The sequence below is a fragment of the Microtus oregoni genome, unplaced genomic scaffold, assembly GCF_018167655.1.
Source record: "Microtus oregoni isolate MIOR12 unplaced genomic scaffold, Mior012 000008F_ref0000371, whole genome shotgun sequence".
Taxonomy (NCBI): domain Eukaryota; kingdom Metazoa; phylum Chordata; class Mammalia; order Rodentia; family Cricetidae; genus Microtus; species Microtus oregoni.
In genome coordinates, this window is record NW_024543067.1 from 41,673,445 (window position 1) to 41,817,623 (window position 144,179).

General features: G+C 40.2%; 1 protein-coding gene across 2 annotated transcripts; it reads left to right on the forward strand.

Annotated features, from left to right (window-relative positions):
• Positions 1–28,057: 28,057 nt before the first annotated feature.
• Positions 28,058–93,151, forward strand: Septin7 (septin 7). Of its 2 annotated transcripts, none has more exons than XM_041657053.1 (14): positions 28,058–28,418; positions 29,870–29,871; positions 47,826–47,928; positions 61,054–61,160; positions 72,593–72,693; positions 73,544–73,678; positions 76,395–76,512; positions 79,411–79,503; positions 80,955–81,051; positions 82,696–82,747; positions 86,735–86,860; positions 87,915–88,050; positions 90,476–90,615; positions 92,096–93,151. In XM_041657053.1, the coding sequence occupies exons 1-14, from the start codon at positions 28,073–28,075 to the stop codon at positions 92,133–92,135; spliced, it is 1,596 nt and encodes a 531-aa protein (XP_041512987.1). In that variant the 5' UTR covers positions 28,058–28,072; the 3' UTR covers positions 92,136–93,151. The 2 variants fall into 2 exon arrangements, with proteins under 2 accessions (XP_041512987.1, XP_041512986.1); XM_041657052.1 differs by lacking the exon at positions 29,870–29,871 and adding an exon at positions 45,984–45,988.
• Positions 93,152–144,179: the final 51,028 nt, after the last annotated feature.

Consider the following 144,179-nt stretch of genomic DNA (forward strand, 5'->3'; position numbering starts at 1 on the left):
AACCAAATGATTCCCCCTCCCTCCCCGTCTCCCTCTCTCTTTTTTTCTCTCCCTTGTAGGACTCTTAAGAAGCAGGCACGAATGCACAGATCCCAAGGCTGAAGAAAAGCTAGCACAGTTGGAACACGGTGACTGAGAGAGAGGAAGAAAGGAACCTGGAGGAGAAGGCATAGGCCAATCAAATGAGAGCTAGCGTCCCTTGGTAACATGGTTTGGATAAGCATCCCCTCAAAGGACCACGTGTGAAGGACTAAGCTCCAGCTTGTGACACTATTGGGAGTGGCGAAATCTTTATGTCTAGTTTGGTGGTCTACACAGCACTGCTTGGGGAGGCTGAGGGGTAACCTTGCTGAAAGGAGTATGTCAGTGGGGAGGAACTTTGAGGCTTAAAGCCCCGGCCTTCTTCCAGTTTCCTCTCTCTGCTTTGTACTTGTGGTGGACGATTTGAGATCTCAGTTTCCTGCTCTGTCTGTCCTGTGTGCCTGATACCAGCTTTCCCTGTCCTGATAGACTCTACCCCTCTGGAAATGTCAACCCAAATCAACTCTTCATTCTACAATCTGCCTTGCCTTGGCCAGGACGCTTTATCACAGCAACAGGTAAATAGCAGACACACCTAGGAAAGGAAGCTATGTTATTGGAGGCATGCCTTGGGTGGGGATATTGGGATCCTAGCCCTTTCTTGTTCCCACTTTTGCTTCCCGGCAATCAAAAGGTAAGCAGCGAGCTCGGTCTGTGCTCCCAACACCTGCACTCTTTTGCCACAGGCCCAGGAGCAATGCATTTACCTATTATGGGCTGAAACTTCCCAGACAAGCCTTTTGGCTGACTTTCCTCAGGTATTTTGTCACAGATGGAAAGTTGATAAGTAAGGGAAGGTCACACTCCTTGGAAAAGATGGCCTAATCTAAAGAGATCAAATGAGTCAGGATTGTGTAACATTGGACAGACACTAGACTTCCACAATATTCTTCACTTTTCCTTAAACTTCATCTTACCTATAATTTCCTATATTTTAATATCCCCCCTCCCCACTTACTTCTGTGTTCCTCCTTACCCCTGTGAAATCATCTGTTCTCTCCAGGACTTCCCTTGGTATGTATATTTTTAATACATATATTTTTAATATCACTTAAACATAAATTTGTTCTGGGCAGTGGTAGCTTACAACTTCAATGCCAGCACTCAGGAGGCAGAGGCAAGAGTTCGAGGTCCACCTGGTCAGCAGAATGAGTTCCAGGGCAGTCAAAGCTACACAGAGAAACCCTTTCTCAACATCCCCCCCCCCAAAAAAAAGTTTGTGAGTTTCCTTCACTTGAGTATAACTACATCTAGAAAACCAGCAGTGTATTTTAGTGTTTTTATGCCCTCGGAGTGCACACTATTGTGTTATATAATGGGAAGTTCAAAGTAAATTACTAAGCTATTAAATTAAGGAAATTGGAAAAAGAAGGATTTTTCTTTTATTCCATCCTTGAAGCCATGACTTGGCTATTGACTACATTTAAAAGTTTGTTTTTGAAATCATTGATAAGGTCTTCCCAAAGACAAATGAGTTTGCTCAATGGTGATGAAAGAACTAGACAGTGACCCTTCTAAGTATTTCAGATTCATTTTTCAAATTCATTTCCTTCTTTGGGAAGTTATAATGGATTGTTCTCCCTTCGGTGGATGACGTGATAACACTTCAGTGGTGACCCCACTGCAGATATGGCTGCAGCATGTTTGCGACTCACTGTTCAGGTTATTCTTCTTTTCCTGGGTGCTGACCTCTGCTCTCCACTGAAAGGCTGATACAGTGGTGCCGCTTCTGTCTGCCAGTGAGTGAAATGAGTACAGGGTGGCAGAGGATGCAAACCACAGAACGTAATTCCTATGAAAGCAGAAAATGTAACCCTGCTTGGGCAATAACTTTTGGGAGATTGAAGCACGATTAATAAAAGCTTAGAGTCAGAAAATGGGTTTCAACCTGAAGATCTGAAAAGCAAAACAGCCTCCAGGAATCTCAGAATGAGACTGTCTTTGAGAGCTGTTTCCTCCCGTTTTATAGTCCTCTTTAGGGCTGGGTTTAAAGGCATGCACCACTGTGATTAAAGGTAAGCACTACCGGGTTTCTAAGGCAACTAGTGTGGCTACTGGGATTAAAGGTGTGTGTTAGCATTACCTGGCCTGTAAGGCTGATCTCAGCTCTTCAGGAAAGCTTTATTTATTACAATACAATTGAAATGCCACGGCACTAGATGAAAATCAACCTGGTAACGTGTCGCAGTTGGACTTTCTTAGAACAGCCAGCTCCCAAATAATGACATGGAGACTTCGTACTAATTATGAAAGCTTGTCCTTAGCTTAGACTTGTTCCCAACTAAATTAAAACTGAAATGAACCCATTTATATGACTCTACATTCTGTCACATGGTTCGGTACCTCCTCACAGCACAGTATACTCCACTTCCTACAGGTCTGCCTGGCAAATCCCCCGTTTCTGAGATTTTCCTCTGAGTTTCTTTCTCTCTACCCACAAGTCTTGCCTATCCTCTGCTGCCGAGACTACTGTCATTCAACTCTTTATTAAACCAATCAGAAGGTGCTTTGGCAGAGACACATCTTCTCAGTATATAAAAAGATTACCCCACGACAGTAACACATATTGCATTTGAAAATAGGATTCAGTATGATTGTAAGCCTTAACATGGAAGCTTATGGCAAATATCTCTAAGACTGGGCAGAAATGCTGACAAATTAATACATGCAAATCAAGAATCTTCACATACACAAAACTGTGTAAAATATAAAGAAACTACTCATAATATACAGTAATAAATAGAACATATTCATCCTGATTCATTTTGTGAAATTCACATATCTACTACTTGAATAAACAAGCAAAATCTGGAGATTTTTACAATACGCTGTTTTCCTGGCTTTCGAGAAACAGGTTCTCTCCAAAGGCATAAATCAACACACTCTTTATGGAACACAATTTGACAACAGTGTAAGTTGCAAACAATTTCCTCTTTAAGCAACTGGTGCTGCTCTTGGGAATTTATCTTTCACTGCCTGCATTGTTCAAAATAGTCCACATGAAGCACTGCCATGCTGTCATAATTCTAGTTATATGAGAAGCTTGAGAAAAGTTCCTCAAGGTTTAGTTTTAAAAAAAACAAGCAAATAAATAAAAAGCAGTCATAGATGAGGATGTTGGTCATAGTCTGAGTACTGACCTACCATGCACAAGACCTTGGGTTGCATCCCCATTTCTGGGAAAGAGGAATGGGTAGGAGTTATACAAAAATTTGGCAGATCTATAAAACATTGTTTTAAATGAAGAGTGAGTATGATAATATGTTGTTTTGATAAAAGATAAGAAAGCCAACCTGTCCTGTGCCTTAGGGCAGTATTCCTTCATTGAACACTTCAGTGATAGATATGGAAGAGGCGCAGAATGACAAGTCAGAAGTTACTCATGAAAACAAAGCTACAGGACAGGAACAAAGGATCAATGGATCAACAGTTTTCAGAGTATGCACTGCTCTTGCAAATGACTGCATTTGGTTCCCAGAACCCATGTATACTGATTCAGGATTGTCTGACTCTCCACCCCCAGGGGAATTAGACACTTGTGGTCTCTATGGGCACTTGCACATAAACACACAGATACGTGAGCATATACATACACACACTCCTCAGTCTCTTAGCCTGGGGATCCTGTGTCCTACTCATCATTGGACCATATGAGCTGGGAATTCTCTGTTCTGTTTTCCCTGAATGTGACCTGATATGGTAACAATGACTTTGTGTGGGCAAAAGCCACTAACAACACAGACTTTTACTCTATGGAGAGAGCAAGGCCTGAATTTCAGGTTTCAGGGTTAGGGACCATTCTTACTTTGCCTTAAGGTTGACATAACTTCAGCCATTTCTTTATATTCCAGCAACAAATAGGAACAGACAGTAAAGTTTTCACTAATGTAACTTTTAGAATATTACCCTGCTCTATTAGAATTAGAGCAGAAAGGCTAAAAAAAAAAGCAACAACAGCAAAAGCAGGGTTTCATGAAGCCAAGGCTGACCACAAACTATATTTGTAACAGAATCTGTCCTTGAACTCCTGATCCTTCTGCCTCTGGAGACCTTCCAAATGCTGGGATTATAGCTGTGAGCAGAGCAGAGATTTTCATTAAAAGTTTGATATGTAGACACATATTTAAAATAGGGGTAGAGAGATAGCTTAGCAGTTAAGAACACATACTGCTCTTCCATTAGATTTGAGTTCAATTACTGGCAACCACATCAGACAGCTCAAAGACATTAATAATTAATTCCAGCTTCAATGTATTCATGACTCTGGCCTCTACATACACCGACATTCATGCACACAAACACATATAATTAAATAATAATAATAAAAATCCCGAGTGTGGTGCATATACCTTTAATTCCACTTGAGAGGGAGGAGCAGGCAGATCTCAGTGAGCTTGAAGCCAGCCTGGTCTACAAAGTGAGTTCAGCCAGAGCTGTTACACAGATAAACCCTGTCTCAAAAAACCAAAATAAATAAATACATAAATAAAAACAAACAAACAAATAAATACTGCCTTTAATATTTTGTGTGATTTTACATAGTGTATGAGTTGAGAGGAAAATCTCTAAAAGGAGAGTTGGAGATAGGAAGAATAGAAAATGAGATCTAATCATCAATTGATGCCATTCTGACCTGGATTTTAATACAACATAAACAAAATGAATTTACATTAATAGACCAAGATATTAAAATTTTTAGCAATCCTTTAAGCAAATTCAGAGTTATGAATACAGCATGGAATTAGTGGGAAGTCTTCAGTCCACAGAAGAAACATGCCAACACAACATATTAGATAATGTGATAAATACAGAAACTCTCTTTCCTTGATGGCAGCATGCACATCTGAGGCAAGCTGTCTTTAGGAAACAGTTTGCTTGGGTTGCCCAGCTTAGCAGATGTCTTTGTTAGGAATGTGACAATTATGGTCATATTTATTTCACTGAATATCAAGTGGGAGAGAGAATTGCCAAATCCTCATCAACAGCTCGTGATTAATCCCATCAAGCAAGATGCTTGCATGCTCGACTCTCTGCTGCTTGTTCTGAAAATTACCATAAAATGGCATACCTGACTGACTCCAAACTGGATCTAGTTCAGAGTTACTATCAATGATAGTCTAACTATGTAGACTACATAGGGAAAAGAGAATTACTGTTCCCTTGGCGTTTCTGCATAATAATGCTGAGTAATATTCACCATGCATTTACTCTGCACCAAATTATGAGTAAGTACTCTGCAGTCATTATCTCTTACAATTATAGTCAGAGCTTCTCCCTGATAACTACACATATCCTCTTGCCTGTGCTGTCTTCCTTTCATCATTTTATTACTTGTTAAATAATTTCATGACTTGTTTTGCTATGATGAGTACTATAAATTTTTATCCCTGAATAATTCTTACTATAGAAAGTCTGTGATGAATGAAAAATTAATTCATAATAAATATTAAATTACTGATAAAAACAAATTTTAAAAATTACTACCCGAAGAAAGTAAAATTTGATCCTTAGTTCTTTGAGTTAAAAAGAGGCCACCCTTAACAGGGCCTTCAACAGTTTAGTAAGCAATTAAGTGCCCCCTGTGGACATGCCTTACGGTCACCAAGTTATACACCAAAATGAATTTGACCCTGCGCCTCGCTTCCAAGTCTTTGCTGTAGTGGAAAAGATAAACAGTCATTTTTGTGTAAAGACAGATTTAAGTATTTTCTGTATTCTAGATATTAATTCAATTTAATAATGTGGGGTATCTCTTTTTCTGATGCTGATAATAAGGAGAAAGCTTTTTGGTGGAGAATAATTTGAAACTGGCTTCAAAAGTCCCTAGTCCTATGAATGTTTGAGGGCCCAAATCTGATCTTCTTTGAACTCTGCAAAAACCAATTTGAGAGGAAGCCACAAGATAAAAGCAATAGTTAAAGAGAACGTGATTGAGTATAGGGTATGATTAGAGACTTGTCACAGACCAAGATTGGAATGGGAAGTAAGATTAGAGAGATGAAGTTGAACACACAGTATCTGTGGCTACCTGAGCAAACCCAAGTACGTCAAAGTAATAGGGGAACAAGTGGAGAAGAAAAAAGAGGTTCAAATAAGTGGAAAAGGGATTTAAAAAGGATATGCATTGCATATATGCGTGAAATTGCCAAAAATGAAACAGAATGCTGAAAAAGGAGTTAAGAGGCTTCTGAGGAAGGGTAGAGAACAGGGAAGATTGGTTTGACTGTTAATGTTGAAAGAATACAGTGTTGAATTCATTAACAAAGATAAAAAGCAACACAGGACCGAAGAGATGGCACATTCAGTTTAGATTAGAGTTCGAAACATCTGCGCTCCATGAGCATGAGATGATCAGCATTTAGTAAGAAATAAGGGCATGCTTAGGGGGAGACAGATGAGAGCCACCAAGCTGGGAGTCACCCTTACAGAAACACAGGTAGACAGATCAGCAAGGAGATAGATGAGATAATGAGGAGGCTATTGGGAGTTAAAAGAAAAAGACTGAAGAATGAATCTTCAGATATATTATATTTAGAGAGTGTGGGTGTTGCTATTTAGAGGGGTTGTTTCTTGTCTGTTTTTTGTTTGGTTTGGTTCGTAGGCAGAAAAGGAATCTTGAAAGAAAGCTAAATGGAAGCAGTCAACAGCACAGGAGAACCGGAAGAATGTTAACATGGACACCAGTGGAAGATAAGAGTTTTCATAAGGAAAGTGTGGTCACTGTTTTAAGTTGAGCAGATGAGCTTAGAAGGTTTTAGCTGTGAGAATTTCAATAGACTAGTGATGCTGAGGATCAAGTGGAAGAAGATATCAAAGTAGATTAAAACTGTAGGTGAAGGAGACAAATATACCATGAGCACAATTATCATGCAGGAGTTTTTCTCCTTCAGGTAGGAGAGCAAAGGGTGGCAGATGTCAAAGGAAGGATGTCAAGGGAGGAAGGCTCAGAAAATATACAGAATGCAAGTAACTGATAGGGCCATGTGGAGAAGTCTGTGAAAGGGAAAGAGAGAGAAAAAGAGCAGTGTATATAATAATAGAGTTTCTGTACTTGTCTCTAAAACAAAAACTTATTTATTTTTTAAATTTTAGAAAAATGTGGCTCTGTTTCAGTCTGTGGTAAAACTACAGAGAAGGTAAAGAGGATGGGTGATAATCTGGGCACAATTAAAAAAATAAGTGATCATATCACATGACCTCTAGTATCTTCTAAAACAGGCAGCAAACACAATGAGTGCAGAAATTTAGCGAGACTACAGAGGACTGAAATAACAGGTATTATTATTTTAAGAGTAAATTAGTGAGAGGTCAGAACAGGGGGGCCCGGTGTTGCTGAGTTCCCAGCTTAAGTGAGCGGTAGGCATTTTAGAACATCCAAATAACCTATGATGTTATACGCTCCAGAAACGTCCAGGTGCTTGGAAGAGGGAAAAGAAAATGTAGATGGATGCTTTTTCTTTTTTTAAAATTTCATTTATTTTATTTTAAAAAATTTATCTTTTCTCATTTTATATACCAATCGCAGTTCCCATTCCCTCCACCTTCTCCCCATTCCATCCCCCATCCACTCCTCAGAGGGTAAGGCTTCCTGTGGGGAGTCAACAAAGTCTAGCACGTTGCTTTGAGGAAGGACCAAGGCTCTCCCCACTATATCTAGGTATAGTGGAGGTATCCCTCCAAAGAGAATGGGTTCCAAAAAGACAGAACAAACAGCAGGGATAAATCCTGGTCTCATTGCCAGTGACCCCTGCAGACTGCCCCAGCCATACAACTCTTACCCACGTTCAGAGGGTCTAGCTTAGTCCTCTGTTAGTTCCTTCCCTGCCAGGTCGGAGTTGGTGAGCTCGCTTTAGCTCAGGTAAGCTGTTTCAGCGGGTGTCCCCATCATAGTCGTGACCACTTTGCTCGTATTCTCATTCCGACTACTCTTTGACTGGACTTTGGGAGCTCAGTCCAATGCTCTGATGTGGATCTCTGCATCTGCTTCCATCAGTTGCTGGTCATCAATCTGACTACAGGGCAAGGCAAGTGCGGGCACTTTCTCCACTGCTGCTTAGGGTCTTAGCTGGGGTCATCTTTGCGGTTTCCTGGGAATTTCTCTAGTGCCAGGTTTCTTAATAGCCCCATAATGGCTCCTTCAATCAAGATATCTCTTTCCTTGCTCTCTGTCTCTGACCTTCCCCCATCTCAACCATCCCATTTCTTCAAGTTCTCCTCCCCACTCCCCTTCTTCCATCTTCCTTCCCTTCCACCCTTCCTTTCTCCCCCACCTCTATGCTCCCAATTTTCTCAGGAGATCTTGTCTATTTTCCCCTTCCCAGGGAGACCTATATATGTTTCTCTTAGGGTTCTCCTTGTTACTTAGCTTCTCTGGGGCCATGGACTATAGGCTCCTTCTCCTTTGCTTTACAACTAGTACCCACTTATGAGTGAGTACATATCATACTCATCTTTCTGGGTTTAGATTACCTTACTCAAGATGGTTTCTTCTAGTTCCATCCATTTGCAAGCAAATTTCAAGATGTTATTTTTCTTACCACTGAGTAGCACTCCATTGTGTAAATGTACCATATTTTCTTTATCTGTTCTTTGGTTGAAGGGCATCTAGATTGTTTCCAGGTTCTGACTATTACAAATAATGCTGCTATGAACATAGCTGAACAAACATCCTTGTAGTATGAGTGAGCATCCTTTGGGTATATGCCCAAGAGTGGTATTGTTGGGTCTTGAGGTAGATTGATTTCAAATTTTCTGAGAAACCACCATACTGATTTCCAGAGTGGTTGTACAAGTTTGCACTATCACCAGCAATGGAGGAGTATTTGGCAATGTTCCTTCCGTTTCTATTATGTGAAACAATGTGAGGAGTACAGGTGTTAGCTCTTCTTTGAAGTTCTGGTAGAATTCTGCACTGAAACCATCCAATCCTGGGCTTTTTTTAGTTGAGAGGCCTTTGATGACTGCTTCTATTTCCTTGCAGGTTATAGGCCTATTTAAATTGTTCACCTGGTCTTGATCTAATTTTGGTATGTGGTACCTATTTAGAAAATTGTCCATTTCTTTGACATTTTCCAATTTTGTAGTATGATCTAATGATTCTCTGGATTTCCGTGGTATCTGTCATTATGTTCCCCTTTTCATTTCTGATTTTGTTAATTTGGATGTTCTCTCTCTGCCTTTTGATTAGTTTGGATAAGGGTTTTTCTGTCTTTTGATTTTCTCAAAGAACCAGCTCTTTGTTTCACTGAATCTTTGTATTGCTTTCTTTGTTTCTATTTTATTGATATCAACCCTCAATTTGATTATTTAATGTCATCCACTCCTCTTGGGTGAGTCTGCTTCTTTTTGTTCTAGAGCTTTCAGGTGTGCTGTTAAGTCACTAATGTGAGCTTTCTCCACTTTCTTTATGTAGGCAATTAGTGCTATTAACTTTCCTCTTAGTGCTGCTTTCATAGGGTCCCATAGGTTTGGGTACTTTGTGCCTTTATTTTCGTTGAATTCTAGAAAGTCTTTAATTCTTTTCTTTATTTCTTTCTTGACTCAGGAGTGGTTCAATTGAGCACTCTTCAATTTCCATGAGTTTGTTGGCTTTCTGCAATTAGTGTTGTTGTTGAAGTCTAACTTTAAATTATGGTAATCCGATAAGATGATATAGGAGGTTATTCCAATTTTTTTTGTATCTGTTAATGTTTGCTTTGTTACTGAGTAGTATGTGGTCAGTTTTAGAGAAGGTTCCATGAGGTGCTGAGAAGAAGGTATATTCTTTTGTGTTTGGGTGAAATGTTCTGTAGATGTCTGTTAAGTCCATTTGGGTTATGGCATCTTTTAGTTCTCTTATTTCTCTGTTAAGTTTCTGTCTGGTTGCCCTGTCTGTCCATTGGGGAGAGTGGGGTGTTGAAGTCTCCTACTATTAGTGTGTGAGTTTGATGTGCGATTTAAGCTTTAGTAATGCTTTTAATACATATGTGGATGCTCTTGTATTTGGGGCATAGATATTTAGGATTGAGACTTCATCTTGATGGATTTTCCTGTGATGAGTATGAAGTGTCCTTCTCCGTCTCTTTTGATTGATTTTAGTTTGAAGCCTATTTTGTTAGATATTAGAATAGCTGCACCCACTTGTTTCTTAGGTCCATTTGATTGGAAATCTTTCCCCAACCCATTACTCTGAGGTAATGTCTGTCTTTGAGGTTGAGGTATGTTTCTTGTATACAGCATATTTTGTATCCATTCTCTTTTTTGTATTCATCCTGATTTTGTATCCATTCTCTTAGCCTGTGTCTTTTTATAACTGAATTGGGTCCATTGATATCAAGAAATATTAATGACTAGTGATTGTTAATTCCTGTTATTTTTCAGTGGTTGTGTTTGTGTGTTTCCCTTCTTTGGGGTTTGTTGGTGGGAGGTTATCTGTTGTCTGTGTTTTTGTGAGTGCAGTTAGCTTCCTTGGGTTGGAGTTTTCCTTCTTGTACTTTCTGTAGGGCTGGATTTGTGGAATAGGCATTGTTTAAATCTAGCTTTTTCATGGAATATATTGTTTTCTCAATTGATGGTGATTGAAAGCTTTGCTGAGTATAGTAGTTTAGGCTTGCATCAGTGGTCTCTTATTGTGTACAGCACAGCAGATGGATACTTTAAGCTGTGGGAGATATTGGCTGAAGCAGAGATTGACTTGAAATAAGAATCATGGGTCAATGGGACTGGAAAGATGGCTCAGTGGTGAAACATGCCTGCGGTTCTTGCAGAGGATCCATTTCTGCTTTCCAACATGGCAGTACAAATACAACTATCTGTAACTCTAGCTCCAGGTGATCCAACGCCCTCTTCTAGCTTCCAAAGCCACTGCACTCACATGCACAAAGACATACATATGTACATATAACTAAAAACTAAAACTAAAATCTTTATCTAAAAGATAGTAAGATAACATCAGGGTGCAGTTAAAAGCATAGTGGCATAAATTTTGCCTGATATGTTCTTTTATTTTGGGGGGAGGGGACTTATGGAAGCTTGGTGGATGGAGGAAGTACAAAGGTATAAACCAGGAGTGAGACAATAAATAGCAAAAGGGAGATAAGTAGTCTAAGAATCTGCAGTATGGAGAAGTTACAGATAATAGTGAATATTGGATATCTATTATTGGCTTGCTAGAGAGGATTTGAAGCAGAACGATGTGGAAGAGAAGGAGATCAGAGTTAAGATGATCAGGAGGGATTCTGCATCTCAAAGAACACTTGATTATAGATTTTTTCCCCAATAAAACAAAAGCTATATTTATGTGGCATTTAAAAATGACATAGAAAAACATTTAGAAAGACACTCAGTCTTTTTCATTCAATAAATAATATATATTGAGTGTTATAACGTGTCAAATGTGAAACTTATACTTAAAAAGCATGCTTTATGAAAGGGTCTTTTGTACAAGATGGCTTAATTAACATTCAGATATTAGTTCCTGATGTCTGAAGTGATGAGTGACCTTGTATTGAAAGTCAAAAGTACAAAGCAGTTACTTTGAAGAATGAAAAACAATAAAATAGGAAGGCTGAACCTAGTAATTATGAACTATCACCCTACAAAGAAACAAATAGTTAAATCAAGTTAAACAATAGTGATTCTTGAGAAATTGCCTGTGCTCATCATGAAACAGTCAATTTCCTTAATGTTTTTCCTTAAAGTATAAGCTTTCACATTCCGTATCAATGAGCCCAGAAAGGCAACTTTTCTCACCAACACACCTCTGTGTTGTCCTAAGACTCATTTGGAGATGGCACATCTGGAGTCGCTGAACACACAAACCACAACAAGCTGGACTCACTGGCCCTTTGTACCCAGCATGGGACAGAGCCACAATTTTCTAAAGTTTGAAAAATAAAGAAGTTGTTTTTTTAGAGACAAGTACAGTGACTCTATTATACACACTCATCAGGACACTGTGCAGAGTTGGGGATGTTGTAATCATCCAATTGAAAGAGGAATTGTTAGCCTAGGGTTGAAAATACATGTAAACAGCTCTGAGAGTACACACTATCTTTGACCAAACACAACAGCATTTCTTTACACAGTTTTCAAACACTGTTTAAAGAATGATGGGGAAGTCCTATTTTTGCATTACTTAAGTTGAATATAGACAAATATGTTAATTATAAAAGTTGCGTGGCAGATAAGAAAGTTTATTGTACTTTTCTTGTATCTTTTAGATATGCTTGAAATTTCCTTTAATAAAAAGAAACGAGTAAGAGAAATCTCTTTTTTCCTAACTCTGTAGCTCACACTGCCCTCAAGCTCACAGCAATCCTCCTATATCCAGCTTCCGTGCTGGGTTTGTATGAGGCACCTGGTTTCACATCTATTTATTGTGCTAATGTAGCTAGAAGATGTGGGGCTCCTTCTTTGCTTTGCTCCTCCCTGTTGACATGCACTGCAATGTCTGAAGAGTTGCTTACCCCACTTTCTTCTTCTCTAGGACAAATTAGATGACATGGACACTAAACTTTGGATGGTGTAGTATCATTACTACTGTCCCCTCATACCTAACTCTTGCATAGGCTATTCTTTTGTTATTTCTATGGAACTTAAGCATTCACAGGCATTCTCCCAAATAGGTGCCCTACCAGGATTCAGACCGAGTGACACAGATTTTAATTATTCACCAACCAACCTTAAGAACCTACTATACATCATTGTTTAATATTATTTTATTTTCAGTGACACACAAAATGCAAGTTAGTGAACAGCACTCAACAGACTGCCTTGAATCACTCAGTAAAATTTGATTAAAAACCTACCATCTTCAAGGCCTTGGTCACATAGCATGATTGGAATTTCTGCAAGGAATCAAGAATGAGTGAAGCATATACGGAGCTTCTAAGTAAGGGGTAGTGAAATTTATAAAATTTATAAAAATTTATAAAAATTCAAATTCCCAGACTGAACAGAGAGAGGTCCCAGGAAGCCTTGGAAACTACTGCTCTATATCATCAAGTCTCAGGGGCCCAGTTGTAACGGCGTAAACGAATGCAGACAGATTATAAAAATATATATATACAGCTTTAATGGAGAAATAGAACCGTTCCCACGGAGTCCAGGAAAGCAGAAGCAAGCACTGCAAGCATGCTCGCCAGATTTATAGGTAAACATTAGCCCGAGGCGAACACGCCCCCTAAGGAGCGGGACTTATTCCTACACCCAGTGAATCCCAGTCCATCCAAAGCTGAAAACATTTTCCAGTTGGAGTATAGTTTGCAGGTTATGTGTCTGAAGTCCATCCTGGTGCTGGAAGGTATACACAAAGAGGACCAAGGCCTGGAGAAAATTCAGCAGGACGTGGGCAAGATTTAGAATTTGGAGCCCAATGGCCTGAGGACTGGGGTTTTGGACCTGCTGAAGTACTAATTAGAGACTGTATAAAGATGAGTTATACATTTTGTCATTTTTTAGTGTGTCAGATATAGTGCAAAGCTCTTCACTCATGTAATCTCATTCCATCTTCATGACAATTCTATGAGACCGAAGCTGATATTTTAAGATGACCAAGAAGGGACTTAACTCCTTCTAACCACAAAGACCTTCTTCTCTCATCCCTATTTCATGTTGCCTTTACAAGCCAGTCAGATACTCCCACAGGAAAACATTCAAGTATGAGGTGTTCTTCTTTTTCAAACTATATTTTTATTAAATCTTTGAGGATATCATACAAGTATACAATGCATTTTGACCATATTCACCCCAACTTCTCTACCCCTCTCATTTTGTGTTCTTTTCCTCTCTCTCCTTTTACCATTCAAGACTAATTTGTTCTGCTGTGCACTCATGCACATGAGGCATCCACTGGAGACAGCTTGACCAACAGTCCCACCTTTAAAGAAAACAGACTCTTCAAAAATCATCAACTGTCAATAGCTCTCCAGCTAGAGGTGGGGGTTTATCACGAGCCCCTTCCCTCTTGATGCTGGGATGGGGACTGTCTTGACCTTGTGCAATCTTTCCCAGCCAACCCCAGCTGCTGTGAGGTTTTGAGTACAACAGTCCTGCCGCATCCACGAGACACTGATCAGCTCCAGTCCTCAACCTCTGGCTCTCACACTCTCCCTACCCACCTCTTCCTCAATGGACCCTGAGTCCCAGGGAACGGATTATGATATAGATGTCCTCCTTGCAGCTGAGCACTTCACAGACATTCATTTTCTGCAAGTTGGCCAGGTTTTGAGTTTCCGCATTAACCACTGTCTACTGCACAAAAATCTCTGGGGTCTGAGAGCAGACCTCATCTGTGAGTACAGAGATATTGATTAGAGGCAGTTTGATGTCATGTCCATTTTGCGAGATAACGATAGTAAATTCTGTGCTGTGGTAAATAAGCTTCACTAACACAGGTTCTTGGCCAGAGTTACAGCATCAGGTATATTTTCCCTCCTGTGGAGCAGGCCTTAATAAGTGCCACTACTTCACCCATGTTATTTTTTAAGCCCATTTTATATCTTGCCAGGCTGTTTGTTACTGTAGCTTACAGGGTTCATAGCTAAGTAAGACATTTATGGCTTTATCCCTCAGCAGCCTGCCTGGCCCTGTCCAGTATGATGAACGCTAGCTAGAATGGGGAAAACTTCTAGATCAGGACCAACTTGACGCTAGTACTGATGTCCTGCGGCGAAAGTGCGTGATATTTTCATCCATAGAGTCTTAGCATCAAGGTCTCGTGTTTAGGAAGCTTATAAAGGAGCTTCTTCAAACCTCCTAAGTGCTAGTTATCCCTCCTGCTCCTCTACGCTATCCTCTCTTCCCTCTCTGCTAGTTAAACCTCCCTTCCCAATATTCAGTCATCCCCTTTCTATCACCCAGGGCTCCTCTTACAGGAGACACCAGGCATCTAGGAGTGTTCATACCACACTCCGAAGCAGGCAAAATAAACTCCCATTAACTCCTAACTGCCAAGGTTCTCATTTCCAGACCATGTCTCAGTCAATGCCGGGGCCTTTGTCATTATGCTCGCCACGGTTATCGGTTATCTGATTCTGTTTTTGCCCAGTACCCAAGTGGGGGAAGGGCTGCTTAATGATCTTCAGCTCCATTCACAGGCTAGAGTGTCTGCTGACAGATTCAAGAGGGCTGTGCATTGGGAACTACTGATTCTGAATAAAGATTGGGAGCTTGAATGAGTGCAGGCACCGTGAGGAGAGTGGGGGAAAAGGGCTTGAAAGGTATGCTGGATTCTCGAGCTCACACTTTCGGATAAGCTGGATGCTAAGTGCTGTCTGGAGAGACAGGATAAGATCTCAGAAGATAGAGGGATTAAGGGTTCTGCTGCTTCAGAAATTCTCTTGAAGCACTTTTCCTACCACTGTACAAGCCTGTCTGTACAAAGTCCTCATTTTCCAATGGGAACAATAAGTGTGTGTCTACTTTTCACAAAGACAGTCATTGGTGGCCATTTATCAAAGCCCCTTTCTTTTTGATAACTGAGGTTATAGGCCCAAACTCGGCTATATTAGTATCCTGAAGGCCAGCGCTGTCTTGCCTGCAGTAAATGGTAAACAACATTGTCTCTCCTGGTACCCACCCCTTATTTTAGTTCGACAGGAACTCAAGACTAATATTGAAAAAAAAGGAAAAAAAAAAGGAAAATGATTGGCCTTGGGTTTCGGCACCAGATGAATGAAAAAAAGTAAAAGTAAAAATAAAAATAAAAGGATATGACTGCTCCTAGGTATTGGCACCAAATAATAAAAAAAAAAGGAAAAGGAAAAGAACATGACTAGTCTTAGGTATGGTAGAGGAGAAAATTTATTATAGATGTGTGGGAGAGAATAGTCAGAGGCAGGGACATCGAGGAGAGTCCAGAGTGGACATGAGCCATGTGAGGAGAGGGCAAAGGAGAGGAGGAGAGGGGATCCAGGTTCGGCTACCAGGAGGCCCAAAAGAGAGTAGACAAAAGGACCAAATAATCAAAATGGTTGGATTATACAGGGAAGGGCAGTCCAGGCCCCTGGCATGAAGTTTAGGGTAGGGGGCAAGGTATGCCAGCCAGGAGAGCCCCACCTTAAGCGATAGGGCCTGAGGGTGCAGGAGAGCCTGCTTTGAGACGTTAAATAGGCACTCCCCATTTGTCCCAGCTTTGAAACCTAACAAAAACAGCAGAATTTTGTCTACTTAACAATCACTTTTGAGCTCTTCATTGCTCTAGCAAATACCTATGACTACTGACTACCACATATATTTAAATAATTTAGATTTAGAGGTGGTGACTTGCTTGCTGAGGAAATATAGTAGTAGCTAGTGGTATTACTGGGTGATGATGATGATACTCGAGAGTTAATGTTAAATTATATGATCATTTTCTGTTTTCTGTGTATAAAACAGAAGTAATTTTACACGCTAGCAGTAAGAGTTGACTTTGTGATTTATTTTCTGCAAATTTTGAAAAATCACATGACTTTTCTAAGTTGTGTTTTCTACCATGATGCAGCAGAAATATTAATACTTGCCTTGAGAAGTTCTTCTAAGAATTGTACCAGGATGTACTATTTGTGAAGTGCTCAGAAATCATGTTGATGGATAGGCACTTGATGCTCAAGAAGTGGGGTTTTGGAAATGTATTGTCGAACTTCAGAGACTTTAAAATAAAACCCTCTACCTAAGTGCATAGGATAACTTAAGAATTATCAGCTTTACTTTTAATTCAAAGCAAACATACTTATTGCAGGAACTCAATTATGTAAGTGGAAAATAAAAGGTGGAAGGCCCCATTCCCAAGTCCATACCTTGGAGGTAGTCACTCTTGACAGGTTGACATATATTCTTTAGACATCTTGCTAGGTATCTACAAGTGTTTAATTTTAGAACACAAGTTTAGCTGGGTGACGGTGGCACACACCTTTAATTCCAGCACTCGGGAGACAGAGGCAGACGGATCTCTGTGAGTTTGAGGCCTGCCTGGTCTACAGAGTGAGTTCCAGGACAACCATGGCTGTTATACAGAGAAACCCTGTCTCAAAAAACAAAAAGCAAAACAAAACAAAACAAAAACAAAAAACACAAGTTTGGATTATATACAGTGTTCTGCAACTTGAAATTTTGATTTAACAGTCTATTTAGACCTAGAATTCTATTTGACTAATAACAGATTTATATCATCAATTCTAATTGAATTGATAAGAATTAGATTTGATGATATAAATCTATTACTAATGAATAATTGGGCTATTTATTATTTTTTGCTCTTTCACCCACTGGTGTACTGAACATTCTTAAGTAATCATCTTTTAGCATGTGTACTAGGTATTTTCTTTTCTAGGACAAATTCCTAGAAGAAAAAATGGTAAGTCAAAGAATACTCACACTGGCCAGCCTTCATTAAATTGCATGGAGAATGTTGCAGTTTGCTTGGGTCCCTCAAGAATTTACATATTGAAGCCTTTGATTTCCTCAGTGCTTCAGGATGAGACTGTATTTAAAGACAGGGCCTTTAAAAGGGAGATTAATTTATTAATAAAACGAGATTGCTACAGGGGCCCTAAATCCACTGTGACTTGTATCCTAATAAGACAAAGAAGTTTGGATGTCCAAAGACACGAACAATGTGCACACAGAGGGCAAAGGCCATGCAAGGAGACGGGAGAGGACAGGCGTCTGGAAGCCAGGAAGGAAGCCTCGGGAGAAAACAGCTTACTAACACATTGTTCTTGGCCTCTCAGCCTCTGCAACGGTGAGAAGTAGACTACTGATGACATCCAGCTTACAGTATTCCACTGTGGCGGCCCTCACAGACGAGTGTGAAAGGCTTGGCGAGCCTGCTTTGCTGCGGTTCTGTGTTACCAAGTGGGCTATTCTAGTGGTTCCCTCCGCGTCTCACTGATGTGCCTGCTCTCCTTGCCCTACTGCCCTGGCATGCTGCACTTTACCTAACCCGCTTGTTTACTATAATCTTGGGGAAACCCCAAGGATCTTTGGAGGTTAGTGAACAAAATTTCTATTTTTGCTATTATTTTTAGGGTGTATGTGTAATTAGTGTGTATGGGCACACACATCACAGCACACAGGTGCTGGCTCTCTCCTTCCACCATTTGTATGGCCCCAGAAATGAAACTTACATCATAGGCTGTGCTTTGACCTGAGGAGACACATCTATGGCCACATTTTTGACCTGAGGAGACATATCTATGGCCACATTTGTTGTTGTTTTATTTTTGCTTTTGCTTTGTTGTACCTCATTCTGGTGAAAGATTAAAGGACAAAGTAATTACAATATTTTCCCACTGAATTCTTCCTACTTTTTAATATATAATAATAAGAACAAAAGCAATAATTTATTCTCACAAAATCTCTCAAGTGTTTCTTCCCTGGGTTGATGTTCGGTGAATGACTGTAAGTTTATTGAGTACACTGTTTTGTAATACAGAGGTTTAGGCTTAGAGACCTCACATACTAGGCAAGCTGTTTTGTCACTAAGCCACATCTCTGCCCCTTCTAAAATTTTTATTTTTGTTTTTTTTTTTTTTTTTGAAACAAGGTCCTGCCAAGCTGTTCAGGCATCCTCCTATATCAGCCTTCAACAAACTGATACTACGGGCCTGTGCTCCCAGGCCCAGATAAAGCCACCTTCTGATTCATATAGTTAAAAGAATCTGGGCCAACCTCATAGTTAAAGGCAGCACCCTTTCACACAGTCCCTCTTCCTGACCACTCCACCTCCCTAACGCTCATGAAATCTGCTGTGTGTGCTTCTTGGAGAAGCAGGAAGGAAACCTGAATTTACCAGGGAGCTGTCCTATGGTCCACAGCCTGTCAGCAACCTTTACATACTTGACATTCTTCTCATTTCCTAAAAGAGTGACTCACCCAGAACTCACAGCCACACTAGCTGGAAGACTTGCTCTCCCGTCTCCTATTAATTTTTCCCTTTTAACATTTTTTTTAACCTTTAATATAAAAGACTGCTCTCCTGGACATGACTGCACATTGGTTATACAAGCAGAGGTGAGTGTCTGTGATCTAAAAGAGGGTTTTTCTTTTCTGATCTCTTGCTTGCTTGTTCTTTTTTCTTCCTAGAATTCATTTGGGCTGTGCAAGCACCAAAGACCTGGAAAGTCTGAGTTTATTTTTGCCTAACAGATAAGGAAGCCATGGGGGACTTGAGTCAGACCTGCCTCAACTACCTGGTCAGGACGGCCTAGCAGGAGCCTGGTCAGGACGGCCTAGCAGGAGCCTGCCTGGTCAGGACGGCCTAGCAGGAGCCTGGTCAGGACGGCCTAGCAGCAGCCTGGTCAGGACGGCCTAGCAGGAGCCTGGTCAGGATGGCCTAGCAGGAGCCTGGTCAGGATGGCCTAGCAGGAGCCTGCCTGGTCAGGACGGCCTAGCAGCAGCCTGGTCAGGACGGCCTAGCAGCAGCCTGGTCAGGACGGCCTAGCAGGAGCCTGCCTGGTCAGGACGGCCTAGCAGGAGCCTGGCTGGAGTAGGAGGTGAGCACACTGCCAATACAGTCAACTGAGCCTGAGAGAGGCGGGGTGGGTGGGGACTGTCATGCAGAATTTACAGGAAGACTATTTAAGAAAGGATTTTTCTTTTGTGCTTGTTAGTTTTTACCCTAATATATTTGCATATATGTGCAAAGGAAGTTGGGGACAAATTAAGAAACAAAGCCAAAGATAATATTCTCCCTATTTGTAATATTCACACTTTACCTTTTTGTCCTTTCATTGTATTTTTTGGTATTGATTTATTTTTGGTTTACTAAGCCATGTAAGAACCTCAAAATATATGCAATTATTCCCAATAAACTTAAGTAACCACAATGTGTAGGTAATTACACCAGACTTCATATGAGATGCTCAAGTTATTGTGCTAAATTCTGTACCAGATTGCCAAAACATAGTCTGCCTCAGGACCTTTTGCTCAACACTTTACAAAGATAGCTAGATTTTACAAAAGAAAACATTTTAATTGTGTGGAGGTCAGTGAAAGAATACAAATATCACTTATATTTAGCTAAAAGTACAATATTATTTTGAGAAAAGACCAAGTAAATGAATACTTTTATCAGAACCTGATTTCAGAAGTGTTCATTTGTGTGTGATAAATTATGAAAGGGAGTCCCGCCCATGCCATATGTGCACTCCAGAGCTATAGTAATATGATTATCTGCAATATAGCTGCTTCACTTAAATTCTCACATTCATAACTTCAATAGTATGTAGCATATGGACTATGAAAAATAATACTTGAGCCAGTTCTGAATTTGGTAGGTAGGTGATTTAGAGTATTAGGCCTCCTCTAACCTTCTAACTCTAAGAAATTAAATGAAGGAACACACAAATATAGCCTTTGGAAACAAGAAATTGAGTAGAAAATTATAGTGAGATTTTTAATTTGTCTTAATAAAAAAGCAGAGTCAGATATTTGTAGGGTCCGGGTTTACCCTTGTTCCTGGGGTGCATCTTGAGGACAGTTTCTGGTCACCCAGCTGAAACATTGTTCCTGTGCTCCCCCTGCCCTGCCTGGTGATTAGCTGTAGGGCATTCGGCTGATCTCCTTTTGAATGATCCAGGTCTCTTTGTGTGTTCTTTCAATCTTTAGGCCCTTGCCCGACTCACATATGGTACAGTGGTGCGCAAACTGTACCGAGGGGGTAACACAAAATCGGGTGTTACAGGCCTCTATAGCTAACTAGTGGCCAGCTCCACACTCTGATCTTCAGGCAAGCTTTATTTGTTAAAGCACAGACACAACATCACCCCAGCAAGCACTAGTGCCAACTGAGATGTTACTATCATCTTGGATGAAAAAGATGTCTACTATTTTCACTTCATGAAGTCTCTTCATCTGTGGATAGTATTTGACTGGCATGATGCTATTATTTACTATAAAAATTCTGGAAGTAAACAAAGTAAGAACAAGCATTAACCAAAACAAGACAAGTCATTCGGTTTAGTGGAATGAAATGACATCCTGAGAAACAGTCACAAACACTATCATTTGCACTCTTATTTTTTGTCAGGTGCTGAAGTATCTCCCTAAGATAAGGTCCAATCAAAATAAAATAGTTAATGATGTAGTAAAAGAGTCTCTGAGTTGGGGATGGTAGATAGCTCAGCTGGTAAAGTGCTTGTCATGCAAACATAAGGACCCAAGTTTGATCTCTAGAACCCATGTTAAAAACTAAGTGTGGTGACCGGTGGTGGTGGTGGCTCACGCCTTTAATCCCAGCACTCAGGAGGCAAGTCTCTGTGAGTTAGAGGCCAGACTGGTCTACAGGGTGAGTTCCAGGACTTGCTCCAAAGCTACAGAGAAACCGTCTCAAAAAATCAAAATCGAAACAAACAAAACAAGCAAATAAACAAACAACAAAAAACAAAAATGAGGTATGCCTGGAGATGCTGAGACAGGATGGTCTCTGGGGCTTGGATGGTTCAGTGAGAGAGTATGCCTCAAGAAGGTAAGATGGAGAAGAGACTGAGGAAGATACCTGCTGTTGACCTCTGGCCTCCGTACACACACATGCATGTGAGCTCACAGGAACACACACATATGTAAGTGCTTGTGCGAGCACTTGAGACACAGACACACAGACAGACACAGTCTGAGTTGTTAGGACCCTCACAAAAGAGGGTAGCAATGACACAATATCTTAACTGTTAGTAAATTTTTTACCTGTCCCAGCCAATCTCCAAGGTACTGCAATGCAATTGCTTCACTTAAAGCAAGCAGTTCAGGCTAGCACAATCGCCAAGGCATTTGCTTCTTCTTTAAGTTTCCTCTTATCCTGGATGTGAGTTCTTTGAGGTAGACTTTCAGAAAACTCATCAGTCACTAATCAAAGCCTGCTAGAAAAGGGCACATAGGACCGGGCTAGTGCCTACTGCTTATAAAATGATGGTCATGTTCTAACCTATTACATCCATTTAAAATTAGCTAAGTTCAATTCAGTTCACCTTTGTATAGCAGTTAGTATTCAGTCATTGCCAAAGTCAATATATTAAGCCTAGTTGGTGAAGGCAGCTGGTTTGTCCCTATTTCCGATTTCATTCAATTTCTGATTCAGTAGTAGGAAATGCCAAAGGGAGTTTGCAGTAATAGCCTTTTCCACTTGTATGAATTTTGGATTTTTCTCCTGGATTGCTCTAAAATTAATGTCAAACAAAACAAAACGAGAAGGTACATGGTTTCTTCTCTTTCCTGGCCCAGAGGCAAGTGTCCTGCCAGTCTATCGTCAGGGATGTGGAATCCCCAGGGAGAAGAGGGGCTCTCATTTGCATGTGAAATACGTTTGTAAGAAAGCTCTGGAATGTGAACATTCTTTCAGACTCCAATGATAACTTGAGATAAATCTGGACTTCTGGGACATCCTATTTCTGTTCTGTCTTCACCCACTCCCTTCTTGGCTGGTGGGAAAAAGAGGTAAAGAATTTAAGAATGGGAGGTATTTATTCTCATTTTTTTTCCTGTTTGTTTAAATTGGCTGAAGTTGCAATCTCCCTCCCTTTCTTTTCCTTTCCCTTCTCTTCTTCTGTTGTGTGTTTTAACTTTTCTTCTGTGATGTTTGATCTTTAAATAAAGTATGAAGTTTTATTTTTCTCTAGTTTTTGTTCATTAACCTTGTAAATGTCACATTCTAGTACTTTGTAGATTCTTAATCGGGATAGGGATATATCAGTATCTATTCTCTTTCATTTGTCAAACATCTCAATTCAATTATTTTAATAAGCTTGTTTGGTTTCCAGAACCTTCCTCTGACAACTATGGTATTTAATCACGCACATTTAAACCACATGCAGGTTTCATGAAAACTTAGAGACTTTGTGGACGACAGACATGTTAGTTACTTTTCTGCTGCTGTGATAGAACACCATGACAAAAACAACTTAGGATGTAATAGTTTCTTTTAGCTCCCGAGTGACAGAGTCCACCATGCCATCATGGCAGGGAAATGGGGGAGAGGGGAAGGAGGGAGAGAATCCCTATGCACTGGATATGGGGATGCACACCTGTAATCTCAGTGCTAGCAAGGACGGGCAGGAGGATTGTTATGAGTTCAAGACAAGCCTAGACTACAGAGACTTCCAGAATTCCAAGGTCTAACAAGCCACTATGTGTTGGGATCCTGGTGAAGTGGAACTCAGTGCTGAGCATACATAATCTATGCATCTACAGCAGGGCTCAAATCCACCCTCTCGGGACACCTTTTCTTGCCTATGTGGAATAAATCTATTGAGCTACTAAATAAAACTGAAATTAAAACTAAGAAAATTTTAGAATTTTATTTACTAACTCAATTCACAAATATCTAAAATTCATTAAAATATGATAAACTAATATATGTTAACACAAAACAATCTTATGAAAAATAGCTCTATCTTCTAAAGCAATAAAAAATTAGTTTGAGGAAATGTCATTGTTTTACATTTTGGCAAATTCCTTTAATGTCTAGTTTAATAAAAAACAGCTGATTCTTTTATGGATTTTTTTCATTCAACCTGTTTCAATTATCATACTGGAAAATGTCAGTGTATTTTCATGAGAAAAAGATTGAACAGAAAATAAATCCTCATATTCAATTTAAAATTGGCCTTAAAAGTCAGTATTAGCATTTAAAAATATGACTCTTACAGCTTCCTACATTTTCAAAGACAAAAATCCCCTCCTCACTGCCAGGATTCCTCACTTGACACCTAACCACTATACTAGTGCCTACTATACAATTATCCCTTAGGAAATAGTTGCTGGATTAAGTAAATAAAACTACACGCTGTGTTGGGGCTATCTAGGTTACCAAGAATTCCTGCTCTCAAGGAGTTTGTATGCCACTGGAAGAAAGGCAAATATTTACAAAATTGTACTATTAATACAATATGAGAGGAAAAACAAGATGCTATGGAAGATTAGACGGTGTGCGACCCAATCCGGGGAGATCAAAAAAGGCTTTAAGGGGGACAATGGTTAAACTGAGACAGAATAAACATCAAATAAGAAGTGTGAGAAAGGAGAGGAGACTGGAGTGTGCAGTAGAGGGGCAGCAGAACTTGCTACAGTCGAGCCTTGAAGGGAGCGGGCCAGAAGTGTGGATAGATATTGAAAGTTTTCTAAAAAAATGTCTGAGGACTAAACAGGAGACTGGAATGGCTAAGGCTTAGAATGACCACTATGGGTATAGGTAAGAGTGAGCTGAATATAAGGCAACAGGCACAAAAGTTGCTATGAGGAGTCAAGTCAAGAGAAAATAGCTATCTGAAAATAACGGAGATGGAAAGAAACGGAAGCAGAACTGAGAAAGGAAACTTGCCTGGGTTTCCTGATGATCTTTGGAGGACATGGCGGAGTATGATATCCCGATTTCTGGCTTATACGGCGGGATCAATGATGATACCGTTTGGAGATCTGAGCGAATACAGGCATAACAGCATTTTAGTTTGGGATGCTATGTTTTGAGATTCCTTGGATTATCCAGGATAGACATTTTATTTATTTTTATTTTATGTGCACATTTGTCTGTCTTGTTCCCTGGGACTGGAGTTACAGACATTTGTGAGCTGCCATGTGGATGCTGAGAATTAAACCCAGGTCCTCTGGAAGAGCAGCCAGTGTTCTTAACCACCGAGCCATCTCTGCAGCCTTAGGATAGACATTTTAAGGTATGTAGACTTTATAGTTAAAAGGGACAGCAGGACTTGAAATTTACACTTTGTCAGCACACATGATCATAGATTCCAGGGAGACCACAAGAAGACTGTTAAAGGTGAGATGGGGTGTAGGATGCCACAGTGGATAAAAGCACTTTCTGGGTAACCTGATGAGTTTTATTATTGGAATCAATGATGAAAGAATAGAACAAATTCTCTAAAGTCCGTTGACTTCTGCACATATGGTATACATGCATATATACTACTATAATAAATTACTTTTTAAAAAGTGAGATACAGACTGGGTGAGATGCCTCAGTGGTTAAGTTCACTGGCTGATCTTCCAGAAAACGTGGTTTCCATTCCCAGCACCCACATGGCAGTTCATATCCATATGTAACTCCAGTCTCAGGGCATCTGAAGCCCTCTTCTGGACTCTTTGGGCACCATGTACACACATGGTACACAGACAAATATGCAGACAAAATACTGATACACATACAATAGATACAGCGTGTATTGCACACATACACACACACAAATGAGACAGGAACAAATCAGTTTGAACAACTTCTAGGCGCATGACATTTAAGTGATGGAGAGATAATCCTAGAAGGCAAGATTAAAAATAAGCTAGAGATCTTGGAGAAAACTAGAAAAGCATGGTTTTACAAATCAAAAGATGGAAATTTAGGAAACTATGGTTATTAATATCTAAGTCTTCAGAGAAGTTGATTAAAACAAGAAAAAGTTCTACTCTGTTGAAAAACTAAGTACTGATGATGTTATGAAGAATTTAGGTAGTGTGATAAGGGAAAAATCCTGAAGCTTATGGACTAGAATAACAAATCTATTGAGAGAAGTTCCTGAGAAGACAGAGAAGACAGAAAGGTGTGCTTCAGAGACGGCAGAAGGGGAAGGAAACACCTTACCCATAGCACCAAGTCAGAGGTGTGCAGGCAGTCTTGTGAGTGAGGAAACAATTCGTTGTTAATAGTAATTTGTTTTCTGAAAATAAATGAGAGATGGCTTGACAATAATGCAGAGTATCTGAAGATTATGTTGTTAAAGTGGGAAGAAGAGTTAACTAGGGTAATAAGCATTGTTTGATGAATTAGGCAGTTTACTTGATTTGTACATTGTAAATATATAGAAAATAACCTACACAGTAAGCCCAGAATTTTATATCAATCTTTTCAAAGCTTTTTCTGAGTTAGGTTAAGATCAAGACTTTATTTTGTGAACAAATGTAATACTGAAGACAGCACAATAGAAAGACTATCAAATGAGCGCAATTCTCTCCTTGTTTACTTGTTTACATATCATTTTCAACATATGCACCGTATATAACATCAGCTACTAAATCTCTTTCTAAGAAAGCTCCACATCGTATAATCTCATTTCCTGTAATCTTCCAAGAATTTTTAATGGAAAGCACTAGTTATTATCTGAGGTAGACTTGGTATAGCACAACTATATCTTTGACATTATATTGAGAATTTGTCCATTTTCAGGAAATGATGCAACTCATAATTCACTAATCTTAGTGAGAATCCGATTTTACTTTATAAGCTCTCCCCAAAGAAAGTTACTAACAGAGACAGAGACAAATATTTTCTTCTTTATAGATTATTAAATTATATCAGTAATAGTATTTTGTTTAATTTTACACTATAACCATTATAAATTAACTATATGTAAGAAATATTAGTAAGCTTCTACTACGCACAGGACATGCATAGTAATTAATATATTAAATTCTAACAGAAACCTTGTAAGCCTCTATAGGAGGAAACTTTATCACAGAAAGTTAAGGAATTTATACTAGACCACATACCTACTATTGTAAGGTTGGATTTGAACCTAAGCAATCTAACTTTGTAGAACCTGTCTATTCTCTACAGTGCCTTTTTCAGGTAAGAAATTTAATGAAGTTTCCTAAAGTAAAATGCTCACTTGAACTTTAGCAAATTTAACAGAATGAATTGGTTGGCAGTTAAGGTGGAAGAGACTTAAAGAGCAGTTGTAAAAATGTAGACTGAGGAACATAGATCAAGATACAATATAACTGCTTTTCTTAGATAAAATTTCTTTCCTTATGAACAAAAAGCTACTTGGAAATATGTCAAGTACACAGAAAACAGTTGCAATCGAACACCCATGTAGCCTATACCTAATTTTAACATACCTTAAGTTTGGGCTGCCACATTTTCTACAGATTACCTCTCTAGAAAATAGTAATAGGTACAGTGGAACATTTCCTGTTACATTCCCTTCTCTGCCTCAGTAAAAGTGGCTATTATTTTAGATCTTATATGTGTCATTTATGAGGCTTTTGCACTTTGATTCTACGGCTTCTCATTTAAAAGGCTTTATTTATATTAGAGCATCTCTGCAACTTGCTTCCCCCCTCGATATTGTGTTAATGTACTTATCCATATTAACGCTAGTGGCTCAGTTCGCCGAGTGTCATCATCTAGCAGTGTGTCAACTCTTTAATAACAGTGCAACTTACCGACTCCATTAGTACTGTTTCACTGACATAACTACGCTGCTCGGAAGATTGCTTTGGTGTTCACAGTTAACTTTGTATACAAAATTCCTTAAGGAGCTCAACTTTCCAGCCAGGGGAGCCATCGGTTTCAAGAAAGGAACTAAAGACAGGAGTGACTCCTAGCAAACTGCGAAAACTCTCACTAGGATGCTTGTGAGGGAAGGTTCCAAAATGACACCTCCCGCCTTTCACCAACACCCTCAACTGAGTTTCACACGTGTTCATTCATTTCCTCCCTCAGAGCGGAGCGGGGACCAAGGTGAGTCAACAGGAGTGCGGCGGTGCAGAGCCCGCAGGGGAAACCGCACAAGCCGGCCTCCCCGCTGCGCCAGAACACCAGAAATGACCAGAAGGAGGTGTGGGGCCAGCGGGGCCTAATCTCACAGTCCACCCAGAAGGTCCCCGACGCGAGGGGACGGGGTGGGTGGCAGGACAGACACCTGCCAGCGTCTTCTCCTTCACAAAGACCGCAGGTCCGCAGAAGGGCCTCAGCGGGCCCCCACCCTGAAGGCACTTTTCCAATAGCTGACTCCAAGCAGCGCCTCCCAGCCTTACGCCAACTCCGTAAGGAGCCGCGGAGGCCAACCCCGCGCTCCCACTGCTCCCAAACCTGACGTGAAATTGCGCGGGGCGGCACTGGCGGCGGCCATCTTTAGTTCGGGCAGGACCCCGCCCTCGCGCCCCAGCCCCCCGCTCCCATTCCGAAGTCCCCAGGATTTTCGGTGACAAAAGCAGCGCAGTTCGTCTTGGAAGAGGTGCAGAAGAAACATACAAAAGACCCCACTGTCCACGACAACGGAAGTGCCCAGGCGCGGCCAATGTAAACATGGCGGTCCGGGAGGCGCAGCGAATCGGCGGCGGCGCCAGTGAAGTCATGCTCGACGCGAAGCTGGGCGGCAGGCGGCGGAGGTGGGTAATCTCGCGAGAACACAGCCGCCTTGGCTCGGCCCGGAAGCCTCAGGGCGGGCGAGAGCCAGTGGGGCCGTCCGCCTGCTGCCGTGTGCGTAAGTGGGGCAGCGACGCCGGGCGGCTACGCCGCGGAATTGGCGTAGGTGGCTTTGGAGAATCCGGCGGCTGCGCCGCGCCGGGGCTGGTCGCGGAGGGGGAGGGGATGTCGGTCAGTGCGAGATCCGCTGCTGCCGAGGAGAGGAGCGTCAACTGCAGCACCATGGGTGAGCCTCAGCCCCCGGCCGCCGGGCCATCCCGGCCCGGGCTCGGGACGCGCGGACCCTCGGCGGCCTCCGGCCGAGTTGGGGAACGCCCTGGGGGCCAGGGGGGCGAGCGGCGCGGCGGGGAGGCGGAGGGCCCGGGGCGCGGCGGCCGGGGGGAGGGGAGGGGAGGCGGCCGCGGTGACAGTTTGAATTGAGCCGAGCCGAAGCGGCGGCGTTTCCTGCGCCTTGGCGGGCAGGCCGGGGGAACGGGCGGGCGGGCTAGCGAGCCGCGGCCTCTGAGGCCCGAGCCGCCGGAGCCGCCCCGTCCCAGCCCAGCCCTTGGCTTCCTCCGAGGCCACAGCCTTTCCTGCGTCTCCTCCGGCCCTCGGCCCCGCGGCCTTGCCTGCCCGGGTCTCCCGCCGGAGCAGCCCGGCCAGAGGTCCCCTCGCGGCTGCGGGGGCCGGACGATCAGGGTGGGGATCCGTGAGCGAGCTCGGTGCCGGTTCTCCGTGGGCCAGCCGGGGAGGGAGGAAAAAAGGGATGCGCGGGGCTGGGGTGGAGGTGGCGGAGGAGGCTGCAGCACTTCCAACAAACGTGCTGCTGCTGCTCCCTTCCTCTTCTCCGGGCACAACCAGAAAGGCTGGTGGATGGCGAGCGGGTCGGGAGACGCATCCCGAGCTTGGCTTGGGTTTAAATTTAGGAAAAAGGGAAAGAGACAGTCCGGAAAGGGCGCCCCCCGGAGGAGGTGTAAAGGATGGGAATGGTGCCTGGAAAAGAGGAGGGGGTGAGCCGACACGGACTGGAGAAGTTTAAGGAAATTAATTTTTGAAAATAATTTCAGTATTCTGTTTTTCTCTTAAGCCTTTTCATTTCCTTTCCTCCCCCACATGCTGGAAAAGGAACAGGCCATTTCATTCATATTTTCCACTCCAGAGTTCCATTCCGTGCTTTTATGTAGTGTGAAATAAGCGGCTGAATTATTCGTACTCATTTCTTTTTGCTGAGTTACTTTTTAGAGTACACTGTTGCAAGTCTGAGTTCTTTGAGTTGAAGGGATAGAGTCTGTGATGACCAGATGCTTGCTAAGTTACCGAAGTCATTACTTAACTACTTAAATCTTGGCAAGTTTATTGCTAAATAGTTCAACTTTAAGAGTTACTTATTTTGGATCTCTTAATTTTGATGAAAAAGAAAACTATCTTTCTGATGGCCTCTGAGTAATCACTCTAACCTAAAGTGACAAGCATTTATTTATTTATTTTTATTTATGAGCATTCATTCAGGTTGTGAGTTGAGGAAGCTCTTAGGTTTCATGCGTCCAGCAGAAGTGCAGCCTGTGGAATCCCAGGAGACTGAAGGATGGACTAACAGCACTAGGGAAAGAGTAGGGGGTGATGGGGGAGTGGAGGCAGGAAACACCCTTTCATTACATCCAGTTGAATGGGACTAGAGTAGATAGGGCTTGAATGAAGCTGTAAAAGAAGTATGGAAACTACATTGGTAGTTTTCACGATAGCAATGTGTCTTCAGTGATAGAGCAATGTGATGGAGAGTAAGGGAGGGCTCTGTCTGGTTCACAGTCTTAATTAAAGCGCACCTTACCATGACTAAGAACTTTGGTGTCAGACATCGACTCAGATCAGCTGCCCCTTCTGCTGATGTATCTGTCATATTAAGTTAGTGCTTCACAAGCAGGTGAGTGGTTTTTCTCTTTTATCCCTACTTAAGTCCCTTCCTTTATTCCTACAGCACTGAAAATCCAAAGTACTGTAAATATCTTTTAAACAGAATGAGAAAGACCATGAAAGTCCCAACTTTATTATTAGGTCCAATATTCAGAAAATGGTCCTGTTGTTAAAATAATTTCCGAGAGAGGGGCTACAGTTTAGTTGCAAAGCATTATTAGCCCTGGGTTTGGTCTCCAGCTTCAGTTCCCACAAAGATGTCTTACTTTGTGCTTAAAATTTCTATACATTTTATACATAAACGTACTTTCTTTCATACACTGGTCCACCTTGCTTTCAGAATAGTTAGCTGGATTAGGGTGTTGTGCGGTAATTTCTGGGTAGCTAAAAATGGGATTTTATCAGTTGTATTAAAGATTATGTACTTGCAGCCAGTAACTTTACTGTGTAAACTGAGAAGAGCAAAGTATACCTTGTGTTTGAAAGAATGGCACCAGGCTGCTGCCATTTACATTATTTTGAGGGTTTTAAGGCTTGCAGATTCATGTGTTTGTGTTTTAGTCTGTATTTGCTTTACAAAGACTATAAGGAGCCTCATTAATCCAAAAGTTTTAAGGCATCTCCCTTTTTATTTTTAAATTTTAAAAGTTTGTGTATGAGTGTGTATGTGTGTAGGGGCTTGTGGAGTTTAGAGGACAGTTTGTTGGAATCAGCTGTCTCCTTTCACTGTGACTGTCACAGAATCAACCTCAGGAGGTCAGGCCCGAGAGGCAAGTAAGTGCCTTTGTACCCTCAGCACATGAAGTCTGTTTCATTTTACATCTGGAGCCGTAACTGAATCATTTTGGTAGTTTTCTCGAATGGAGATGAGCCTCCATTCGGTTTCTCAACCTTAGAAATATTAACATTTAGAGTTTATTTTTGTTATATGAATACGACCTGTAGGTTCATGTGTGTATGTGTGGTGTGTGTATGCGTTCATATTATATGCTTAGTATTTCTTAAACTTGAGAATTAGGATTATCTAGGTAGCTATTTTGCTCGCTTCCTTCCTTTTTTCTTTCTATTTTTTTTTTTTGGTAAGTTTATTTTTGATTCACTATTTTTTTCTTTTTTCTTTTCCTAGCACGTATCTGACATTGTGCTAGATCAGTCAGTAGATTCAGAGTATAATTTGTGATTCTTAAATATATAGAGTCAGCTATGACCTTGTGTTAGAAAATGCAGATTATCTGGGTCCCAGAAATGTTCCTTGATTCACAGTATCTAGGAGAGGAGCTTAGGAGCCTTCATTCCCAAGTGTTTCCCAAATTAATAACTTTTTTTAGGTACAATTTTTATACTTTAAAATTTGCAAGTTTTAGGCACTTACTTCAAGGAATCTTGATATAAACACATATGCATCTATAGCCTTACTTACATACCAGTCAAGGTATTGAATGTTTCTAACATCTTGACATTTCCTTGTGCGTATTCTCCACCCCATGCCTTAACCTTGTTGTTCCAGGTAACCACTGATCTGATTTCTGATAGTCATTGATTAGATTTTTAAAAGCAGTTTATTGAGATACATACTTATTTTGTATCGAAATACTTTCTTCTGAGTAGTTTTTAAAGTTTTTCTTTCCTTTTTTGTGTGCAGTGTTTATATATGTACTTGTGTGCTTGTGCGTGCGCGTGTGTTTTGTGTCCTTCTGTATGTTTCTGTCCATCCGTCCATCCAAGTATAGCAGCCAGAGAACAATCAGTGGTATACGCCTTCCTCTGTGGTCTCCACCTTAGTTTTCTTTTTGGTATGTGTTTGTTGTGCTTATGGTTTTGCACATGACTGCGGGAGCATATGCCTATTTGTTTGCTTGCAGGAGCCAAAGGAAGACATTAGGTACATTTGAAGCTCACTGCTTTGGGATCCACTTGTCTTTCCCCTCAATCCTGGGGTTAGAAGCATTTGCAATAATGTCTAACTTTTTTTGTGTATGTGTATGGGCGTGGTGGTGGAGATGTGAATTTAGGTCCTCATACTTTTAATAAATGAGTCACCTCCCCAGCCCATTCACTTTTTTTTTTTTCTTTTGGTGGGGAGACTCGCACTGAACCTAGAGCTCACTGACTGATTGAGTAGACTAATTGGCTGGCAAACCCCAGACATCTGTTGTCTCCATCTCCTGCCCCTCAGCACCAGGGTTGCAGATGCTTGTTGTCACATTTGGGTTTTATGGCTTATACTTGGGTATTGGGGATCCAAACTGAGTCCCTCATACTTGCGTGGCAAGTACTTTACTGAATACGTTATCTCTCCAGCCCCTTTCTTTATTTTTCAAATGTATAAAAAATTTTTTAGAAGTTGAAAGGTCACATAATTCTAGTAACTTTCTAGAATTATATAAAGACTTGGGATGAGTCCCTGGAAATCTGATTAACTTTTTCAGCAGTATAAAAACTGTTTTTTAATAGTCTTGTAATGGCAGTTTCATATATTGTAAGCTTTTTTTCTGTTCTGTTTTGTTCTTTTGGTTTTTCTACACAGGGTTTCTCTGTAGCTTTGGAGCCTGACTTGGAACTAGCTCATGTAGTCCAGGCTGGCTTCAAACTGAAAGAGATCCACCTGCCTCTGTCTCCTGAGTGCTGGGATTAAAGGCGTGCACCCCCATAGCCCAGCCTTTGAAAGCTGTTTTCAAAGATTTAACAAACATTGCCTTGCATATACTGTTGTATTTGTATTTTGTATTTTTTCTTCTGGAATTGATTTTTGTTCCTCCTCATACCTTTTGTGTGTGTGTGTGGGGGGGGGGGAGGGTGTCTGCCCAGACGTGGAACTCATGTAGACCAGGTTGGTCTAGTTCACTCAAAGATCCACTTGCCCACTTGCTTCTGACTCCACCTGGGATTAAAGGTGAGCACCATCATGCCTAGCTCCTCCCCCAATCTTTAAAGTCATTCAGTTTCCTACTCTTCAGGTCACCTACTTTAAACAGTTTCTTGTATGTACGCTGAAGGATTTAAAAAAGTATGGAATTAAAAATCATATAGACATCCTGTCCTATGACATCTCTTGCCTCATTTTCCCCAGCTAATCTATTTTAGATTATCAGTATGTAAAGATCATTCTTATTTTGTACTGCTATGTAAATTCTTTATATGGTGTTTTAGTCTGTCTGTGCTGTGATAACAGCATACCTAAGATTGAAACAATTATAAAGAACAGAAACTCGGTTCTTACAGTTTTGGAGTCTGGGAAGGTCACTATTCACATGCCAGCAGGTTCATTAGCAGGTTATAGCCAACAATGTTTCTAAGTTGGTGCCTTAGATGTGGCTTCCTAAGGAAACAAGTGCTTGTCCTGTCGTGGAAGAAGCTCAGAGTAAATAGCTCTCTTTGCCCCTCTTCACAGTAATACTTCTATTTTTTTAATCCTAAGTATAAGATTTTTATTTTTTGAAATTATGATTACACCATTTCCCCTCTTCTCTCTAACCCTTCCCCCATGCATCCCACACACTTTCCTTCAGATTCATGGTTTCTTTTTATTGTTACAAACATACACACAGGCACACACACCCCTAAATATATAAATACATCCTGTTCTGTCTCTATAATGTTATCTCTATGTGTGTGATTGCAGGCTGGTGGCTTGTTATTGGATAACCATTTGGGGTGCTCTTCCTTCGCTAAGACCATTTCTCCTGCTCTCAGCATTCTCTAGTTGCCCCATAGTTCCTTATGAGGCTTGAGGCCCTATGAGTTTTCCCATTACATATTAGCATGCCCACTGATGTTGTTGTCATTGTTCAGGTCTTGTTAAGGCAGCCATGTTGATGAGACATGGGTGTAGCCTGACATTTCTAGGAGATGCAGCCTCACAGCAAACTCCTTGTTCCTCTGACTCTTAACAAAGTTTTTACTCCCTCCTCCAAAATGATCCCTGAGTCTTAGGTGCAGGAATTCTCTTGTAGGTGTATCAGTTTGGGCAGGGAAATCACACAATTTCTTGTTTTCTGCATTTTGATTGGTTGTGGGTTTTTTTGGTAATCTTTGTTGCAAAGAAGTTTCTTTGATGAAAGGTGAGAGCTGCACCTGCAGGAATAAGGGTAAATATTTAAAGTGTAGTTAAGAACTATTCTGGTTTAGTAAGAGGGCAATTTTAGGTTTTCCTCCAAGATCCATGACTTTACTAGTCCTGGGGCACTGGGTAATAACTGGTAACAATCAAGCCCTGGCTTGGTTTCCAGTGTCAGTAATGGTCCCTCTTGTTAAGTGGGTCTTAAGTCCAGTTAGAGAGTGGTTGGTTATCACCAAGTTATGCTTGCCATTACTGCACTTTTAGGGTTATCAGGCCAGGCTGGTCCTTGTTGTGGGTTTATAGCTGGGTAGGACTGTTGGTTGCTTCCCTTCTTTGGAAGCTGTCATGGTGTCATCTGGTACCATAAAATCTAGTTCTTATGAAGGATGCTTTCAGGTCAGGTCCAGCTCAGGTTTTCTAGGTCCTGTGTCTGAAGTGAAGGGTGTCTTCAGCAATAGGGACTTAACCTCAAAGGGAAGCAGCAATAGCGATATTTTGGGAGTTTCTTGGACAACCTCTATTGGTAACTCAAAGGGGGCTCCTCTTGTTTTGTGTTGGGTATTTTTTAATTAATTTATTTTCAGATAGATAGCCCATGGCTCTTGGGAGGAACATCATGAGTCCAGATGGGGAAATTTCATTTAAATAGTGTATGTCTATGCATACACAGACTTATATGTGCTGTATTTAATTTTAGGTAGATATTATTCCTATGATTTTTTTTCCAGATAGCCTTACTGTTAATTTGTCCTCTCCCTTCTTTTTGTATTCATGCCCCTTCTCTTCCCTTAATTAAAGCCCCATATTTTCCCTATTGAACTCACTTGTACCCTTCTATTCCCCTCTCTGCCCTGTCTGCCTACCCTTTTTGCTGAAGGTTTCAGGTTCTGATTTAGGTTAAGACCCCTAGTTTTTTGAATGTATTAAAGTGTTCTTTTGTTGTGGTTGTTGTTGTTTTTCTTTTTGCTCTTTTGGCTTTTGGGGTGGCCCGCCACCCAGCGTCCAAAAAAAAAAAAAAAAAAAAAAAGACACAAGGAGTCTTGTTTTTTTCTTATAAATGCCTGGCCTTGTTTCTAGCCAGCTCTTCTTAAATTATCTGGTTTGTCTTTTGTCTTTGGGGCTTTTGCCTTTCTTTATTTTTGTATGCCTTTCTTTCCTTCTTTCTCGATGTCTGACTATGTAGCTGTGTGGCTGGCCCCTAGGGTCTTCTTCTCCTTTTCTTGCTTCTTCTTCCTTTTGCTCCTCACAGATTTCTCTTCCTGTTTATTCTCTGCCTGCCAGCCTTGCCTATCCTTCCTCCTGCCTTGCTGTTGGCCATTCGGCTCTTTATTAGACCATCAGGTGTTAGGCAAAGTAACAGAGCTTTACCGAGTTAAACAAAGTAACATCAAAGAATGCCTCACATCTTTGCATCATTAAACAAATGTTCCACAGCATAAAGAAATGTAACACATCTTAAAATAATATTCTACAACATTCTTTATTAAAATCTGAACTGGTACATTTCAAACTAAGGCTTACGTTAGTTTTATTTTTGGGGGGGGGAATGACTTTATATTATATACACAAATTGTCTTAAGATATAATTAGAGTTCTTTTGAAGAAAAAATTTTTCCTTTTTGTCAATTTTAGAGAATATTTTAAGTCAGATTATTTGTGTAAGAGGAAAAAAATTGTAATTTATCTTTATGCCCTAAATTTATGCTATTTAAAAAATAACTGGAATTCTGTACCATTTTGAAATATGAGGTGACTTCTATAAGGACAATTTTCCAGTAACTAATATACTTTCAATTATTGACATTCTAAGCCATTCTTAATAATAAGTATAAAAGTTTAACAAATAGACTTTTATGATTAGGTTAAATAAATTAACTAGGAATGGGGAAATAGTAACTTCAGTCATTGTAAATTAATTCATGTTCATTTTTAATCACTATAATTAGTTCACTTTATGCCCTGCTTTGATGTTGGAAATATTTTCAGTGTTAGAGGTTCATTAATTTACTAGGTGACAGAAAGAGTCCACAAATTTGTATTTTAAGTATTTTAGGTGATTCTGATGAAAAACTATGGCTAAGAATCTTCCCTATGTTATGGGGCAATATATGTGAAAGTATTTTTTAAATGCTTATATGAAAGTTAGGTGTTCACTTAATGTAATATTTTGGTCTATTAAGCTATTACTAATCTATTTTAAATATGTATATGGTATCCTAGTGTTAAAATTGCATAACTATTTTTTTGACGTTTCATAGCTTCAGAATTTTAAATTATAAATACCATATTTAAAACAGAATGTTTAACAAACCTTCCCCTCTCTCCCCCGCCCCAGTTATACTTGGGGTGTTTATTAGTATTTTAAGCTTGCAATGTACATTTCTTATGTTATTGGGGAGAGTTGTTTGTTATATATAATCTGATTATTCCCTGCTTTTAGTAGACTACCCTTTTAAAAGCTACTGTCTGGTATATTTGGTTTTGTGCTATGAAAATATGTAGCATGAATTATTAAATAATATAATAATAATTTTAAAACTATATCTTTTTACATTTTCTGCTTTGTGGATATATTTACTTAGCTTTTGTTTTTATTTCATGTTTTATTTCTTGAATAATTCCTATTTCTTAAATAATTCCTTATTTCTAACTATCATCTATCATCTTTTAATTCACCGAATCTAATTACTGCTGCCCATGTGCGCTCGGGTGTGGGGTTATCCACTGGCATATGGGGAGAACTAGTAGTGCGCCTTCCTCTAAGTCACTCCCTCAAGCAGTCATCAGCTTGCTTGATTCAAGGATGGGTTTTCTAAGTCTAGTTGGTTCTTGGAGATTGTATTTAACAAATTAGAATCTAGCTAAGATAAATCTGCTAAAGTGAATATACAGCTAAGCAGCTGTTTCTTGCTTTACTGATATTATAACTTTTTGTCTTTTTTTAAAAGATTTATTTATTTATTATGCATACAACATTCTGCCTCCATGTATGCCCACACGCCAGAGGAGGGCGTTAGATCTCATTACAGGTGTATGTGAGCCACCATGTGGTTGTTGAGAATTGAACTCAGGACCTCTGGAAGAGCAGCCAGTGCTCTTAACCACTGAGCCATCTCTCCAGCCCCCTAACTTTTTGTCTTATGAGACAGGGTTTTTCTGTGTGGTCTTGGCTATCTTGGAACTCTCTCTGTATACCAGGCTGGCTTCAAACTCACAGAGATCCTCCTGCCTCTGCCTCCCAGTGCTGGGATTAAAGGTGTCCACCACCACCGCCCGGCCATCTGATAACTTTATTCCTCTACTTTCTTTGTATTCTCATCATGTCTAAGCTGAAGGTTTCTTCTTCCTTTGTAGTCTAATGACTTTGTCAAAATAAAAACGAAGTCTACCAAAAAATAAAAAAATAAAAAATAAATAAAAGTCTGATTTACCTGTTAAAAGGTAAGCTCATGGTGGTTTTTGATATGTGGCTTCATTTTCTTTCTATGACTTTTTAAAAGTGGAGATGCTTCTGATTCTTTGGCAAAAACTTGGGAGATGGCAGAAAAAAAGAATTGTCACTAAGTCCAGCTAGTAAAGACAACACTCGTGTTAAAATTGGGGTATTATTTTAGATTGTTATTATTTTTTTATTTCATTTTTTATATTTATTGTGGGTATAGGCATTCTTGGGCGGGGGGGGGGGGGCAGAGGACAGCTTGCAGGAATTGGTTCTCTTTCCACAATGTGGGTTTTGGGGATTAAGCTTATGTCTTCATGCTTACCATCAGCAAGTACCTTTACCTACAGAGCCATCTAGCTGGCTGGCTGTTAATTAACTTTTTAAAAAAATGCCACAGTGATGATGGCTTATGGTTTCGTTTCTTTGGTCTGACTCAAATATATGCACGTGTAAACACACACACACACATTTAATTTTTTAAGTTACTACAAAACATTTCCAGTTAGAAGCAGCATTTATATTCCTACCAGGAATTTATGAGAGTTCGGGTTTACTGTGTACTCACAGATTTATAGAAGCACCCCCCCCCCCCCTTTTTGAGGCTAGTTCTCTTTATGGAATCCTGGGACTTGCTTTGTAGACAGGGCTGGCTCCCAGCTTGTGAATCCTCTTGCCTCTGCCTTCTGAGAACAAAGTCCGTCATGCAAGATATGTGTAGTGGGAAACTGAGGACATCCTGTATGCTGAGCGCACACTACCACTGAGTATGTCCTCAACCTCATCTATCATTTGGAGCATGTGCTGCTTTTGTTAAACCTTAAAAAGATTGATTGTACCTTCTAGTTTCCTCATTGCTCCATTTGTGGTCCCTTAATTCAGCTCTAAGTGCCAGTTCTCATGAGCCTTGTCCTTTTGTATGTCCTTTCCAGAGAATAGTTTCAGAGAAATCCTAAATTTGTTATTGTACACCCAAGTTATAGGCTGCTATTGGGAAAAAAAAAGAACACATTACTTCAAGTTCACATTCAAAGATTTGTGGTCTTCAGCCTTAATTAGGTGAACAGATAGCTTTACTGTCTTCCTAGCTGATCCTTAAAATGTTTTGTTTTGTTTTTGTTTGTTTGTTTGCTTTGGCATTACTCAGGATTGAGCAAGGGTTAACTTGCATCTTATTCAGCCTTCTGAACTTTTTATTTTAAGATAAGGGTCTCACTAAGTTGCTGAATCTGTCCTTGAATTCACTTTAGCCTAGGTAGACCTTGAGCCTGTATTCTTCTTGCCTTAGCCTCCTGAGTAGTTGTGCCACCAGACTTGACTCCTTACCCTTTTTCCTGTTCTTGTTTCAGTTTTCACATCTTTGTCTCTTAAAAATCTAGTCTTTCCTCTCTTAAGATTAGAAGGTGGTTTTATTCCAGGTATTAAGGAAAACCACTTCCTTCATTGTATAAACATCTGTGTCCTTACTTAGCCTTTTATTTTCTTTGTCTTTTTATAGCATTTAAACAGATACAAATGATCTGCCTTTCTTTTTTGATGTCTAAAGCCCTCTCTTGTTGACTTGGGCCATCCTTTACCTTTAAGTGGTGATGGTGTGTTGTGGTACGGAGCGGCGGGCTGTGTCCTGCCACCCGGCTAGCTTTACCCAAAATAATTACACGGAAACTGTATTCTTTTAAACACTGCCTGACCCATTAGTTTCAGTTTCTTATTGGCTAGCTTTTACATATTGATCTAACCCATTTCTATTAATCTGTGTAGCCCACGAGCTGGCTTACCAGGAATGATCTTAACCTGCTTCTGTCTGGAGTGGGAGAATCATGGCGACTCCTTCAATCAGCTTCTTTCTCCCAGCATTCCGTTCTGTTTACTCCGCCTACCTAAGGGTTGGCCTATCAAATGGGTCTAGGCAGTTTCTTTATTAATAAGAAATCACTCCCACATCATTTCCCCTTTTTCTGTTTAAACAAAAAAGAAAGGCTTTAACTTTAACATAGTAAAATTACATATAGCAAAACAGTTATCAAGCAAGAATTACAGTTACAATATTTATATCTATTTTATCTTTTATCATAACTAAGGAAAACTATACCTACCTATTTATTCTTCAACTCCATCAAAGACTCCAGAAGGATATAATATTACCTAAGTAAACAAGAAATAAGAAAACTCTAGAAATGACAGAGACATCTCGCTGCCTGGACAGTCGCCCAAAGTTCTTTTGTATGGTTGGGGCATCCATCTTCAGCCTTCAGGCCCATAGTATCCAGCAGACATTTCCATGAAGCAGGAAATTTTAAAGACAGTTCAGTCACTATCTGCTGTGTCCTGCAGAATGTCTCGCAGACTCTTTCATGAGTCATGAACCCCAAAAGACCGTCTCACCTTTAGGCAAGTTCAGCAGTCCTCTCTCTGCGGGTTCTCTGTGTCCATTTTATGCAACAGTCCAGGCAAGAGCAGTTTCTTGCCCAAATGGCTATCAAACTCCATAAGGATCCTCTTCGATGCCCATCTTCTTCTTGAAGTAGATTGGTGCCGCCAGGAGCAGAGTGTCTCATTGTCATGAAAAGTCCTAAGTTATTAAAACATTAAATGCCATATTTGAGGTCTGTTATGTCTGAATCTGTTTTATTGTGAATCTGTAATATTTTTAATATCCAGGAGCATTTCTTAAAATGTTAAGCACTTCTTAAAAACTTAAGTTGCACCATGTACAGGTAATACTGTACCACCTGTGTCCTGCCCAGTCTAAACCTTAACTGTGCTGTTATTATGGTAATTACGGTAGTTCCTGTTAACCAGCACAGTTCAGCAAGGAGCAGCCGCTCCTGCCTTAGATCCATTTGGTGCCCCTGAGCTGTGCACAGTTCCAGGCACACAGCAAGTCCTCATTGGAGCCGCACTCAGCAGTTTAATTTTGAGACTGAGCATGCAGCACAGAAACTCTTTTTATCCAAGTTACAACCAAATCTGACACGCAGAGCACTGCGGAGTCTGAAAACACGTCTCTTCCACCATGCTCTTCCGCCTGCCTAAGCCTGATTCTGCCATCTGCCCAGGTGCAGGCGGGGAGTGCTGAGAGCACTCTCCTTCCGATCCCAAGCGGGAACACAAACATCCAGTCCCATAAAATCCATTGAAATGCTTTAAAGCCAGAGTTTGCACTGGCGGCACAGTCCCAAGAAGCCGCAGTTTAAAATGACGCAGCTTTTTTTTCTGCTGCTGTTGCCGAATCAGGAAATCTCTCTACAGCACGCCACCAACAAACAGCAAAAATCTGTGTTAAAGTCTCTCTCCCTTATTTTTAAGCCTTTTTAGGTTTTTAAGTGGATTTAGTCCATCATGTCGGGCGCCATTCTGTTGTGGTACGGAGCGGCGGGCTGTGTCCTGCCACCCGGCTAGCTTTACCCAAAATAATTACACGGAAACTGTATTCTTTTAAACACTGCCTGACCCATTAGTTTCAGTTTCTTATTGGCTAGCTTTTACATATTGATCTAACCCATTTCTATTAATCTATGTAGCCCACGAGCTGGCTTACCAGGAATGATCTTAACCTGCTTCTGTCTGGAGTGGGAGAATCATGGCGACTCCTTCAATCAGCTTCTTTCTCCCAGCATTCCGTTCTGTTTACTCCGCCTACCTAAGGGTTGGCCTATCAAATGGGTCTAGGCAGTTTCTTTATTAATAAGAAATCACTCCCACATCAATGGTGGGATTCTGGTATTTGTTCTTGGCTAGTTTCCCACTATATTTGGATTCATACCTTTCATACCATTTACACAATGGCTTAAAATTTTAATATTTGCCCGTTCTTTTAATTCCTGGGTGTTTTGTTTTGTTTTTCAAGGCAGGGTTTCTCTGTGTTGTCCTGACTGTGCTGAAACTTGCTGTAAACCATGCTGGCCTCAATCTCAGAGATCTGCCTGCTTCTGCCTCCTGAGTGCTGGGATTAAAGGTGTGCGCCACCAGTGGCCAGCTACAGTTCTCTCTTTTTATATAGCCCACTGCCCGTCTAGAACATTTGTCTTCCATAAGGTCCAGTTGGTACATTAAATTCAAATGATTTTTGCATTTACTAATTTGTATTAGTAATGGTATTAGTATTAATACTACTTGTATTACAAGTATGACAACTATTTGCTCAAACCTGAAATCAGAAATCCAAGACTTAGCACTCCTCCTACAGGTTAGTTATAGAAGTTCATTGGCTAGCTCCTTGGTAATATAGTCCAGTATACCATCCAATAGAAATTTAACGTAGGTTGGGGCTGGAAGAATACTCAGTGGTTAAGAGCACTTTACTGCTTTTTCAGAGGATTCTGTTTACTTTCCACACTGGGTAGTTTACAACCACCTGTAACTTCTAACTTCAGGGGATTTGAAGCCCTCTTTTGGTGTTCGTGGGCATGCATGAGCATGTGACATGTGCACACAGACACACATAGGAATGATAAGAAAAATGAATGTTAGTTCAGCAATACATCAGTTATATTTGTAACCCTATCACGAGCCTAAAATGTGCAGCAGAACATCAGAAATGAGAGAGAACCCACGTCAACATTTTGGAAATCAAGAACTGACTCCTAAAATTGACTAACATGAGAGACATGAAATCCACATGTTTGTCCTCAAATGCACACAATAAATTTACAGTATTTTAAAAAATTGCCCATCATAGTAAAAACTGTAGTTGAGGTATGCAGAATAGCATACAAACCCGTAAAATACTTAAGGGAGGGAAGGAGATATGCCTATATAATCCTGTAATATTTTAGTGTTTGTGTTGTTTACGTTTAATATAGATATTTGTAAATCATTTATATAAAAATATTTACACCATTTAAATGGTGGATGAACATTTTTTACTTGGCTATATGACCTCAGGAATTTGACTTAAGCAAGTGCCTGAAAGTTGTAGTTAGGTGTATTACATAATACTAGGGGCATTAAGTAGTAGACAAATAAATTTTTGTGGTAGTATCTTTTTATAATCTGTGATTGGTTTTCATAATTTAATTAAAAAGTTAATTATTTTTTCAGTGGAGGTTTCACTGTGTTGCCTGGGCCTTGAGCCCAAGTGCTGATTGTGCTGCTGCACTTTCCTTAGGGGCTAGGACTGCAGGTTTGCCTGCCCCTTTTTTCATATTTAGAATTAATTTAAACTTTTGGAGGTAAATTTAATTAGTTTATCATTGTGTAAAACAATATGTAATACACATATATGCTAAAATCCAAAGATTGAATTTAAAACCGTGTAGGAAAGACCAATATTGCTGTGACCTTTGCATCTTTGTAATGTGGTATTTTTTTTCTTAACTGCAATTGCAAAGGGAGAAGTAGAATTCTGGGTATGTTATGAAGCTTTGGGTTATACACCATTGTTGTTTTTAAACATTTTAGTTTTGTTTTGTTTTTTAACTGAAATTCTTTTTTTTTTTCCCCTTTTTTGGAGACAGGATTTCTCTGTGTAACAGTCCTGGCTGCCCTGATAAGGCTGGCCTTGAACTCACAGAGATCTTGCCTGTCTCTGTCCTGTCTGTTTTGCTCTTCAAGTATTTTTGATTCCTAGAAATAGAGTTAAGTAAATCCAACACAGACATATGCAATGTTGTATTTTATTTCCATCAATAGACAGGATTGTTCATTTTCCCTTTAATCAATTTGATGTAGAAATTGTGTATATGAACTAAAATATTTTGAAAATACAAGCAGTTATAAGAGATCTGTGTTGCTTTTTATATAACTGGCTTGAGATCAGTGAGTACCTTCATGACCCCATAGTATGTTGGTGGAAGCCTAGGTGAAAAATCATGCATTTATTTATATTTTCATGATTATAAATTTCATCGCTCACCAACACCCACACCTGCCCATCCACCCACCATTTACTTGACAAGAGGTTGTATTTTATTCTGGCACAGTGATTATAAAGACTTTCAGAGTTAAAGACTAGAAATTGTTTTTAAAATTCAGGGTAGGGAAAGAGTCCTATGAGATAAAACATTATCTCCCTTAGTTAGCAAATAGTGTTATACTGTTAGTATAGCCTTTAAACTGTATTTGGTGCCAGGTTTTCTGTGCTGGAGCCAGGTGCTCCAGACGTTAGCTTTTGTGTTTTCTGGGATGTTTACCTGCATATTCTGTGAGAAAATTTTTTTTGCAGCAGCTGGCCAAACTACTTTGTCATTTATCTTTGGACAAAATTTCTTCTGAAGAAATTTGTTTTGAAAGCGTGATCATTCACTTTTTTGGAGGTTACCAGTTGTGAATTCGTATTTTGTTAGGATTGTAGAGAAAATTTGTCTCTCAGAAACTAGTCACACAGGAACTAGTAAGTTAAAGGTTCTAAATAATTTAAATCTAAAGCTAGTCATATGGATAAAACGGTATACACTTTAAATCAGCTTAATCACTTTCTCACTGTGTTACTAAGACTGGCCTTGTTAAAAGGTAGCAGTTAAATTATTTCCAATTTTATGGACATATTTTTTCATTGGGTGCAACACAGTTAAAAGGCCACCCTTCCTTGCAGTCTTCTTAGTTTTCTTCCCATCTTCCTGGCAGATCTTTCTTCCCATGTTTCTCTGCCTTAATTGTCAGCCCAAATTGTTACAGTGCTCCAGTTCTTGGCCCTGGATCCCCTTTGCTTACCAGACTGACCTTGAACTCACTGAGACCCACCTGCCCTCTGCTTCTCAAGTGCTGGAATTAAAGGCATGCACCACCATTGCCCTGCAGGATCCTCTTCTCTTTATTATTTATACTTTCTTTTGGGGAATCCAATCTCTTTCCAGTGTACATGTGCAGATGACTTACTTTCAGCACCAGCCAACCCTGGAATTTCCTTAGTCACGTTTAAGATTGTGTACTGGACCTGTCTTGAATATAGTAGACAGTTCACACTTAACATGCTTAAAGCTATTGTTGATTTTGGCTCTCACTACTCAGTCTTCCTCTTCCATTATACTATTTTCATAATTGCCACCAATCATTGAGTCGTTCAAGGCAAAACCAGTAGTTATCCTTGGTTTCTTTTCCTTTCACTAATGTCCAATTCATTAGCAATATTCCACCAACTCAGCCTTCAAAAATATATTTCTAATCCTTAAAATCTCTTACTGCTTCTTAGTAGTTTAATTTAATTTACTCTTTGTGGTATTATTGCTGTAGTTTTCTTGGTTCTTAAGCCACTTCACTTAACAGTGAAAGCTATCTTTAAAATGCTAATCAGGTCACTTTCTTGTGCAAAACCCTACGGTGGTTCCACCCCCATGTCTAAAATAATATTCAAACTTCTTACTTCGACTGAATCCCACATGATTTGGCCCCTGCCTGCCTGCCTCTCTGACCTCATTTCCTAGCCTTTTGTCTCTTTCCTGTGTTATAGATCACATATTTTCTTTTTTTGTTCCTGAAAGTGCCAGATTTATTTCTAGTTTATGGTCCTTTCTGTTAACTAGAATGCTTCCTGCCTTTTGTTAATTCAACCCTAAAACAGTACTGTTTATGAACTAAAGACTTGAGGAAAAGACAATAAGACACAGGTCCATATTCTTAGGTGTTTTATGCTTTTTTATCTGGTGAGTTTCTTGAAATGGCAAAAGAAAGGGATAGTTGTGGAGATTTTTCAATTCTGCATGTGCAGTGTGTGTGTGTGTGTGAGAGAGAGAGACTGTGTTTTTGAAATTTTGCTTTCACTTATTAAATTACGAATACCTTAACTGCCTAAAGTTGTTTGAAGTACGTTGCACAGGCATAAACTTGTATCTTTCACAGGGAGTTTATCCTACTGTTGTGTTTTCTTCTCTGTACTCTTGCAGTTTTCACAGCCTACTGTTTATCTAATTTCCTCGTATGGTATGGCATATCATTTTTTTCCTACAGTCTACATGTCTTTTAAGTCTGAGTTCACAGAATTTGAAATGCATCATTGTATGAAAAGATTTTAACTAAAATGTTAAGCTGGGTTGTTGACTGACAACACAAAAGTTGTATGAAATTCATAGTACACCTTTCCAAAACATGTCTACTTATTTTGCGGCATTTCCTCTAAGACACGGTATAGTAATTGGCCTTAATTAAAAGATAGGAGGTCTTTTTATATTTCTAAGGGAAATGTAAAAACTACTAAAAATAGGAAAACATTATTTTGGCATGCATAAGAAAGAATGTCTTCAATTTATTTTCATCTCTTTTATTAATTTACTTTTAAGTCATTGAGTTACATGTAAGTAATTTTAACTTTTTTTCTATATTTTGCTGTGTTCAATGGATCTGCTACTCCTGCTTGAACTGAATGTGCCACTACGATTTGTGGAATTCCTCACATGCTGTCTTCTGTGAATTTGTTCTGCTGGAATCTGGAACACTGGAATGATGGACTTGTTTCCATTACAAAGTAGCTGTGAGTACACTACATAATTTATGCAAAACCTTGTTAATAGTCTAAATTTATCTTGTGATTAGATGAAATATGACCTTCAAGGAAGCATTTAACTTACAACATTGCTTTAGCTCCACTCATAATAGGCTTTCAGATACTTGGCTCTGAAATGCTGTATTATGGTCAGTTTGCAAATCATGTTCAAAATTAGCTTTTAATTTAATTGGCTGGCTTGACTTACAACATTAGGCTTAAAAATTAGTTAATTTTAATGGGAAGGATGTAAGTTGTGGTATAGCTATAAATGTGATATGTAGTAGGAGGAACGGGCTGCTTGTCGTCCCAGCTGGGCCCTTTGTTCCAGCTGGGCCCTTTGTTCCGTCCCGCTCAGCTAGCTTACACCCGAAATAACCACACAAAAACTGTATTCATTTAAACACTGCCTGGCCCATTATTTCTAGCCTCTTATTGGCTAACTCTCACATATTAGTTTAACCCATCTCCAGTAATGTGTATCGCCACTTGACTGTGGCCTACCTGCATGAGTCTAACCAGCATCTGTCTTGGGCAGGAGAATCATGGCGTCTGTTACACTGCCCTTCTTCCCAGAATTCTGTTCTGTCTTCTGCCTACCAGAGTTCTGCCCTACCAACTAGGCCAAGGCAGTTTCTTTAATACCAATGAAAGCAACACAAATACAGAAGGGCCCCTATACCAGTGATACCAGTGAAGAGTACAGACTCTGTTTAAACCTAGATGTGTTGGTGTAATACTCTTCTGCAACAAATTGTTTTATGACTAGGATTTAAATGTGTCAGTGTTAGAGACTTAGGAGACATATGTGCCTCTTGAGAGTATTTTGCCACAATATTTAAAGATGTCTATTTCTAAAGTAAAATTAAGCAGTAAATCAACTTACACACATGATGTAACTGAACAGTTGTTTTCACCAGTGGGTCAATTAAGAATCAGACTTACTTTACCCATGTAGAATTAAATTAAAAAAAATTACTCATGAAATGATTGTTTGGGTCATCGAAGAATCAGAACTCCATGTAGCTAACATAATTATGGTTTACTTTAAATCCTGGATACATTTCATTTCATGAAGATGGAGGCAGTAACATCATGGGTAACCTTGAAGTGACCCAAATGTGCCTGGGATTACAGCTTGAAAGACATGTACCTACTGACATTGATTTTGAAAATCTTCAAAATTTACAGAAAAGAGCTGGGTGGTGGTGGCGCACACCTTTAATTCTACCCCTTGAGAGGCAGAAGCAGGCAGATCGTGTGAGTTTGAGGCCAGCCTGGTTTACAAGAGTTAGTTCCAGGACAGGCTCCAAAGCTACACAGAGAAACCCTGTCTTGGAAAAACAAAAACACCAACAAAAAAAGATTTACAGAAAAGAATTGCTTTAACCACAAATTTTTTATTTTATGAGTCAAGATCAATTTCAAGAAGCTCGTGAGGGTGGAGATTAGTCAGTGTAAAGAAAGGTTCTTAGTGTACACTTAGGGGGTTGAATTTTTCCATAGTTGGAACTTGACATTTTGTTCCTTGTTACTAGATTATTGTCAAATGAAATCTTTGCTCCGAAACAAGTTTCATTAATTCTTTATTCTTGGGTTTTAATAATCATTTTATTTTCAATTCATGTTCAATTTATTCTGTACATTCTGCAATTAATGTTTTTATTGGTGACAATATAAACTTTGATTTGCTGTGAATAATAGTTTATAATTATAATTATGTAATTATAATTTAAAAAATAGTTTGTATAATTAAAAATTTTTTAGAAAAGAATGAGGGAATTTGAAATGTTTATTGGTACATGGTTCTTTTTACCTTTCTCAGCAACCGAAGAACCTTGAGGGCTATGTGGGATTTGCCAACCTCCCAAATCAAGTGTACAGAAAATCTGTGAAAAGAGGATTTGAATTCACACTTATGGTAGTAGGTGAGATAATTTCTTACTAATCTGAGTTTTGGTCTTTATCTACTTTGGATGAATTTAAGAAATAATATCTCAAATAACTCTAGTGAATGTATGTCGTATTTTATCTTATGTAGAAATGTTGAAAATTTAGCTTAGTTGCATAATAGAATTTGTATCTCCTCTTTCTCCTTCCTTTTCCCCCAACACCTTTGGTAGAAACTGAAAATTGAGAAATGATGGGCGGTTGTGATGGATTAGAACAACCAAGTGATAATGCTAAGAAAGGAAGGCATCAAATAGCTACTTACTATTGCAGTGTATGTTTGTTCTCTGGCTAATCACCTTCAGTGAAGTTGTGTCACATGAGCGTTTAAGTTAAATGAGTATTCGCTTTAAGTTTTGCAAAGAAAAGTAGAATAAAAGGTAATAATTCAAACGATTGCCTTTAAAATTGCAATAGTGTATGCATGTTTCAGGGAAATGTGATTCTCCTTGTTTTCTTTGTTTAATTTTATTTATATTTTATGTATGAGTGCTCTGCATGTATGCCTTCATACCAGAAGAGGGCATCAGATCTTATTATAGATGGTTTTGAGCCACCATGTGGGTGCTGGGAATTAAACTCAGCACCTCTGGAAGAGCAGCCAGTGCTCTTCACTGCTGAACCTTATCTCTAGTCTTCTCCTTGTTTTCTAATTCATCTGTGAATACTTTGCTCTGCTCTATAATCCATTTGAAGATATTGTTATGGGTTATTTTGCATATAGGTTGGTTAATGGCGTTATTGTGTATAAAGAAACAGCCTGTACTTTTATGACCTGGGTAAGATTACTAATTTCAGTGACAGTCTTAAGTGATGATTTTCATTGGCTACATAGGCTGACTTTAGACATTAGTAAAATCAGGAGTGTAAATAAATTTTACTATATTTTCCTATTACTTGTTTTAAGAAGGTGAAAGCAGGATAGCGAATGAACTATTTTTGACAAAATTGAGTCCATATTCAACTTAGTGTATATTGTTTTGCTAATCATGTTTTACAACAGTTTTTAATTTGCTATCAAGTTACTAAATTGACTGTGAAGAACTCTTTACTGAGGGGAACAGTGTTTTTTCTGTGTTTATTACCACAATGTTTTTCCTATTGTTTAATTCTTTTTTATTTTGGAGGTTGGATTCATTATTATAACAGTTCATGTAGCACTATAGTTTGCTTGTTTGTTTTTTGAGCATAACAGTTTTTTACTCAATAATGTTGGTGTAGTGGTTTGAGTGAAAATGTCTCTCATAGGCTTATATATCTGAATATTTGGTTCCAGGTTGGTAATATGGTACTGTTTGGGAAGGTTTAGGAGGTGTGGTCTTACTGGAGGAAGAAGTTGCTGGGGGCAGACTTTGAGAGTTTAAAGCTTCACGATATTCACAATTTGCTCTGTATGCTATGAAGCTTGTGGTTAAGGATGTGAACTCTCAGTTTCCTGCTGCAGCTGTCATGCCTCCCTGCCATGATGGATCCTTAGGCCTCTGGAACTGAAAGCCTTTCCTTCTGAAAGTTGCCTTAGTCGTTGTGTTTTATTATAGCAAGATCAAAATAACTAATACAGTTTAGTTAACTTGATTGATTCTGGTTGGGTAGAAGTATTGTACATGCAGCTCTGGAGCATTGGTAAGACTAGACAGATGGATTGAGTCTACCTTTTCTTCTGTAGGTTGACAACTTGATAATTAATATGATGAAACACTACATCTTTTGTTTGAGATGTCACTAATTTTAAAAAGCTTTTATATTAGAATTTTGGTTTAATAAATAGCTTTTGAACGTGTGTTTAGTAGAATAATATCTGTGGTTATTGGAATGAGATATCCCTTACAGTCTCAGGTGTTTGATCTCCACTTTATGGTACTGTTTGGGGGAAGTTTAGGAAGTGTAGCTCCCTGAGGAACTATGTCACTGGAGGCAGGCTTTGAGAGCTTAAGGTTGCTTCTCTGCTTCGTATCTATGGTTCAAAATGTGGGCTCTCAGCTTACTGTCCAGCTGTGCCTGCTGCCATGATTTCCCCTTTTATCATAAACTCTAACCTTCTTTAACCAGAGCCCAAATAAACTCTTCCTTAAGTTACCTTGGTCATGGTTTTTTATCATAGCAACAGAGAAGTGACTGGTACACTCAGCTTGCTTTTGTTTTTTAAAATAAACACCCGTCCAGAGGTGGCACTGCCCACAATGGGTTGGGCACTTCCATACCATCTGTTAATCAAGAAAGTGCCCCACAGACTTGATGGCAGCCTTTTCTCAATTGAGGTTTTCTCCTCTCAGATGACCTCCCCCTAAAATGAATAAAACAAAAACACTAAACAGTACAAAATCTGATGGTGAGGGCCATATGGTTGATATAAAATTTGTGTTATTTTTCTAATTTGGGGTGGGTAGGTTGTTGGGTGGGTGAGGAGGCTAAAGTCATTTGATACTGATTTTTGTTTTTTAGAGGAAATATGCATTCTCTTGATGCATCTTATTTATGAGCTTTTCCGATGAATCCTTTAATGAAATTCACTCTGTTTGGTTTTCTTGTTATAGGGTCTCAAGTATCTGGTCATGGATTCTGTAGTAATAAGGGGCGGCGGGGCTGCGTCCCCAGCACCCCAGCTGCCTGCTAGCTTATGCCCCGAAATAACACACAAATTGTATTCATTTAAACACTGCTTGGCCCATTTCTATCTTGCCTCTTCTAGGCTAATTCTCACATATTAATTTAGCCCATTTCTAATCATCTGTGTAGCACCCCTAGGTGCGCTTACTGGGAAGATTCTAGCCTATGTCCATCCTGGGTCGGAGCTTCATCGCGTACATCTGCCTGGGAGCTGGGAGCATGGCGTCTCTCTGAGGCCTCTGCTCCCGAGAGGAGAGCTGTGGAGTCTGAGCTCACTTCTTCTTCCTCCCAGCGTTTGGTTCTGTTTACTCCTCCCACCTATCTTCTAACCAATGAGGGCCAAGCAGTTTCTTTTTATTTAACCAATGACCTTCCTCCATCACTTTTCTAGTTTGTTCTCTATTGCTTTCTATAAACATTGTGGTCAAAAAACAAAAACCAAACTTGGGGAGCAAAGGGTTTATTTTTATTTTTGCTTTCAGCTTATAGCCCATCATGAAAGGAAGTCAGGTAAGGAGCTGAAGTAGAGGCCAGGAAGAATTACTACTTAATAGATTGCTTCTTGAGACTTGTTTTAGATTGCTTTTTTCTACAATTCAAGTCCATCTGCTCGGGTTGGTATCACCCACAGTAGGCTGTGTCCTATATCAATTATTAATGAAGAAACTGCTCCACAGACTTGCCTATAGGACAGTCTGATGGAGACCTTTTCGAAATTAAAATTCCTTTTTCTTCCCCAATGACTTTAACTTGTGACAAGTCGGCAAAAAACGAATCGAACAGGACAGTAACAGAGTTTGGTCTTGAGCTCATTCTCCTAATTAAGCCTGTTGAATCCTTGGGTTAGAAGTAGTGCACCTGTGCCCAGCTGGAATACTGTTTTTGTTTTTCTTTTTCATAAGGTTTCTCACTTATATGTCCAGAGCCATATCTCTTTTTTGATTTCAGATCCAATCAAATTGACATTTACGGTTAACAGTCACACTGCATTTTCATCATTTATGTTTCAGGCATTTGTTTATTATGTATGTTAAGTCATTATCCTATAGTAACCATTGCAACTCATTTCAGATATGAAATTAAGGCATTAGATTAGCTTACTTGCTCATAGTTGCAAATCCAGTTTTTTCTGTAATTAATATCCATGAAGAGGCTCATATGAGAAAAAGGAGTATATATTAATGCTCAATTGAATACACTGAAGCCAGTATAGCTGGAGTATTCTTTTTTGCAAATCTTTCTTTAAAAATTAATTAAAAACCATTATTAGGCTGAGTGTGATGATATACTTGGGATACAGAGACAAGAAGATTTCTAAGTTTGAAACCAGCCCAGACTACACAGTGAGACACTGTCTCAAATAAAAAGAACATAAGCAGAATACCACCACCATCAAGAATCAATGCCAGGTTTGTCACATAATAAAGCAGTGCAGGACAAGTGACTGGACATGAGGGCTTTCACTAAACTGAGTTCTACACCTCACTAAATCATATTTAGTAGTAAATCTCATATCTGGTGAAAAAAGGAAGTCCTAAAAATATATCCTATATAAAGCACATACTAGATAAAGCTATGAATTACATGTCAGTCTTAAGCCTGTGGTTTTTTGAGACAGGATTTTTCTGTGTAGCAGCCCTTGCTGTCTTGGAACTTGCTTTATAGACCAGGCTGGCCTCAACTACTATAGGCATGCACCACCATGCCTGGCTTAAGCCTGTTTTTATTAATACATTTTCGTGACTTAATTTTAAGATCCAGAACTGAGGAAGGACGCTTAAAAGAAATCCCACACTAGCTCAGAATTGAGAAATAGATGGTTATTTATTTAGAGGTAGACAAACAAATCAGAATCCTCTGCTTGAATGGTGATCAGAAACTGAACATGTAGAGCTGTATCTTATTGTTTTCATTTGTACTTCCTTAATATGAAATAGTTTGCTTTATCATATACTTTATTTGCCACTTGTATGTCTTATTTGTATCTGGTAAAGTATTTAGTCCATTTTAAATCACTTTTCCCCCATTCAGTTTTAAAATGTCCTTATATATTTTTTTTGATAATAGTGTTTTATCAGGTAGGTATGTATACACATGTTATTTATTTTGTGTGTGTGTGTGTGTGTTTATGTGTGTGCACATGTTTGTGTGTGTTTTTCTTTTTCATTTCTTTTTACAGAGCTTAAGTGCTAGATTTGAATACAGTCTAGTTTATCAGTGATTCTTTTCGTGAGCCCTACCTTTAGTGTTCTAAGAAGTCATTGCTATGTCAAGGTCATCTAGGTTTACTCTTACATCATATTATCTACCATGAGGTTTGTAGTTTTGCATTTTAAAATAGGGCTATTGTCTATTTGGGGATAATGTTTTTTTTTTTTTATGGAATGTGTGGAGATTGACTTTTTAGTGAATTATTTATGAATAGTCAAGCATGACACATGCAGTCGTTTCAGTACTATCTACAGAATGGCTTTTTTACACTGAAGTATGCTTTTATTCCTCTGTAAAAGATTGACCCTGAATTTCTTAATATTTCTGAGTCTGTTCTGTTCCAATAATCTGTTTACCTATGTATAAGCATATGTACACATATACATATGAACATAAGGTGTATACCTAAACATAGAATTGATTACATTGTTGCTATTATTTTGAACAAAAATATCATATGCTATATTAATTAGGAACAAGGAAAAAAGGATAAAACTAAGTTGCTATCCTAGTGGTATATGCCTTTGATCCCAGCATTTGGTAGGCAGATACAGGTGGATGTCTAAGTTCAGGGTTAGCCTGATTTACACAGTGAGTTGGAGACCGGCTTTGACAAAAATACCACTTACCAGGGTAGGGGCATGGAGATTAGAAGAGTTAGTAAAGAGTATGAAGACATGAATGAAAATATTAAAACAGAAAACATAAGATAGTACTGGGAGGGAGTTCCAGTGAATACTGAAATTGCCCGTGTTTAATTTCCAGTTGCTTAAAATACCCCTGACTCCAAAAGGTAGGTGTAAAATAAGAAATTGCATTAATATGATGGAAATGAACACACTAATTGAAGGTTGCGGGCTGAATTCTTAGGTAAACATTTTGTTACTAGAACAAGACAAGTAAAGCTCACACTCTAGACCAAAACATTGTTATCTCCTTAAGGGTGCAAGAGCTTAGTAGGAATCTTAGACTTTTGTTTGCGGTAGAAACACGTCTACTTTTCTATTACTGAAATAGAAGGACTGAGTATTAGCCACCCCTGGAGACAATAACCTTGAGAGAGCAGAACTGTGATCTAAATCTAGGTGGGACCTTTGTGTCAGGTAGAAATACTCAGTAACCTTGAAGGAGTAGAGATTAAGTTCTCTGACTTTTTGTCAAGGTAGAAATAGGCTCACATTTTTTGGCCTCCACAGTAAGTTCAAGGACAGGATTCTACAGAGAAACTCTGCTTCAAAAAACAAAGCAAAAACAAAACAGTGAAAAAGTAAACTAAAAATTTTGTTGTTTTATTAATGTTTTCCCTTTTATGTTTATGCTCCATGTTTCTGATCTGCTTCATACATTGTAATATCCAGTTCTATGTATTTACCTAGACATTTGCAGTTTTAAGAGTACTAAAACGGAAAGCACATGTCCTTCAGGTGTGTACATGTTGTCACAAATGACAAGATTTACTTCTCTTTTAAGGCTAAACATGGTTCCATTTTTGTGCTACAGTTTTTTTTAAATATCTGCTAATTGGTTGTTGTGAATCATGCTGCAGTAACCATGAGAGTACAGGTACCTCTTCTAATGCACAGGGTTCATTTATTTGGTTATATAACCATTAGTTGGGTTGTTGGGTATGTAGTCATTTTAATTTTCCTTTTTGCATCTATATTTGTGTGTGATGGTGTTCTTGTATGTGTGATTTTGTGCTCACATGTGTGTGCATGTGAAGGCCAGAAGTTGACAACCATTGTCTGTCTTCAATCACTGTCCACTTTATTTACTTGAAAGATTCTCATGCTGAACCTGAAGGTCTTGAACTTGCTCCAAGGATCTTTGTCTCTGTCTCAGGGGCTCTGACTCACCAGAGCTTACATCTAGCCTTTCTATTTGGTCTGTTGCTTATCTCAGCTTGAATCTTCAAGATTGCTTGGCAATTAGTTTATCCATTGAGCCATTTCTCCAATTCCTTATTTTTAACTGTTATTTTTTTTTTTTTTATTTCAAACTGCCTTCTATAACGCCTATACCAGTTTATACTCCTAGCAGTGCAGAAGGGTTTCCTTCTTCCAATTCCTGGCCAGCACTTGTTATTTCTTATGCTTTTGAGTTAAATGTGTTGCAGCAGGTATGGTCTGATGTGCTTTTAATTTGTGATTCCCTGCTGGTTAGTGAGACTGAATGTGTTGATCAGGGTTCTCTACCAGTAGCTCTCTAAGCCAGTCATGAGACTGAAATGCTGAAGGTCTGGAGGATTACTGGAAAACTCTTCAGGCTATGTTGGAAGCCCCAAAGAAGTTGAGTTCTGTTATCAGTGATGAAATGTAGAAGTAGCAACAGCTGGAGCAACAGTAGGGTAGATGATCTTTCCAACAGGATAAACAAACTCACCAATATAATATGAAGATACTGAGGCCTCAAACAAAGCATTTTCTCTTGGCTGCCACAGGAAAGGACCATCCACAATTAGAGTGTGTCTTCCAACTTTAAATAACCTGATCAAGAAGGTCATTTGTATGTGACTGTGTGCTTTATTTCTTCATTGAATCCAAATCCAGGACAAATTGAAAACTAAGGTTAACCATCACACCAAGCACTTTTCACATGTGTGGCCTTTTGTAAGTCTCTTGCTTTAAGATAGGGCTCCACTACGTAACCGAGAGTGGCCTAGAGCTCTGTAGTTCAAGCTGGCCTTGAACTTAAATTTATCTTGCTTGTGCTTCCCAGTTGCAGTGAGTACAAGTCTCTGCCTGGCTTGTATGTTCTTTGAGAAATAAATGTCTGTTGTCTCTTGGTCCATTTTAAATTAGTTTGTTGTTATTTTGTTGTTGAGTGGTAAGAGTCCTGTACCTATTCTGCATAGTAACCCATTATACATTGTTTCCAAATATTTTGTCCTATTTTGAGCCCCACCAAACCCCCTGCACATGCACTATGCTATGTAGAAAGGTTTTAGTTTGGTGTAATTCTGTAGTCCTTTTTATCCCTCTCCTCCATCCCCTGTTGACTGTCCATACTTTCTGGGGTCACATCAAAAGCCCTCTTAAACCCTAACCAGCCAGTAATTGCTGAGATTTATTTCATTGAGCTTTTTCCTATGGTTCTTCATTAGGATTATACAGTTTCAGGTCTTATGTTTAAATGTTTAATTCATTTGAGTTGATTTTTGTAATCTTAAAATTTTGCTTTTGAATATTCAGTATTCTTAACACTGTTCATGGAAGAAAGCTGTTGGCTTCTCCACTGTGTGTGTTTCCCATTCATGCTCAGTCTTGAAAACCATAAGCATATTTCTGAGTTTTCTCTTCTAGTTATTTAGTATGTTTTATATCAGTACAATTGCTGTTCTCATTACAATAGCTCTGTAATATATTCTGAAATTGGCAGTCTAATGCCTTACTTTATTACTCTTTGATACTCAGAATCTTTTTCTCTTTAGATTTGTGTGTGTTTTTCCTGTGTGTGTATATATGTACCATGTCTGTGCCTGGTGTCCATACAGGCTAGAAGAAGGTTTTAGATCCCTTGGACAAATTGGAGTTATGAATGGCTGTGAGTCATCATAGGGGTACTGGGTCCTCTGTAAAAGCAACAGGGCACTTAACCACTGAACTATGTCTCAGCCCTGATATTCAAGAGTGTTTTTGTGGTTCCCTGGGAATTTCAACATTTTTTTGCATCGGTCAAAAATGTTGTTGGAATTCTTACCTTGAATAATATGGATATTTATCAATGTTGATTTTTGTTTCAGTTTGTAAACATAGTCTTCTTTTTTTATTTGTGTTGTCTTCCATTTCTCTTATTTGATAACTCACTGTGTAGACCAGGCTGGCCTAAGATCTGCCTGCCTCTTCCTGCTTAGTGCCTGAGTACTGGGATTAAAGGTGTATGCTGCCACTGCCTGGTTTATTCTTCGTATTTTTAGGTGGCTGTTGTCAGTGGGTTTCTTCTCCCTACTCCCATTGATTTATTTTCTGTATAGTTTTTATTAGTGTATGGGAACAATTTTTTGGGGGGGGAGGGGCAGCAGGATCGGGGGTATAGACCTTAGAGTTTTCTAAATATAAAAATAAAAATCTTGTCTGAAGCAAGCAGGTTTTCTATTTTAGACCCCTTCTCTCCTTTTCTCGCCGGATTGATCTACAGACGGCATGTGTTATTCAGTTTGTTGGTATATTAATAGTATTCTGTTAGTCTTTTTCTTACTGTACAATAAGAAAAAAATGGAATAACAATAATCCCATTTTTTATTTCTAACTTCATTAATTTGAATTTTTTTTTCTTATTCTCAGTGTAGTTGATGGCCTGTTAATTTTGAAGGCCCTTTTGGGCAGCTCACTTAGTTTTGTTAATTTTATTTTCTTTTCTCTCTCTCTCTTTTTTTAATTTGGAAGGGGTGAGAGCCTGCCATAGCCATCATTTTGCTTTGTGTTTAGTTTACTCTTTTCTAGATCATATGCTGAAAAGGTCATTTTTTTTAATCTGATCATTTTTATGTAAGCATTTATGACTGACAATTCCCTAGCACTGACTTTCTCAGTGCCATAAGGTTGGCACACTGTGTTGTCATTTTTCAGTTTTTATTTTAATTTTATGTATTGTACCTAGACTCATGTGACCAGGCATGTGGAGGCCAGCAGTTGACCCCAGGTGTCAACCTAGACTCACTGATTGGCTAGACTACCTGGTGATCCCCAGGGACACTCATGTCTCTGCCTCCCTCCCCAGTATCTCAACCTGCTTTTACATGGTTCCTGGGGATCGCACTCTTGTCTTTGCGTTTTCACTGCGAAGTGCTTTGCTCACTGAGCTGTCTCCACAGCCTCAGTTTTATTTAATTTTGATGAGAAATATGTTTTCATTTCAGTTTTTTTTTTCAAAGTCTGGACTCAGACTTAAAAGTAGATGCTCTTAACAAGGACAGTTTCTGTCTCTTGGCAGTGTGTTCCTGGCTTCCTTCATTCTCTTAGCCAAAAGTTAGCATATTTTACATGCTTAGTGTGTTGTTTCTTCAGGGCAGTAAGTCGGCGTTTCTGTTGCAGGACACATGGAATAACAAGACGCTAAATCTTGGGTGTTTTGGTTCCTGGACTTTTTAACTTCTTTGTATAAGGGCTTTCTGATAATATTTTGGAGGACATCATCTTTAGAGAGATTGAAAAGCTTTTGGATTTTGCCAGCTTTTTTTAGTTCTCAACGATGACACACAGAAGTATCTGTCAGGCCAGCTATATCTTTTTTTTTTTTTTTAAATAACCAAGTTGAAAATACTTAGATTAAAATCCGCAAACAGACTTGTGCTTCTTCTCTCCAGTTCTTCATGGCCTATAACGAGATTGTCCCTTACTCAACAGCAGGAGCACTCTGCCATGGATCAGCACACCTGGTTCATGAATAAACCTTGTATCTTGTACCCACCACTGACTCAGACCAACACAATCCTTCCACTCTTCACTCAGAGCATCAGCAGCCACTTGTGTGGCCATGTGCTCCTCAGAAGTTACAGAGTTTCTCACAGCAGGTAGCTTCATCTCCACACAGCCAGACACCTAGGAGGCACTACAGAGAACTTACTTTAGTATTTTTAAAGGCATATGAAGACTTTTAGTCAATCCTAGAAAATGTTTACTTTACACTTGAGCAAAATGCCTATTAGTCACCTGGGTTCAGTGTCTTGTCTATATTGTTAGGTCTACTTTGGTTAAAATATAGCTCAGATCTTATTGTTTCCTTATTTTATTGCCCATCTAGTTGTTTTGTTATGGGATCTGTTTGGAGCCAACACAACTCACACACCAAGTCAATGCAGATGACAAAAACTTACTGCAATTAAGTTGCTACTGATTGATCAGGGCTGCAGAATAGACTTGGGAGCTGAACTGTGACCCCAAGCCAGAATGTTAGAGTTTTTAAACCTGAAAACCACAAACATCTGTGCCAAGTTACACATTTTCCACCAATCAGGATTCAGGGATTAGGGACTGTCCTATGAACATTTCCCTATATGGTTTACTTACCTTGTTCTCATTGGTTGGTTTACTTAAATGTCTTGCCCACAGTTCATGTCTCACTTTGTCAGCCAAGATGTCAGTTATCCAGGGAGGTCTGGGGAGGTCTTGGGAACTTAAACTTTATTTGACCCTTATTTAAAATGGAAGTTCTATCCAAAATGACTTCAGTTTGTTTCCTTCTTACAGTTTTGTTTATGATTGAAGTGTCCAGCTATAATTATAGAACTATTCACCTTTAACAGTTTACTTTACATGCTTTGAAATTTTGCTATTTGGTATCTGTATATTTATAAGTGTGAATTGATACTTTTTAAACATACAAGGTTTTTTTTTGACTGTACTAACAGTTTTGACTTATGTATTTTGTGTGATACTAGCATGACTATTCTACCTCTTTTGCATGAAGTGTCTTTCCAGCCTGTTTGTGTTCTTAGTTCTAAAGTAACTCCTTTATAGCTCCCATGCAATTTTACAGTACTTTATCCATTTGAGGCTAGAAAATTCAAATGTAAATATCAATGAAGAACTTGCACCATTCTATTTGTTTTCTGGATTTTTTAATAGCTGTAAGAATCTTACCTCTTTTGTGAGCTATTATAAACAGAACCCAGCCTGCATATTTAAATGTTACTATTTCAAAGCATGCCTGTTATTGTGCATTAATTAGTAAAGATAAATGTATGAACTGTTACATCAATCATCATTATATTTTATAACATATTTAACCTTGTATAATGTGTACCTTAAAGCTATGTATGTTTTGGAAAAACTGGTATGGTTGGTACTATATACTAAGCATAAAAAATTAAAGATACCACAGGAGAAATCATGCCCTAGCCTTTTCTCTTCTTTGTTGGGCTTGTGCTATGATGTGCAAGTACCCTTGAGGCTGGAGGCATTGGATCCCTTTGAACTGGAGTTACAGACAGTTGTAGGCTACCTGACATGGGTATAGGGCACCTATTTGGTTCCTTTGCAAGAGCAGTATGCTTTTAACCACTACTCAGGTATCTTTCTAGTCCCAGATTTCCATTTTTTAATGTCTTTAGTCATTCACTATTGTCTATACTAAAGATTAGTACTTTTACTTTTTCACGAAGCAGTGATATGTAAACTATTTTTTTTTTTTTTTTTTTGGTTTTTCAAGACAGGGTTTCTCTGTGGTTTTGGAGCCTGTCCTGGAACTAGCTCTGTAGACCAGGCTGGTCTTGAACTCACAGAGATCCGCCTGCCTCTGCCTCCCAAGTGCTGGGATTAAAGGCGTGCGCCACCACCGCCCGGCTTACCTTTTTTTTTTTTTCTTAATGTGACTGTCTTTGGTCACTAAAACACATTTTTGTTAAAGTGTCAGTTACAATATTATTTGTTACTTTTTTTTAAAAGATGGGTGTAAATTATTAAACATTTTAAAACCCTTTGACAGTGTGGAATTTGTTTGGTCAATGTCTCTTCCTGTGGCTGTGGTATATTCCCTGACAGAGCCAGGCAGTGGTGGCGCACGCCTTTAATCCCAGCACTTAGTAGGCAGAGGCAAGCGGATCTCTGTGAGTTTGAGACCAGCCTGGTCTTCAAGTTCTATCCAGGACAGGCTCCAAAGCTACAGAGAAACCGTGCCTTGAAAAAGCAAGGAAAAGAAAACCCTGACAGATCAACAATAAGAAGTGTTTATTTGGGGTCACAGTCCGGAGCAGGGAAGGCCTGGTGTGAGAAGCTTCAGGCAGCTGGTCACTGCAGCCAGGCAGGAAACAGAGAAAGTTGATTGCTTCCTCTCACCTAGCTTCCTTTTATATTCCTTTTTAAGGTTCTTTACATCTGTTATTCAAATCAAATAATCCTTCACAGACATGCCCAGAGGCTAACCTAATATAAGTATACTGGAAGTTTGTCTTCTAGGTGATTCCAGGTCCTATTAGGGTGATTACCCTAGGCCAGGCTTAGTGTGAAACTGAGGACAAACATAAATTTTCTGAAGCCTGCTCTTTTCTGAAGGGAAATAAATGTAGGAGCAGTGGATCTGGACAGGAGAGGTGGTGCGCAGAACTGGGAGGAGTAGATGTATTGTATAAGAGAAGAATAAATAAAGAGGAAAAAAATTTTTTCTTACATAAAGTCTTGATATTTTTGATTGTGAGTTTATTCTTTAACGGTTGAACCATCTTTCCAGCACTAATGTGGAGTTTTTATAGTATATTTGAATGTCACTAACTAGTGAAACACTAGCATTATTATATTTGTTGTATAATTTGGCTGAGTTTGACAGGTTTTTCTTCTTTTTTCTTTTAGGTGAATCTGGACTAGGAAAGTCAACATTAATCAACTCATTGTTCCTCACAGATTTATATTCTCCCGAGTATCCAGGGCCTTCTCATAGAATAAAAAAGACTGTACAGGTATTATGTTATTGTTGTTAATTAGTAACAGTCATGTTAGCACACAACACATTCATTTTATTTGGTGTCTAGAAGTAGATTCATATTTGACTTTTAGTGGAAAGTGTTAAACACGACTTGATCAAACTAAAACAAAAACATATATACATGATCAGAGGTATTATCCTAACTAGAACCTGCCATAAGTGATCTGATGACCCTCCTAGAAATTGCATTGTGATATAGGAGTAACTCTGGAGTTATGTTATCCATTATGCACATATGACTAAGGTCAAAGCAATAAATTAAATAAAATTTAGAATGCAATTTCTCAATTACATTATAAACATCTCAAGTACTCTGGAGCTCCATGTACTAACTGGTTCTTTTTTTGGACAGCCATATATAAAACATTTCCCCTATTGGCATGAGTTAATACCATATGATAACTAAATGGCAGTGGTAATTATGTAAGACTGCCAAACTATATATGGTCCAGTTTTCACCTCTTAGTCTTACGATACATGCTGATGAGCTGAGATCTTACTAAGTATAGTTCCTGGTCTTGTATGTGTGAGGTCAGACTGGACTTCTGCATTTTTAACTGGATCCCAAGTAGTGTGGATGCTGCTGGTTGGTGGAACACACTTTATAAACTTTAGTGCAGTGGTTCTCAACTTTCCTAATGCTATGGCCCTTTACTATAGCTTCTCATATTGTGGTGAGGCCCAACCATAAAATTATTTTGTTGCTATTTTATAACTGTAATTTGCCTACTGTTCTGTATCCAGATGTAAATATCTGAAGTGCAGGATAGCTGATACATGACTCCAAAAGGAGTTGTAACCACAGGTTGGGAACCACTGCTCTAGATTTTAAATCTATACTTTGCAACACAATAGCTTGTAACTACCTGTTGCTCCTGAGCTTTTGTAATAAGTGTATTCCAAATTGAGATATTCCACAATTGTAAAATGTACTTCATGATTTTCAACACTTAGCATGCAGAAAAAAGAATCTGACTTCTCATTGGTTTTTGTCTATTTGCTTGTTGTTTTGTTTTGTTTGTTTGTTTGAAACAGTTTTTCTGGGTAGTCCTGGGCTGTCCTCTAACTCAGAGATCCACCTGCCTTTGCATTTACTCCCAGTGCTTGGATTAAAGGTGTGCACTACCACCATCCTGCTCTTTCATTGTTTTTGTATCAACTATATTTAAAGTGGCTACTGAAAAATTTAAATCTGCTTATGCGGATCACCATATACTTTACTTTGGTAGCACTGCTCCAACTGCTGGTTCAAAGCTTATTGGTGGGCTGATAAAGTAAGATATGGCATATTGTTGAGGCACGTGGGTTTAGAGCTGGATTTGAAGTAGTGATTTATACCACTGTACAAGATGGAAGGACAGAAACATGCATATCATACTGCCTGGTGCATTTGATTAAGGAGTGTTTTTGTGAAGAAAATATTTTATTTCTCATTTAGCTTAGAGAAGGAATAAAATGTAACTTTTAAATTACCTACAGAAAAATGTTCCTAAGAATGTGAGCCTACATGGCTTATTTTGTGGTTAATATTGAAGATTTTAATCTTAAAGAAGAAAAACTTATCTTCAAATGTAGATCTTAATATTGAACATCAGAAAACTTGGAAATTTATAGCGTCTAAGTTCAGATGTATTTGGTATAAAATAATCTGCTAGATATTGTCATGAACTTAAAAAAACTATTCTTGGTTAGGTAATTTTTCAAGTTCTCATTGTTCTAACTTGTAGATAGCTAATTCCAAATCTACGTGAGTAATGATTTTTGAGACAGACTGTGCTGTGCCCTGAGATCATGCAATAAATGAAAGAGACAAGTTTCAGATCTGAACTGTTTGTATACACACACACACACCCATAAACACACCCATAACCACATGCTATAGGTGTTTAATGACTGAGTTGAATAGACTAATCAGTTCTTTTAAAACAAAGGATTAGCTTTTCTTTTCTTCCTACTTTATGTATAACAATGCACTATCAGTTTTACAAGTTAGCACTTCGGATTTATTTTGCTAAATGGCAGTCTACGGTGGTCGAGATATGTCTTCCACTGGCTGGAAGTTTGCTTAGGCTATGTTGTCTATCCAGTGAACGTATCCAGTGGATTCCTGTCTCCACTGTTCAGCATTGACATTGCAAATACACACTGCTGCTCCTGAGTGGCTTTTTACATGGATTTTGGAGAATCAAATTCAGGTCCTTTTGCTCCTGTGGCAAGTACTTTACTGACAGTTTTCTCCCCACCCCTAGAAATGAGGAATACACTAGCAAGAGTTACTGGGTGTTTTAATAGATAAAAATACTAACGTGTAATTTGGGGATTTAAGACAAAGAAATATATTTGACAAAACATTCATTGAGATATTATAGTTATGGTTATTTTGTTATTCTACAAATTCCAGAAGCATCTTTTAAGTAGGATTCATAAAACATAGCTGTCACTGATATTCTATAGTACTGTGATATTTTTTCCTTTGTCCTTTTTATTTAGTTTTGTTCTGAAAATCATTCCTTCCCCAAAGATAAGCACCCCACCTCTCTAGATTTATTAGTTTGAATGTTCTTGAACTTCATGTAGGTTTATTCTTGAAGCTGATTTCTTTCACCTAGAATTATTTTTCTCACTTGTTCATGCTTGTTGTACTTGTTCTTTCTCATTACTGGATAGTATTATGGGAGCTCAACCCTTTTAGCCAATGACATTTGGGGTGACTAACCCTATGGATCTGGTTTGCTCTGAATGCATGACCAGATAAAACTGAGGAGGGGGTAGCATGCTCTTTCTTGGGTGGTCAGAGCAGGGGCAAACCTTGTGGTTGGTCCGCATCACCCTTGAAAAAAATGGCATGACAACGCAGCTGGATCAGTAGTAGCTTATATCTTGTTCTGTATTCATGAGTCTATTTTTCCATTGTACCCCTTAATAAATTACAAACTAGACTTTTGTGAATTTTCACTTCACCTGGCACCCAATGTGGGAATAGAAAAAAGGGGGATAGATAGATAGATAGATAGGATAATAAGGTAGATTATTGTATCTACTTGTAAACTAAAATAGCAGCTATCAGTTTTAGATAATTTGCATTGGTATGGATTCTTGTATATTGATACAAATATAAAATTATTTTTCTATTCCTGTCCAAGATAATTTGTGTATTGATATAAATTCAAAATTGTATTTGTCATATTGAATATAATGTTCCTACTTCTGTCTAAAATATTTTTATATATTAATACAAATGTAAAGTTTTTGTCATACTGTATGTATGTTTCTACTTCTGTTTAGGATATTTTGTATTTTGATGCAAATTAAGGATATTTTTGTCATTGCATTATACATTCCCATCTCTGATTAAGATACTTTTATATATTGTCACGATTTTGAGGTCACTGTTCTTACGTTGTACATCTGTTTAAAGACTGCTTCTTTTTATAATATGAAGCTTTTATTCTTTAAGCTATATAGGTTATTAAGAATTATAAGTTAATAGTTACTCATGTTTGTCATACTTACATTATGTTAGTTTTTCTAGATGGCACAAAGATGTATTCCATAAAGCTAGGTAATCTTCAGATGCTTTAAAAACCTATAGACTATGCCATTTAAATGTTTTAATAACTTAGAATTCTGTTGATATGAGGCTCAACTGCTCCTGGCAACACCGATTTACTCCTGAGAGAATGGTGGGCACTGAAGACCCTCCATATGGAGCTTGTTTTCTTCTTGGCAAAACCGGCCTAATGGGCAGAAAACTGCCCTTGCTTCGACTGCTGACAGCATGCTGTCCAGTCCATACAAGCAGGATACAAGGAAGAGCAATTGTTGAACATTGCCAAGACAGGGTAGGACAGTCTTTCAAATTTTCCTGCTTCTAAAAATGGTCTTGTCAGATATTCTAGGCCTGTAACCAAAGTTGGATGCCCCAACATTACAGAGAAACGTTAGGTGACTGTCCAGGCAGCCAGCTGTTCCTTGCATTTTTTGCATTTTTCGGAAATCAAAATTTGCTTGCACTTCCTACTTAACTTAGGTAATACTACATTCCTTCTCAGGTCTTTGATGAGGTTGAAGACTAGATAGTTACAGTTTTTGTAGAAATATATCACAGCATGTCCTTTTTGTTTTGGATAAACATTTAGGTTTCTGTTTTTTATTCATTTAAATATCCTATTGTATATGTATGTGTAAAGACAAAGACATTTTACTTCTTTCATCTGTTTCCATTTGTAGTTCAGTTGAGCACGTCTGCTTTACTCATTGGCTACTTAGGTTTCATTGAACTGCTTTGGTCATTTTAATATTTCCTGACTTTTTCTTATTTCCAGGAGTTCTTTATCTATATATGAATCTCTGACATTTTAAACATTTCAGTGTCTTATTCCCAGCTATAATCTATTTAGAAAGCTGAAACTTTTACTCATTTACTTTCAGGGAAGAACATGACATACCGTAGAAAAGAGTCAAGAGGCCTCAGTGTAGTTAGAATGTGATCATCCTTTGCAGCCTCGGCCCAGCAGTCTAGCAGATAATCTGTCCTTGATGTAATAAATTGTCTCAGTAGAGGGTTTGATCTACCATTTTGTATCCCATTTTATAAATATAGACCAATATAGGCATACTCTCTGGAGTTTTGAAAGACAAATGTCTGTGGTTTTTGTGATCTGAAGGATTTTTTTTTTTTTAAATAATTTTTTTTATTAAGAAAAGAAGAAAAAAAAACATAAACAAAAAACAAGTTTCCACCTCCTCCCAGCCTCCCATTTCCCTCCCCCTCCTCCCACCCTTCTCCCCCTCCTCCCACCCTTCTACCCCTCCCCCCACTCCTCTCCCCCTCCCTCTCCAGTCCACAGAGCAGTCCAGGTTCCCTGCCCTGTGGTAAGTCCTAGGTCCTCCCCCCTCCGTCCATATCTAGGAAGGTGAACGTCCAAACTGGCTAGGCTTCCACAAAGCCAGCACATTAAGTAGGATCAAAACCCCGTGCCATTGTCCTTGGCGTCTCATTAGCCCTCATTGTTCGCCATGTTCAGAGAGTCCGGTTTTATCCCATGCTTTTTCGGTCACAGTCCAGCTGGCCTTGGTGAGCTCCCAGTAGATCAGCTCCACTGTCTCAGTGGGTGGGTGCACGCCTCGTGGTCCCGACTTCTTTGCTCATGTTCTCCCTCCTTCTGCTCCTCATTGGGACCTTGGGAGCTCAGTCCAGTGCTCCTGTGTGGGTCTCTGTCTCTGTCTCCATCCATCACCAGATGAAGGTTCTATGATGATATGCAAGATATTCGTCAGTATTGCTCTCGGATAGGTTCATTTCAGGTTCCCAATCCTCAGCTACCCAAGGAACTAACTGGGAACCTCATGTTGGGCACTTGGGAGCCCCTCTAGGGTCAAATCTCTTGCTCACCCTAAAGTGGTTCCCTTAACTAAGAATTGTGGTTCCGTGCTCCCCTATCCACCTTTCCTTTATCCCAATTCTCCTGATTCCTCAAATCCCCCCTCCTTCCCTTCTACCTTTTCTCTCCCCATCTCCCCTTACCCCCATCCCACCCCACCCCCAAGATCCTAATTTTCTCCCCGGCAATTGGGTCTACTTCCCTTAGCCAAGAGGATAACTATATGTTTTTCCTTGGGTTCACCTTCTTACTTAGCTTCTTTAGGTTCACCTATTGGAGACTCCGTGCAGGACCTGGTGAACAATCTAAATAGACCTGTTAGTCGCGAAGAATTAGAAGAGGTTATCAAAAACCTCCCTACCAAAAAAAGCCCAGGACCAGATGGTTTCAATGCGGAATTCTACCAGATCTTCCAAGAAGATCTAATACCTATACTCCTTAATGTATTCCACAAGATAGAAACAGAAGGGTCATTACCAAACTCCTTTTATGAAGCCACAATTACTCTGATACCAAAACCACTCAAAGACTCAACCAGGAAAGAGAACTACAGGCCAATCTCACTCATGAATATCGACGCAAAAATCCTCAACAAAATACTGGCAAATCGAATCCAAGAACACATCCGAAAAATTATCCATTATGATCAAGTAGGCTTCATTCCTGAGATGCAGGGCTGGTTCAACATACGAAAATCTATCAATGTAATCCAGCATATAAATAAACTGAAAGAAAAAAACCATATGATCATTTCATTAGATGCTGAAAAAGCATTTGACAAAATTCAACATCCATTTATGTTAAAAGTCTTGGAGAGATTAGGCATACAAGGGTCATACCTAAATATAATAAAAGCTATATACAGCAAGCCGACAGCTAACATCAAATTAAACGGAGAGAAACTCAAAGCCATCCCACTTAACTCAGGAACAAGACAAGGCTGTCCACTCTCCCCATACCTCTTCAATATAGTGCTTGAAGTTCTAGCAATAGCAATAAGACAACATAATGGAATCAAGGGGATTCGAATTGGAAAGGAAGATCTGAAGGATTTTTAGAACATTTCCAGTTGTCAGAAAATGAAAGAAGAAAAATCCTCTCCTATGATGTGACCAAAGAGTAAAACCCTAATAAATAATACCACAGTGCCAGTCGCCTTCCTGAATGTTATATTTTTAGGAAATTGTGTTTTGAGGGAGAGATTTGTTAACATTTATGGTCTTGGAAGATTACTAAGTATTTAAACTAATAGAGAGCCGATTCTGAGGTCTCTGTTCCTCATTGAAGGTCTCACTTGAACTCTGAGATTAATTCTTAATCTCCTGTGTTTGCTTGAGGACCTCTAGGGAGCTTTTCCAGATGTGAGCAGACTCTAGTCCTGGCTTTCTTTATACTATTGTTCTCAGTGTGAGTGTATATCAGATGAGGCAAAACCCAAATAATTTGCTTTTCTTTTAAATTCTCAAGTTGTTGTAGTTACAAAGTTGAGTATTTACATACTCCTGGACTGTTGTAAACTGCTTTCAGTTTATTTCAGGGAGAAGGTCAGAGAGGGAAATGTTTCTCCTTAGTACTTTTAAGGATATTACAGAGTGAATGCAATAGTGCCTAATTACTTCTCTCTTGGTTGATGTTTTTTCCCAGTAGATTATTAAAATTAAAGAAAAGGGAAGAAGTTGTACTCTTCTTGTTCTTATTTCAAATATAGATCCCAATATTGACAAATTTTAACAAACTATATCATAGTATATGTATATAATTATTACATTTTATTTCATATTTTTATTGTTTTTTAAAAATGTTGTCTTTTCGTCACTGTAAGATTGTGAACTATCTTTCCTTGGTGGGGAAACTATCTTTTATTTGAGATTTAGTTAATATCAATTTTAATTTATTGATTGGCAAATTTATGTTGATATACTGTAGAATGTTTTCTTGGTGTGAAGTTTCGTATATCACTTTAGACGTCATTTTATAGTGATACAGGTAAAGTAGCTCTACAATTTCTGGAGGTGAGAAAAATTGAAAGCAATAAGTTGTACTCTTAAATAAACTCTTCAGATTTGTGGACTTATTGAAAAGTTTTCATAAAGCACGATTAAATGTTCCTGTAGATAATACTCCTTTTTTGGTTTTTGAGCTGGTTGTTTGCATGAACATTTTAGTGCTTTGCATACTAGGTTTGTCTGTACAGTAATGAAGGACATAACATTCTCAAGGATCTCTAGTGGGAAAACATAGAAAATATGAAATCACACGATGCTGCTGTTTAGTAAGGTGCCTTTCAGAATCGGTGAAGTGGTGTGATGGCAACAGGCAGTAACAGTGAAGAGGGACGATAGCTGTGCAGAAAAGGACTAGAGCAGATACTTATAAATGAATAGTCCCAGGATCCCAATGCTAGCCTGTAATTTACTTCCTGGGTGCTCAGATTACAATGTTATGCTGTCACACCCAGATCTTTTTCACTTTATGTTTTCTAAAGAAACATTTGAGGTATTATTAAATGAAATAGTCCGTCTTTGAGCCAGGTAAATGCATCAGGCTGTCTGTTCAGAGCTTTGGCCTTGCTGCTGCTTCTTAAGGAAGTATGAGTAAAGGTGTAAATCCTTGACAGAAATTTTTAACCTTTTCTTCAATATGGTTTTCAGTTAATTAAATAACACATTTATTTATGTTAATAAATACCTTGTGAACATGAGATTAAAAAGTTTAATATACTTGGTAGTCCTTTAAGTTTTAAAACCAAATAATAAACATTAAAGGCTTGACTTGCTTCTAGATTGAAAAACTACAGTTTTAAAATAGTGGTATCTTTCATTTGTTGGATGAAGAGAATCAAAACATGCCTCAATAAATCAACAACACAAATAAACAATATGAAATCTAGTTTTACTTAGTTTCTAGAGAAAACCATAGCAGAAAATGCCCTTGCTTCATTTCTTTGTATCACTTCATTCCATTGGCATTAAGTTATACATTTAATCTTAGACAACTCTTGAGATGCTTTAGAATGTGCTGATGTGACCTGCTTAAGAAGAGTGCATGGGAAAGTGACCATTTGGAACAGATTGTTTGAAAACTTTGAAATTCCTGGGCTTGTATTAGTTTGTTTTTCATGGATCCCGTGAGAATACTTAAAAAACCAGATGATATGATAAAATTGGATACTATGAATGGCATTAGATTTTTTTTTTAAATTTTTTCCATTTGTTGCTGACTTCTTTGTATTTGATCATTTATTGATACACCAAATTTCATAGGCCAGAAACAGAAAATATCTTTATAAACAGACCCATCAAAGTACCTAAAAGCTTCATTTTTCAACAAATTGAACTTTTTTTGAAAATGGTACTGGGTTCTTGAAAATGCTAAATAATCACTTTGTCACTTTACTTACAGACTCTGTGACTAATCTTAATACAAAACAGTCTTAAAATACAAGCGAATTAGGATATGTTATTAATATATGCTATTACTGAAAGAGTAATAGGACTTATTAATAAGAAAACCAGAAATTGTTTGGAGTACATTTGTTTTAAAATATGTATGTGTATGTACACCATGTACACGGTGCCTTCAGAGGTTTAAAAGAGGTTGTCACGTCTCTTGGAACTGGAGTTAGTTGCAAGCTTCGATGTGACTGGTAGTAGCCAAACTTGGTTCTTTGGCAACAAGTACTCTTAACTGCTGAGCCATCCATTTCTCTAGGCTCTGTTAATTTCTTTTAATTACATATTTCATTAATGAATAACTTATGAAAGAACTAGGAATGAATTCAAGATATTTTGAGATATAGATTAGATCAGATTATCCTTTGACTAAAGAACCATAAGAAAATTAAAGTGTGAACTTCTTGATAATCTAACATTGAATAGTTAAAACTTTGTTTATTGGTATTTAGTTTTTAATCTATATAAACTTCATACTTAGTAATATTTAATTAATACTTTTAAATATTCAGATTGCCCGTAGATAAATATGCTTATGTTTGGGATACTCAATTTTCACCGATAACATGAGCCAAGATCAAAACAGTTTGAAGAATATTGATTTGAGACTTTTATGAGAGATAGGAAGCATGCCTTTCATAGACGCGCATGTCTGAATTACTGGCTTTCTTTCCCCCAATTTCAGTAGCTTCTGATAATAAGCTACTTTTATCAAAAAACTCTTGATTGTAGTAAACATAAAATGTTCAGTTTGGCAGCTACGTATGAACTATTTAAGTTTATTCACATGAAATAAAACTAAATATTCAATTCCTTGATTGCACGCATCAACATTCCAAGAGGTAAGTAACCACATAACTACAGCAATTGCTGTACTGGATGGTAGAGTTGAAGGTCAGTTTTGTCACTTCAGAAGTACTATTTTTGGACATGGTTGCAAATGACTCTTGCCTAAACACCCTAGCCTCAGCTTCACAGACTTTTTATTGACCAGCAAACGTGTTAAAGTGCCAGATGGGAGTGGAAAGGTATCCTTATTTGCATAGTCCTTAGAGGTATATCAGACTGTCTTAACACAAATTGCTGAAACTGCTTTTCATGTTTCCTTGATCACATTTCCCCCTCACATCTGATAGTGTTAATGTTATTTTTGACATCTGACATTCAAAGTTTGAGTACAAATCTTGTCTCCTTTAAGTTAGATTATCAGTACATCTACAGCCCCTAGGGAAAGTATTTCTTTTTTTTTTTTTTAGATTATAATCTTTTTTTTTAACTTTCTTTTTGTTTTATTGAGAAAAAAACAATTTCCGCCTCCTCCCAGCCTCCCACTCCCCCCCCACACACACTCCTCTCCCCGTCCCCCCACTCCTCTCCCCCTCCCTCTCAAGTCTGAAGAGCAGTCAGGGTTCCTTGCCCTGTGGAAAGTCCAAAGTCCTCCCCCCCCCCCCCATCCTGGTCTAGGAAGGTGAACATCCAAACTGGCTAGGCACCCAAACAGCCAGAACATGAAGTAGGATCAAAACCCAGTGCCATTGTCCGCCATATTCAGAGAGTCTGGTTTTATCCCCTGCTTTTTCAGTCACAGTCCAGCTGGCCTTGGTGAGCTCCCAATAGATCAGCCCCACTGTCTCCGTGGGTGGGTGCACCCCTCTTGGTCCTGACTTCCTTGCTCGTCTTCTTCCTCCTTCTGTTCCTCATTGGGACCTTGGGAACTCAGTCCAGTACTCCAGTGTGGGTCTCTGTCTCTATCTCCATCCATCGCCAGATGAAGGTTCCGTCCAGATGGAATTCCTCAGCCGGGAAAGTATTTCTGCTTCTAGAAACAGTGATTGATTTCTCTTAGATGCCTGAAAGTTGATAGTTTGTAGTTAGTACAACAGCATATGCTTTGGACAGATAATATATACCTTTGGACATACAACAGGCTTCAAGGAAAAAAAACCTGTAAGTTCTGTCAGGAAATAAAGCTGTTGTTTAAGGCAAACTTCTGAAGACACTTGAAGTATGAGTTTGCCATACTATTTACATGTGTTTTTCTTTGAAGTAACTCGACTCTAATGGCCACAATCATTTTCAGGAAAATATAGGGGCTGAAAAGATGGCTCAGTGGTTAAAAGTGCTTTCAGTCCTAGTGTGAGGACTGGTGTTGTGATCTGCATCCAAAACTATTGGCAAGACCTAGTCAGTGTGGCAGAGACAAACCCAGAGCAAAGTGATTAGCCAGACTAGTGATGCCAGAGGTTCTGGGTTCAATCGAGAGGCCCTGCCTCAGTGCATAAGATAAAGAACAATTGATGAAGGACTCCCACATCAACCGTGGGCTTCTATAGCCATGCACATATAGGTATATCTGCACCTGCACACATGTGTACATATATGCACACACCATGCACATTTGCATATGCACACACACAGAGAGACAGACGGACAGAAAACTTGTAGGTGGTTAGATTTAATTTGTAAACAAATTCCAAATTGGTTTTGAGAAACTTGAATGTCCTTGCCTCTTGTTATAGGAAACAACTCACATAATATATAATTAACAAGTACATCAATGACTCTTACAGGTGGAACAATCCAAAGTTTTAATCAAAGAAGGTGGTGTTCAGTTGCTGTTGACGATAGTTGATACTCCAGGATTTGGAGATGCAGTGGATAATAGTAATTGGTAAGAAATGTTTGTCTCCATTGTTTCCCAGGTCATTTCAAATACTAGTGTAGTTACTTAGCCAGGCATGATGGCACATTTCTTTTTTTATTTTATTTTATTTTTTTTTAATTATTTTGGGTTTTTTTGGGCACATTTCTTTAATCACATGAGTTGGGTAGTAGAGGCAGGCATATCTTTGAGTTCATGAGGTTTTTGTATTCTTTAATCTTTGTTGAACATTTAAAACTGTAGATGTAATTGTTTTCAGATTCTAAAATATTATCAATGAAAATAGTATACCAGAACTTTGTTTTAACAAAGGACAAGTCATTTTAAAAAAAATTAACGAATCAAGATGTATTTCATGTAGTTTTTTTAAGCTATTTCGTGTGTGCGCGTGTGTGTGTGTGTGTTTTCATGCATGAATGTATGTTGTGTGTGTACATTCAGATATGGTTAGTGTCTCCTTAATTGCTCTCCACCTTTAATTTTTGGGACAGGGTAAAGCTTATCAGTTTACCTAGACTGATTGCTCAGTGATCTTGAGAAATGTATCTGTCTCTGCCCAATACTTTTCTGTAAGCTTGGTGTCAGAGGCACATGCCACTATGCCTGGCTTATTACATGGGTTCTAGAGATTGTAACACAGGTCCTCATGCTTTCAAAGCAAGTACTTTACTGATTGAGCCATCTCCCCAGTCCTAATTTTTACCTACTTTTGAATCAGTGTGCAGAACAATTCTAAATGTTGTCTACTATTGAACTACTATTTTTTAAATCAAATTAAAACTACTATTCTTTAATTGTCGAACAGTTCATTCCTTTGTAGGTTTGCAACTTAATTGTTCTATTTTTCTACATTGTACAGCTGGCAGCCTGTTATTGACTACATTGATAGTAAATTTGAGGATTACTTAAATGCAGAATCTCGAGTGAACAGACGTCAGATGCCCGATAACAGGGTGCAGTGTTGTTTATACTTCATTGCTCCTTCAGGACATGGGTCAGTACCTTGATGCTTTGCTATTTTATTGTTTATATTGTGTATATTACTCATCTTGTGTGAATATTTTAGAAACATTGTGTCTGTGGAGTACATATAACTAGATCATTTATAACAGAACCTAATACCATGTTAAAGTGGATTGGAACAACTGGTTTAAGACCTAGGGTAGTCATTTTCATCTGCTTCATAAAAAGAAGTGTTTCCAATTTCCAGTCAGATTTTTAAGTATTTCTTTTAGCCATGCTTTTGTAAGAGGTCAAATTATCAAATTAAAAAGACAGCCATAGATGTTGAGATTATGGAGATCCTAAGAAACTCCAAGGTAACAACCTTTAAACAGGGAAACTTACCATAATCCAAACAGAAAAAGTGATAATAATTAAAACAAAGTGTAAGTGTTAGGTGCTTTCTTGGGTTGTTTCTTTCTAAATGTTTTGTCACACTTTAATGTGAAGATTACTGTATTTAGGTCAGAATTACCATCTTTTAGTAGTTCACACTGATCTTTTTGATTATAGCTAACCTCTTCTTTGAAAAGAAAACAAAAACTGTACTCTTCTATTTTGGGTAGGTAGTGTCATTATTAGCTATTAATATTTCCATTACTCTTCAGTCTTTTGGGGGGGGATAAATCACAACATAATCTAACTACCTAATCATTGTCTTTCTACCCACTCTTTACCAAAAGGAACTAGACTATTGTATGACATAAACTAAGTAGTGTTATCGCCCAGTACTCAAATTAGAGTAGTATAAACTCATTCTCTGGTTTTGGTCTCTTCTGCCTAGTATGATGCCCATTTTTCACTCTGGTAGAACAAGGAACTATATGTAATTACTATTTTTTGCAAGATTGAAAAGGATTCTTTTATGCTTAATATTGTGTAGTATTGTCAGAAGTTTATGCATTTATGTCACTAAGCTAGCACATCTATTTTACAGGACTAAAAAATAATAATAATTTAGAAATGAGATGTGCCAGCAGGCTTCGGTGGTTCATGTCGGCAGTCTCAGTATGGATTGCTGAAGCTAGGAGATTGCAAACTGAAGATCAGGCTAGGCTATGTCTTTTTTGATAGCAAGACCCTACCAAAAGAAAAAAAATTAAATAAAGGAAAAAATGGACTATGGTATAGCCCAGTTTAACGTTCTGTGTTCAATTCTCAGGAAAGCCAATTCTTCACCCTGAAACCAAAACCAAACCCCAAACCGTCACACACTGCATATACTGCTTTTTATGAGCACTTAGGTAGCTCTTGAGTTTATGCTTTTTGAAAAATCTTTCTAGTATAACGGTTTTTTCTTTTGCTTTATTGTTGTGGTTTTTTTTGTTGTTGTTGTTGTTGTTTGTTTTTGTTTTTGGGGGGACAGGGTTTCTCTGTGAAGCCATAATTGTCCTGGAACTCACTCAGTAGACCAGGCTGGCATTCAACTCACAGAGATGTGCCTGCCTCTGCCTCCTGAGTGCTGGAATTAAAGGCATGCTCTACTACCACCTGGCCCTAGTTTAACTTTATTAGCACAGTTTCGTAGAAGTCAGCCTAGTGATGCTATGTACAGTTAATAGAATCAGTGAATTTATAACAGATCCTTTAGGCTCTTTCCAAGAGTTAGTGATTCTCATGAAATTACATTCTTCTATCCTTTGGGGGTATTTTTTATTTCTAAAAATCACTTAGAAGTAAAGAGTTTTTTTAAGAGAAGAAATATGATTTAAATGATAAGTGTGACTTTAAGCCATTTCTTGCTTGTCATAAGGGAATATTTTTATTTCCTGTGCCTGTTCCTAAACAGTTGCTCAGCTTAATAACTTTTAAAGATGGAGCAGAATTTTCCCTGTTGATATATACTTAGTAGATTTGTTGAAAGAATGCGGTAGTGAATTTGATCTTGAATTACAAATGACCTACTCTCTATAGGCTGAAGTTACGTACAATCTGGTAAATGAATCAGGCTTTTCTCTCCATCCCTCGGTAGTCTTAGTACCTTCTACAGTCACCTGCTAATGTCATATCTAACTACTGGGTTAGATAAAATTTTGAGTGGGTATGGATTTGGTAATTTTTTTGTCCTAAATTATTGTATTCATGTTAGTCATACAGAATGTAAGGTTAAAAATGAAAGTGACCTAGCAGAGAATTCTGAGGAAATCGCATGCCTAACAGGCAAAGAGAATCCTAAGGATTCTAGAAGAACTGGTGAAGCAATCATATTTTAGATGCTGAATTCTGGGCAAATTAGTGATGCTAGGTACTATAGTGGAAGTCTTAGATGCCAGAGCCAAATTATAATAACAGAGAGGCATATTGAAAATTGACGTTTTAGCATTTTGTCTAAGAAAGATAATTGACAGCAAGAATTGCATATATAGAAAGAGGACTACTATTTTTTACAGGAAAAAACCCAACTACCTTGTTAACCTTAATAAATAAATATAAAGCTGATTCTAGGAAATTCTGCTAGGAACCTTTGTAGTTTTTTCAATTCCTCTTTTAGGGGCATAACCCAGTGACACGGGTGTTTCAAAGGCAAGAGTCAAAAAGCCTTCTTAACCACTCCATTGCTTCTTAAAGTCCTTCTTGTTCTGCCTGTTGGCTGACCCAGTACATTTTCAAAGTGTTTCTGATAAGTAAAGTAGCTTATTGCATTTAATGTGAAGAATCACTTCCTTCAAACAGATGTATTCAGTCATATTAAATACTGTATATTTCAGGCTTAAACCATTGGATATTGAATTTATGAAACGTTTGCATGAAAAAGTGAATATCATCCCACTAATTGCCAAAGCAGACACACTCACACCAGAGGAATGCCAACAGTTTAAAAAGCAGGTAAGGAAGAATGAATTAACTTTTGGATTTTCTAGCCATTTTAATCAATATGTTATTTTTAGTCTATTTATCTTCCATATTTTCTCTTGAATCTTTTGTTTGTATTACTTAATAAAATAAATGTTTAGAAAATAATACACACACACACACAAATATGAATTTAAGCTTCCTTCCCCAAACTCATGCCCTGTTATTGCAGTAGCAATCCCCCCACCCCCACCCCTTTTTTGGTTTTAGTTTTTTTCGTTTTGTTTGCTTTTTTCTTCTTTTGAGACAGTTTCTCTGTGTAGTTTTGGCTATCTGGAACTCTAAACTAGGCTGACCTCAAACTCACAGAGATCCACCTACCTTTCCTTCCCAAGTGCTAAGATTAAAGGCATATGCCACCTCTGCCAGGCTGTAATAATATTCTTAATGATACATTTTTTTCATTTTGTTGTATTCGGTTTTTTATATATGGAATTTATGAAATCTAAGTTAAATTTTTGAAAGTCTGTCTATTCCAATAGTCTTTTTAAATTTTTGATCAGTGTTTAAAAAAATGATTTTGTATTATATTTAAAATAAGCCTTATATTTTTGTTATCTTATTATCTTTGTAAGCTTCTGTGTAACAACATACCTTTTAAGACCTTTGAAATATGAATTTTAGAATACCTTAAAACTTGTTACAAAATGAACAATGTTCTTGAAGTGGTATTAAATTCATACAAATTTTGGCATCTTTAGACAGCTTTTACTACCAATATTTTCATCACAGGTATATGTTTTTCCTCTTCTTTTTCTTCATCTTTCTATTCATTCTCTTCTTTTTCATCTTTCCTCATTTATTTCTTTGCCCCTTTTCCTCCTCCTTTTCTTCTTTTGTCTTATTTCTCCATTGTTGTAATTTGAGATGGGGTCACTATAGCCAGACTGGACTCCACGTTGAGGCAATTCTATCTTTGCCTCTTAAATTTCTGCCTTGAATAGTCTATAACTCTATATTGATACTGATTTATTCTGAGAAGTTAGATGTTGAAAGGATACATTAGTATTAGTAATGATTTCTTCTTTAAGATTGGTCATGTGCCTACTGCCCTTCCCCTGCCCCCATCCCCCATCCTTTTTCTTTCGTTTCACCCAGCATTGAACTCAAGGCCTTTGGTATATGTACTTTAACTCTGTACTGTGCTTCTAGGCTCGTTTCTTTTCTTTATGCTTAGAGCCATATTTCTTACTCAGGAAATGATTTGGAATTTTTCAAAACAATTGTTAGGCATTAGTTGGGAAGTTGGGGCTTTAGCATTTATTTTGAAAATGCTCATTTACATAATTTTAGTGTTTAACTTTTGACTAAGGATCACTGCTGCAATTTTTCATAGTTGGACTTTCTTTGTTGTCCACTTTCTCCCAAATAATGAAATGGACACCTATTATTAAGTATGAAAGCTTGGCCTTAGCTTAGGCTTGTTCCTAACTAGCTCTTAACTTAAATTAACTCGTTGATATTAATCTACGTTTTGCCACATGGCTTGTTACCTCTCCTTAGTAGAGTCCGTCTTACTTATTTGTTGCCTGTGGCAAAAGGTATTTTCATTTTTTTTTTTTTGTGTGTGTGTGGGATGGTATTTTCATTTTTATTCTTCAAGACAGGAGTCTCACTGTGTGGCTCGTGGCTTGGAACTTATTATTTAGACCAAGATGACTTCATGAACTCACAGAGATCAACCTGCCTTCTGAGTGCTGAGATTAATGGTTTGTGCCACCTTGCCCAGCCATTGATTTATTTTTAGGGTAGATAGATGCCCAATGTTAAAGGCATGGTCCTATTGATGGCCATTGATAACTTGTTCTTTTTTGAGCTAGGTCTTCACTCTTCAGCCTAGGCTAGCAAAGAACTGTCAGTCCTCTGGCCTCAGCTTTCCAAGTGTTCGGATTACAGGTGTCTACTACACTATGCAGGGATTACTCCTGTTTATTTCTGTTTAGCATAGTAATCATATAACTCATTTTGTTTACAGCCTCTATATGGCTGTTGGAGTCTTTTGTTGTGAGCACAGTAGTACAAGTTACAAGGGGAGGGTTGTTTTGGGAGTTTGAATTGTATAGGTAGGTGACTGTTAGTTGGACATCTGTATTTTCCCTTGTGAATTTAAAATCCTCTTAGACAAGGTAATTTAATTTGAAATAGATAATTTCTGTTATTATTAAGTCTTGGTTCTTTACTTCTAGTGTGTATTTTCTCCTAACTTGCTTGTCTAGCCTTTGATTTATGTGTGTATGCTTGTTCATGCAATAACTTTTTCTGTTAGAGTGTATACCTTTCTCCTAGGACTAATGTTGTAATTTTTTTATTTACCCTTTTCTATTATTTTTAGGTGGCTTTAAGCTATGTTGCTTAGGTTTTATAGTAAGTTATATCAAGAGAAAGAATCACATTCATTTTAAACGAATGATCAAAAACCATTATAGTAGATAGCGACCACCTGGATAAATGCCATTCTAGAATAAATATTCTTTCATTTGTAGAATTATTTTTGGATGATAACCATAAGATTGACACTTCTGAAGTAATTGAATTTAAAAATATTTTAAATTTCATTTTGCTGTGTGCGTGTGTGCACGAGAGTGAAGGGAAGATGGTGCATATGCCACGTCATACTTGTAGATGTTGGAGGATAATTTTGTAGAGTTGTTTTTTTTTTTTTTCTTTCTCCTTCTATGTTTATAAATCTCCCAGACTTTCATGGCAAGCGTCTTTACCTTCTCTCCCTGATCTTCAGTAATAGGTTTTGGTATTTAAATATGAACAACAAATGACCAGAAAATGAGGTGTCTCATGAAAATCCAAGAAAAAGGAAAAATAACTGCGTATGTCATAATTATATGTGGTGTCCTTTCCCTGCTTCTGTTGTAGATAATGAAAGAAATCCAAGAACATAAAATTAAAATTTATGAATTTCCAGAAACAGATGATGAAGAAGAGAATAAGCTGGTTAAGAAGATAAAGGTAGGTTTGTTTCCATGCACAGTGAAGTATTTGGGCCTTCAAATTATACTCTAATATAAAAAAAAAAAACCAGAAGTTTCACTTTTAAAGTACTTGGCTTACAAAAACAAATACTGATATTTCTTAATGTTTATCAACTTTACAGTTACCTTTGAATAGCAACACATAGCATAGGGCATTGCATGGAGTAGGTGGGAGACTACCATCACATTCAGTTAACTGGTTTCAAGTTTATGTTTTTTTTCTCCTTAAGAAACAAATATGAAGCTGGGCAGTGGTGGCGCATACCTTTAATCCCAGCACTCGGGAGGCAGAGGCAGGCCTCGTCTACAAGAGCTAGTTTCCAGGACAGCCTCCAAAGCTACAGAGAAACCTTGTCTTGAAAAAACAACAACAAAACAAAACAAAGACACAAATATGAGCAGGAAAGAGATTTTTGTGTGTTTTGATCTCTCAGGAGCCTGATAAAACTGTTGTTTCATTTGTCTTTTCATAAAAGTCAACAAAAACTCTACATCATTTTAATTTTTTTGTTGTTGTTGTGCGTTTTCCTGTGTGTGTGCCCCTGCAAGGTTTCTCTGTGTAGCCCTGGCTGTCCTGGAATTTGCTTTGTAGACGAAGGTGGCCCTCAACCCACCTGCCTCTTGTCTCCCAGGTGCTGAGATTAAAGGTGTGCACCATCATGCATGGTATTAAAGTTTGTGTGCTTTAATTTAATTTAAAATAGTTTTTGAGTACCTGGAGCTAAAGTGGTTTAGTGAATACTGGTCTAATTACTGTATAATTGATAAAATATTCATATCTGACATATTTTAGAGGTTTTGCAGAATAGCTTCTATAATTCTGGTAGCTATGAAAATATCGAAAAGTTAAACTCTGCATTAAAAATAAGTGAATACAGATCCAAAAGTGGGTTTGAGGTTCTGCAGTTATAGTTTAGAAAACAGAATGTTTCCTGCACCTTATAGTGTTAAGGTTAATGATCAGGTAGATTCATGGCCTTATTTTTGTTTTGTCTTCTAAATATCAATTTATTTTATATTCTATGTCTCCCCAGTTTTTAGAGTAATTTTTAACAACTAATTTGACCAGTGCATATGATATTATTCTTAAAATTTTAACAAAAATGAAATTTTATTCATTGTTTACCTTGGTAGTATACCGTTTGAATAACAATTTCTAGGCCGGATGTGGTAGTACACGCCTTTAATCCCAGCACTTGAGACTGAGGCAGAGACTATGTGAGTTCAACACAAGCCTAGTCTACAACCAGTGCTACACAGAAAAACTGTGTCTTGAAAAACCCAAAATTTCCTGAATATTTATTGCTTGACTGATAATATAGGTACTACCCAAGCAAATTTTTGGTAATATGTTGACTCTTGTAAATTATTTATAATTGAGTCATGAGTACTGTAGAGATCTGTTTACAATAACACTTTATTTTATAGGATCGTTTACCTCTTGCTGTGGTAGGTAGTAATACTATCATCGAAGTTAATGGCAAAAGAGTCAGAGGAAGACAGTATCCTTGGGGTGTGGCTGAAGGTAAGGTTCTTTTCAGTGGATAACTTAATGTAAGGTCTCATAAAGGTGCTAAAATTTGTATTATAAGTAGTATAAAATATGCGGAGTATGGTACACTCTGAGTTTTCAAGAATAGCTTTTATTTCATTTCCCTAGTCTTTGTTTTCTTCTTAAAGATATTTCTGTTTTTCAGATATGTTTCCTAAATCAGATCAAATCCTCAAGTTGTAATACTTCACAGTCAGTTGCCATTGACCACTTGACTGTGCCTGCACCTCTGTCAAGCCAGTATCTGTCTCTTTTGAAAACGAGCTTTGTAGTTCAGGGGTTTTCCCCTGACTTACGGTTATTTCCTAGGACCTTACAAATGTTTGGAAACTGAGCAGTTTGGAGAGAGCCAGCCACAATCATATAACCAGTGCCTCTTCTTTCCTCAAAGAGGAGGTCACCTTTTTAGTTAATTTACTAGTTTGTTGGTTTTCAATGCCAATAAACTCTTAGTGATGACACCAAACCCTAGATACCATATTAGCAATAGAAATATTTCTGAGTTTGTATTCATTATATTAGTTTACTATTTAATCTATATTGTACTAAGTTGGAGTTGCTGTTTGTTCTGTGCGTTGAAGTAATTGCACAATATTTATAAAATCATGCCAAGTTACTGTCTTTATCTATGGTTTTTGCCCACGGACCATCAACTTTGTTCCCAGGAAACCTGCAATTACCAATTTAGGGCTTTAGAACTTTATATCCTTTAGAAATATGCTCTGAAGCAATTACTTTATTTATATATTATTATTATTATTCCCACTTCCTTGCTATCCCCATTTAGTGTTTTTTTGTTGTTGTTGTTTTTGTTTTTTTAATAATGAATCTTAGAGCTCTTGATTAGCCTTTCATTTTGATTGTCCTAAGGAGGTTTTTAATATTTTCAACCACAACATGAAGGTTTTTTGTTTTTGCCTTATTGTTTTGGTGTTTTTGTTTTTCAGGCAGGTGTCTGTGTGTGTGTGTGTGTGTGTGTCCCTTGCTGTCCTGGAACTCGCTTTGTAGACCAATTTGGCCTCCAACTCATGCCTTGCTTCTGCCTCCTGAGTGCTGGGGTTAAAGGCATGTGCCACTGCCACTTCCCAGCTAAGGTTTTTTGTTTGTTTGTTTGTTTTGTTTTTTTTTTAAATATATCATATGATGAATGTGTTCTGTACTAATAAGCAGAAAGTGCCTCTTCTTTCAAATTACCAGTGTTTATTTCCAGAGAGTTCATTCATTATATGGCTGTCATCTAGGATTAAGCTACATGAAGAAGTGCTAAGGAGGTGGCTTAGTGGATAAAATGTTCAGTGGGGTCCTGCCTCTGTAAATAAATTGAGAGTGGAGGAAACAGCTGTTGTCAACCTTTTCTTCACAATATGTGCACATGCACCACATATATATGACACACACATACAAAGAAAAGTAGTGTGTTTAAAATGCCACAGCATTAGTATTAGGGTACATTTGCCTATTGTTCCTTGGGGGTCTGTGTTAGTATTAAACCTTAATAAAATTCTCATGTAGGGATTTTAAATATTTTCTCCTTGATATTATTTTTTTTATTTCTATGAAAAGATAAATTTTATTAAAGTTAATATGTGTGCTCTATTTTCTCTTCCTTTTCTATAGTTGAAAATGGTGAACATTGTGATTTTACAATTCTAAGAAATATGTTGATAAGGTAAGTGTGAGCAACAATGAAAATAGCAAAGTTTTTTTTTTTAATCACCTAAAGAAAGTTTCTTTGGAAGACTTATTTTGTGCCTCTGTAAGTGGAACTACTATATATTGGCATCTTCAGTCTCCTGTTGAAGTATAATAATGCATGACAATGATTTATATTATTTATCTAAGGTTTTGAAGTCATTAGCAAAAATATTAAGTGAGGAATACAAAGAAATACTAGTCTTATACTTTTTTGTCAACAGTCCTTTTTGAAAAAACTTTTGTTTATTCTTCTCTTGTACAATAAATTCCTACTGCAGCTTCCTCTCCCTCCATCCCTCCCCGTTCCCTTCCAAGCCCACTTTTCCCCCATTTACCCCCATCACTCCACTCTTCCCCCAGACAAGAGCAGACTTCCCAGAGACATCAACTGAACATGGTACAAGATACAGTAATACTAGTTCCAAAAGCTCACATTAAGGCAAGACCAAAGGTCTCCAGTAGGAGGAAACGGGTCCCCAAAGCAAGTAAACAGTCAGAGATACTCCCACTGACAGAGAACCCCCCCCCCCCCCCAAAAAAATACAAACCACCAAGCCAACAACTATAACATATATGCAGAGGACATAGCTCAGATCCATGGGGGCTCTTTGTCTTTTGATTATTCGATTTTCTTTTCCCATGGGGGCTCTTTGATTGCCACTTTAGTCTCTGTGATCTCTCATGAGCCCTGCTTATTTGCTTTCATGGGCTGTGCTCTGCTGGGGTTCTCTTCCTTTGGGGTTCTCTACCTTCTGGTTCCACAATTCCTCATCCGCCTTTCTGTGGTGTTCCCCTGAGCCTCAAGGGGAGGGTCCCAGTGTAGACCTCCAACCTGGGATCTCTCTCCACCTAGTGTTTGACTGTGGGTATCTGCATCCGTTCCCATCAGCTACTGGAAGCAACCTCTCTGATTGCAACTGTAGTTTCATATTTTCAATATTATACTTCATGTTGGATTTAATTCAGTAATAGATTTGGAAAATAGGTTAGAAAAGGCTCTAGTCAAAAGAAATACTTTTGAGTGTTTATAAGGTACACAGGTTAGTAGCTGGTAAATGGAGCAATTTAACATACTGGAACTTTATAAGCAAAACCAATCTTCCTACTAGTTCTTTAAACTACTTTTCCTGGTACTGAAAGAGAAGGAAAGTTAAGAGAGTAGGATTGAGAATATTTTGATTAGAGAAACCCAAGGACTTGAATAGTAGCCACAGAGAGGAAATTGTGAAAAAGTATAGTGGAACTAGAGAAAATAGGAACAGAGAGGTGGTCAAAATGAGTGTTTTCATGTTAATCTGTATTACATCTCTTTCTTTTCCTTCTATTTCTAGTTTTCCTCTTTTATCTTGTTTTCTCCAAGCCCCTGCCATGTGCTGTCTTCAAGCCTTGGTTTGGGATGTAACCTGAAGTTGATGTATTTATATTCACAGTACTGTTCATTTTTCTCAGTACATAGGAATCTCATTTGCACTATAGAAATTGTAACACATTTATGAATGCTAATTGGAAATCATGGAATAGCAAGGTAATTACCATAATGAAAGGGGGCATGATTCACAAAACTCAGAGTGCTCCCTCAGAAGCTAGATAATCAATGAGAGAAAGTTTGACATCAAAGACTTTAGCATCTTTTCCAAGAGAACACATGTCCAGGGTTCTCTGGCAGGAAGTAGATGATAAAGTGAAGGTAATAAATGGGTTTACTTCACATTGTAAGAACATATCAAGTGTGTGAGAATGGAAAGCCTTCACAGCAGTTTTGAGAGTACATGCTTTAGGTTCTGTTGCCAATTGTTCTCTTTCATTTTGATCCTTATGGAGAAATTTCCAAAGAATATAGTACCTCAGGAGGGCATGGTGGTACACTACCTTTTATCTCAGTGCTCGGTAGGCAGAGGCAGATGGACATCTGTGAGTTGGGGGACAACCTACTTACATGGTGCGTTCCAAACCACCCAAGGCTACATCCCATGATCCTGTCTCAAAACAAACAAACACAATGTCTCATGACAGCATATAAGGACTATTTAAATACATCATTGTGCTCCATCTGGATTTTAAATCTATGCTTCTCACTGTCATATCACTTTTTCTTATGTATTTTATATATATATATAAAACCAGTAATTACCTACATATCTAAAACATTGTAGAAGGGGCTCAAAAGCCACTTTGAATGTTCATAGCCTCACAACTGGTAAGGAGAACTTCTTCATATAAGTATTGCAGAGGAAATTGACCAACTTGCAGGAGGATTTAATAAGTGCATCAGCAAGACATCTCATGCTTGTCTGAAAATATAAATTCTAGCATTGGGCTCAAGAGATGGCTCAGTGATCTAGAGCATTGGCTGATCTTCCTAAGGACGTGGGTTCCGTTCTTAGCACCAACATGATGGCTCACAACTCTAACTCCAGTGCCAGGGAATCCAGTACACTGCTCTGCCTGCCACAGGTAATGGCCACACAAGTGATGCATAGTCCCACATGTGGACAACACACCCATATACATAAAATAAAAATCAAATTTCTAGTTTTATTTGCTGTAAGAAGGATAAGTGTTTCATGTAACTTCTAAGACAAAGGCACCTACTGTTGTCTAATAAATATTTGAAGGAAGGAAATGTCAATGTCAGTCTAAATCTCAAGTAATTATCTTACAGGCCAACATTAAGACTTATACTTGCTTCTAGGAAAGGTAAATTCAAAGAAGTGTCATTTTGCTAAGAACTGACTGCTGTTGGCAAACCAAGGGAAGCATCTGAAGAAGAAAGATGAAACACTGTTTTGAAGGTGTAGGAGTGAATGGTACAGAAATCACGTAGAAAAAAAGAAAAGGAGAGAAGAGAGCAGTGATCAGCAGTGAAAACCTAGAAACTAGAGAAAATTTCTATTGAGTTTTCAGATGGAGGAATGGATTACAAAAAGAAAACACGGATAGAAGTAAATGCAGCTTTATACTCAGCCTCTAAACTTCAGAATAAGACAATCACAGAAAAAAAAAGACAGTCACAGAGTAGTAGTTTAGTGAAGTAGGGGATTGCTATGCTAAATGATACTTTAAATAGATGGAGTTTAGCAATATCTTATTTCTATTTATAAATTTACTTTGCTATAATGTTTCTTAATGATGTAGTGATTAAATGAGTATTAAAATATATAAAATACTGTTTTTTTTTGCCTTTGGTTTTTAATTTTGGTGTAGTTTTAGGTAATGTCTTTGAACTCTGGCCTGGCTTTGAACTCTCTGTGTAGCTAAGGCTGGCCTGTTGATCTCATCCTGCTCCTTCTATTTCCTAAGTGTTTGAAGTATAGGTGTGCATCACCACATCCTGCTAACAATACTGTTTCATGTTAGCATTGTACAATTATCTTTATTCTTTATCTGGAGAATTTCACATAGTGATTCCTTCTTAAATACCATTTATCTTATCTTCTGTATGCAATTGTTACATTGTTTAAAGTTCCAGCACCCAGGAGGCAGAGGCAGGTGGATCTCTGAGTTTGAGGCCAGCCTGATCTACAGTGTGAGTTCCAGGACAGCCAGAGCTACATGGAAAAAACAAGCAAAAGATTTTTTAGTTGGTTCTATAGTTGATACATAACTTAATCTGTTGTTTTAAAGGTCCTTATATAAATTAACCTGTGAAAACTCAATATTACCTTGTTAATAATTGTACAAAGGAAAACAGTTTCTGCTAGATTATGAGCTCCAATAGTAAATCCACTTTTCATTCTCAATTAAGTTAAACTAGTGGCAATGACTGTTTCTTTGGTAGAAAGTTTATTCAGTAGTTTGAGTGATTCAGGGCTCTTGAATTTGGAACCTAAACCTGTTTGTTTTAATCTGCTTTGTTTGTAAATGAAGACATATGAATGACCAATATTTTGTCTGAAATTTTGTCTTGGTGAAGTTTTTAATTGTGCCTTTGACATGAGCAAACTCTTGCTGTTTATGACAGAACACACATGCAGGATTTGAAAGACGTTACTAATAATGTGCACTATGAGAACTACAGAAGCAGAAAGCTAGCCGCAGTGACTTACAATGGCGTGGATAACAACAAGAATAAAGGGCAACTTACTAAGTACGTATATATATATACCTGAATATGTATATATTTCTCTACAGAAAAAATGTTTACATGATAAATATTCCATTTCCTATCTTGAAATTCTTGTTACATTAGGAGATTTGAGTTATATTCTCTGTAATAGCAGAAAATTTTACTGTTAAGTTTTGTCTTGATAGTTTTATGCTTTACCTGTAATTGTTGGAATGGTTATTTTTCTGTTGTTCTTTTAAATAAAGAACAGTATGTTTCTTGTCTTTTGCCATTCATATTTATAATTCATACAGCATAAAACAAAACAGATAAATACATATTTTGAAGAGAAAGTTACAAGCAATTTCTTGGGCTAATAAGATGGCTCAACTGGTAAGGGCACTTTGGGGTGTCTTTTGGTATGTGGTTGATTTATTATGACACATAGATTTATTATTAGTTTTGAATGCTCTGCCTAGTTTAGGCAAATTTCTGGTTAGCTCATTTAATTTAATCTGTTTCTCTTTATCTACCTATTGCCTTGGCTTTTTACCTTTTCTTATTTTCTTCTTGTTTCTGTGTCTGGCTGGCTAATGGCTGCCACAGTGGGTTGGGCTTCCCTTATCAATCACTAATTAAGAAAATGACCTATGGACTTGCTTACTGCCCAGTCTTATGTAGACATTTTCTCAACTGAGGCTTCGTCCTCTCAGGTAGCTCTAACTTATATGTAGTTAGAGAAAAAACTAGCCAGGGCAATTGTCTTTAGGACTGAGGTACACAAGATTTAGAGAAGCGCCTTCCTAACAGTTTTATTTTAGACTCTGCTTCATAGCAATCATTTGATATTTAGATGAACACCTGTTAACCTCTATGGTTATAAGCACATTTATATATTTTACAGTTTCTAAAGGATTCTTTACCCATCTGTGTTACATAAGATTTGGAATTTATGTCAAAATGATGCAAATATTTTTATTCAGCCTAATGTTAATGGCATCTATAGCATCTCATTTGTTTTATCAGCTCATTCAGAATGTAGTATTACAATTTTCTTTTTTAGACCTTAATGTTTTTTCTTAATTGTTGGTAACAGGAGCCCTCTGGCACAGATGGAAGAAGAAAGAAGGGAACATGTAGCCAAGATGAAGAAGATGGAGATGGAAATGGAACAGGTGTTTGAGATGAAGGTCAAAGAAAAAGTTCAAAAACTGAAGGACTCTGAAGCAGAGGTAATCAGTTTTATTAACAGGCTGTCAGTATTTCTTTTAAATTGTATGTTTATTGAAATGTAAATTACATCTATACATTTTCAAAAATAGTTTAATATACTAGTAAAATAAAGTAGAGGAATAAAAGTACTATTTTTATTATAAAATTACATATTTCAATATGTAAGGGCTTAGATACAGTATACTGAGTAGGAGGACAAAATATTAAATAGTTAAAATACCTACAATAAATTACTAGTTATAACGAACAATAAGAAACACAATTATAAGTCATTTTCTAAACAAATTAGCATTTTTATCACCTGCCTGTAAATGCCAGTAATTGGTGCCCTTCTTGGGGAGGGACTTGTGAAGAAAGTTGGGCTGAGTTTCCTTTCCCAAATGCCTGCCTATTGAATGTGTCTATTCCTCTTATTTCATAGAGCCCCACTCCAGTATGCTTACCAACATCCCTAAGATAGTTTGTAAACCCTTTTATTTACATGTATAAACATACATATTATATACAAATAAATCATAGAAACCTTTTCATCTTTTATTTTTGAACCTATTCTGCTGCAATTACTTGACATAACTGCTAATATCTTCAACATCATCGTACGTCATAGGCAATACCAAGTTTCTGATGTATTTTGTCACTTAGTCCATGCTGTGGACATATAAGATAGATATTACTGCCTATCCTCACTTATCTACATGAGAGAAAGGATAAAATATATTAGTCAACGCTACAGCTGTATAAGCCAGCATAAAGACAATATGTGTATGTGTTTTGATTATGGTTGCTGCCCTAGATAACTTCAGAAGGTATATTTTAAGTTATAATTTATATCCTTTTATAAGATTTAGTTATTATTTGTGTGTGGGTAAATGCATATAGTGGCACTGGTATGGAGCTTAGAAGACAACATGTGGGAGCCAGTTCTTTCCTCCTACCACGTGGAGTCTGGGGATTAAACTCAGCCCCCTTTACCACCTAAGGATCTGTCTTTCAGGCCTGTTGCTTCTTTAATACTTGAAAGATTTTCTACTTCTCAATACAGCTAACTGATTGTCATCTATGCTTTTACTTACAAAATATTCATTTGTAAAATAATTGTAAGTATTACTTACTTGTAAAGAGTAAACAGCTGTGAGCCTACTTCGCCCAGCTTAAAAAAATATAACTCTATGAATTCATTTCAGTTCTGTGTGTCCTTGTCTTTATGTCTTCTCTCTTTCTTAGAGGAAATTACTATTTTGAATTGTGTGTATGTGATTGCTTTGTATTTGTTTATGCCAACTATGGTACAAAATTTACAGTCTCTTTTGTTCCGTTTTTCATAGTAAATTGCTATCATGGAGAAGCTTTCACCTCAGATTTTACAGACCTTAGAATAAGTGTGATTTCCTTTTATAGGAATTAGATGAAATCTTTGCAGTAGTATTTTTAAAATTTTTTTTTGGGGGGGGTTCACAAAATAAAACAGATTGTACGGAAAGTTATATTAAACTTCAAATTCAAGGTATTAATTTACCAATAAATCTTTAGTGCATATAATTCTGGGGCAACTGCATAATCTCAACAGTCATTCAGCATCTGGTGTAGTGTGACTCAATCTGCTTTTTTTTTCTTCTATTTTTTTTCTCCCTTTTTTTTTCTTTTTCTTTTTAATAGTTGATTGTTTTCTTCAGGAATAGATTGGCTAGTGCTGCAATGGAGTTACTTTTCTGATTATTCATTAGATGTCAAGTTTTTGTTTCTGTAATTAACACCTATCAGCCGGCAATTCTTTACAGCATTAGTTCTTAGCCTTGGAAGGATCATGAGCATAGGATCATTGGGACCTGCCTCTTGAAAGTCATGATCTCTCCATGTAACATCTGAAGGTTCTAATCCAGTGGATCTAGATTATGCCTTAGGATTCTGTATTTTTAGCAAGCACCACAGGTAAAATTTGTATCAAGAATAATGTTTGGGAGCCACTCCTTTCCAGGGACTATGGGGCATTATCCACTACCAGGATCATTAGAACTTACAGGTCCTTCGTTAACTACTTCCTCTAGCTGCTGGTTTAGACCTCTGAACCTGGAACTAGGAGATTTGGGATTATGTACTCCATATTGTCACCCTCAGATTTGTAGTCCCCAGCTGTTTCCTCGTCTGTTCAACCTCCATTACACTTGTGAATTAGAAAAGATGATGAGAAAACAGTCATCTGTTATAAAATATACACAAATATAAGTTTGTTACATTTATTTTAAAAAGTGGTTATTTTCTGTTTTCCTTTCTGGAGACGCTTGGGTGGCAGATTCTGCAATGGGAGGAATCTCAGCAGTGCTTGCTAAGAGGCACCCTGGCATTGTGACACTGGTGTACACACTTGGCACTAGACTGTCTGTCCTAAATTTATTAAGCAGTTGTTTCATCTATGATTCCGATTAGCTTCAGCGGCGTCATGAACAAATGAAAAAGAATTTAGAAGCACAACACAAAGAATTAGAGGAAAAACGTCGCCAGTTTGAAGAAGAGAAGGCAAACTGGGAAGCTCAACAACGCATTTTAGAGCAGCAAAACTCTTCAAGGTAACTAATATCAGGATGCCTAAATGGATGTATCGATATTTTAAAGAACTTTTATCTATTTTTGAAATTAAAAGTCCATAGGCTATTATACATCTCTGTTTTAGTTAGGCTTCTATTAATGTAGTAAAGCACCATGACCAACTTTGAAGAGAAGGAGTTTATTTTGGGGCTTACAGTTTTAAAGTGCTAGTTATGGCCCATGACCCTCATGACAAGAGCATGGATGGCAGCAGGCAGGTATGGTGCTGGAGCAGTAGCTGAGAGCAGAGGCATCATATCTCATAGATGGTTGTGAGCTACCCTGTAGTTGCTGGGAATTTAACTCGGGCTCTGGAAGAGCAGCCAGTGTTCTTTATCTCTGAGCCATCTTTTTAGCCCAACACACCTCTTTTTAACAAGGCCGCTTCACCTAATCCTTCTCAAGTGGTTCACTAACTAGGTGCCAACTATTCAAATAAAAATGTGAGCCTCTACGGGCATTCTCATTAAAACCATTACAATCCCCAAGCAGAGTTGTTTTCATGGATAAATGTTTTTAAATGAATAGGTTCATTTGGTGTACTGTAATAGTATTTTCACCTCCTCAACTCAAGTGTTGGATATGATGTTTCCAGGTGTTGGGATTAAACCTGATGTCTTGCAAATACTAGGCAGAATCTGTGCTTCCTATCCCTTAGGAGATGCTTTAGTTATATCTTTAGAATAAATTCTTTAAGGTAAATATGACACATATAATTTGTAATACTGCTAATTATCTCGATATGTATAAAATTCAATATTGTTTAGAGATTAGTTTTCTTTTTTTGATTAGTGTCATTTAAAATTGAAAATGTGTTCCCTGACCTGTGGGAAGCCCAAGGACTGCCCACCTCTATCCAGCAGATGAGGGGGGGGGACTTGATCGGGGGAGGGGGAGGGAAATGGGAAGCGGTTGTGGGGACGAGGCAGAAATCCTTAATAAATAAATAAATTTAAAAAAAAATAAAATAAAATTGAAAATGTGAAGTCCCTTTAAGGAGTCTCTGATTCATTTTCCTAGTGAGGCCCTTTCATACTTAACCATTGTTGTAGTACCTTCCTATGAACGTTTCTTTCCAAAGAAGAAAACACGTTTGTCAAAGCAGATATAAAGAATGCAGCTGACAGTAAAAAAGGCACCAGAGTTGATCTTTTAAATTTTCTACAATTGAATTTTAGAAAAAAATCTTCTGTAAATTAAAATGAGTAAAATGGAGCTTCACTCTGTCTTTTACTACTTGTTTTGGAATTTTGTCAAACATTTGATTGTCTAAGAAAATACTTTCTATGTGATAACAGTGGTTCACTGTTTATTTTTAAATGTTTTAGATTTTTTTTACAGTGAAAATGTATTTTTTGAAATTCCAACATAGTTGTATTTGGATTAGCTGTTTCTGCCATTTGTTACTTTTGGCTTTTATAATATAGCAACTCATCTTCGTTATTTTCTTTTTTCATTTAGAACCTTGGAAAAGAACAAGAAGAAAGGCAAGATCTTTTAAACTCTATTGACCACCAGTTATGTATTAGTTGCCAATATGCCAGCTTGGACATCAGTGTTTGTTGGATCCGTTTGACCAATTTGCACCAATTTTATCCATAATGATGGATTTAACAGCATGAAAAAAATTATTTTTTTGTTGTTGTTCTCGAAGGAGATTAAGATGCCTTGAATTGTCTAGGATTTTGTGTACTTAGAAATTAACAGCTCTGAGTACCTTTCTACATTTTCTTTTTTTCTTTTTTTAAATTAAAAAGATGTCTTCAGTTTAATGCAAGAAAACATTTTACTGTTGTACAATCATGTTCTGGTGGGTTGATTGTTTACAGAATATTCTAAAAGGACTCTGGAAGGTTTTCATTGAGGATAAATTGCCATAATATGATGCAAACTATGCTTCTCTATGATAATTATAATACAGAGGTTCCATTCGATGCAGCCTATACAATAATGTATTTAGTCTAACACAGTGGACCCTATTTTTTGACACTTCCATTGTTTAAAAGTACACATGGAAAAAACCTATATGCTTACAGTGCACCTAGAGCTTTTTATAACAGCCTTTTTTGTTGTTTGTTTGTTTTGGATTCTTTAAATATATATATATATTATTCTCATTTAGTGCCCCTTTAGCCAGAATCTCATTACTGCTTCATTTTTGTAATAACATTTAATTTAGATATTTTCCACATATTGGCCCTGCTAAAATAGAATATAGCATCTTTCATATGGTAGGAACCAACGAGGAAACTTTCCTTTAATTTCCTTTTTACACTTTCTGGTAAGTAGCAGGAGGAAAAATGCATTTGTAGATCATTTCTAGGCAAATTGTGAAGCTAACGACCAACCTGTTTCTACCTATACTCAGTCTTTTGTTTTACTAGAAATGGGAATCATGGCCTCTCGAAGAGAAAAAAAGTCACCATTCTGCATTTAGCTGTATCCATATATTGCATACATGTATTTTTTGTTTGTATTGTAAAAAAAATTCACATAATAAACAATGTTGTGATGTAACAAAGTGCGGTGTCTTGCATATTCTGTAGTACACTGACAGGTTGGGCAGAGCCTTGAATTCCCTCCGAGGGTCTGCTGCGTGACCATCTTGGTAGCATGTGTATGCGCCAGTTCTTGAGCCAGCACCCTCTGCTGTTACTGCTGCGCATTAGTAAGTTACCTCTGAAAGTGTTTTCCCACTCAGGTTTGGACTGTGTGTAGTCTAGAAACTTCCAGAAACTGTTGGATTTTTTTTCTTTTTTCAAAGGAGTATAGTGTAGTTTTTTATTAAAGTCAAAATAGCTTTTTAAATTAATGACCAAAGCCTAAATAAATGATCATTCTAATTAATGTGGTTTTTACTTAATTCAGAGCCTGAAAGACTGGTCAGAATGTTTGAAAGATGCTTACTGCTTTTCAGAAATACTTAGTTCTGAATTTTAAAATAATAATTAGAAATATTACTTGTTATGGTTTTTGTCTCTTTAAGAGACAAGCCACACCCACTCCAGACGACCCCTAGACCCCCCCCCTTAGATTCTGTCTGTCTGTCTGTCCCCTCTTGGCACGCATGTCTCTCTTCTCTCTCGGGCCCTTCTCTGTCTCTCCTTTCTCTTCTCCTTCCCCCACACTCCTCTCTCTCTCTCTCTCTCTTTCTCTCTCTCTCTCCTAAGTAGTAAATATTCAGTTCTGTTCTGTACGATGTGTCTGCCCATGTCCCTGCTCACACCTGCTCACCGCATGGCGGGAATACACCGCTCTTGGGCTCACAGCTGCTCTGTGGGGGATCTTGAAGCATTTTTAAAACTACTCATATTAAAGAATTATTACATAAAAATTCACTCCAAGGTGGCTATTTTAAAAGTAGAACTTTAAAAGCATTTAACCACTATTTAGGAAAACCCAATTGTCATTTACTTTTAGGAGATGGCCTTCGTCAATTTGAAATTACCTTATGTGCTTTGTTTTAAATACTAAAATACCATCTGATTTTGGAAAACTGTAGCTTTTTAAAAATATGATATCTGCTCTGGTGACACAGATCCATATCCCAGCTTTGAGGAAGCAGAGGTAGGGTTACCGCTGCAAGTGTGAGGTTAGCCTGGGCTACATGATGAGTTCCAGGTCAGCCTGGGCTAAGAGTGAGACTTTGTCCAAAATAAGTAAATAAATTTAAAAGAAATTGCAATATGTATTATAAAATAAAATAACTATGGTAAGGAAATTTTTGGATGTCTTTTTGGTTGATTGCCTTTTTCCTAGTGCTGTGTTAAGAGACTAATGTTTCTTTTCAGAAAGGTTTATTAAGAAATTAATAAGTTTGAAGAATAGGAAATGAAAATATTGAGGTCTCCTGCCTAAATACTATTGTTTCTGCAAGCAGTTGTCATGTAGTCTGTGTGTTATTGATAGGACTTCCTTCAATTTACCACTTTTAATGAAAGCAAATGAAAGTCTTTTCTATGGCCGGCCTTTCACTGAGTCATATAAAGTAGCTGTGGAGGTTTACTGGGTTTTTGAACATTAATTTTTTGATTTTAAGCACAGTGACTACTGTTTTGCCATGTGATTTGTGTTTGTCTGATTTCTGACTTTCTGCTTGCTATCCAGTGGGCTTGACCAGGCTGGTGTTGATCACATGGGAGTGCCTAAACTTCTGGTAGTAGGATTTTACTGCCACCTAGTGGAGGTGGATCTAATTGATTCTCTTTCCTCTGTAGCTCAGATTGCAATCCTGAAAGCTAGAAAGGGGTTGGGGTTTTGCCTCTCAGGCTCATCTAGGAGTGAAAGTCAGCTGGAGAAAGGAAAATACATGGTTGCTATTAATTCTGCAAGAACACTGTTGACTTAGAAAGTTGCCTAGGTCCCTGGCCCTAAACCGGAGCCTACTTTCTTAGTAAAGTATTTTGGAGAATACATCCATAGTTCTGTGTTTACATATATAAAGCTATAAAATGTACTACCAAATTGCTGTGAACATTGAAGTCATTGAAATGTAAGTTTAGCATTTAGTATGCTTCTTGGGAGCCACTGATCTAGGTCTTATGTTGACAGTAGTGTATAGAGACTCGTTATTACTCAGTACTGCTCTAAGCAAGCACAGTTGACACTGTCTTCCGTTTGATTTGAAATCAACACTTGATTGATACTCAGACTGGCATTCAAATAAAAAAGCCTTGATAAACAAGCAGAAGTCCCTGCACTTCATCCAACTTTTCTTTCACGGGCACTTATGAACTGTTTTAGAAGGTAAGTCCATTTTTTTTTTTTTGGTTTTGTATTATGTTTAGCCTTTCATGCTAACGGATTGTTTGCAGATGTAAAAACGGGTTGGAGGCTTTTACTCATCTCAAATGTAGTACCTGACGGGGATGGGTGAACATTCTTGTGTGACAGCATGTGCATGGGTTTCAGGGTATCACTGGGTTTCGTCTGTCAGGCTTGCTGTTCTCCAGTTTAGTAACTGATGCTCCTTGGTGCTTTGTGACTTCAAACCTCATCTCTGAACTGGACACCATTAGTCAGTGTTTTCTCAGCTATAAAATTGAGCTCATGTCTTTGCGTGTTCCGGGATTAACTTTGTGACTTAATGAGATGTCCAGACCTTGGGGTTAAAGTGTCTGCTGCTGTACATATCTATACCTACTTATTTGCTTTCTGCTTGTTTTTTAAACATTTTGTTTTGCTTTATGTATATGTGTCTGTGTGTATGTATGCTCTGTGTATTTAGGTGTCCTTGGAGGCCAGAAGGCATCAGGCCCCCCAAAGTTTTCAGTCAGGAGCCACTTGTAGTTGATCTAATGTGGGTGCTGGGAACTGAAGCTGGTCCTCTATGAACGTTAGCAAGCACTCTGAACTGACATTTTTCGAGTCATTGAACTCTGGATTTGAAAGTAGGGCACTCTAGAAATGTGGTAACTATCTTAAAGAGGTTAAGAATGTGAGTCAGAATGACCTCTTGTGTAAGAAATGAAGTTTACTAGCCATCTCTGGCAGGCACGTTGCAGTTTGTGGTGCCAGCAGTATTGGCTTTTGTATAAATGGTTTTCACCAAACTTGAGGGCTAAGGATTTCCTGTATTTCTTAGATTTTGAGAGCTTCATGGGAAGAATGAGGAATATTATTGGCCTGGGCAAAGGACAGTTGGGTCAAAGGAGACTGGCTCACAAAGAGCAGGAAACCCTATTGGCCAAGCAAAACCTCTGGGCTCAGTGCAGTTTACAGACCCCTAGATCTAATAGCATTTGGTCTTCCTGAATCCTTAGTAGTAATGAGAGTAGGATAGGTGGCACTTTTGTGCATCTGTGGATGTACGCTATGAAATTGTGGGGAGTTAGGCACAGCTAATAAATCTTCCAGGGTGGAGCCCACATAGGTCCCTGACCTCCAGGCATGAAGACATGTAAATGGAGCACCAAATTCCTGATTGTGGGGTTACTTGGCTACCTTTGAACTTCACCTATTTCATATGAAAATGGAGTGCAAGTATAGTGAGTGATATTTATGTTTTAATAAAGCTTACTAAAGATCAGAAGGGCAAAGCTAAGCCCCTAGAAGTCAGGCAGTGGTGGCACACATCTTTAATCCCAGGATTTGGGAGACAGGCAATTGGATCTCTGAGTTCAAGGCCACCCTCAGCTATACAAGATCAATACTGAAACAAATCCAGGTGGTGGTGGCGGAGTAACACCTTTAATCCCAGCACTAGAGGGAATATAAAATGGGAGGAGAGAGAAGGGCTCAGGCAGTTTAATCTGTGGTCACCCAGATTTTCCTGTGATGCCTCTGACACCCCTAGCTCCTATAATCCCTCCTCATTTTCCTCACAAGCTCACCCCAGTGTTTGGCCATGGATCTCTTGAATCTGCCTCCATCAGTCCCTGGATGAAGGCTCTCCCTTGACAACCAGGGTAGTCACCAATCCAATCACGGGGTGGCCAGTTCAAGAGCTATGTATTCACTGCTTCCAGGAGTCTTAGCTGGGACCGATCTTGTAGACTTGTGGAAGTCTCCCTCGCATCAGGCTTCTACCCTACCCTGTAAAGCCTCCTTTTCTAGTCATCTCTCTCAGCACTCCCCCTATCCTCCCACCCCAACCCGATCCCTCCAGTCCACCCGAAAAATCTCTATTTCCTCTTCCCAGGGAGATCCGTGCATTCCCCCCCTCACCCACCAGCCCCTGCCCTGGGCCTTCCTTTTTACCTTGGCTTTCTGAGTCTGTGGATTATAGCATGGTTATTCTTTACAGCTAATAGCCACTTATGAGTGAGTACATACTATGTTTATCTTTTTGGGTCTAGGTTACCTCAAGATGGCTTTTTTCTAGTTCCATTATTTTGCCTTGAAATTTCCTGGTGTCATTTTTTTTAACAGCTGAATAATGCTCTGTTGTGTAAATGTAAACATTTTCACTATTTTTCAGTTGAGGAGCATCTAGGTTGTTTCCAGGTTCTGTCTATTACAAATAAAGCACTATGAACATAGTTGAGCAAGTGCCCTTGTGGTATAATTGAGCATCCTTTGCATATTTGCCCAAGAATAGTATTGCTGGATCTTGAGGTAGATTGATTCCCAATTTTCCTAGAAACTACCATATTGGTTTCTAAAGAGGCTATACAAGTTTGCACTCAAACTAGCAATGGAGGAGTGCTCCCCTTGCTCCACATCCTCTCCAGCATAAGCTGTCATTTGTGTTTTTTGATCTTAGACATTCTGACAAGTGTAAGATGGAATCTCAGAGTCATTTTAATTTGCATTTCCCTGATAGCTAAAGATGATGAACATTTCTTTAAGTGTTTCTCTGCCATTTGAGATTCTTCTGTTGAGAATTCTCTATTTAGGTCTATACCCCATTTTTAAATTGGATTATTTGTTTTTTTATGTCTAGTTTCTTGAGTTCTTTATGTTTTAGAGAGCAGCCCTCTGTCAGATGCAGGTTTATTAAAAATCTCTTCCCAGTCTGTGGACTGCCGTTTTGTCCCATTGATGGTGTCCTTTATCTTTACAGAACCTTTTTTCAGCTTCACAAAGTCCCTTTTATTGTTAGTCGTCATGTCCGGGCCACTGGTGTTCTAGTCAGGAAGTTGTCCCCTGTGCCAAATGCAGTCAAGGCAGTTTCCCACTTTCTCTTCTATCAGGTTCCGTGTAACTGGATTCATGTCGAGGTCTTTGATCCACACAGGCTTGAGTTTTGTGCAGGATGATAGATAGGGATCTATTTGCATTCTTCTACATGCTGACATCTAGTTTTATCAGCACTGTTTGTTGAAGATGCTTTCTTTTCTCCATTGCATAGTTGTTATAGAATATTAACTAGGCAAAGATGTGTTACATTTGTTTATCCTGCAGAATATTACTTAAACTGTGTAAAGCTGTGATACTTTTGTTTATGCTACATTTGTTTAATGTACGGATGTGTGTTCAAATATGTAAAATAGGTTACATCTGTTTCACCTTGCCCGCCTAAGGCACCTGATTGGTCTAATAAAGAGCTGACCAGCCAATAGGTGGTGCTAGCAGGCAGAGAGAATAAATAGGGGGAGGCATCTTGAGTCAAAAAGAAGAGAGGAACGAGCGGAAGAACAGGGGAGAGAGTGAGAGAGAAGCTTGGGCCAGAAACCAGGCAGCCATCAGCCAGCCAGTCATAGAGACAGCAAGCAAGAAAGAAAAGTTAAAAAGCACCAAGGCAAAAGGTAGATAAAATAGGAAGGTTAATTTAAGTTAAAAAGAGCTAGCCAGAAACGTGCTTAAGCTAGGCAGAGCATTCAAAACTAATAATTAGACTTTGTTTTATGATTTGGGAGCTGGTTGGTGGCTCAAAAGAAAAAGCATGATACATACAGTTTTGGCTTATTTGTCAAAAATCAAGTGTTCATAGGTGTGTGGATTTATGTCTGGGTCTTCAGGCCAATTCCATTGATCAATGTGTCTGTTTTTATGCCAATGCGATGCGATTTTTACTAATATAGCTCTAAGTAGAGCTTGAGGTCAGGGATGGTGATCCTGCTGTTTTTTTTTTATTGTGTAAGATTGTTGTAGCTATCTTGGATTTTTTTGGTTTGTTTTTTCATATGACGTTGACTATTTTTCTTTCAACATCTGTAAAGAATTGTGTTGGAATTCTGATGATTATGTTGAATCTTTTGATTGCTTTTGGTAAGATGACCATTTTTAACTGTGTTAAGCCTACTGATCCATGAGCATGGAAGATCTTTTTTTTTCAAAGATTTATTTATTTATTATGTATACAACATTCTGCCTCCATGTATGCCCACATGCCAGAGGAGGACGCCAGATCTCAGTACAGATGGTTGTGAGCCACCATGTGGTTGCTGGGAATTGAATTCAGGACCTCTGGAAGAACAGTCAGTACTCTTAACTTCTAAGGCATCTCTCCAACCCCCAGCATGAAAGATCTTTCCATTTCCTGAGAAGTTCTCCAGTTTCTTTCTTCAAAGACATGAAGTTCTAGTCATACAGGTCTTTTACTTGCTTGGTTAGAGTTAGCCCCAAGGTATTTTATATTGTTTGTGGCTATTGTGAAGGGTGTTGTTTCCCTGATTTCTTTCTCAGGCCTTTTTATCATTTGTATATAAGAGGGTAAGAGGGTTACTGATTTTTTTTTTTTTGTAGTTAATCTTGTAACCAGCTACTTCACAAAAGTAGTTTATCAGCTGTAGAAGTTCCCGGTAGAATTTTTGGGGACGTCTATGTATACTTTCATCTCATATGCAAACATTGATTTCTTCTTTTCCATGTTGTGTCCCCTTGGATCTCCCTTTGTTGTGTTATTACCCTAGCTAGAACTTGCTAGTATTCAAGTTCTATATTACTCAAGTACTATATTGGATAGATATGTAGAGAAAGGACAGCCTTGTCTTGTTCCTGATTTTGGTGGAATTGCTTTGAGTTTTTCTTCATTTAATGGCTTGCTATATATTGCTTTTATTATATTTAGGTATTTCGTTATATCCCTGATCTCTGCAAGACTTTTATCATGAAGGGGTGTTGGAGTTTGTCAAAGACCTTTTTAGCATTCAATGAGATGATCATGTGTTTTTTTTTTTTCAGTTTGTTTATATGGTGGGTTACATAGACAGATTTTATTATGTTGTCTTTAATTTCTTTCTTCCTATTCCCAGAAGTAATTCAGTTGAGAGTTGTTCAGTTTCTATTTGTTGGTAGATTTTCTGTAGTTTGTGGTATTGTTGAACTCCAACTTTAATCCATGGTGATGTGATAAGATTCAGGGAGTTATTCCTTTTTTTTTTTTTTGTATATGTTAAGACTTGGTTTGTGACTGAGAGTATGCAGTCAGTTTTGGAGAAGATTCTATGAGGTTCTGAGAAGAAAGTATATTCTGTGGTATTTGGGTAGAATTCTCTATAGATATCTGTTAGGTCTTTTTGGGTCATAACATCTGTTAGTTCCATTGTGTTCTGTGTTTAGTTTCTGTCTGAATGACCTGTTCATTGGTGAGACTGGGTGTTGAAGTCAAGGGGCCAGGGGTCTGAAGCTCCCAACAGCTCCCACTTTCCTATATAATTAGACCAGGCCTGTTTAATTATATATATTATCCATCTTCTGTCTTACCCATCTCTGGATCATTGGTCTTTCCATAGCCTGCTAACCCATTCTGCTCTCAGAGGAAGCCCACTTTCTTGGGCAAATAGTGATTTACATCACTGTAGCTGCAGCTGATGCCTGTTGTAGAAGCAGAGCAACAGACACCTTCTAGCTACAAGAGTTCCTAAAGCCGGCTGTTCAGCAAGCCTAGGCTGTAGGGAACTGGCTGGACTGGCATGGGAGGGGAAAGGAAAGGGAGCAGCCAACCACATGCTCTGCTGTTCTATAGGTCAAACCAAAAAAAAAAAAAAAAAAAAAAAGTCCTGGCAAAAGTTTTATAGGGAATTCTGGATCCAGTTGTCTCAGAGGCTGCAGCGGTGGCAATAGCAGCCACCCATGGTGGTCCTGAAGTCTTGGCCAGGACGGCTCAGCACCAGTTGACTCCCTGGAACAGGCACCAAGCCTGGAACCCGGCCCACAACGGCAGTCATCTCGTTAGCCCAACAGCTGTTCAAAAGACATAAAACTTGAGAACAGTTAAGGGCAGGATCATTCAAGGTATAATTAGCCATAGACGACCACATGAGAAGCCCTATTTTGGCTCTGGTTTTTCATCTTGCTGTGCTATTAAACAAGGTAGAACCCTGCACAGCCAAGGATCTAAAGTTTAAACAGGCACAAATCCACAGAGATACCATCCTGTGAAGAAAGACACTATCCCACATTGGGCTGGACTCTGGAAAAGAAACTCCTGAAAATAATATGCTTTCTGGTCACAAATCATAATACCATGCCAACATTCAGCACAAAGAGAGGAAAATTCAGAAAAATTAAAACACAAACTACCAGATACCCGGGGAATACTATAATCCCCCTTTTTTTGTTTTGTGAATAAAGTCTTTGAGAGTTCAGTGAGCCCATTCCACTGTAGCCTGTTCCTGGGGATTGTAAGGTATTCCTGTCTTATGAAGGATGTCATAAACTGTCACAGGATAATTGAAAGCCTTTGCTGATATCTAATCAGTTTTTGGGCCCCCATGTAGGCAAAAGCTTGGAGACAATGACTGTTTACATCCTTCACCTTTTCCCCTGAGTGGGCGGAGGCAAAGAACATGCCTGAATAAGTATCCACAGAAACATGTACAAATTCTCATTTACCAAAAGATGCCACATGAGTAACATCCATCTGCCAGATATGATTGGGCAAAAGACACCAAGGATTAACTTCTAGATAAGAAACAGGAGCAAGTTCTGCACACAAAGGGCATGCTTTGACAATCTTAAGAGCTTGTTCCTCAGAAATTTTATACGTGAGCCTCAAAGAAGTAACATTAGGATAGAATTTATCATGAGCCTGCTGGGCAGAGGCCAAGTAATTCTGGGGCAGAGAGATTAAGAGAGCGTGGGGCACTGCATTGCCTTCACTAAAAGGGCCAGGTAAGCCAGAATGTGCCCGAAGGTGGCCGATATAAATCTTATCAGTAAAACGATTAATAGGTTCAGCTGGAAAGGTAATTAAAGCTAAATGAATGGCAGCCGATTCTACTATTTGTGCGGACTTGTAGGGTACTTTCATCCTAACAGTCTTCCGGGCTGTGACCGGGGCAGCTGTGCCATTGGAGATCCATCTGTAAATACATCAAGGGCGCAATCTCAGGGAGCTAGTGAAATAAATTTAGGGAAGCAACCGGGATGTTACTAATTTACTAGGGGGTAATGATTGTCAAATTCAGCAGACTGAGAGGTTAGAAAGATGGTCTGCTCTGGGCTAAATAACTGGAGCCAGTTAAGCTGTTTCCTATTGTACGGAACAATCACTTTATCAGGGATTTTACTAAACATCCTGAGACTTTCCAGCTAGGCAGGCAAATGATAGGGCTGCACAACCTCTTTGGGAGAGATTTGTCCATGCACCCAGAGAATAGGTCCCTCCTGCCAAAAGACTGCAGTGAGCTGCAAGGCTGTGCAAAAGACCAGCAGAGCAAAGCCTGGCGATAATCAATATAATTTAGATGGGCTTTGGCTAACCGCTGTTCGACTAGTCTACGACCTTCAGGTGTCAGCGACTAGTCTACGACCTTCAGGTGTCAGTAGCCTGGGAGACATGGGGTTTGAGTCACCCCCCAAGATCCCAAATGAGGGTTTTCTAATCCAATTAATTGAAAGTCATTAAGCGTGTGGAGTTGTCTAGTGTTAAGAGTGGTTTTTTTGTGGTCAAGCTCCAGTCTGTAGGAGCTTACGGCCCAAACACCAAAAAGGAAATATTCCGCACCCTCCGGAGGACAACAACCAAACCAGACCGCAGCAGTCCCCCACAAAGTGCCCCCAACCCTGCATGCAAATCACATTCCCCCGAAGCTGCAACAAGAATACCATCCACAATGAATGGCATGTAGCTGGGGACATTGCCCCTCCCCCCCGCAGGGGCTGCAAGGCCCTGGAAACACAACTGGCACTAAGCCGAACCACCTGCCATGCCCTGGTGCAACACAACCCATTGATACCTTTGGTGCAGCTCTCTGAAGTCAAGAGAGGGAACACTGAAAGCAAACTTGGGTGAGTCCTCAGGATGCAAAGGAATAGTAAAAAGCAGTCCTTGAGGTCAGTCACCACCATGTGCTAATCCCTAGGGATAGCCACAGGTCTGGACAATCCTGGTTGTAATGATCCCATAATTTTAACCTGCCTAAGGTCCTGCAATAGTCACCAACTGCCAGATTTCTTTTCCCAAGAAGTGGATGGGACCACATGCCCAGCAGCTAACTGTTTTGCATAAGCTACTGAGCAATCAGTAGCCTTTCCACTGATAGGGGCCACCGTTCACCAACACTGGCCCGGCCTCTCTCCATGTGATGGGAACTGCAACATGTGGCTCAACAGTGGCCCTTAGAATAAATTTTCCAACCTCGTTCTGTCCCTGCCACACTCCACAGTCAATCCTTCCCGTTGGCAACAGCCTGGGGATCCCCCTGGGGATCTCTGCCCAGCCTCTACTCGGGGCTAAAGCCCTGGTCTATTAATGTATACCACACAGGTTTAGTGGCCAGAACTGCCCCCGCAGCTTGCAAATCCTACCGGGCATGTGCCACTCACAACCAGTGGTACAGCTCCACCAGACCAGGTACCGACTAGGCCAGGGCAACATGCCTCCGGCTGCCACAGAGAGCCAGGGCAGCAGACACACTCAGGGACCCTCTGCGACTGCCGCATGGGCTCCTCGGGTTCTGCAGGAAAACTCGCTGCTCAGGCCGCTTGGGTGCGCAAAGCCAGAGACCACCACTGTCTTCCGGGCCTCTCTGCAAAGACTCACAGTGGCTGAATGTCACAATCCTGCCGCCCACCATCATGGCACTGGAAGAGGCTCGGGGCTGGTGGAGGGGTGGTGCCTCGCAGCTTGGAGCAGGGCCATAGCCCCAAGGTGGCTGGTGCAGCAGGTAGGCCAGCTCTCAGGAATCATGGAAGGGGCCGAGCTCGCCACCTGCACCCTGCTCATTGGGCCCACAACCTCTAGAGAACAATTTTTGGGAATTTGGGTGTAGCTCTCTCTTAAACTACTTTCTGCTGTTTGGGAGCACTGTATCTTTAGGGGGTATTCACAGAGACATTTCAAAAGGTCTTGGTGTATCAAACCACGTTAGCCTGGAATGAATCCACAGGTTCTCATCCTTTGTGGAGACAAAAGCAGAACCTCTTTTCCAAAGCAACAAATTCTTAAACCCGTATTTAAGTCCAGATACCTTTCTTGGCAATTCCCAGAATCAAATGTCTTTCTCCAGTCAAAAACATAAAAGACAACACAATAACACACATCTGTACATCTTTTCTTCTTTTGATCTGACTATACTCTGTGTCTTTTAAAACTTACTCTTTACTTTGTCTCTTTAAAAAACTTTTAAGGCCTTCAATTCACCCTCCCACCTCCTCTTTATTACTTTCCTGCTGGGCGTCCATCAGAGAACCTCTAGTTCCCTATCTCAGCGGTGACTCCTGTGGTGGTGCCAGCACCACCTGGAACCTCTATCAGGCAAGAATCTGGGGATAAAAAACACATATACACCATATAATCCACCGTCACTATTCCCAAGGGTGATCTTCTCAGCATCTCCCTAGTTTCTGATCTCTCTGGGAGCCACCACTTGTAAACAGCTGAAACGATCCTATAGCACCCATATAGTTCCCATCTAGTTCCTGGTATGCAAGCCAGGAACTAAGCTGAAGACTTAAGAACACATGCACACAGACAGACAAAGACACGGGGACATGGATCATCCTTGATACAAGAATGCCAATGCTCAGGGGCAGCTTATATAGGGATCCTTAGCCACGCCTCACTCTCGGGATCTTTCAGCTGACAGAACCCACTCTACTGCCTTCCAGGTCTTGTGCTCAGAGCAGCTGCAGGCACAGGTGTTTTGCTCAGTTCACTCCAGCAGGCAAAGGGTCTAAAGCAAATAAAGAAAGTCAAGGGGCCAGAGATCTGCAGCTCCCAACACATGCCTGAAAAACTATGCAATCCATGCCTTGGACAGGAGAAAGTCCTTAGTAGCCAAATCCAAAATTGGAAGTTTTTTTTTTTCTGTTGCAAAGCCACAATTGTGGTCTGTGGGGGTCTTCAGCTCACAGTGCCTGCAGATGTGCTGCAGAAGCTGTGTGTCACATCTCAGCAAGCCCTGTTGTTGGGCTTGCGCTCTTGCTCCAGAGAGTGCTGTGAGACAAGTGTAAATGGATCTGAGTTGCTCCGAGTGACAAGTTCTACCCTTGAGCTGGCTACATGAACTTCCAGCCACAGAACAGAATGTTATCCATCAGTGCAGGAGCTAGGGAGGCGGCTCAGTGAGTCATGCACTAGCCATGCAAGCTTGCGGACTTGAGTTTGAGTCCTAGAGCCCTTGTGAGCTGGATGTGGTGGCATGCACCTGTCACTCCAGCACTTCTGTGTGGAAGTGAGGTGTAAGGTAGAGATGAGAGAATCCTCTGAAGCTCGTGGGACAGGTAGTCTGGAGTAGACCAGGCAATGCAGTAGTGGAACAGGGGGCTTGCTTCAAGGCAGAAGGCAAGAACTGACTCCCTAAAGGAGTTGTCCTCTGGCCTCCGCACGTGTACTGTGATATATGTACACCCACACACATACATAATAGTTTTGTTTTTAAGTAAGGTATATGCCAAATACATTGATGGGGACATCACACAGGTTTTACAAGTTACACTGGTATCTGGTGACCTTTTAGCTTTTGGTCTGCTAAGAATACATTCTAAAGGTTTTACCTGCTAGTTAAAAGAATGCCAGGTCAGAGAGAGAAGTGATAAATGGCCCTTAAGAATATTAAAGATAACCTAAGATAATTTTGGCTACTGATCTGTAACATTTCAACTCTCTACTATCAGACCATTCTAATAAGTCTGTAGACTCAATATTTAAGGATGGCTTTTCCAATGAACTTCAGCCCACATGATTCAGTAGCTTAGCCTCAGGAACACAGTGATTTCCCTCTTTACTTTGGAGTTGCTGGGCAGGAATTAGAATCTGCATCTCCCTACCTGACCCCCTCACCTTGTTAGTGCTGGAGTAGACCATCCCACATGGTCAGGTTCTTAGACCATGGCATGAAGACAAACGAAATTCTCCCTAATCTGTGTTCTGACAAGATGGACCTGATCATCCAGTCCATGTCCTGGGTAGGACATGATCTTTCTCTACAACCGAACTAAAAGAACTGTCACACCCATCTGTCCTTCCAGTGTGACACTTTAGACAGCACTGGGAGAACACCTATTAACCAAGGGAGCGAGAGCTTAAAAATGTGAAAGGGGGAGAATCAGGAATACATCAACAAGAGTGGAGTGTCTTCTCCATGCCAAATACCACCTTCACACACGTCCCCAGAACCCATGGAGAACTTCAGCATTTAACCCTTCTGTGAGTGTGTTGTGTGGTCATGTGATACTCAGTGTCACTGGTGATAGGTTGCCCTAGCGACAGAACTGTGTTGCAGCAGCATTTGCAGCAGCACTGTAGCAGTATTTGCTGCTGCAGCACTGGCCATCACAATGTGCAAGATGGTGTCTAACGGACTGGCCAGCATCTTCAACTAGGGTCTGTGGTGAGGATGTCCACCGAGGCTCTGTGTAGTAGGAGACTACTTGTTCACTCTTGGATGCCCAGATCTGAAACAATCACTTAGAAACTGTACCATTCGAATCACTGCTTGGCTAATAGGTTAAGCATATTTCTAGCTAGCTCTTATATCCTGAACTAACTCACTCCATTAATCTGTGTATTGTCATGTGGCTGTGGCTTACCAGCAAGGTTCCATCTGGTGTCTGTCTCTGGCAGGCCTACATGGCTTCTCCTTGACTCTGCCTACTCTCTCTCTCTCTCTCTCTCTCTCTCTCTCTCTCTCTCTCTCTCTCTCAGCCTGGCTATATTCTGTTAAGCCATTGGCCAAAAGCAGCTTTTTTTTTCATTAAACAATAAAAGCAACACATATACAGAAGGACTTCCCACACCAGCTCTAGTCTGCTGAAGGCTTGAATGAAGCTGCAGGACCACATGTCACTGGCAAGTTGATGCCAGGATGACTCAGTCCCTTGCCACAGGAACCTCTCTATACTATTGCTGTTAATGTCTTTTGGACACAGGTGTGTGTTTTTTCCCAGGCAAGTGATCCAAGAAAGAGCAAGGGACAGGCTACCATGTTTATTGACATAGCGTGGGAAGTCATACACCAGAACTTCCCAGTGTGCTATTGGTTATGCACCTCAGCTCTTTCATATGAGAGCTGAGCACTGGAGGGCTGCTGCTGCCTCAACATCCTGCCCATCAGCTGCTTAATACTTTCTCAGGTGTGGGTGCTGCTACAATGAAGATCTCTGCAAGTCTTTCTGAAACAGTTGTTATGGGGGAGTCACATTTGGGACCAATGAACAGAGCTTCCCAGGGCACAGACAGGGAAAGGGCTAACACGAGGGCCAAACAAGTGTCTGGTCCCACCCTCTGGTTTCTGTACCGCAAAACCAATTATATATATATATATATATATATATATATATATATATGAGGGGGTGATAGAGGAAGAGGATGCGGAATGAGATGTTCGGTTGAGTTGGAGGGAGGAATGGAGAGGGAGAACAATGAAAAAGATATCTTGACAGAGGGAGCCATTATGTGGTTAAGGAGAAACCTGGTGCTAGAGAAATTTACAGGAATTCACAAGAATGACCCCAGCTAAGACTCCTAGCAACAGTGGAGATGCCTGAACTGGCCTTCTCTTGTAATCAGATTGGTGATTACCCTAATTTTCATCATAGAACCTCATCCAGTAACTGATGGAAGCAGATGCAGAGATCCACAGCCAAGCATCAGGCCAAGCTCCAGGAGTCCAGTCAAAGAAAGGGAGGAGGGATCATATAAGCAAGGGGGTCAAGATCTTGATGGAGAAACCCACAGAGAAAGCTGACCCGAGCTCCTGGGAGCTCACAGACTCTGGACCGACAGCTAGATAGTTTGGCATGGGACATCTGTACGTGGGTGACAGTTGTGTGGCTTGGTCTCTTTGTGGGACCCCTGGCAGTGGGACCAGGATCTATCCCTGGTGCATGAGCTGGATTTTTGGAGCCCATTCCCTATGATGGAATGCTTTACTCAAACTTGATGCAGGCTGGGAAGGGGCTTAGTTTTGCCTCAACTTGGTGGGCTAGGCTTTGTTGACTCCCCATGGGAGATCTTACCCTTTCTGAGGATTGGATAGGAAGTAGGATGGGGGGAGGGGGGGGAGATGGTTGGGGAAGAGCTGGAGCAAGGCGCCAGCAGCCACTAGGTGGCAGTGCTGCCTCGGCCCCAACCTTCTGGAACCCTCTGACTTTAGTCCCTGGCTGGGCAGTGAGCGCACGCAGCTAAAGTAATGAATGCTTCTGGAAGCGAAGAAAAGTCCTTTCTGAGAACCATGAACTTGGTTCACGGAAAGCCCTGCCCTGGTTCTGTATTCCAGCTCTCTCCGAGAGGCAAGTTTATCTCCTCTTGCCTGTTTTATTATCTACCAAATGGAAGCACTTGTGTAAAGACTGCTATCAAATACTGTCCCCTGTGTGTTGGCCCAGCTGTTGCCTCACTTCAGAGAAATGTGCCACCTGCGGTGCGGTCCCCAGAGCTCATCCTTTGGGAGCAAAGGAAGCCTGTCCGCATAGATGGACGTGTACAGCGCATGTGTGGTGTACCCTGCTTCAGTCAAGTAGCCCGGCTAAGGGATTCAGTTAAAATCAAGGCTGGCTAGGGGGAGACCTCGGAGCCCAGGACTCCTCTCGCAGGTGTGTGAAGGCAGACCTTGGCTACCCACTGCAGAGTGCCCAATTCCAGGGCCTCCCGTTTACTAGGACCTTTTTACAGTTAATGGGAATTGTTTCCTTGAAAGGGAGGGAGAGGAACTTGGTAATTTTTATATGGGCCGTGTGTGTGTGTGTGTGTGTGTGTGTGTGTGTGTGTAAGAGAGAAAGAAAGAAAGAGAGAGGCCAAGGTCTTAAAAGTCCTACCACTGAGCAGTACCCATGCCCAGAAGGCGGAAGGTGGGGTAGCCAGAGCAGGGTGGGACAACCCCAGGCCAACTCCCAGAGCTGTGGTGGGCTTGGGCTTTGAAGGCATGGAGTCCTGAGGGGGTGGGGAAGAAGGAAACAAGACAGGGGTGTTGGAATAATCTGGTAAAAACCAAGCTCCCAAGCACATAGGGTCACCCTCCTGTCTCACCAGAAGGCTTTGCAAACCCAACGCAACTTTCTAGAAGGCGGGAGGTTTAAGGTCCACTCCACTCAGTGCATCTTCATGGAGGTCAGAGGCAAACCCATCCTGCCTCTGTCTCAGAAACCAAGGCAAGTTTCATTTCTTCTCATCAGGATGTATGTTATCGTTTATTATGCATGTGCGTCTGTATCTGCACTTGAGCAAGGCAGTGTCTGTGGAGGTCAGAAGAGGGCACGTGACCCACAGAGGCCAGAGTGTGTGCTGCAGACGGAGGTGCTGGAAACGGAACTTCAGTTTCAGAAAGAGCAGCGTGTGTTCTCCTAAGGGCTGCAAGCTTCTTGGCTTTGTTAAGTCTTGCTCACTTAGAGAATGAAGACTTTCCTCTACCCCATAGCATCTTTGTGTAAACAACATTCGCTTATAGCCTGCTCTCTGATTTGTAGAGCATCTAGAATATGCAGTGTGCTCAGTCAGTACAATAGCACGAGCAACGGAGATCATGGCTGCTTGGTTTTGGGGCTATCCCAAGTATGTCCCGTTCTTGCCTGTGGGGGTGGGCCAGACCAGTTATGACTCATAGAAAAGGCATGCAAGATATCCTTCCACCTAAACAGAAAACTCAACTTGGCTGTTCCTAGGGTCTTGACTCCATCCCTCCCACCTGTGGTCTGAAGAAGATGGAAGCACCTTTGTGTGTTCAAGGCTATGGGCCTGTCATGCACTAAACAGTAAGTGTGCTGTGATTGTGTGACCAGGACATGGGCAGCAGCCTTGAGCCTATCAGTGTCTCCGGGAGTGGCAAAAGTAAGCCAGGCGCTCTGGGAGGGCAAGAATGGCTGCTGAGAGAAAGATGCGTGGAGGGCAAAGAGTGGGGTCCAGGTTGTGGGCACTGTAGAGAGGGCCTTGTGTAGGGAGGCTGTGAAATTGTGTTGAAGCCCATTTCTTGGCAGGACCCTGGCAGGTGGAGAGGTGAAGCCCTGAGACTGAGATGGAGGTGTGCAGCCCTCCCCATACAGGAGGAGCTGCTGTGGTCAGTCTAAGAACTCCTGGTCTGAACACCCTAAGGACCTCTTCAGGGTCATCCATCCTCATCCCACCCTGGGAACCTCTTCAGGGCCATCCATCCTCACCCCCACCCTGAGGACCTCTTCAGGGCCATCCATCCTCACCCCCAGCCCTAGGATCTCTTCGTGGTCCATCTATCCTCACCTCCACCCTGAGGACCTCTTCAGGGCCATCCATCCTCATCCCCACCCTGAGGACCTCTTCAGGGTCCATCCATCCTCACCCCACCCTGAGGACCTCTTCAGGGCCATCCATCCACACCCCCACCCTGAGGACCTCTTCAGGGCCATCCATCCTCACCCCCACCCTGAGGACCTCTTCAGGGCCATCCATCCTCACCCCCACCCTGAGGACCTCTTCAGGGTTCATCCATCCTCACCCCCACCCTGAGGACCTCTTCAGGGTCATCCATCCTCACCCCCACACTGAGGACCTCTTCAGGGTCTGTCCGTCCTCACCCCCACCTTGAGGACCTCTTCAGGGTCTGTCCATCCTCACCCCCACCCTGAGGACCTCTTCAGGGTCTGTCCATCCTCACTCTCACCTAGGGATTTTTTTTTTTTTGATAAAAAGGAGGAATCCTCAAATACTTTTTTTCTGAATCCTCTAATGATTTTCAGTGTCTTCTCTTAGTGGCTGACAGCCTGAAGCGGTTGAACATAAACTAGAAGGAACTGCTTGGCACTGCCCTCGTCTCGAGGGGCCCTCCAGTGAAATGCGAAGACAATACAGAAAATGTTTCTGAGGTCTTGAGATCCAGCAGGCTCGTCCAGGGAAAACTTCTCAAGTATTTCTCTTCTGGTGGTTTTGGTTTTCTTGACATCAAGCTTGTAGGTGTAAGAAGTGCCGAAAAGCTCCCATATCTGGAAGCCAGAGAGTAAGGAAGCTGGACCCAAGCCAGATATACTGTTCTTACGTTCAAATAAACGTGTGTGTGTTTGCAGTGATGCTTGGAATACCGGCAAATGTTTATAAAGCCAGGCGTGATGGTGCACCCCTGAAACCAGCACCAGGCTGGGCTACACAGATTACATCTTGTTCCTAGCTCCCCCTGCCCCCCAAGAGATATCTTAACTATTTTGAGAAGGATACAGGGCCCAAGGATAAATGTGATTTCCTAAATAAAGAAGGGAGGGGGCACTTGCTCAACCAAGGCAGTGATGGAGAAACGAGTGGGCACCTGCTGGGTCCAGGTGGCGATGGTTCCTAACTTGAGGCATATAGCTAGGGGGAATCGCTGTAAAGGTCCCACTTGTACCTCCAAGCAGAAATGCTGGGCAGTGACCTCTGAGGGAATCCAGTACCACAGGCAGCAGGGAACTGTTGGGTCTGGAGATCTTCCTGTACCTGTGTGCCTGAACCTTTGTTTCATGAGCCTCGGCATTGTGTGGATTCACGAGGTTTTCTAAACACAGAAAGCCTCTGTTTGGCAGCATTTGCTCACTGGTTTCTCTCGGGGTTGACATTACAGGTAAATTAGTTCTCCCTGGAGCGTTGGCTCCTGCTCTCCCCACAGAGAAAGTCTGTCTGCAGCCCAAACCTAGTCTGCCAATATGGGTTTTAGGGAAGCGGAGCTGAGGGCTGGGCCACATCCAGATAGTCCTGGTCAGTCCTGGATGTGGCCCCTTAAGCAGGGGTCTAAATGGATTGCCATTGTTGAACAAATGGGACATAACTGCAGTTCTGGTCGCCAATGCTGGTGACACAGGCTGATCTACAGAGATACCTTAGGCCCTTAGTGCTGCGTCCTCCAAAGACTCCTTCTGGGGGTGGGGGGAGCTGAGAAATAGGCCAGCAGAGAAATTAGCCAGCCGAGAAAAAAGCCAGCAGAGAAAAAAGCCAACAGAGAAATAATCAGCAGTGTTTAATAAAAAAATAATTTCATTTCTAACATGGTTAAAAAAATAGACTATGAAAAAATTTACTACAAAAATATATTTACTCTCTGAACTTTTAAAAATTGTTGGCAAATGCTGCAAGAATATTAAATCAATGAACAGGAACACCCTGTCCACACATTAGAAGACAAAATATTGTTAGGACGAAGACACTTCCTGGATTTGTTTGTAGATTTTACACAGTTCTGGGGGAACGGTTAGCTGGCTTTTTGATAAAACTGCAAGTTGTTCCTCATGCTAGCAAAACTCAGGGAACCCAATCTTTCTTCTTTGCTTTTTTGTTGCAATGAAACACTGACCAAAAACAGCTTGAGGAAGGAGAGAGTTTACTTGGCTTGCAGGTTCCAATGCATCATTAAGGGAAGCCAAGGTAGGAGCTTGAAGCAGAACCACGGAGGAATGCTGGAGCCTGCTGGTTTGCTTCCAGGCTCACACTCAACCACCTTGTACCTCCATGGGGGTCACCTGCCTAGGGTTGTACCACCCACAGTAGACTGATCCCTCTTACATCAGTTAGCAATCAAGAAAACGCCACACAGGCCTACCCAAAGGAAGTCGTTCCTCACTGAAGTTCCCTGTCCTCAGACGCTTCACAGTGCCGACTGGAATTAACTATGACACCAGAGTAGCTAACACAGCGATGAAAAGGAAGAGCAAAGCAAGACCTGCGGATCTGTAAGTCAAGAAGGTGTGGTACCAGCCTGTAGACACCTTAGCAGAACAGAGCTGGGAATCCAGACACTGGTTCTCAGATTTACAGCCAACCAATTTCCACCAGGGATGACTCATGAGTTGCTAACATCAAACTACATGTAAGCAGAGGGGAAGTTTTATCAAGTGTTAATGGATGCGAGACAGGGACAATAATTGCCTGCTGAAGTAGAAGCACACCAATTAGAGGTTAGATGGAAACTGCAGACAGGCAAATTCTGTGGCCATGTGCTTCTGAGTGCTGCAGGTGTCCATGGAGGCCACAAGAGGGTGTTGGATCTACTGGAGCTGAAGTTGTAGGTGCTTGTGAACTCCAGTCCTCTGCAAGAACAGGAAGTGCTCTTAATTGCCGAGCCCTCTCTCTAGCCACTCAGTTAGTTGATCACATTGCTTGGGATGTACTGGAGACATGCACACAACAAATGTTCTCATGAGAGTTCAGGTCAGGCTTTATAATTATTATTATTATTAAGCTCTACATTTTTCTCTGCTCCCCTCCCTATCTCTCCCCTCCCCTTCAACCCTCCCCCAAGGTCTCCATGCTCATTCCTCAGGAGATCTTGTCTTTTTCTACTTCCCATATAGATTAGATCTATGTATGTCTCTCTTATGGTCCTCATTGTTGTCTAGACTCTCTGTCATTGTGAATTGTAGCCTGGTTTTCTTTGCTTTATGTTTAAAAACCACTTATGAGTGAATAATGTGATAAATGTGTTTCTGGGTCTGGGATACCTCATTCAAAATGATGTTTTCTAGCTCCATCCATTTGCCTGCAAAATTCAAGATGTCATTTTCTGCTGTGTAGTACTCCACTGTGTAAATGTACCACATTTTCCTTATCCATTCTTTGGTCGAGGGGCATTTAGGTTGTTTCCAGGTTCTGGCTGTGATAAACAATGCTGCTATGAACATCACACATGTCCTTGTGGCACGATTGAGCATCCTTTGGGTATGTACCCAAAAGTGGTATTACTGGGTCTTGAGGAAGGTTGTTTCCCAACATTCTGAGAAATCACCACACTGACATCTAAAGGGGTTCTACCAACTTGCACTCCCACCAGCAATGCAGGAGTGTTCCCTTTACCTCACAACCTCTCCAGCGTAAGTTGTCACCAGTGTTTTTGATCTTGGCCATTCTTACAGGTGTAAGATGGTATCTCAGAGTTGTTTTGATTTGCATTTCTCTGATGAGTAAGGATGTTGAACATTTCCTTAAGTGTCTTTCAGCCATTTTAGATTCCTCTGTTCAGACTTCTCTGTTTAGGTCTGTACTCCATTTTTTTATTGGATTATGTGATCTTTTGATGCAGGTCAGCCTTCTTTTTCATAGCCAGAGAGTGGAAAGATCCTCATCTTTCAGCTGAGATGTAGAACAGCCACCCAGGGGATGCTGCTCGCTAGAGAAAACAACAAGGCGCCAGGCCATGCTACCGCCTGATGAACATTAAGCTACATGAAAGAAGCACTAGAAGAAGATACAGGTGCTGAAAAATGTTCCAATATTGGACTGAGGATGTAGCTAAGTGATAGAGCATTTGTTTCATGTGTGCGAGAGCCTGTGGGATCAATTTCTAGAATGGTGGGGAAAAGGGAAAAAGACAATGGTTACACAACTTTGAACATCCTGAACATTGTTGACTTAACATGCTTTAGATAAGGGAGTATGTTAGCAAATGTTACAAATACTTAGTGATGATTACTTTTAAAGATTCTTACACAGGCTGGGGGATGGCTGCCAGTACAGTGGTAGTAGCGCAGGCACGGGGATCTAAACTCGACCAGCCAGAACCCACACCAAATGTCAGAGCTGTGGTGTGCGCCCATAATTCCAGCATGAGACATGAGGAGATAATGGTGTTCCTGGGACTTGCTAGCCAGGCAGTCTAGCCGAGTCACAAGCTTGAGATTCAGTGAGAGAGCCTTCCTCAAAAAATGGTAGAAAGTGCCGGAGGAAGGCATCAATGTCCACTTCTGGCCTCCATACGCATGCACACACACATGCATGATCACCTGTGTGCACATATGTGAATATATTCATAGATGAATACAGATACCTTAGTTTAAACTCATTCATAGTGTAATTCCTTTTGCAATAAAAGCTTAATAGATACATTAAAAATATGGCTGAATTCCCATGTATTTAAGCATGAATTGCTCCAAAAAGTGTGAACCAATTTTACTTACTCTTTGTCTAGACCACCTGTGGGGAAAAAAAGTTAATTCTTTAATTCAGTCACTCTCCCATGTACGAAAACAAATAAAAAGTTACTTCCCAAAGGCCGTCTTTCAAGATGTCAGGTAAAAGGAAATGACTATATATGAAAGTAGACCTACAGTGCGCATGTACAAGTAGACCTATGATGTGCATGTACAAGTAGACCTATGATGTGCATGTACAAGTAGACCTATGATGTGCATGTAAATGTAGACCTATGATGTGCATATAAATGTAGACCTATGATGAGCATGTAAAAGTAGACCTATGATGTGCATGTACAGGTAGACCTATGATGTGCGTGTACAAGTAGACCTACGATGTGCATGTAAAAATAGACCTGTGATGAGCTTCTCAATGCAGCTTCTCGAGTAGAAGCTTTGCTTTCGGTGAAAGAATCTTCCTCCTGCCATGTCTTGGGCAGGACACAGGACCTCGTTGAGTTCAGGGACTGAAGTGAATGGTAACTGAGACCTCAGCCTGGGAACAAGTGGAGCCAGGCAAATGACCCAGCTTGAAGCTCTTGTGAACAAACATTCCACTTCATGCCTCTCCCAATACATTAGCTGCAACTCCCCAAAAGTAAACACATTTGTACGGAGTGGAGGAAGGAGATGAAGCCCATGGTTGTCTGCCTTCCGGTCCACAACACAAGCACAGATCAGAAGTATGGGATGGTAGATGGGAGGGAAATGAGCCGCTGGGATACCTCCACAGGCCCTGCTCCTTGCCTGTACATACATGCAGCATGCAGGTCTGTTCCCTGCCTGCACATACATGCAGTATGTAGGAATGGTCCCCGCCTGCACACACACGCAGCATGCAGAACTTCTCATTACCTGCACACACATGCAGCATGCAGGGCTGCTCACTGCCTGCACATACATGTCTATGCAGGACTGCTCACTGCCTGCACACATATGCAGCATGCAGTACTGCTCACTGCCTGCACATACATGCAGCATGCAGGGCTGCTCACTGCCTGCATACATATGCAGGGTTCCTCGCCAAGTAGCTTTGGTTCCAAACAACAGAGGCAATACCGAAGCTTCCACTCACCATCCTCAGGACCTCAGTGGGTTTTGCTTATTTGTGCTTTTTATAAAAGAACAATATTGCTTATTTTTCCTTAAAATTAGTCTTCCAATCTGTTTAGGCTTGGCTTCTGGTGAAGAACTTTCCCCAAGAACTCTCTGAATCCATGAAGACCATGTCTGACTTGTCATCCACTGAGTGACCTTCAGCAGGGTCTCTCCTTGGCTCGGAGTTCAGAGAGGTCTTAAGAGCACAGAGGATCCAGACCATTGGGCTGATCTGAATGCAGACTCAGGCAGCCATGACAAGCTACACCTAGGAGAATCCAGGCGGCCTGGATTCTCAGACCACTACTGCATTTCCCAGAAGCCAGACTCAGCTTTGTCACCTGTTAAACACAGATGGTCCTGCCTGCCCAGCCTCCCTGATGTGGGCAAGTCACGGGCGGTACAGTGCTCTGTGAGTGACACAGACCAGCCTTAGTTTGAACTAGCTTCCTACCGTTTACTGACTACGGAATAGTTGCTTAACTTAATCCAACCTTGGGTCTCTTATCTTCGTTACAGGGAAAAGGCACCGCTACCTTCCCGTGATAGGCGTTCAGGATTGAATGGGATGTAATGCCTGTAAGTAGCACATAGCTGATAATAAGTGGTACATATCATGGCTGCTCATCTGGTGGTTAACCAACTCATAGCAGGTGGACTACCCTCACCAGTCGGCTCACCACCATCTTTTGGCTTAGACAGATATTTTGGGGGTAGAGGATGGGGAAGGAAAACTGCAGAGTGCTCAACAGAAGGAAAAACTTCATCAGTGCGAGGGAAAAATGGTCTTTCTCCAGGGAAGGGCTGTGGTATCATGGAAAACAGTCAAGAAGTCTAAAAGAGCCAGACTGGATGCTGGACTGAGACCTTTGGTCTTATTTTGAATGTGCCTTTGAAACTGTTTTCAGTGCTGGCCAGAGTGACCGGAGCCTTCCCTGTTGACCCGCAGCAGTGGGAGAACTTCAGAGCAGCGGGTGGGGCTCTGGTCACCTCCGTTGGCCCTGGCTTCTCCTGGTCAGCTCCAGGGGTCATTGGCTCACTGGATGTGGCACCAGCTCTCCTCACTCTCCTATTTGTTTATTGGCGGCCCCTCCTCCTGAGGAGGCCTGACACTGTGGGATCACACAGTCTGCAGACATGGGCCGACACCCTGGCTATGTATTATTTTTAGACAGGCTTGTAAAAAAGTAATAGATGATAGTTATGGAAGGAATTTGGAAAATTCTTCAGATCACAAACATTAATTTCATGTTTTAATCGCGTTTGGTTATAGCTAGTTTTGTAACATGTGTTTTTTCTTCTCACAATAGATCACCTGCTTTTGAGTCATGCAAGCATTTTGCAGCCTTTTTGTAAGGATCACACACTGCAGTCTTTCACATAGAGTTCAGACATGGGGTAACATGGGTGAGCACTCCAACACCCCCACAGTGAATAAGTATATAACAACTGCATTTGTGATATAATCTGCCTTTTATCATTGGATTCGAAGGTGCTTTTCACTAGGATAGGTATGTCCCAGTGTGTACTTTGTAAAAGAAATGTGCACGTGTCTCTAATTTCTCCAAGATACAGCTCTAGGGTAGAATGGCTGAGTCGCAGCATTGTGTATGTAGTCACAATCGGTGCAAGTTCCTAAGTATCTTCATCTACATGGATGTCATAAGTGTGTGCGTGTTCTCACATGTAGAAAGCCTGCATGTAGGACATGATGGTGTCTTCCTCTATTATTCTCCATGTTACTGCCCTGAGACAGGGTCTCTCACTGAAATGGAAGCTTATTATTTTAGCTAGGCTGACTGACCAGGGAAGTCCCAGGATCCACCTTTTTTTTTTGTCCCTGCAAAGCTGGGGTTCCATGCACGATGAAGTCATGTCTGACTTTTCCATGTGGGCGCTAGAGATTTGAACGCAGAGTTGGGTGCTTACAGAGCAACCATACCTACTCACTGAGTCATCGTCCCAGTCCTTAAATCACTTTGAAGGAATTACTTTTGTCTTTTTTAGATGAGATTGTAGTTGGAGCTAGTTTCTTTCTTGAGTGTGAGACAAGGCTCTCACTACCCATTTTATGACAGCATATGGGAGGTATGGCCCGAGAGCCTTCAAGCAAGATGCTCTGTCATGCGTCTCAGTACGAAGCTCGGGGTAAAGGACTGGACGTCTCTGTGTCTGGATTTCTTGACCTGTGAAATGATTATTGGCATCCCCAGAGTAAGGGCTCATATAGTAGCTAGGCTTAATACAAGCGGTGTTGGATAGCAGTTAGGACAGAAACATGCAGCCCCACCCTGTGGTTTCCTCTTCCCCAGCATCAGCCCCACAGAGACAAATGGTGTGCAGTGCCCTGGCTGCCCCTTCAAGGAATCTGGACCAGACTAGATGTCTTCATTCTCACCTACTTCTGCTAACCGAAGTGGGAGACTCCAAGATAACACAGATTTGCCCATTCTCATCAGAAAGCAAGCTGATCAAATGGAAGAAGGCCAGGCCTGCCCACGGGACTGCTCCTGGCTGAATGGATCTAATTTAGGAGCAGTCAGATACATTCAAATGGGGCTGACCCATTTGAAGGTAGTTCTAACAACCTGAAGTGGGTCCAACATGCAGGAAGCTGGTCTGTTCCAAGAAGGGAGGGGGAGAGGCTTGTTTGGTGTAGTTGGGTTGAGAAGGACTCGGTCTTCTCAGGGTCTGCACTATGTCAAATGCAACAACGTCAAACCACTTCTTAAAAAGATGTCCATTTCTTCCATAAATACCATCCAGGCTAGTATGAAATACGTTTACTGTTATTTTTCAATGAGTTGGTATCTTTTTAATAAAAATCTCCATTTTAACTTAGCATAGAGAACAGATGATTTAACATACAAAATCTCTGTAGGATCCTTCAGTTTTTAGTTTACAGATGTGGGCTGAGCCAGATGTTTAAAGATCACGCAAATGTGACATATTCCTTAGCCTACTTAGACTGTTAGTAGTTTCAGTAAAGCTTTATCTGATCGCCAGGCGGACCTCTCGCATCCCTCATTAAGTTTATTTCTGGGCACCGAAAAATATTCCAATGCTATTATGAATGCTGTATTTAAACTTGTGTTTTAAACATTGTTCAGCGAATGAATACCAATGGTTTTTTTGGTCCTGTTTTGTATATGGCAAGTTTACTAAATGTTCTTACATTTCTGCATACCTTCTGGGGTTTTAAAAGGAGAAAAACTAAGAAGGGAAGAAAATCCAATTTTTTCTTTCTCTTTCTCTTCTTCTTCTCCACTTTGGACCTCCAAATTTGCAAACTAACGCACATGTCGCATGTGTTGTGCGCCACTGAGCTTTCTGTAAGAGTGACAGCAGCAAGAGCATCTTAATTCAGCAACGACGGCAGGCTTCTCTGTGAGGTCCATTTCCGCTGTGCTAGTTTGGGAAGATAGTTTGGGGCTGTGCACCCTTCAGAGTTCTTTTCTTACTTTTACTTATCAAACTGGGCATCTGCTAACGACTGTAGGCAAAGTCTGCTGTGTGAATCATGCTTCCATTACTCCTGTCTTGATTAACTGACATGAGTCCCCTGGAGACCAAGTTATTTGTTGTCTCTGAGAAACTAATATTGTCTTGGTCACTGTCCTACTGCTGTGAAGAGACACCATGACCATGACAACTCTTCTAGAAGAAAGCATTTAATTGGGGCTGGCTTACAGTTTCAGAGGTTAGTCCTGCATCATCATGCTTGGTGCTGAAGCAGTAGCTGAGAGCTTTACATCCCGATCCTCAGGCAGGCGAGCAGGCAGGCAGGCTGAGACACACTGGGCCTGGAGTGGGCTTTTGAAATCCAAGCTCCCCCTCAGCAACCCACCTCCTCCAACAAAGACATCCCTACCCCAGCAAAGCCATACCTTTTAATCTGTCCAAAGAGTTTTTCAACTAGAGACCAAGCATGCAAACATTTGAGCCCCTGGGGGCCATTCTTATTAAAACCATTAGAAACAGCAGCCTTGCGTGACACTATTCCTGAGGAGATGTGAACGAAGTCTACTCACCCTAGATACGAAACTGACGACAGACCAAACTCTAGCTAACACGAAAGTCCTCCTTGGTGAACTGATGGATTTTTTGGGTCCACTTACAGTAATACACTGAGGTTTCTTACAGGACCAGAAATTATTCAGACAGTCACATTACCACCAAAGGTCACCTTAGCATGGGTGACAGCTCACAAAACCCGGAAACCTGGAGCAACTTGTAGGCAGCTCAACAGGTTGCATAGCATCCTTTCCAGATAGCTCAGCTGGTCTGAGCCTCTTCCAGGCGGTTCTGCCAGTCTTCTGCTTGTTCCAAAGGGTTGGGCTTGTCTGAGAGTTTTCACTGTAGCTTGGCTTATCTGACAATGACTCTCAGTGGTCTTTACTGCTTATAGTCTCCTGAAGAAGAAGGGGCCCAATGAATCTAGTCAGTTTTAGGGACTTCCTGGAGCTATTTTGAGATGTTTGTTTCCTGTCTTAACCAGTTTCCCAGTAGAATGGACTGTTTCACCTCCCTTTAGGATTTTATTTATTTATTTATTTATTTATTTATTTATTTATTTAGTATACAGTGTCCTGCAGTCCAGAAGAGGGTATCAGATCTTATTACGGATGGCTGTGAGCCACCATGTGGTTGCTGGCAATTGAACTCAGATCCTCTGGAAGAGGAGTCAGTGCTCTTAACCTCTGAGCCATCTCTCCAGCCCCCTCTTTAGGATATCTTGTTTTACCGCTTTTAAAACATCCTATACTAAAATAGTTTGTTGTTTCACTTCCTTTATATATCCTCTGTCCTAAGAAGTTTCCCTCCAAGATGAAAGGTTTTAACCTCAGAGGAAATTCCCACACGACATCCTTCAACAACACACGATGTTCAAATTCTCTAAATTGTTCTAGTAAGATTTTAGAAATTTTTAATTTACACTTATTTAGTGTGTGTGTGTGTGTGTGTGTGTGTGTGTGTGTGTGTGCGTGCCCCATGCTGTATAGTGAGTGTGGAGGCCAGAGGAGACAAATTGGGGAGTCACTTCTCTGATTTCACCACATAGATCATACGTAGATCACACATAGATCACAAGGGTCAAAGTTAGATTGTGGTGTTTGGTGGCAAGTACTTTTACCTATTGAACTGGTTCATTGACCCCAAGATTTGTTTTTATTTACCTTGGTTTTTGTATTTGTTGTATTGTTTTATTATTTATTTGAAGACAGAGGACCAGACTTAGCTACGCAAGTGTACTATCACTGAGCTATACCATCAATGCTGATAAAATTATCAAATTGTAGATTCATTTTAAGCAGGTGTGGAACTGGTAGAATTGTATTTATTGATATATCTCTTGGTTTCTTAGTCAGTCGGTTTCCTTTTTTGTTTTTTGTTATATTTTATTCATCGAAGAATCCTTCTCTGTCCTATAGAACTTTCCAATTCTGTATTTTCCTGTTGGTATCATCTGTTATGTTTAATTTATTTCTGAATGTGTAGTATTTCTTACGATCTGACAATTGGCTTTAGGGGTTTTTATTGGACTCCAGTTAAGTTCTTAGCAAACATACTTCCTAGTGTTAAGTACTTACACTTGCTCACACCAAGTACACATAATTATGAAGTTGTTATACTTTGTGTTAAATTTGAGCAGAGCATACAAGTATAATCAGCTTGCTCATCTGCTATGAAATTCTGATGTTGAGTGTGGTGGTCTGGATGAGAACGGTCCATAGGCTCCTATGTTTCAATACTTGGTCCCCAGTTGGTGGAACTGTTTGGAAAGGTTAATGTTGTTATTAAAAGGGTGCCCTATTTTCATAGTTTTTGCTTCACAGATACAAGATTGTTTCTTAGATCCTGGCATTACGTATTTGGCTAAGATAGAAAGAGAGATGTCTGGTTGGTTCTGTCTTTATATAGGGATTGTTAAAACATTTGTTAAAATCATTTTTCGTCTTAAGAAAAGACAATGAAAGTGAGTTTGTCGATTTTGCAATCCTCACAAAGAAAGGAAAAAGAAGGGACTTGGGGGTAGATGTTTGGCCCGTGAGGCATGTCACACACTGCAATCACTGGATAAAGTCTTGATCTTATTAACCTATAAGGCACAGACTTTCTTCTGTAGAAAGTGGGGTAACATCAAAGGCTTTGGTCTAGGGGCCAACATATCCCAAACAGGTGTCATTCCTTGATGAACTTGTAGTGCTGTGACATTGTTGGGAGGTGGTAGAAAATGGGAGACAGAACTTTGAGGAAGGAAGCTGGCCATTGGGAGAAGTGCAGGAAGACATATCATGCTAGGTACTCAGTTCCTAGCCCCTTCCTGTCTCCATTCTCTGGCCACTGTGAGCTGTAGTCGTCCACCACAAACCTTTCTGGTGTGTATTTGAGCCCTAAATCAGGCACACAGATGGGCTGAAGACCTTAGCAAACAAACATTTCTGCTTCTTAAAGTGCTCCTTTTGGGCTCCTCTCATAGCACAAAAGGCCTCACAACAATACCCAGAAGGGACAAAGTAGGCATTGGGCCAGTGGTGCTGAAGGGGGCAGGGACAGAGAAGACAAATGGGCATGGGGAGTTCTGCCTTATGAATACAAAACAACTATTTCTGTTTGTTTGCTGAAAAAGAAAAAAAATGATGACCGCTGAAGGCCATATTTTGCGTGGTTTTTACTTTAAATCCATTAAATAATTAAAGTGATGTGTGCAGGGGTACAGCCACGAGGTAATTGTAGTTGCAGAGCTATGCACTTGCAGTACTTAGGAGGGTAGATGGCTAGGATGTGTGTTTTATATTGGACACGGAGGCTCAGCAGGGGATTTGTAGAGATAAAGGGCCATGGTTTCAGGGTAACAGATGAGGGACAGTTTCACAGAGGTCCTGGCTGACGAAGAGGGCACAGGAGCAGTACCTGACCCTGCAGTCACAAGACGGGATTTAAAGCCGGTTCTGGACTGTGGCTGTGAACTGGAACTGTTTCTGTAAACTGAGATCATAGCAGCAGCTCTGCTGACCTCACAGGGAGCACAGGGAGAGTCAATCAAACTACACAGTGGAACTGCACCAACCCGGAGGCCTGGGTTTCCCCACGTGTCCCTGCTGCTACTGTCAGCTCCGAGAAGACGATGTCTTCCGTGTCAGAGCTCCTGTGTGCTGACCCTGAGGAAGTGCTCCCAGAAGATTTCTCCTCAGTGATACTGGTCTCTTCTTAACTACACTGGTCAATTGCCTCAGGAAAACCAAGTTTTCCTTTAGTTGAGCTAGTCTTTTCTTAATCACAGCTGATTTCTCAGATCCAGCTGATCAAAAAATACAGACTGTTTTTTTCTCAAGTATGCCACACAAAAGACCCCATAGAGTCTTTGCTTTCCTTTGAAACTTTACCAGCTTCATTGTCTGCATTCTTCCGGAGTTCTTATCTTCCAGGATCCCATAACGGCTCATTGATCTCTGAGAACACAATTGCTTCACCCTAAATTCCAGACCTTTCCACAATCCTTCCTAAATCAATGCAGTTGGCTAAGTCATAGCAATAGCCCACTCTTTGGTACTAAGTTGTATCCTGTTTTGTTTTTTCTGTTACTCTATGATAAACCATTGACCAGAAGTAAATAGGGAGGAAGAATTTATTTTATTATGTAACTTACAGTTCATCAAAAAGAGAAATTAGGAAAAGAACCCAAGACATGAGCCTGGAGGCAGGAACTGAAGCAGAGACCAGAAGAACATTTACTCTACGGCTTGACAACTCAGGACCACGTGCTCAGGGCACTACCCACAGTGGACTGGACCCTCCATGTTAATCATTAATCAAGAAAATGCCCCCCATAGACTTGCCAACAGGCCAATCTGATGGAGGCATTTTTCTTAGTTGCGGTTCCCTCTTCCCAAGTGTGTCCAGTTTATGTCATATTGACCAAAGACTGCATCACAGCTATCTTGCTATGTTCTGGCTTAGTTAAATGTTCAGAAAAGTTCACTTCCATGTGATATCACAGTCCTTTATCTTTTTCAACATTGAAGCTTCTTCTGATTTCTCCTTTAAGGCTGGAAAACAAGCCCAGTTGGTGAAATGGTGGGGCTTAGCTTTCTACACAGCAGCCTGATGAGGGATGTTCTTTTGTATATGTGTTGCTTTCATTGGATAATGAATAAAGTTGCTTTGGCCAATAGCTTAGCAGAGTAAAGCCAGGCAGAAAATCCAAACAGAGGTAGAAATAGGGAGTCAAAGAGATGCTATGTAGATGCTGAAGGAGACAGACACCAGAATTTTACTGGTAGGCCACAGCCTCATAGTGATACACAGATGAATAGAAATGGGTTAATTTAAGATGTAAGAGCTAGCTTGGAAAACGCCTTAACTATTGTCCAAGCAGTAATTAATATAGTTTCTGTGTGATTATTCGGGTCTGGAAATGCAGGAGTAGCCTCCGTTTACAGCATCCTTCATTCTGAACCTTCCAGGGGAAGAGCTCTGGAGAGGAGGGGAGGGGCAGGGATGCTGTAAATTGACTTCCTATTTCCTGTTAGATGTTTCTAGTGGCCCTGTCTTTCCCACTGTAAATGGTGTGAGATAATGCATGATCATCTTCACCACGGAACTCTTTCTTGGATTCTTTGAGATTCTTTCCATAACCATAGGGCTCTCTATTGTGGCTTTAGCTGCCTGGTTGCTGCTCTACATCCACCCCTGAGAATCCTTCAGCCTCTCCTCTGCCTGTTCTGTTCTCCTGACTGCCCATCAGACAGAACCTGATAATGCCTAGCAGTCCTTGCCCTGTAGTCCTCAGATGTCAAGTCATTTGCCCTGAGGAGTTTGCAGAGTTTCAGTGCTCAAACATCTGCTTTCCCCCTGCAGTCCCCTGGGAACCATTTCCTGTAAGGGACACAAGAGCTCTGAGCTTAAGTGGCTCACTTAAGTGGCTCTCCTGGGACTTCACAGGGAAGGTCAGCAGGTGGTGTTAACAACACCAGACCTCTGACAGTGTTCTTCAGACTCCCTTCCATAGCCTTGCCCCTTCTCACCTGGCTTCTGAGAAAGTGAAGGGCCAGAAAGGGCTTTAGTACTTCCTCTACACATTTGCTCTTGGCTGGCACTTCCACAGGGGAATCTCCTCACCATTGTACTGTCGTCGTCGTCTTCTTCTTCTTCTTCTTCTTTCTTTCTTTCTTTCTTTCTTTCTCCTCCTCCTCCTCCTCCTCCTCCTCCTCCTCCTCCTCCACCACCACCACCACCACCACCACCACTACTACTACTACAGTGTTTCTATTTGTAATAGCCCTAGTTATCCTGAAACTAGCACAGTAGACCAGGCTGGCCTTGAACTCACAGAGATCTGCCTGCCTCTGCCTCCCGAGGGCCTGGGATGAAAACCACTCAACTGTGTCTAGTTATTTTGGGGGATGTTTTATGAAACCTCACAATCATCTCTGTGCCCTACACCCTGACTTGAATATCAAGTTCATCTTCACCCCTTTGCAGGTTAACTGGCTTATTCAGTCTGGGTGACAGGAGTAGCTTGAAGGGAGAATAGCTTGATTGAGAACTGAAAACCAACTTGGTTTGTGAGTATTCCTTTTTGGTATTCTCAACATTTCCTCAAGGGAAGAAATCTCCCATTTTCAACATGAAAAGCCTTGACTCCCAAACATTGTGTTGACTCCTGTGGGAGTCAGTGGTCTTGTATCATGACCAGTCACATGCTCATTCTTATTTTTAAATTACAACTGTAACTCTGGCTTCAATATAGCTTGAACACCTAGAGATGAATTACACAGAACATGACAGCCTGTCACAAATCCTTCCAAGATCATTGTAGAAATGCTCATGCAAAGTTACTTCTCTTCAAAGGAATACAAATTTGAAAAGGAGAAATCAAACTCTTACTATTTGCTGATGATATAATAGTTTACATAAGCAACCTCCAAAATTCTACCAAGGAACTTCTACAACTCATAAACACTTTCAGTAATGTAGCAGGATACAAGATTAACTAAAAAAAATCAGTAGCCCTCCTTTACACAATGATAAATGGGGTGAGAAAGAAATCAGAGAAACATCACCCTTCACAATTGCATAAAATATCTTGGAGTAACTCTAACCAAACAAGTGGAAGACCTGCATGACAAGAACTTTAAATCTTAGAAAAAGGAAATCGAAAAAGACACCAGACATGGAAAGATTTCCCATGCTCATGGATAGGTAGAATTAACATAGTAAAAATGGCAATCTTACCAAAAGCAATCTACAGATTCAATTAAATGCCCATCAAAATCCCAGCAAAATTCTTCACAGATCTCGAAAGGGCAATACTCAACTTTATATGGAAAAGCAAAAAAACCCAGGATAGCCAAAACAATCCTGTACAATAAAGGAACTTCTGGAGGCATCACTATCCCTGACTTCAAACTTTACTGTAGAGCCACAGTACTGAAAACAGCCTGGTATTGGCATAATAAGAGACAGAAGGACCAATGGAACCAATTCGAAGACCCGGATATCAATCCACACACCTATGAACACCTGATTTTTGACAAAAAAAAAGTATAAAATGGAAAAAAGAAAGCATATTCAACAAATGGTGCTGGCATAACTGGATGTCAACATGTAGAAGAATGAAAATAGATCCATATCTATCGCCATGCACAAAACTCAAGTAAAAATGGATCAAAGACCTCAATATAAAACCAACTACACTGAACCTAGAACCATAGAAGAAAAAGTGGGAAGTACACTTGAACGCATTGGCACAAGAGACTACTTCCTAAATATAACCTCAGTACCATAGACACTGAGTGTAACAATTAATAAATGGGACCTCCTGAAACTGAGAAGCTTCTGTAAAGCAAAGGACATGGTCAACAAGACAAAATGGCAACCTACAGAATGGGAAAAGATCTTCACCAAAACCACATTGGGTAGAGGGCTGATCTCTAATATACAAAGCACTCAAGAAATTGGCCATCAAAAGAACAAATAATCCAATAAAAATGGAGTACAGGTCTAAACAGAGCACTCTCAACAGAGGAATCTAAAATGGCTGAAAGACTCTTAAGGAAATGTTCAACATCCTTAGTCATCAGAGAGATGCAAATTAAAAGAACTCTGAGATTCCATCTTAGACCTGAAAGAATGGCCAAAATAAAAAACAGTAATGACAGCTTATGCTGGAGAGGTTGTGGGGTATAGGGAACACTCCCCCATTGCTGGTGGGAGTGTAAACTGGTACAGCTCCTTTGGATATCGGTATGGCGATTTCTCAGAAAATTAGGAAACAACCTTCCTCAAGACCCAGGCAATATCACTTTTGGGTATATACGCTTAGGATGCCCAATCATACCATAAGGATATGTGCTCAACTATGTTCATAGCAGCATTGCTTGTCATAGCCAGAACCTGAAAACAACCTAAATGCCCTGCAACCTAAGCATGGATAAAGAAAATATGATTCATTTACACAATGGAGTACTACACATCAGAAAAAATGACATCTTGAAATTTACAGGCAAATAAATGGATCTAGAAAACATCATATTGAATGAGGTAACCCAAACCCAGAAAGACAAATATCATATGTACTCACTCATAAGTGGCTTTTAGACATAAAGCAAAGAAAAATCAGCCTACAATTTAAAATCCCTGAGAACCTAGACAACAATGAGGACAATAAGAGAGACATACATAGATCTAATCTATGTGGGAAATAGAAAAAGACAAAATCTCCTGAGTAAATTTGGAGCAAGGGGACCGTGGGAATGGGTAGAAGGGGAGGGAAGAGGAAAAGAGGGGAGTGGAGAAAAATATATAGCTCAATAAAAATAAACAATAAAAATGTAAGAGAGAACAAATTTTAAAAAAAATCAAGCTACTTCTCTGTATCTATTACTTTAAAGGGCTATCATCTGATATAAGAAAAACAAGAGCTCATGACACATTCTTCTGCGATTGCTTCTTTTTAATCTCAACATCTTGGTCATTTTCCAATGCCAGTCTGCCACCCGCTCATCTTTCCAACATTTGTTGATTGACTTTCTGATTACTTTTGGATTATCGCTTTATTTCAGAAAAAAAAATCATGGGCATATATCTTAATGGACTGCTCTGGGAATTTCTATGGCATGCATTTCCAGAAGTGTGGCTTTCGAAGAACACTGAATTCAGAGCACCAAAGCACAGGCACACTGGGATGCTGTCAAGTGGCTCACAATTGGTAGGCAGGTAAATGTGCTGCTTACACCAAGTATCAGTCATTTAATAATAAAAAAAACCTTTTGTGATTCTTCATGATTAAAATAACCTTTTTCTTTTCTGCGGAATAGGAGGAATAGCAGTACCAGGCCTCGCCACAGTTTTTCTCAGGACTTAGCAGGAAGAGCAGGACTGTGTACATTTTAGCCAGATGTTTGCCCTAAGCATGCCCAATGTTTTCTAGGTTCATTTCTTTGCTGTGACAAAACACTCTGACCAAAAGCAATGTCGGGAGGGAAAGGTTATGTCATCTCCCTGTTCACAGCCCATCCTTGATGGAAGCCGAGGACCTCAGGGCAGGAATGGGAGCAGGAACCATGGAGGAATTCTGCTTGCTAGTTCATGTTTCTAGCTTTTATATATAGCCCAGAGCCACCTGCCTGAGGAATGGTGGGGCTCACAGTGGGCTAGATTTTCATACAATAGCTAATAATGGAATCCCTTGCAGACATGCCCAGAGACCAGCCGGAGATAGCTCATTTCTCATTGGAGCCTTTCCTCACAGATGATTCCAGGCCGTGACAACAGCCTAACTGGGACTTCATATCACTGAAATTATAACATATGTGGTTTTGTATTGATTGTGAAATAAATATAGATTCACATGCCTCTGTAAAAAAAAATGATTGATTTTGAGGTCTCAGCGTCTTTCAGTGTCCCCCTGCTATGTCACTATAGTATTGCAAGTAGAATGCTGACACCGAGCCAAGACAGCACACTTCTGTCAGTGTGCAGTCCCTTACACTGTTGTGTATGGCTGTTCTACTTCTGTCTTAGTTAGGGTTTCCACTGCTGTGAGGAGACACGGAGACCACAGCAACTCTATTGTAAAGGAAAACATTTGATTGGGTGGCTCACAGTTTCAGAGGTTTAGCCCATTGTCATCATGGCAGGACATGGCAGCAGGCAGGCAGACATAGTATTGGAGAAGGAGCTTAGAGTTCTACATCTTCATCTACAGGCCAGAGATGAAGTGAACTGTGACACAGGGAGTACCTTTAGCATAGGAGACCTCAAAGCTCACTCCCACAGTGACACACTTCCTCCAGCAAGACCACCCCTCCTCTGAGTGCCACTTCCTTTGGGGGTATTTTCTTTCAAACCACCACAACTGCCCTTACCTACTCCCTCCTTTAACACCTGGAAAACACTAATCTTGGGTCTGTTTCTGGAATTTTGTTCTTTTACGAGTGTTACACATGTGGACTCATATGACATGACATTTTGTATTGTCTTTTCTCACTCAGCCTGATTCTCTGGGGCTTCCCAGGGTTGTTGGGCACATAAGTGATAAACTGAGTCATATTCTATGGTACGAAGTACCACAGTTCATGTAATCATTTCTTGTTAAAAGTCATCTGAGCTGTTTCCACTTGGAGCTACTTATTATGAATAAATCTGCCTTGAAAGTTATGTACAAATCTCCATATCTAAGCATTTCTTTGAGATAATGCCTGGAAAACAGTTATCTATTGAATGCTGAGTTTTCAGTAAAACTTCTAAATGCTTTCTCCAGTGGTTGTTTCACTAGCTCTGCAGGAGTGATCCAGACTGTCTCCCCGGACGCTGCTGAGTGCTGGCGCTGTTTTCCTTTAACCTCTGTTAAGTCAGAGAGCACTGCAGAGGCATAAGCTCCCATTGTATTCCTGTACTAATGATGTTGCCCATCGGTCCAGGTCTCAGTGGACATCTGTGTGTCTTCTTCAGCAAAATGTCTCTGCGGATCTTTGTCCACTTTCTCCTTTTCTGTTTTCTTTTGGATTGTGTCATTTTGAAAATTATAACAATATACTGTAGGCATTCATTATGGTTTGGAGATACTGATTTTCATATATCTTTTACTCTGTAGTTTGTTTTTTCATTTTTTTTTAAAGAATAAGTCTTCATGGAGTAAAAATTAAAGTTATTTTTTTGTGTGTTTTATTGTGGTTTATTTATCCCAGCCCCCAAACTTCTCTCTTTCAGTCCTAGGGATCAAACCCAGAGCCCTGTAATTTACAATGGAGCTAGAGCTTCTGCTCCAAAGCAGAGAGAGGTGGCGGTTCCTCACCCCCCTCCCCATTTATATTTAGTCCAGGACCCCATCTATGGAAGGTGCTGCCCACACTCTGGGTGAGAACTCAATTAGTCTAATACAGACATCCCCCTCAGGCATGTCCAGAGGTGCCTTTCCCCTCAGTCTCACTCAGCCAGCTGAGTGCAGACCACTGGTTCTTGCCTCTTCTGTGTTTTGAGATTTTCAGTTCTTCATACAGCAATGAATTTTTGATTGGCACTGGGCCTTATATACTCTGTGATGAGGCTGTGGCCCCAGTCAGCCTGTTTTAGATGACTGTTACGCTCGTCCGGCAGAGGCAGTGACTATGGCCCTGACGAATCACTACCAGGAAAGGTACCAGACTCCCAGTTGGCCTCCATGAACATGTTGAGGAAGATCCCTTGTTGAATATTCCTTTACACTGTGTGAATATAAGCCACTGTAATTGGTTTAATAAAGAAGCCGACTGACCAATAGCTGGACAGGATAAGGTTAGGCAGGAGAGCATAGTTGAGAATCCTGGGAGAAAGAAAGAGTCGGAGGAGTTGCCAGTCAGACACAGAGGAAGCAGGATGTGTACAAAACAAAGTAACAAGCAATGAGTCACGTGGTAGAACTTAGATAAGAAATATGGGTTAATTTAGGTTGTAAGATCTAGTTAGTATTAAGCCTAAGCTATTGTAATTAGCATGTGCCTCAGTGTATTTATTTGGGAACTACTGGGGACAGAAACTTCTGTTTACAATTCCTTGTTCTGGATAGAGTGGGGATCTGACTCTCAAGCATCTACTCCCAAACTTAGCCGCTTGGCAACACAGTGAAGTGGATTATTTGGCTGCCCTGGTAAGTGGGAGCTGGGCTCGGTGCTGCTTAGCATAACAAGAGGCTCCTATCATTAACCTAGAAAAGAAACCAAAGCTCCAAATGTGGAGTGTGGTTTCTGCTCCATGCTTATTTCTTTGTCATCTCTGTAATGTCAGAAACTTGCTCACCAATCATTGCACAAACATGAGCACAGCGTATGTGTGCCCTTGCATGGTTGCCCTGACCCTAGGAGGAAGCATTTGGATTCTGCTGTTTGTATAAGAAGTGAGACATGCCTGAGTTTGGCGCAGCCAGACCTCATGATCTGTTGTCTTAGCAAGATTAGTAACAAGGCCGCTTTTCACTGTCAAAGACGTCTCATGCTAACAAAAGCCTAATCTGGTCTCTTGCAGATGAACAACTGAGTTATAGGGATTTTCAGCCTAGGTTTTGGAAAATTCTTGGCAGAAAGTAGAACAACTTTCAAGACCTCACTACAAACTCTAACTGGTTCCTTTTAAAACCCAAAGCAATGATTTAAGATTTTTTTTGTATTTATTTACTATTTAAATATTACATATATATTGTATGTGTGTGAGTGTATGGGTCACAACACACATACATGTTCATCTGTGCATGTGCTATAGCACATGTATTTGTAGTAGGAGCTGCGGGGCTGCGTCCCCAGCACCCTGGCCGCCTGCTAGCTTATGCTCCGAAATAATTACATGGACACTGTATTCTTTTAAACACAGCTTGGCCCATTAACTCTAGCCCTTACAGGCTAATTCTCATATCCCGATCAACCCATCTCTTATAATCTGTGTAGCATCAGTCTTACTGGGAACATTCTAGCTTACGTCCATCCTGGGTTGGAGCTGCCCGGGAGAGAGGGGAGCATGGCCTCTGCTCCAGAGAGCAGAGCTGTCGAGTCTGAGCTCACTTCCTCTTCCTCCCAGCATTCTGTTCTGTTTACTCCACCCACCTATGTTCTAACCTATGAGGGCCAGCCAAGCAGTTTCTTTATTTTTTTAACCAATGGCCTTCCTCCATCATGTATTGAGGTCAAAGGACAGCAAAGGATGATTTGTTGGTTCACTTCTTCTGATACGTGGGGTTTGAATTCAGGTCATCAGGCTTGGTGGCAAGCACCTTTACCTGGTGAGTCGTCTTGCTGGCTCTAAATTTTTCTTTTGGTTTTGAGAAAGTCTTGCCTTTGTCATAGGTTGACCTCCCTCCCCCCTCCTTTCCTTCTCCCTTCCTCCTTTACCTCCCTCCCCCCCCCTCTCTCTCTGTCTCTCTCTCATCTGGAAAGCCTGTGTCCATATCACACTGACTACAATGTTAGTTTGCCTGGGGCCTCTCTAGGCATGCGTTTGGTACACTGCTGGCTGGAGCAATCTTAGGTGGACTTCCACTGCCTCCATAGCCAGGCTCTAATTGGCATCTGGGCACATTTCAGCCTCCTTGGGATTTTTGTTGACTTGAGCACAGTAGGTGCTTGTGGACCCGAGTTTTCAGCACGAGTGTGGTATGTGGAGGAGATAAGTGAGTGCCTATCACTTTACCAGAACTGTGAGAGGGGACATGATGGAGTGGCCACTGTTTGCCTACGTCCTGTGCTGTGAGTTTCAGCGTGACTGAACTTAGAATTTGAAATGAAATCCCCAGTCTCTGATATATCTCAGGGATTCAGCATGACTGTGGGAGAAAGCACACACTCTGTGGGCGACCTGGCCTCACTGAGTTCTTTGGAGGTGGGGTGTAGAGCCACCATCTGGCTGGACTTGGCTGCTCCGGCTGACCTCCACAGTCCCCTCTGCACCTGCTTCCTACAATTGCCACTGAAATCATCCTGTGCCTTTAGTATGAGTTTGACCATTGTCCCCAGAAGGTTGAGTGCCATCAGGGTAAATTCACTGCTTTCCCTAATGTTAGCACTGAGCTGGGAGTACAGAGGGTCAATAAGAACAAGTATCTACAAGACGGCTGGCAGGATCTCATGTCCTTATGTCCCCACCTTCCCTTCTGCCCGTGTAACCACTCAGAAGCTGCTCTACCCGCCTTGCCCATGCTCACTACGTTTGTCCTGGTCACACTGGCATCCAGATCATGTTTCAGCTGTCCCCATTTCAGAGGCTGGCGACCAGCCATGTGAGCCTGGCAGCCCTTCGCTGCCTCCTTGATGGAGCAGGAAGGACAGAGAGACAGCCAGCACCATGCCTGTCTTACTCACGCACCAAGTGCATGTCTGCCAACAGTTCTGAAGGCTTTTTTGTCCTGCTGGGGTGTCAGAGCTGGACACACTTTGCATGGCAATGCCCGGCTTTCCTGGAAAGCCCTCTGTTTCCTCTCCAGCAGGCATTTCTTTGTCTTTTTGGTGCCAGCCTGGGTGAAAATGGGGCAGTCCACTGGCCTTGGGAGTCGTTCCTAAACCCAGACCAGAGTCAGCCTCTTTTCCTCCAAATACTTTTTAAAGCAATAATTACTTTTAGAAGTTCATGCACATTCATGGAAGGGAACATGAAAACACATGGCATGTAGGTAATATATACTGATCACCACTGCCTTGCACAGCATGTTTGTTTCACTATTAGTATTAGACCTGACTGCTTTACGGATGATTTGAAAAATGATCTCCAATAGCATGGCACCATGTTAAAGGTTTGCTTGAGGATAATCTGTGGGTATTTTTCCCTGTCTAAACATTTTTTTAAATAATAATTTCAGATTCACGATAAGGGTACAAAGGTAGCACAGAGAATTCTTGCCCGCTCTTCTGTCTACTTCTTGTAATGATACCATCTTATCAAAACCAGGCCATGGTTGACAAAATGAAGAAATTAGCATTGCTGCAATACAGTTGACTGAATCACAGATTTTACAGTCAGGACAACAGTTTGGTGGTTAAGAGCACTGGCTTCTCTTCCAGAGGACTTGAGGTCCATTCCCAGAACCCCCATGACAATTGACAGACTTAACAATCATCGGTCACTCCAGTTTCAGGTGCTGTAGAGTTTTCTCCTGACCTCTGTGGACACCAGGAACACACATGGTGCATAGACACACAAGCAGGCAAAACACTCATAGCCGTAAAATAAATAAAAAATAAATAAATCTTAAAAAACCCTTCCAACAAAAAAGGATTTATTTTACTATTTATCTGTGTCTCTATGTATAAGGGTGGTATGTGCACACTGTGCGTGGGTGCCAATGGAGGCCAGAAGAAGGCACTGGATCCCCTGGAGTTGAGTTGCAAGCAGACATAGGGCATCTTTCCATGTCCTCACAGGGCCTTCGACAGCAGCAATGGAAATAACCCATCAAGTATGATTTTACCCGAACCTAGATAAGCACTCGGAAGCCACTCCAGCAGCTTGCTGTGGTAGGCTGGGAGCCAGCACACTGCCGCTTCTGTCCCACAGCTTCCTAATGACTGGGCAGAGGTTATGTGAATGTATCCTTAGGTCTTAGCAACCCCTTAGCTGGGTGTTTGTTTCTTCTAAAGGAAGAATTACCAAAATAACGTAGGCATACTGTAACCCTAAAACTTTGCAAAAATATTTATTACAAATAAAGAAAAAATGTAGAAAAGTTTGTCCGTCCTGACAGTTGGATTGATGGCTATCATTTTCACTTCTACTTTTCATTAGTATAAAGATTGACCTTTCTTTCGTAGGTTCATTTAATCTCTAAAGTCCACTTATTAATGTGTCCTTTGTCTGCTGGGAGAGGGCAGATTTCTCGCTGACTCATAACAGCCTGTGGCAAAGAAAATGGTCAGATATGTTGCATATATGGCAAAACGTTTTCCCTCCTCAGATGTTTGTCCTTAATTTAAAAACAAAGTGCCTTTAAAGGTGACGCACGCCTTTAATCCCAGCACTTGGGAGGCAGGGGCAGGTGGATCTCTGTGAGTTCGAGGACAGCCTTGTCTACAGAGTGAGTTCCACGACAGCCAGAACTGCATAGTAACACCCTATCTTAAAAAAAAAAAACAATAAAAACAAACAAACAAAAACCAACAAAAGCGCCATTGGTATACCGAAAGTTTGAAGTCTTGCTCAGTGAGAACCCAAGTTCCCTGTTTCTCTCAGCGCTATCTGGTCCTCACTTGTGACACTGTCACCTTCCTGGCTGCTGGAAATGCTGCTTTTGTCAGGGATTTGCTGCTTGAGTTTTGCCCCTGGCAGCCTCTTGTATTCCACAGAACTATGCATCCAACTCTACTCCTGCTTTTAGCGTCATGTGTGCATGCTTGTGCCTGTGTATGTGTATCTGTGTGTGGTGTATGTATGTATGACCTGCCTGTTTCTCCCCCCACTCAGCGGTGGGGTTACAGACATGTGCCATCATGTCTGACTTTTTACATGGGTGCTGTGACTCTTAACTCAGGTGCTCATGGAGACATGTGTTTACATGGTTGCACAGTTTACCAGTCATGCTTTCTCTAGCAACCTGTTTCTAGCAACGTTGGCACAACTTTGTAATATTGACGTATTCATTTCTCCTAGTTAAAAAACTTAGTTATTCAAGTTATGCTTTCTTTCTTCTTCTTTTTTGCATGAAGTTCTCTATTATTTAGGCAAGTAGTTTTTTTTTAAAAAAAACAATTTCATAATGGCAAAAGTATGATTTGGATTAGCTTCAGTGAACTGACACAGTTTCCCCTGGTCAACCTGTTGTTATCCAGGGGCCAGAGAGTTGACTCAGTGGACTGAGCATTCTGAGAACCTACGTTTGGTTCCCAGCACCCACACAGTGTTCCCAACCATCTCCTTTAAGTTCAGTTCCAGAGTGTCTGATGCCCTTTTCTGACCCTTTCAGTACCTGCATGCGTACTTATATATCAAATTAAAACAAAACAAAACAAAATCCCCGCCTCAATCCACTGTCCCGTTGTGTGCACTTTCCTTTTACCCAGGCCTTTAGAGAGAACAATTGGTTTTTATCTTTAAGATTATTCCAAAATTATTTGGTTTTCTCTCTCCCCCTCTTCCCTGTGTGTGTGTGTTGGCGTGCACCCACAACAGTGCATATGTGTTGGTCAAGGAAGGACATTTATCTGCAGCTGGTTCTATCCTGTCACCCTGTGGGATCCAGGGGATGAGCTGGGCAGGGCTTGGACTTGGACTGGTAAGTCTGCTTACAAACACTTCTACCTACTGAGCCATCTCACTGGCCCCAATGGGCTCCCATTTGGCTTTTCTTTGTGTTCTACCCCTTTGGTTGGGTTGTCAAATTTCAGCTGCTGAGCTAACACAGAAACGTGAAGAAGAAAATGTCTCCGGGGAATAGTCTTTTAAGTGTCCCTGTGGCTGGACTTGAGAAGCAAAATAACCCAGTGCTCTACTCCAAGGAGATGTAATTTGCATAAAGCCAAGGTTAATTCTGCAAGAACATGTGAGAGAGTGGTGAGCAGGCTTCTGGGAGCCAGACTGGCTTGGGCTCAGTTCCCAGATCCTCCATTCACAGGCTCTAGGGCTGGGCTCGCAGGGCCCTCTGCACGGTCACTGTGAGATGAGGCTACTCTGCAGCCTGTAAAGCATTTGGTTCAGCCACAGACATGCTAAATGCTCTGTGTTCAAAAACCATAAGCAAGGAATAGAACTGATTATAAACTAGTCACAAGACACTTGAATTTAGTTCAAAAAATTATTTTTCAATATTATCTGAACATATCCTGCTAGAATTCACTGGTAACTGTTTGTGCGGAGAAAGCCAGGTGCTTGGAAATGAGAAGCCAGCACCTCACCTGAAATTTTACAGAGCTATAAGGCACAGTTAACCATCAAAGGCTTACTTATGGTTCGTAGACTATTTGAAGAGTGGTGTACCCATTACCACAGTTGGCACTGGGTCTCTTTTATTATTCTAAATGGAAATTAGGCCTTACCTGAGCTCATTCCCATGACCCTGACCCCAACCCCTAACAACCACAGACCTCCTTTCTGCCTCTAGGAACTTGCTTGATTTGGACAGTTTAGACAAATGGGGTCATGTAATCAACAGTTCTTTTCTCTAGTGTGTTCCCAAGTCTCCCCATGTTATAGAATGAATCAGGGCTTCTTTCAGTGCTGGGATCACTGTTCAGGCCTTTGTCAGGTGATGGACAGGGTTGTTTTACTGTTTGTCTGTTATTAATATTGCACTGTAACCATTGCGGCCCAGACTCATGTGGGTGTTTTGTCCTAGTGGGTTAAATTAGACTTCTGTGCTCAAACTTTTCCCTTTCTTTTCCTTCCCTCCCCTCCCCTTTTCTCTTTTTCCCTTCTCCTCCTTTCCTTTCCCTACCCCTTCTTTCCCTCCCCTTCTCCTACCTTCCTTCCTTTTGTGTGTGTGTGTGCATGCACACGCACGTGTGTATGTGTGTGTATGCATGTGTGTGCATACATGTTAGTGAAAGTGCTTGTGGAGGTCAGAGGTCAACCTTGTTTTTCCTCAGTTGCTGTTTTGAGAAACAGCTTCTCACTGGGACCTGGAACTCAGAAATAAGGACAAGTTTGCTGACAATTGAGGCTCAGAGATCTGCCTGTCCCTGCCTCCTCAGCACCGGGAATAGAAGCATGTGCCACCCCCAACCGTTTTCTCTGGGCACTGGGGATAGAACTCAGGTCCTCATGCTTGTATGGCAAGCACTTCATTGACTAAGATATTTCCCCAGCTTCGCTGGCTTCCACCTTCCTTCCCCTTCCCTCCCTTCCTTCTTTCCTTCCTTCTTTTTTTTTTTTCTTTTGGTTTTTCGAGACAGGGGTTCTCTGTAGCTTTGGAGCCTGTCCTGGAACTAGCTCTTGTAGACCAGGCTGGACTCGAACTCACAGAGATCTGCCTGCCTCTGCCTCCCGAGTGCTGGGATTAAAGGCGTGCGCCACCACTGCCCGGCTCCTTCCTTCTTTCCTTCTGCCCTCCTGCCCTGTTTCTCCACTGTGTGGGGTATGATCTTATTATGTATCTCAGGTTGTCCTGGAACTCATTACAAGTATCCTAGTCTAAATTCAAGTGTCTCTTGCCTCAGCTTCCAGAGTCTTTGGCTACTCATAAAATCTATGAAAACATTTTCTGTCATTCCATGATTGTATTTTCACTTTGTTATCATAGTCTATTAAATAAGTACACACACACACACACATATATACATACAAACACATACATACATAGACACATGAACACACATACACATATATGCATTCGTGCACATGTATATGCTCATACATATTCACATCATACATGCATGCATAGACACACATGCATGAGCACACACTCACACACACACACACACAGAGATCTCACTTCAAATATTTAGTAAAATAGGAAATTAAAGGCATGGATTAATTGGGAGTTCCTGATGAGGATGTACAGCAAATTGTCAGCCACTTCCTGTGCTTGTGTTCCTGCTCCCTTGCTATCAACTTCTCCATGTATGTAAATGTCTGTGTTTGGGCACCAGCTGAGAAAACAGTAGAACATTTAGTAGCTCCTTTGTACATGAGACACAAGAGAGAAAGATCAAAGTTTGGGCTTGTTTGTTCTTCCCAAGTTTGTGAAAAATATCATTTCTGCAGGAAGACGGCAGACATCAAAAACAGGAGTGGGAAGGAAACATAAAGCCTACGCAGGAAGCAGAGCTACAAAGCAAATGACAGCCCCGACTCTTCAGCCTTTCTAATCACCGTATTTTTAAATGTGCAAAATAAACCCTACTCTTTTCCTACATAAAGTGGGGCCCCCATATGAACCCTACCATGTCTGAGGCACAAGAAAGGAGATTTTTATCCCTAAACCATTTCCCCACCACCTGCAGCTACCTCTGGGCCATCCCTTGCTCTCTTTGTGTGACTTCATCTGCCTGGCTGCCTGCACAGCCCTCTCTTACCAATGCTATCAAGGGCAGGAACAATACATAGTTTGTCCATGGTTTGCAGGTAACACAGAGAGAGTTTGGGCCACTGTATCTAGAGCTCAACTCCCCTCCCATGGTACAGAGAGAAATTCAGACAACACCAAGGGTTGTCTTGGAGCTTTGCTGGTCTCCTAGGCTGGCTTTTATTCATGTCCTGGCTTTCCCAGTCCTCTACTCACCCTTTCCTCTCTCAGAACTCATGAGAAGCTAGGTATATCCTTTGGTATCAGCCTGCTTTTTCTTAAAAGAAACATTTATTTTTATTTTTTTGAGAATTTTATATGAATGTTGTATTTGCATCATTCCAACCTCATACTTTCCTGCATCTAACTTTTCCCAAGTTTCTTTCCACTCCCTCTTAATTGCATGACTTCTTCTTTAATTCCTGTTCATGAATATGTGTGTATATGTGTGTATACATATATAAATGTTTATGTACACACACACACACACACATATACACAACCTGCTGAGTCATTTAATATTGCTCACATATATATACACGCATTTAGGGAAGAACTCTTTGAACTGGATAAGCCACTGGAGGCTTATCCCTGGAGAAGACTAATTCTCTTTCTTTTACCAGCCTGAATCTCTTTATCTGGGGGTGGGTTCTTGTGAGAGTCCCCTCTACATTGGGAAGTCAGCTGGTGCTGTCATTGCACAGGTCTTGTTTAGGCAACAAGATTATTACAATTTCATGGGTGCGACACACTCATAGCAGAAGTCCTGGTCCTCTGGCTCTTACTAAGCTAGCCATAATTCCTAATTACATTTGGAACAACTGACCTTATGACCATTGCAGAAAAGGGACTAGGGAGACTCTAAGATGCAGATAGTCAACAAGTCTGCTTTTAGCCTTGATCTTCTAGTTCTGACATGGAAGCTACACCCTCAAAATCTCACTGAGGAGAACACCATAGGTATATTAATGTGGAAGGGGAAAATACCATGTGGCCTCAAGCCTACAAAAAAAAAAAAACAAAAAACAAAAAACAAAAAACTAAGACACTTACGGAATGCTGAGAGTGGGAGACATAGTCTTTCCTAGGGATGGGTACACCAGATTTCTTATCTAGTACCAAATGGTCAGCCTGAAAAACATACAGGCATAATATTATACAGACCAAGAAGACTATTCAGGTTTAGGAATATATATCATATCTATGTATGTAAAACAACAATTAATTAAAGAAACAGAGACCATCAATATGAGAGATAGCAAGGGGTACATGGAAAATTTGGAGAAAGTAAGGGAAGGAGGAAAACAATGTAATTATATTTTCATTTCAAAAAATGTAAACACATTAAAAAGGTCTGGAAAATGTCACTGTCCTCCTTAGTGTCCTGAAGGGTTTCTAAAGCTACTTTTAGCACTGATACTGCTTTAGAAAAAAATCTTAAGCACCAATATAGAAAACAACCCCCTACACACACACACACACACACACACACACACACACACACCCTCACAGATGAAAAGAGAATTATATTTGCTGAAGGGCTTTTGAGAAATGTAATAGGTGTTTGTTAAATGTTAAGATACCCAGTAAGGGAGCTGGAGAGGTGTATTCTTAGTTAATAGCACTTTTGCTCGTCCAGAGGACCATCGTTTGATAACTCTCAGGGGAAAGAATGGGGAATGTGATATCATTTTCCAAAGCCCAAAGTGAGAATGTGAGACAAAGTCACAGGGTCTGAAGGGCTGTGGGTAAGGTGAAGTTCTGCGGGGAACCTCAGGTCATCTGCGAGTCTGAAGACTTCCTATTCATAATCATCCTAACACCATACAAAGAATAGAAAGACTTAAGAAGAGCTTATCTTTTCAGTATTTTATGGAAATTTATTTTTAGAATAATTTAAATGATTGAGGGACCCATTATGGGGTTAGCAAGAAACCTGGCACTAGAGAAATTCCCAGGAATCCATAAGGATGACTCCAGCTAAGACCCTAAGCAATAGAGGAGAGGATGCCCCAACTGGGGCCAGGCAGTGTTTAAAAGAATACAATTTGTGTGTTGCTCTTTCAGGTGTAAAGCTAGCCCTTTGGGAGCAGGGTGGGACGAAAAGCAGGCCTGCTCGCCTCATCATTACATTGCCTTGTAGTCAGATTGATGAATATCTTAAATATCATCATAGATCTTTCATCCAGCAACTGATGGAAACAGAGGCAGAGACCTGCAGCGAAGTACTGGGCTGAGCTCTCAAAGTCTAGTTGAAGAGCGGGAGGAGTGAGAATATGAACAAAGGAAAAATAGGAGATCACCAACTCCAGCTGGACAGAGAAGGAACCAGCAGAGGACCAAATTGGACCTTCTGAAAGTTGGTGACAGTTGTATGGCTGGGGCAAACTGTGGGAATACTGGCAGTGCACCAGGATTTACCCCTACTGCTTGTACTGGCTTTTTGAGAACTCATTCTCTTTGGATGGATACCTTGTTCAGTCTAGATATAGCAGGAAGGGCATTGGACCTTCCCCAACGCAATGTGCCTTACCTCCTCTGTGGAGTGGATGGGGGGTTTGTTAGGAGGGAAGGTGGAAGGAATGGGAAGAGGGGAGGGATTGGGAACTGGGATTGATATGTAAAATGAAAAAAGAGAGTTTGTTTTCTTTTTTAAAAAATAAAACAAAAAAGGCAATTAGAGAGTGTTGCTAGTCACCATGTGTGTGCTAAAATCTAAACACAGGCCCTTTTCAAAAGTGAAGTGTTCCTAACTACTGAGACAGCACTCCAGCCCAGTGTGTTAATTTTACAGAGTTTTTCTTAAGCATAATTATAGAATCTTCATATTTCCTCTCCTGCACCCTTAAGCAAAAAATCAATAAAATTTCATTTAGACTTTGCAATTTAGTATTATCTTTATATATCTTAATTACCAAACTATCCCTGTAGCCAGGGTGGTCGTGAGGAGTGTTTGTCTGTACAATAAAATGTTCACTCATATTGTAGGTTTTTAAATCTAAGAATGTTGCATTCTGTCATATAAAATTTTCACAAATTGTAGTCCCCAACAATTCTGCCAGTCAAGGTATTGGGGCTCAGGACAAAAACCACATCCACGCACACAAGCCACACCTAGGGGCCAAAGGTCAACATCGGCACAGGTTCTGTGACACTCACCTAAGCCCCATCTTGTGATCACAGTCCAGCAGAACTCCTCCATTTTGAGTCTTGCCATACTTGAAAGTCTACAAAGCTCCTTTCCCCAAACAAACACATGGACACACACATCAAGTTAGTGCCGGGAACTTCTGAGTTTCTTTTCAAAGGAAGCCCTCCAAGGCAAGCCCAGCATCTCCCCACTTAGGAGAGCATTACACAGAACATGGCGGGAGCGGCTGCAGAGTTCCAGTCAGGATTTTTTTTTCCCTGTTGCTGTCAGATAAAAATAAAAACATACTAGAAAAAAATAAACTGTTTTCCCAGCTTCAAAGATTGGCAATCAGACAGCACTGACTCCTTTCACTGATTCATCAGAAAATCTCTAGGCCTTTAGATTTTCACCTTCAGTTTTCCTGAGGCCAAAGCTAATGTCTCATTAATTCTTATTTTCTTGTCTGATTATCTTCAACACCACAAAAAGTATTTTCCAGCTTCTTACAAAAATATGGATGACCTTTTAGAAGAAGGTATTTTTCTGACTTTTCTATAGTGTCAAGTGTCATTGGAGCTGATAAGGGCTTCTTTCTCTCCCCCTTGCTAAGGTAGAAGAAGTACCAGGGGATGCTGGGATAAAGGAGCAGCCTGGGCAGCACTTGTGGTTTTGTGGAGTTTTGCTGATGTTTTTCTGCAGTGACCAGGCCTGGGAAGCTCCTTAAGATTCAGGGCATTAATTATTTGTCATAGCCAGAACCTGGCAACAACCTAGATGCCCCTCATCCAAAGAATGGATAAAGAAAATGTGGTACATTTACACAATGGAGTATTACTCAGTGGAAAAAACAATGACATCTTGAAACTTGCATCCAAATTGATAGAACTAGAAAAACCATCCTGAGTGAGGTAACTCAGACCCAGAAAGATGAGCATGGTATGTACTCTCTCATAAGTGAATACTAGCTGTAAAGCAAAAGATAAGGAGCCTATAGTCCACGACCCCAGAGAAGCTAAGTAACAAGGAGAACCCTAAGAAAAACATACATAGATCCCCTTGGGAACAGGAAATAGACAAGATCTCCTGAGAAAATTGGGAGCATGGAAGTGGGGGGAGAGAAGGGAGGTAGATGGGGAGGAGGAGGGGAGAAGGGAAGAGGGAAGGAGAACTTGAGGGAACAGGATAGTTGAGATGGGGGAAGGACAGAGATGGAGAGCAAGGAAAGACATATATTGATTGAGGGAGGAGCCCTTAGGGGGCTAGCAAGAAACCTGACACTAGAGAAATTCCCAGGAATCCGCAAAGATGACCCCAGCTAAGACCCTAAGTAATAGAGGAAAGGGTGCCCAAACTGACCTTGTCCTGTAGTCAGACTGATGACTGTCTTAAGTGTAACCATAGAACCTTCATCCAGCAACTAATGGAAACAGAGGCAGAGAGCCACAGCAGAGCACTGGGCTGAGCTCCCAAAGTACAGCTGAAGAGTGGGAGGAGTGAGTACGACCAAAGAGGTCAAGACCATGATGGTGACACCCACCGAAACAGTTTACCTGAGCTAATGGGAGCCTGCCAACTCTGGCCTGACAGGGAAGGAACCAACACAGGAAAAATTAGGCCCTCTGAAAGTGGATGACAGTTGTATGGCTGGGGCAGACTATGGGGCACAGGCAGTGAGATCAGGATTTATCCCT

Bases quoted from the DNA above. Each gene is read 5' to 3' on its own strand.
- Septin7 (XM_041657052.1), top strand. From the start codon at position 28,073: ATGGCGGTCCGGGAGGCGCAGCGAATCGGCGGCGGCGCCAGTGAAGTC. The intron at 61,161-72,592 runs GTATTATGTTAT...TGACTCTTACAG, and splicing joins GAATAAAAAAGACTGTACAG to GTGGAACAATCCAAAGTTTT. The intron at 81,052-82,695 runs GTAAGGTTCTTT...CCTTTTCTATAG, and splicing joins TCCTTGGGGTGTGGCTGAAG to TTGAAAATGGTGAACATTGT.